We start from the raw sequence: 144,179 nt of genomic DNA, 5'->3' as shown, positions 1-144,179 counted from the left end.
TGTCGTCCCCAGTTACAGTACGTACATACTCCAACCAAAAGCCATGGATTACAGGCAACATCCGCACTGAGCTAAAAGGGTAGAGCTGCTGCTTTCAAGGAGCTGGAAGCTTATAAGAAATCAAGCTATACCTCCGACGAACCATCAAATAGGCAAAGCGTCAATACAGGGCTAAGATTGAATCGTACTACACTGGTTCCGACGCTTCTCGGATGTGGCAGGGCTTGCAAACTATTACTGACTACAAAGGGAAGCCTAGACACGAGCCTACCAGACGAGCTAAATTACTTCTATGCTCACTTCGAGGCAAGCATCACTGAAACTTGCATGAGAGCATCAACTGTTCCTGACGAATATGTGATCACGCTCTCCATAGCCGATGCGAGAAAGATCATTAAAACAGGTCAACATTCACAAGGCCAGACGGATTACCAGGACGTATACTCCGAGCATGCGCTGACCAAGTGGCAAGTGTCTTCACTGACATTTTCAACCTGTCCCTGAATGAGGGACACACACCCTAGTACCCTCAAAGCTCATCACTAAGCTAAGGACCCTGAGACTAAACACCTCCCTCTGCAACTGGATCCTGGACTTCCTGACGGGGTGCCCCCAGGTGGTAAGGGTAGGTAACACATTCACCGTGCTGATCCTCAACACGGGGGCCCCTCAGGGGTGTGTGCTCAGCCCCCTCCTGTAATCCCTGTTCACTCATGATTGCATGGCCAGGCATGACTCCAACACCATCAATAAGTTTGCCGATGATACAGTGATCACCGACAAGGATGAGACAGCCTATAGGGAGGTGGTCAGAGACCTGGCCGTGTGGTGCCAGGACAACCTCCTCTCCCTCAAAAGTGATCAAGACAAAGCAGATGATTGTGGACTACAGGAAAAGGAGGACCGGGCACGCCCCCATTCTCATTGACGGGGCTGCAGTGGAGCAGGTTGAGAGATTCAAATTCCTTGGAACCCACATCACTAACAAACTAACATGGTCCAGGCACACCAAGAGTCGTGAAGAGGGCACGACAAAGCCTATTCCCCCTCAGGAGACTGAAAAGATTTGGCATGGGTCCTCAGATCCTCAAAAAGTTCCTACAGCTGCACCATCGAGAGCATCACTGCTCGGCCTCCGACCGCAAGGCACTACAGAGGGTTGTGCCTGCGGCCTAGTACATCACTGGGGCCAAGCTTCCTGCCATTCAGGACCTCTATACCAGGCGTTGTCAGAGGAAGGCACCAAAAATTGTCAGACTCTGGTCCCCCCCCTCCTTTTACACTGCTGCTACTCTTGTTTATTATCTATGCATAGTCACTTTAACTCTACCTACATGTACATGTTACCTCGAATAACCGGTGACCTCACACATCGACTCTGTACCGGTACCCCCTGTATATAGCCTCGCTATTGTTATTTTACTGCTGCTCTCTAATTATTTGTTACTTTTATTTGTAATTTTTACTCATCTATTTTTTTTACTTAACACTTATTATTCTTAAAAATGCATTGTTGGTTAAGGGCTTGTAAGTAAGCATTTCACTGTAAAGTCTACACCTGTTGTATTCGGCGCACATGTGATAAATTCAATTTGATTACACAGGGTACACCTTGTGCTGGGGACAAGGTAACCAAAATGTGCAGTTTTGTCACAACACAATGCCACAGATGTCTCAGGTTGAGGGCTGCAGGAATTTCCACCAGAGCTGTTGCCAGAGAGTGGCCTTTTATTGTCCTCTGCACATGGTGCCAGGGCGGCAGGGTAGCCTAGTGGTTAGAGCGTTGGACTAGTAACCGGAAGGTTGCAAGTTCAAACCCCCAAGCTGTTGTTCTGCCCCTGAAAAAACAGTTAACCCACTAGGCCGTCACTGAAAATAAGAATTTGTTCTTAACTGACTTGCCTATGAAAGGTAAAATAAATTATCATGCTGGTTAAAACAGCTTCTTGATATGCCACACCTTTCAGGTGGATGGATTATCTTGGCAAATGAGAAATGCTCACTAATAGTGTGCACAACATTTTAGAGAAATAACCTTTCTCCTTTACCAAAAATCAAACATTTCTGGGATACTTTATTTCAGCTATTGAAACATGGGACTAACACTTCACATGTCACGTTTATATTTTTGTTTAGTATACATCAAGTCCTCTTAATTCACAGCATTTCCCTCACTCAGTCAACAAAACATTTGCAAAAGTTTCCCAATTAGCAGGTGAGATGGGGGCCACTAGTCACGTGAGGTACCTTAGCCATCGCCCTGTTGCACTCAAATAAATTACTATTGCCCCGTTGCACTCACTTCAGTCATCATGAAGTGCTTTGAGAGACAAGTCAAGGATCATATCACCTCCACCTTACCCGATACCCTAGATTCACTCCAATTTTCTAACCGCCCCAATAGGTCCACTGATGATGTAATCGTCATCACACTGCACTATCCCATCTGGACAAGAAGAATACCTATGTAAGAATGCTGTTCATTGACTACAGCTCAGCATTTAACACCATAGTACCCTCCAAACTCGTCATTAAGCTGGAGACCCTGGGTCTCGACCCCGCCCTGTGCAGGCCTGTTCTACTCAGTGTGACACTGTGCCATTCTCTTCAGTAGTCCTATGCATGGCTTACAGCTATCATTACCTAGGATAGCACTGAAACTGTGTAATACGGACTATGAACTATGACTCACTCAACTCCCACACATTCACTTACAATCAATGGCACAGTAAGTGACTGTCTGATCATCTCTCTAACATTATGATCCTTACGAGGAAAACTTAATAGGCCTACAGTACATGTGGTGAATCCTCCTACTTGGCTGATGGTTTTGCAAGCAAGCTGCTGATATTTTAAGTGACTGACAGCCCAGCAATGTAAGTGGCCTCCAATATGGGGTGGTGATAGCGCAGGCTCAAATTCACAGTCCTTCTCAGCAGGACAGTGATCCGTGTCCAGCACAGGCCGACCAGGCAAGCACTCATAGCCTAAGAGAGGATGACTGACCTCATGCAATTACTTTTTTCTGGGGCTTTGTTTGGAGGGGAGTGGTGGTGTGTGACAGGTTGGAGAGAGGTTGGCCTTATGGACCCACTGCACACACTCACTTGGCCTCACTGTTCTGTGCACATCTAGTTCTCTCCACGAAGAAACCCTGATTCATTCAGGACAGGACCTGGCTGGGTGGGTCAGATGACTCATGATTCTATATAACAGGCTTGTATGGTTAAAGACGGAAAATGTAACCTTGTTTTCTGTGCCAAAGTATTAGGCACTACCAAGAAGTCCCCAAGTATGAGGCAATTCACAAGAGCTAGGACAACATTCACTTCCAGTCAGTGAGATCCTGTGTTCTGTTCATCTGTAAGTTACGCAAGTCAGCCAATCACATGGACTCAAATCTACTCTGATGATTCTTTAGGCTTTTCCCACACTGTGGCATAGTTTCATCTAGCCACATAATTATGCAAATACAGCACAATCGTTCTCAAAATAGTAATGAACAATAACAATTACACAACAAATGCATGGGCCTACTATGTACGCTGAGAACAGTTGCACAGCCTCTACGAAAAGGCCAGGAATGACAGCCGGGTAGTTGAGGAACATGGAATAATCCTGGGACAAGTCATTACAAGCCATCCCACCTTCCTTGCCCCTGCCCTCCATTTTCCCTAAATCTCTTCAAATCAATCCTACTACACCATTGCAAACCAGCTGTCTGCACTCGCCAGAGCTGAGACAACTTGAAGGAACCTGAATATCCACATTACAAGCACATCTCAGACTAAGCAGAGCTGTGTGTGAACATGTGTCAGGATATGCTTCAGGGGGCTGTTTGCTGCATTCACCTCAGTCGGTGTTGTTGGGTATGGGTTGAAAAGCCTACATTTAAAGTAATACATCCAAGACGGCTTGCCATGCATCCTTTTATAAATCATCAAATTCAAATTTGTCTTTGACCGCATTTGGGGAAATTACATGTCTTCAGTGTCACCACAAACAACATCCAATGTGACTTATGTAGTACTAAATCACTTTTGCACTACACATAGGCCTACAATGTGAGGGAAGCTCAGCTAATAACACCAGTTAAAGATCTTAAACTAAGAAAGAATCACAGAAATTAACTAAAAGCAGGGAGGCTCTGAAATGGATGGTTAACTTACCTCCCGGGCAATGCTACTAAGGGCTTCATCCTCAGCTGAAAACCGGTCCTTGATAGGGGCACGCTTTCTACCTGGTGTCCCCATGGCTTCTGTGCAACTGCAGCTCCACCAACACGTTCAGGGCCAAATTAGAGCAACACAGTGTGGGGGGAAAAAATCTGAAAAACATGAATGATAGGGCTGTCAGATCCACCTCTATCACCTTACATGAAGACACTAATATTTTACTGAAATTAGATGATCTGATGCCTTGTTTACATTAATAAATCACAATTTTAAGATCAATTGAAGACCACTCCATGATGAAGCGCTGGGAATCTCAGTATTGAACTAAGTCCTTGGACATAGTACAATGTAATGAATAGCATATTATCAAGACGTAGCTGAAACTCAATCAAATAACCCTGAATTGAGAGGGATGTGCAAACTTCCCTGAAAGCACCCGCATGCATGTTGTGTGCACACAGAGGAACACACTCAGTGCATTCCTACAAAATAGTCTGCCATGGCCAGAGTGCATTCCTACAAAATATCCTGTCATGGTCACGGATGTCTGGGTCCTATAAGAGTGTAACACTTGTGGCTGACATTGGCCAGATGCTGACAAACAAGCCATACACACTGACAAACCTGCAAAATATTACAAGTATGAAGTTGTAGAAAGCTCAAGTTGTTCTGTGCGGAATGCAAAGAAAGAGTCAAGATTCTTTCCGAGTTGCCTTGTAAGGTAGCACAAGTTTACATGAGGTTCACAAACTGACACAAGTTATATCCTTAAATCAAACATTAGCCTGCTCAACTCTTGCCTTGAGGCATGTTTAGTGTGTACCCCCCACCATTGTAAAGGCCAATTGATACTTGGCCTAAATACACAATGACAAGTGAAGATGCTAGCCATCTATTTTCTTAAACATTGACTAGCTACAGTTGACATTGTTTTGGAGAAATTATTACATAGCTGAAGTTAGCTGATTACACGTAGGTAAAAGTTCCAGCTAAGCACAGGGCTTGGAGGCTTTACCCATACAGCTTGATATGGTTTGCTATAAATTAAATTAATATTTTATTTTATTGTTAGAGCTGTCAAAGTTACCTTACAAATATTTAGCTAGTGTGTGTTCTGACAAAAGTTTAACGTTACCAGCGTCACGTAACGTTAATGGTTAGCACAGGCAAGTTACAAGAAGAAAACGCCCAGATAAGGAATCAGCTAACGTTAGCTAACTAACGCGGCGGTTATAACGTCAGACGGTAGCCATAAACCTCCACGATGACACCATTAGGATTGCTAGCTAGCTCAACTTACTAATTATCCATCATTGTGAACTATGTCCCCTTGCATGGGTAACGTTAAAATATATATATATTTATAACTCATTGTTCTGACTGTGTGGTTAAACTCTTGTAGCGAAGATACCTAGCTAGCTCAATAATTAAAACGTTAGTTACCGTTACAGATTGAGACGTTAGCTAGATCATTCCTAACGTTAGCTACAGTAGCTAGTTAACTACCCGGGCGGGGATAACGTTAATTTAGTTATTGTATAGTTAACGCGTTTTCCAAGCTAGAAAGTTAGCTACTTTCCTGGGCTAGCTAGATAGCTAGCTAGCTAACATAAACACATTGTCATTGGGAAAGTGTTTGCCTTGGTTAGGTAGCTACCTAGCTAGCGCTAGCTTAGTAGCAAGATAACCCCGTGCCATGTACCCTCGACATGAAAAGCTATGACCCTGGGCTCTTACCCTTCCTTGGGACCCAAAACATAAAAATGAGGTTTAATTGAATCCTGAGATGTTCTTTCCGGTGTAATGACCCCAATGCAAAAGAGAAGGCCAATCCCTTTGAGCAGTATAAATTTAGCTGGCTAGCTGGTTAGCCAGCTACTAGCTAGCCAACCCCAATTTCTAATGTGTGACAGAGCAAACTGACACTGCTCTTCACGTCACGCCTTTTCAAAGAGATTCGCCTGGCTCGTAGAAGCTTCTAAACGACGTTGACGTTTCCAGGATTTGCTCTTTCTTCGTCTTGGTTGTTAAAATACTGTACAATGGTTCCTCCCAAAGATTGACAGTGTTTTTTTCCTCCAACTGACAGCTGTGAATCAGTGGGAGTGGGGGTTTCTTTTTACGAGATTCCCTATAAACACGCCACTTCGACACAGCTACGACCGGAAGTGAGTTTTTCGTGAGGTTAGGATAATTCAATTAGGAAACGGTCTCCTACCTGCTACGAAAAGTCTCTTCCGGTCGTAGCGGAATCGAAGTGGCGTGTTTTAGGGAGTCGTCTTTTTCCTCCACTCTCTCCCCTCCACTGTCCTCTTTACCAGAGAGGAAGAGACGAAGCGAGAGGTTTTACTCAGCCCAAAATCTGTCCTAGAAAATAAGCCCACGAAGTATAACGAAGTGAGGAATTTTGCATGGAGGTCAGAGTGTGGAATTTGGTCAACAAAACATGTAATTGCTCATTTGCTACGTGACTTTAGTTGAAACTGATTTACTGAATTTCTATACAATTTAAAAACTAAATGCTATTTGGAGAACATAAAAAGAAGCAAACATTTGCCCAGCCGTTATCACATTGGATGCTGTGGCTTTTATTCACCTGTCGCTCTAAGAACACATAGCCTATACAATTAGCTGCTACACAATAACTGAGCACCGGGATTAAAAACTATAATTTAATATGTACAGGGGAACTGTTTGCAGAAACATTATTTTAATAACAAAAGGTAAACTAATATGTTTGCTTTACAGATGTTTTTGTATGTGCAGTTTTAAAGCTAATTGCCTGCAAATCTTAATGGCGACATCCAAACTTTTTTCCAACAGATATTATCAATAAATCCATTCTGATAAGGCAACATCCTGCTGAAACAAGGTTCGTATCGCTCTGTTGTTGAATGGACCAAAAGGGAAACAAATTTTCCCTACTGATGAGTCAACAGGGTCAAAGGAAGATAGGCTCTGAGGGTCAGGTCTTGACACGTTCCTGAATAATAAAGCAACACCTGAGGGAATGGCATCTAAAACAATTGCAAAATCTTTAGGTGTTACAGGGACCTTGTAAAGTGATAAGAATTCCTTATAACTGAGTAAACAACCCTCTGCATTTACCAGTTGGCTAACCAATAGGATATTATTTCGGAACCAATATTCTAAAAACAAAGAAGTATTTTAATACAATATATCCCGATTATTCCATATATAATATCTGTGTGGAGAAAACTTATGCTTATAAATGAAGAACCATGACAAGAAAACCTGCCGATGAACAGCAGAAAGTTTCACTGGAACTTTGTCAATATTATACTTGCAAACCAACATGAAGTTAAGGCCACCAAAAGTAGAGAAGACATGATGAGGAATAAAATTCCACATAGAAGTGGGTCTTCTTAGGAATTGTTTTATCCAATTGATCTTAAAAGTATTATTTAAGGTAGTAAAGTCCAGAAAATTCAGCCCACCATTCTCATAATTGTTCATTACAACAGTTTTCCTAATGTAATGGGTACGGTTTCTCCACAGAAAGTTGAAAAGCATCTGGTCTATCTCCTTGCTTATTTTACTGTCAAGATATAAAGATAGAGCGCCATATGTTAGTCTAGAGATACCTTCAGCCTTGGTTATTAGGACTCTTCCTTTTAAAGATAAGTCCCTCTGTAGCCATTGATTTAGATTCTTCTGTTTTTTTTAATAAGAGGGTTAAACATGTAGTAAGCCTCTAGACTTCGGATCCTTTGTAATGGTTATACCGAAATATGTAAGTTCTTCTTTTACTGGAATACCATAATATGAAGGTGTCACACAATCTTTGACAGCCATGAGTTCACATTTATTAATGCTAAGATATAGACCAGACACTTTGGGAAAGGATTGTATCACATTGATCGATATGGGAATTTGGTTAGCATCTTTCAGAAAAAGTGTAGTATCATCAGCCAGCTGGCTTATAATAATTTCTTTACCAGATATGGAAATACCTTGTACAGGACTAGTATTTAAAGAATTTGTAAGAAGTTGGGCGATTAATAAAAACAGGTATGGAGAGATAGGACAACCTTGCCTAATTCCTCTCTTTAACTCAAATCTAGGTGAGGTGTCATATTTGATAGAGCTGTTACCATTTGTATAGAGAGTCTTAATAGCCTTACAGAGAAAATCCCCAAAGCCAAGTCTCTCAAGGGAGTAGAAGAGGAACTGATGCTCTACTATGTCAAATGCTTATAAAAATCAAAAAATAATATGAAGCTATCCTCAGTTATTAGGTCTGAGTAGTCAAGTATGTCTAATACTTGTCTGACATTGTTTGCAATATGTCTGTTCCTCAAAAAGCCAGACTGTGTTTCATCAATGATTGCATCCAGGACTTCTTTAATTATTTTTTCAAGTAATAAGGCTAGTAATAATTTTGTAAGTCATAATCTTATAGTCATTATTAAGAAGACAAATCGGACACCAGTTATCGATGAGGAGCACTTATTTTTTAGGCTTAGGTATCAGTGTTATTAACCCCTGACTCATTGTAGGAGGGAGAACATTGTTTTTGATACTCTCTAAAAAGACTTCAAACAGGAAGAGAGCTAATTGTTCAGAAAACAATTTGTAAAATTCTGATGTAATTCCATCAACACCTGGTGATTTATTGTTCTTTAGATGTTTGATAGACTCTATAATCTCTTCAACTTTGATGGGTTTATCACACTGTTTAGATTCTATATCAGCGATAGAGTGAACATTATTCAGTGAGTCAAAAAACACATATGTGGATTCCTGACAGTATATAGAGCTATACAATTGTCTGTAAAAATATTTAGCGATTCATTTTTGGTCATCTAATAACACCATCAATGTTTAACTTATGTATAGTGTTATTTTTTAGAGTGAAATTTCTGAAATCTAAAGAAATAGGATGAATTCTGTTCTCCCTCCTCAATCCATTTTTTCCTAGATCTAATAAAGGCTCCTTCTGCTTTTAATCTATATATATTATCCAGTTTATTTTGTAACTCAATTAGTTCCATCTTCTCCTCCCCCAAGAGGTCGGCTGGGGACCTCTGAGAAAGGGAAGTCATCTTAATGATTACCTTTTCCTCCTCAGCTCTTCTGGTCTTAGCAAGATTACCACCATATTTTCTAAGGTATTTGGACACCTAAATTTAAAGAGCTGCCAGTTCTTGCAATAAGATTTTTCTTCACAAGCCCTTTCCCAAAAGTGTGAAAGCAGATCATTAACCTCAAACTTAACTACACTGCTCAAAAAAATAAAGGGAACACTAAAATAACACATCCTAGATCTGAATGAATGAAATATTCTTATTCAATACTTTTTTCTTTACATAGTTGAATGTGCTGACAACAAAATCACACAAAAATTATCAATGGAAATCAAATGTATCAACCCATGGATTTCTGGCTTTGGAGTCACACTCAAAATTAAAGTGGAAAACCACACTACAGGCTGATCCAACTTTGATGTAATGTCCTTAAAACAGGTCAAAATGAGGCTCAGTAGTGTGTGTGGCCTCCACGTGCCTGTATGACCTCCGTACAACGCCTGGGCATGCTCCTAATGAGGTGGCAGATGGTCTTCTGAGGGATCTCCTCCCAGACCTGGACTAAAGCATCCGCCAACTCCTGGACAGTCTGTGGTGCAACGTGGCGTTGGTGGATGGAGCGAGACATGATGTCCCAGATGTGCTCAATTGGATTCAGGTCTGGGGAACGGGCGGGCCAGTCCATAGCATCTTTGCCTTCCTCTTGCAGGAACTGCTGACACACTCCAGCCACATGAGGTCTAGCATTGTCTTGCATTAGGAGGAACCCAGGGCCAACTGCACCAGCATATGGTCTCACAAGGGGTCTGAGGATCTCATCTCGGTACCTAATGGCAGTCAGGCTACCTTTGGCGAGCACATGGAGGGCTGTGCCGTCCCCCAAAGAAATGCCACCCCACACCATGACTGACCCACCGCCAAACCGGTCATGCTGGAGGATGTTGCAGGCAGCAGAACGTTCTCCACGGCATCTCCAGACTCTGTCACGTCTGTCACATGTGCTCAGTGTGAACCTGCTTTCATCTGTGAAGAGCACAGGGCGCCAGTGGCGAATTTTCCAATCTTGGTGTTCTCTGGCAAATGCCAAACGTCCTGCACGGTGTTGGGCTGTAAGCACAACCCCCACCTGTGGACGTCGGGCCGTCATACCACCCTCATGGAGTCTGTTTCTGACCGTTTGAGCAGACACATGCACATTTGTGGCCTGCTGGAGGTCATTTTGCAGGGCTCTGGCTGTGCTCCTCCTGCTCCTCCTTGCACAGCGGTCCTGCTGCTGGGTTGTTGCCCTCCTACGGCCTCCTCCACGTCTCCTGATGTACTGGCCTGTCTCCTGGTAGCGCCTCCATGCTCTGGACACTACGCTGATAGACACAGCAAACCTTCTTGCCGCAGCTCGCATTGATGTGCCATCCTGGCTGAGCTGCACTACCTGAGCCACTTGTAGACTCCGTCTCATGCTACCACTAGAGTGAAAGCACCGCCAGCATTCAAAAGTGACCAAAAATATCAGCCAGGAAGCATAGGAACTGAGAAGTGGTCTGTGGTCACCACCTGCAGAACCTCTCCTTTATTGGGGGTGTTTTGCTAATTGCCTATAATTTTCACCTGTTGTCTATTCCATTTGCACAACAGCATGTGAAATGTATTGTCAATCAGTGTTGCTTCCTAAGTATTTAACTGACATTGGCTAATTGAGTGGCTGTGGCATATAACACAAGGAAAACTGATGAAACACAGACAAGTTTTAACACCATGTGAATTTATTCTAATTCTCAACAGTAAGTTGACACACCGACTGAGTTGAAATAGGAAATAAATTACTGAGGTCTGGACCTCATTGTTCTCATATGTAGCTACGGCCTTGGAGAGCTTCCACCATTTTAAAGTAGTGAACTGGGTGGAGATTCCTATGAGTTGGGCACAATCATCCAATTAAGAAGAATACATTTGAGTACTTTAAAATGGAGCTAGCCTCAATGTCACTGCCATGATGTCACAGATGCTATAATAGCACAAATACAAAGATTAGTTCTCTATCTAACTCTATGGCCTGTTGTTCGCACACATAGCTGCCCTCTCATTGGATAGAACGGTCCCGTCTGATCTTGCCTCTGCCGACCTGCCTTCCATCTTTGAGGACATGTATTTCCATTGTTAGAGAGGTCACTTGACTATCTTGTCAATGTTTTTACTCCGTTTGCAGATTCTCTGAGAAGCCAGTCGGTGACTGATGGGTGAAATCCCTGGATGTAAAGGAATTTGTGTGATGCTTTTTTATGAATTAATGCCACGTTCATTTGCTAGTCGGAACTCTGACATTTCTGACTTGCTAACTGGTTGAATGCTGCACGTATATAACTACAAAAGTGGAGGCTGCTGAAGGGAGGATGGCTCATAATAATGGCTGGAACAGTGCAAATGGAATGGCATCAAACACATAGAAAGCATGTATTTGATACCATTCCACAAATTCCGCTCCAGCCATTACCACAAGCCTGTCCTCCCCAATTAAAGTGTCACCAATCTCCTGTGAACTCTAACCAGTTAGCAAGTCAGAAATGTCAGAGTTTCCTAGTTCCGACTAGCATGTGAACGTGGATTATTTTTTTAAAACTTTCAAGTTAATATTAGCACACAAAAAAACAGTGTTTTGGTCATCAAATGTGACTGACAGCTCAGAAATGCATGTTTGTTCACCCTATATGTTTTAATGTAATTTGTACATATTACCACATTTGTCTGCACTGATAAAATAAGTATGAATAAAATATAATTTTATGAAAGGACACAGTCTCTTATTTATTTTGTTCATTTTCATGTGAATTTACCTGATTTGAACATTTGATTTGATTCCAAAAAGTGGCATGTGTCTGGACTATCCTCTTCTTGTCCACCAAATGGCAGTATTGGACAGCATTTGAATAATTCAATTTGAGAAATTGGGCCATGTCTGAATGAATTAAATATTTCTCTCATTTAGAAATTCACAGTTTTTACTAATTAGACTTCAAATTGGTTTGGGTGTATTTGGTCATTTTGTGACTCCTGGATAAGATAATGATAACTTACTTTAATGTCCCTAATTGAACATTTTAAAACGCAGATGAGGAGCGATTCAATGAATCATCTGTACCCTATATACACTCTACACATCAGTACGCTGTCAACTACAATGTCAATTGTAGGCCAGCCAACTGGTCTTATTTAGGTTATATGTTTATTTATTGTCTGTTTATAACAGACATTTGCTTTACATACAAGAAAATGCACTGCGATAGACCTAAACAAAATCCTAAAAAAGGAAATCTAATTTGTCACATGCTTCGCAAACAACAGATGTAGATCACCAGTGAAATGCTTACTTACAGCTCTTCCCAACAATGCATAATACAATACAAATATAAAATAACAATACAAATAATAATAACAATAGCAAAAAAACAGTAACACAAGGAATAAATACACAATGAGCAATGATAGCTTGGCTATTTATATGTGGTACCAGAATTGAAGTGCAGGGGTATGAGGAAATTGAGTGAGATATGTACATATAGGTAGGGTTAATGTGACTAGGCAACAGTAGAGATAATAGACGGTAGCTGCAGCGAATGTGATGAGTGGGGAATTGTGTAAGTGTGTAAGTGTGTGGGTGGCGACAGTATGCCTGTGTGTGCACGTTATGTGTGAGTGAGTTTGTGCGTATGTGTTGGAGTGTCAGTGTAAGTATGTGTGAGTGTGTGGGTAGAGTCCAGTGTGTGTGCATAGAGTCAAAAAGAGTTAGTGGAAAAAGGGTGTCAGGTGCGTGAATGAGGACCCAAAAGCGAATTAACAAACAGAGTTTCTTTAATGATGAACACACGTGGGCTCAGATGGACAGGTAGATTCCGACAGGACAGGACAAGGTTGCAGCAAACACGATGATAGTCTGGTTCAGGCATGAGACACACAAACAAGAATCCGACAAAGACAGGAGCAGAAACAGAGAGAGATATAGGGACCTAATCAGAGGGAAAAAGGGAACAGGTGGGAAAAGGGGTGAAATGAGGTAGTCAGAGAAGACAAGGAACAGCTGGGGGAAAGAGGGACAGAAACGGTAACCTAGTACGACCAGCAGAGGGAGACAGGGTGAAAGGAAAGGACAGAAACAAGACACAACATGACAGTACCCCCCCACTCACCGAGCGCCTCCTGGCGCACTCGAGGAGGAAACCTGGCGGCAACGGAGGAAATCCTCGATCAGCGCACGGTCCAGCACGTCCCGAGAGGGAACCCAACTCCTCTCCTCAGGACCGTACCCCTCCCAATCTACGAGGTACTGGTGACCACGGCCCCGAGGACGCATGTCCAAAATCCTACGGACCCTGTAGATGGGTGCGCCCTCGACAAGGATGGGGGGGGGGGGGGAAAGACGAGCGGGGGCGCGAAGAACGGGCTTGATACAGGAGACATGGAAGACCGGGTGGACGCGACGAAGGTATCGCGGAAGAAGAAGTCGAACTGCGACAGGATTAATGACCCGAGAAATACGGAACGGACCAATGAACCGCGGGGTCAACTTGCGAGAAGCCGTCTTAAGGGGAAGGTTCTGAGTGGAGAGCCAAACTCTCTGACCGCGACAATATCTAGGACTCTTAGTTCTACGCTTAGCAGCCCTCACAGTCTGCGTCCTATAACGGCAAAGTGCAGACCTGACCCTCTTCCAGGTGCGCTCGCAACGTTGGACAAAAGCCTGAGCGGAGGGGACGCTGGACTCGGCGAACTGAGATGAGAACAGCGGAGGCTGGTACCCGAGGCTACTCTGAAAAGGAGATAGCCCGGTCGCAGACGAAGGAAGCGAGTTGTGGGCGTATTCTGCCCAGGGGAGCTGTTCTGACCAAGACGCAGGGTTTCGAAAAGAAAGACTGCGTAAGATGCGACCAATAGTCTGATTGGCCCGTTCTGCTTGACCGTTAGACTGGGGGTGAAAGCCGGAAGAGAGACTGACGGAAGCCCCAATCAAACGGCAAAACTCCCTCCAAAATTGAGACGTGAATTGCGGACCTCTGTCCGAAACGACGTCTGACGGAAGGCCATGAATTCTGAAAACATTCTCGATGATGATTTGTGCCGTCTCTTTAGCAGAAGGAAGCTTAGCAAGGGGAATGAAATGAGCCGCCTTAGAGAACCTATCGACAACCGTAAGAATAACAGTCTTCCCCGCTGACGAAGGCAGTCCGGTGACAAAATCTAAGGCGATGTGAGACCACGGTCGAGAGGGAATGGGAAGCGGCCTGAGACGGCCGGCAGGAGGGGAGTTACCGGACTTAGTCTGCGCGCAGACCGAACAAGCAGCCACGAAACGACGCGTGTCATGCTCCCGGGTGGGCCACCAAAAACGCTGGCGAATGGAAGCAAGCGTACCCCGAACGCCAGGGTGGCCGGCTAACTTGGCAGAGTGAGCCCACTGAAGAACGGCCAGACGAGTAGGAACGGGAACGAAAAGAAGGTTCCTAGGACAAGCGCGCGGCGACGGAGTGTGAGTGAGCGCTTGCTTTACCTGCCTCTCAATTCCCCAGACAGTCAACCCGACAACACGCCCCTCAGGGAGAATCCCCTCGGGGTCAGTGGAGGCTACTGAAGAACTGAAGAGACGAGATAAAGCATCAGGCTTGGTGTTCTTAGAGCCCGGACGATAAGAAATCACGAACTCGAAACGAGCGAAAAACAGCGCCCAACGCGCCTGACGCGCATTAAGTCGTTTGGCAGAACGGATGTACTCAAGGTTCCTATGGTCAGTCCAAACGACAAAAGGAACGGTCGCCCCCTCCAACCACTGTCGCCATTCGCCTAGGGCTAACCGGATGGCGAGCAGTTCGCGGTTTCCCACATCATAGTTACGTTCCGACGGCGACAGGCGATGAGAAAAATACGCGCATGGGTGGACCTTGTCGTCAGAGAGGGAGCGCTGAGAAAGAATGGCTCCCACGCCCACCTCTGACGCGTCAACCTCGACAACGAACTGTCTAGAGACGTCAGGTGTAACAAGGATAGGAGCGGATGTAAAACGATTCTTGAGGAGATCAAAAGCTCCCTGGGCGGAAACGGACCACTTAAAGCACGTCTTGACAGAAGTAAGGGCTGTGAGAGGAGCTGCCACCTGACCGAAATTACGGATGAAACGACGATAGAAGTTCGCGAAGCCGAGAAAGCGCTGCAGCTCGACGCGTGACTTAGGGACGGGCCAATCAATGACAGCTTGGACCTTAGCGGGATCCATCTTAATGCCTTCAGCGGAAATAACAGAACCGAGAAATGTGACGGAGGAGGCATGAAAAGTGCACTTCTCAGCCTTCACAAAAAGACAATTCTCTAAAAGGCGCTGGAGGACACGTCGAACGTGCTGAACATGAATCTGGAGTGACGGTGAAAAAATCAGGATATCGTCAAGGTAAACGAAAACAAAGATGTTCAGCATGTCTCTCAGGACATCATTGACTAATGCCTGAAAGACAGCTGGAGCGTTAGCGAGGCCGAAAGGAAGAACCCGGTATTCAAAGTGCCCTAACGGAGTGTTAAACGCCGTCTTCCACTCGTCCCCCTCCCTGATGCGCACGAGATGGTAAGCGTTACGAAGGTCCAACTTAGTGAAAAACCTGGCTCCCTGCAGGATCTCGAAGGCTGAAGACATAAGAGGAAGCGGATAACGATTCTTCACTGTTATGTCATTCAGCCCTCGATAATCTATGCAGGGGCGCAGGGACCCGTCCTTCTTCTTAACAAAAAAAAACCCCGCTCCGGCGGGAGAGGAGGAGGGGACTATGGTACCGGCGGCAAGAGCTACAGACAAATAATCTTCGAGAGCCTTACGTTCGGGAGCCGACAGAGAGTATAGTCTACCCCGGGGGGGAGTGGTTCCCGGAAGGAGATCAATACTACAATCATACGACCGGTGTGGAGGAAGAGAGGTGGCCCTGGACCGACTGAACACCGTGCGCAGATCGTGATATTCCTCCGGCACCCCTGTCAAATCACCAGGCTCCTCCTGTGAAGAAGAGACAGAGGAAACAGGAGGGATAGCAGACATTAAACATTTCACATGACAAGAGACGTTCCAGGAGAGGATAGAATTACTAGACCAATTAATGGAAGGATTATGACAAACTAGCCAGGGATGGCCCAAAACAACAGGTGTAAAAGGTGAACGAAAAATTAAAAAAGAAATGGTTTCGCTATGATTACCAGAAACAGTGAGGGTTAAAGGTAGCGTCTCACGCTGAATCCTGGGGAGAGGACTACCATCCAGGGCGAACAAGGCCGTGGACTCCCTTAACTGTCTGAGAGGAATGTCATGTTCCCGAGCCCAGGTCTCGTCCATAAAACAGCCCTCCGCCCCAGAGTCTATTAAGGCACTGCAGGAAGCTGACGAACCGGTCCAGCGTAGATGGACCGACAAGGTAGTGCAGGATCTTGAAGGAGAGACAGGAGTAGTAGCGCTCACCAGTAGCCCTCCGCTTACTGATGAGCTCTGGCTTTTACTGGACATGAAGTGACAAAATGACCAGCAGAACCGCAATAGAGACAGAGGCGGTTGGTGATTCTCCGTTCCCTCTCCTTAGTCGAGATGCGGATACCTCCCAGCTGCATAGGCTCAGCACCCGAGCCGGCAGAGGAAGATGGTAGTGATGCGGAGAGGGGGGCAACGGAGAACGCGAGCTCCTTTCCACGAGCTCGGTGACGAAGATCAACCCGTCGCTCAATGCGAATAGCGAGTTCAATCAAGGAATCCACGCTGGAAGGAACCTCCCGGGAGAGAATCTCATCCTTTACCTCTGCGCGGAGACCCTCCAGAAAACGAGCGAGCAAAGCCGGCTCGTTCCAGCCACTGGAGGCAGCAAGAGTGCGAAACTCAATAGAGTAGTCTGTTATGGATCGATTACCTTGACATAGGGAAGACAGGGCCCTGGAAGCCTCCTCCCCAAAAACAGATCGATCAAAAACCCGTATCATCTCCTCCTTAAAGTCCTGATGCTGGTTAGTACACTCAGCCCTTGCCTCCCAGATTGCCGTGCCCCACTCACGAGCCCGTCCAGTAAGGAGAGATATGACGTAGGCGACACGAGCAGTGCTCCTGGAGTAAGTGTTGGGCTGGAGAGAAAACACAATATCACACTGGGTGAGGAACGAGCGGCATTCAGTGGGCTCCCCAGAGTAACACGGCGGGTTATTGATTCTGGGCTCCGGAGATTCGAAAGCCCTGGAAGTGGCCGGTGGATCGAGGCGGAGATGGTGAACCTGTTCTGTGAGGTTGGAGACTTGGGTGGCCAGGGTCTCAACGGCATGTCGAGCAGCAGACAATTCCTGCTCGTGTCTGCCTAGCATCGCTCCCTGGATCTCGACGGCTGAGTGGAGAGGATCCGAAGTCGCTGGGTCCATTCTTGGTCGGATTCTTCTGTCAGGTGCGTGAATGAGGACCCAAAAGCGAATTAACAAACAGAGTTTCTTTAATGATGAACACACGTGGGCTCAGATGGACAGGTAGATTCCGACAGGACAGGACAAGGTTGCAGCAAACACGATGATAGTCTGGTTCAGGCATGAGACACACAAACAAGAATCCGACAAAGACAGGAGCAGAAACAGAGAGAGATATAGGGACCTAATCAGAGGGAAAAAGGGAACAGGTGGGAAAAGGGGTGAAATGAGGTAGTCAGAGAAGACAAGGAACAGCTGGGGGAAAGAGGGACAGAAACGGTAACCTAGTACGACCAGCAGAGGGAGACAGGGTGAAAGGAAAGGACAGAAACAAGACACAACATGACAAAGGGTTGATGCAGATAGTCCATGTGGTCAACTGAACAAAAATATAAAAGCAACATGTCAAGTGTTGGTCCCATGTTTCACGAGCTGCAATACAATATCCCAGAAATGTTCCATACGCACAATCCATCCACCTGACAGGTGTGGCATATCAAGAAGCTGATTGAACAGCATGATCTTGTGCTGGGGATGATTAAATGCCACTCTAAAATGTGCACTTTTGTCACACAGCACAATGCCACAGATGTCTCAAGTTGAGGGAGCGTGCCGTTGGCATGCTGACTGCAGAAATGTCCACCAGAGCTGATGCCAGATAATTGAATGTTAATTTCTCTACCATAAGCCGCATCAAACTTTGTTTTAGAGAATTTCGGATATGGCCAATTTTGGAGTACGTCCAACCGGTCTCACTGGCAGACTACGTGTAACCACGCTAGCCTAGGACCTCCACATCCGGCTTCTTCACCTGTGAGATCGCCTGAGACCAGCCACCCGGACAGCTGATGAAACTGTGGGTTTGCACAACCCGAAGATTTTCTGCACAAACTGTCAGAAACCGTCTCAGGGAAGCTCATCTGGGTAATCATTGTCCTCACCAGGGTCTTGCCCTGACTGCAGTTCGGCATGGTAAACGACTTCAATTGGCAAATGCTCACCTTCGATGGCCACTGGCACGCTGGAGAATTGTTCTCTTCACAGATGAATCCCAGTTTCAACTGTACCGGGCAGATGGCAGACAGTGTGTGCCGAGCGGTTTGCTGATCTCAACGTTGTGAACAGAGTGCCCCATGGTGGCGGTGGGGTTATGGTATGGGCAGACATATGCTACGGACAACGAACACAATCGCATTTTGTCGATTGGGATTTGAATGCATATAGAGATACCGTGGCGAGATCCTGGGGCCCATTGTCATGCCATTCATCCGCCGCCATCACCACATGTTTCAGCATGATAATGCACAGCCTCATGTTGCAAGGATCTGTACACAATTTCTGGAAGCTGAAAATGTCCCAGTTCTTCCATGGCCTGCATATTCCCCAGACATGTCACCCATTGAGCATGTTCCCGATGCTCTGAATGGACGTGTACGACAGCGTGTTCCAGTTCCCGCCAACATCCAGCAACTTCGCAAAGCCATTGAAGAGGAGTGGGACAACATTCCACAGGCCACAATCAACAGCCTGATCAACTCTATGCGAAGGAGATGTGTCGCGGTGCATGATGCAGATGGTGGTCACACTAGATACTGACCAGATTTCTGATCCACGCCCCTACCTTTTTTTCCCCCACTCATGTGAAATCCATAGATTAGGGCCCAATTTATTTATTTAAATTGACTGATTTCCTTCTATGAACTGTAACTAAGTAAAATCTTAGAGATTGTTGCATGTTGAGTTTATATTTTTGTTCATTGCATATACGGGGCCGCCGAGTGCTGAAGCTTGTAGCGCTAAAAATCGTCTGACCTTGGTTGCAACACTCACTACCTAGTGGAAGCAACATCAACAAAAGAACTGTTCGGAGGGACAACTCGTAGGCATACAGATAGTTCAGCCATCCACATGGACTGTTGTCTTCCCCAATTCCATTGAACTTTTCTAAGACTCTCTTCAGCGGACAGAGACTGCAAAGAAACCTTTAAATTAAACCAGATTTTTCTGGTGCTTTCCAAAGACAACTGGGAAAAATGAGCTAAAATCATGACATGATCTGCAGGTGGGAAGGTTATAGCTCTAGAAAGATGCCTGAGTTTCGGACTTTGAAATCTGAGTTGGATGACCGTAAAAAAAAAAAATCCTAGTTGGAGCACATTTTTAGCAGAATTCCCAGTTGTCTTGAACACACTGATGTTGAAAGTCAGAGATTTCCGAAAACCCAGTTGTTTTGAATTGTGGCATTTCTACTGTTGCGCGCTAGCTCCCTACATCATCATTACAAGCCCTATTTGATTGCCTGAACGGCCACGTTCTGGATACGCCAAGCACAAAGAGAGACTGATTAAAATGTCCACCCAGCCGGGCTAAGTGAGGAGAATGAAAGAGAGAGAGCAGGGTTTTGCACCAAAGTTACACAGTCGAATTCAATACTTAATTTCAAAATTCGGACAAATACTGACATGTAAATTATTAGAAATTACATGACCCTCCCCCATTTTCCACCAGGTAACAATTCTGTACATTTCAACTACTCCCTTATGGATGGCCTACAAAATTGTAATAGATGGTTTTAAAGAGGTAGCGGGGTACAATACCTCAATCAACACTTGCTTAAGTAAAATAAAAATGACTGACTTAAAAAAAAGAAGATACATGTACTCAGAAAAGCTACTCAATTACAGTAATGAGACTATTTGTAATTCATTACTTCCACCTTTGCCCTTTACAGAAAATTAGCAGAACAATTCCCCTATGGACTCGGGAGAGGCGAAGGTCGAGAGTCATGCGTCCTCCAAAACACGACCTTGCCAAGCTGCACTGTTCGCTTAACAAAGAAGACAGCCGCACCAATGTGTCGGATGAAACACCTGCCAGCTGTCAAACAATGTCAGCTTGCAGGCACCTGGCCCACTGCAAGGAGTCACTAGAACGTGATGGGACAAGGAAATCCCTGCCAGCCAAACCCTCCCCTAACCCGGATGACGCTATGCAAATTGTGCGCTCCCTCATGGGTCTTCCACTTTGACATTATGGGTTATTGTGTGTAGGCCAGTGACACAAAATCTCAATTGAATCCATTTTAAATTCAGACTGTGACACAACAAAAAGTGGAAAAAGTCCAGAGGTGTGAATACTTTCTGAAGGCATGGTATACCCCACCAGGCACAAACTGGTTGAATCAAAATAATTTCATGGTATTTTGTCAACATGTTGTGACTTGCAATCTACTTGGAAAATACATTGGATTTGACAAAAGGTTATCAACGTATATTGTTGTTTTGAGGGTGGAATTTTAACCACAGGCGTATGTCATCATTGCAACCAATTGACAAAACTTTGTATAAAATATGTAAACTTTGTATAAGATATTTGAAACAAAGTCAGATCTTCAGCGTTAAACTAATCCCAAAAAATCTATAAAGCAGCACCTCCTACTAGAGAGTTAATATATCTATAGCTATTAATTTGGTTTCCCATCCAGGGTTTTATCAAGCCCTGCTTAGCTTTGATAAGGTCAACAAAATGAAGGAGCTGATCGTGGACTTCAGGAAACAGCAGAGGGAGCACACCCCTACCCACATCGATTGAACTGCAGTGGAGAAGGTGAAAAACCTTCCTCGGCGTACACATCACTGACAATCTGAAATGGTCCACCCACACAGACAGTGTGGTGAAAAAGGCGCAATAGCCTTATGGAATCATGTAGTAACCAAAAAGTGTTAAACAAATCAAAATATATTTTAGATTTGAGATTCTTCAAAGTTGCCAGCCTTTGCCTTGAAGGAGCCAACCACCTTTATGAGGAATGCTTTCCCAACAGTCTTGAAGGAGTTCCCACATATGCTGAGCACTTGTTGGCTGCTTTTCCTTTACTCTGCGTTCCATCTCATCCCAAACCATCATAATTGGGTTGAGGTCAGGTGATTGTGGAGGCCAGGTCATCTGATGCAGCACTCCATCACTCTCCTTGGTCAAATAGCCCTTACACAGCCTGGAGGTGTATTCTGGGTCATTGTCCTGTTGAAATACAAACGATAGTCCCACTAAGCGCAAACTAGATGGAATGGCGTATTTCTGCAGAACGTATTGCTCCAGCCATGCTGGTTAAGTGTGCCTCGAATTCTAAATGAATAACCGACAGTGTCACCAGCAAAGCACCTCCACATCATCACACCTCCTCCTCCATGCTTCACGGTGGGAACCACACACGCAGAGATAATCCATTCACCTATTCTGCGTCTCACAACGACATGTAGGTTGGAACCAAAAATCTCAAATTTGGACTCATCAGACCAAAGGACAGATTTCCACCGGTGTAAAGTCCATTGCTCGTGTTTCTTGGCCCAAGCAAGACTCTTATTCTAATTGATGTCCTTTAGTCGTGGTATCTTTGAAGCAATTCGACTATGATGGTCTGATTCCTCTGAACAGTTGATGTTGAGATGTGTCTGTTACTTGAGATGTGTCTGTGAAGCATTTATTTGGGCTGCAATCTGAGGTGCAGTTAACTCTAATGAACTTATCCTCTGCAGCAGAGGTAACTCTGGGTCTTCCTTTCCTGTGGCGGTCCTCATGAGACCCAGTTTCATCATTGCGCTTGATGGTTTTTGCGACTGCACTTGAAGAAACTTTCAAAGTTCTTGAAATATTCAAGATTTGCTGACCTTCATTTCTCAAAGTAATTTCTCTTTGCTTATTTGAGCTGTTCTTTTAAAAAATATGTCTATCTTCTGAATACCACCCCTAACTTGTCACAACACAACTGATTGGCTCATACCCATTAAGAAGGAAATAAATTCTACAAATTAACTTTTAACAAGGCACACCTGTTAATTGAAATGCATTCCAAGTGACTACCTCATGAAGTTGGTTGAGAGAATGCCAAGAGTGTGCAAAGCTGTCATCAAGGCAAAGGCTGCCTACTTTGAAGAATCTCAAATATAAAATACATTTTGATTTGTTTAACACTTTTTTGGTTACTACAGTACACCATTCCATATGTGTTATTTCATATGTTTGATGTCTTCACTATTATTCTACAATGTTTAAAATAGAAAAAATAAAGAAAAACCCTGGAATGAGTTGGTGTGTCCAACATTTTGACTGGTACTGTATGAGCATAAGGTATTTCTGTTTTTTATTTTTAATATATTAGCCACAAAAAAATTTACCTGATTTTGCTTTGTCATTCTGGGGTATTGTGTGTAGATTGATGAGGAAAATGTTTTATTTAATCAATTTTAGCATAAGGCTGTAACGTAACAAAATGTGGAAAAAGTGAAGGGGTCTGAATACTTTCTGAATGCACTGTATGTTGGATTCACATCTCCAGCTAAAGTAAAAGTTCAAGAACAGGATTAAGCTAGTGCTTCCGATGAAACTATCCAAGCATTAGATATCCTTTAAATGTTGGTATTTGGTTTCGTTGCCAACCAAACATAATTCAATGTTACTTTAGTAATACAGTAAATATACTAAAGTAAAGGCTATCTTACATACTAATGTAACAGTATTTATTCAATTTTAAAGTGAGTAACACATCCATGGCCACATTTTGAGGTTAGCTTACATTAATAATAAATGTCAGTTACTGTGTTCTTATGTAATCATAGAAAGCGTGCATGTTCAAAATGGCACGCAAAAGTCGCAGGTCTGTGGAGATCTTCACAGTTGCTATACTAATCTGTGCAGAATCTCGAACAGCATTGATCAATTGCACTTGTAGCCCTTTCCTGCAGTCAAATTACGAAACTGGCTTCATAGCTGTAATGTTATTAATATCTTTCAGAATTTCATTATTTATCCAAATTATAAAAAATAACAAAACTAAAATCCGGTGTTGCAATGTCAAATGGTTCTGTTATATTTCAGTCTTATGAGATGTACAGTTGTAGTCGGAAGTTTACATACACCGTAGCCAAATACATTTGAACTCAGTTTTTCACAATTCCTGACATTTAATCCCAGTAAATTTTAGGTAATCTAAAAATTACTAAGATTTAGGTAATCTTAGGTCAGTTAGGATCACCACTTTATTTGTAGGCCTCCTTGCTCGCACACACGTTTTCAGTTCTACCTGCACATTTTCTATGGGATTGAGGTCAGGGCTTTGTGATGGCCACTCCAATACCTTGACTTTGTTGTCCTTAAGCCATTTTGCCACAACATTGGAAGTATGCTTGGAGTCATTGTCCATTTGGAAGACACATTTGCGACCAAGCTTTAACTTCCTGACTGATGTCTTGAGATGTTGCTTCAATACATCCACATAATTTCCCCTCCTCATGATGCCATCTACCTTGTGAATTGCACCAGTCCCTCCAGCAGCAAAGCACCCCCACCACATGATGCTGCCACCCCCATGCTTCACGGTTGGGATGTGTTCTTAGGCTTGCAAGCCTCCCCCTTTTCCCTCCAAACACAATGATGGTCATTATGGCCAAACAGTTCTATTTTTTTCATCAGACCAGAGGACATTTCTCCAAAAAGTACGATCTTTGTCCCCATGTGCAGTTGCAAACCGTAGTCTGGATTTTTTATTGCAGTTTTGGAGCAGTGGCTTCTTCCTTGCTCAGCGGCCTTTCAGGTTATGTTGATATAGGACTCGTTTTACTGTGGATATAGATGCCTTTGTACCTGTTTCCTCCAGCATCTTCACAGGGTCCTTTGCTGTTGTTCTGGGATTGATTTGTACTTCTCGCACCAAAGTACCTTCATCTCCAGGAGACAGAATGCGTCTACTTCCTGAGCGGTATGATGTGTGTGTGGTCGTTTATACTTCCTTTCTATTGTTTGTACAGATGAACGTGGTACCTTCAGCCGTTTGGAAATTGCTCCCATGGATGAACCAGACTTGCGGAGGTCTACAATTGTTTCTGAGGTCTTGGCTGATTTCTTTTGATTTTCCATGATGTCAATCAAAGAGGCACTGAGTTTGAAGGTAGGCCTTGAAATACATCCACAGGTAGACCTCCAATTGACTCAATTGTAGATTAGCCTATCAGAAGTAATTAGCCTATCAATTAGCCTATCAGAAGCTTCTAAAGCCATGACATAATTTTCTGTAATTTCCCAAGCTGTTTTAAAGCACAGTCAACTTAGTGTATGTAAACTTCTGACCCACTGGAATTGTGATACAGTGAGTTATAAGTGAAATAATCTGTCTGTAAACAATTGTTGGAAAAATTACTTGTGTCATGTTCCAAGTAGATGTCCTAACCGACTTGCCAAAACTTTAGTTTGTTAACAAGAAATGTGTGGAGTGGTTGAAAAACAAGTTTTAATGACTCCAACCGAAGTGTATGTAATCTTCCGACTTCAACTGTATATAAAGTGTAATATAAAAATGGAATACATTTCAACTGTATATCTGACATGGAAAAGGTGTCTTCTTTTTTTTCTTATTTTTAAGCACATAACCATGTGCGTGAGGTGTATACTTTTGTTTCAAAGTAGATTTGTTTAAGACTACCAAGAAACACTCCGTGTGACCCTGATTTAGCCCACTGTATTAAACTGATATTATTAATGTAATCTCAACTGCAATCTAGGTCATCTGGATGTGCTATTTGATGAAGCACATGATAACATATTCAATTGTTGTATAAATACAAAATAACGGACATTGTGTTCCCATTTTAACTTTGTTGTGCTTTAAAAATAGTTGAAAGCGCAGTGATAATGTCAGAGTCTATCTAGAGAAGAGCGAAGGAGTCAGGCGCAGGACACAGGTAAGAGTAAAACCACTGTATTTACTCCATCCGAGAACGGAACAAAAATCCCTTTATAAAACAAATACAATCCAGGATACGAACTCCAACACAGGAAAGACAATCACGCACAAAACAGAAAGGGAAACCAGAGGGTTAAATAAGGAACATAATCATGACATGGGAACCAGGTGTGTAAAATAGACAAAACAAAAGGAAAAATGAAACATGGATCGGTGGCAGCTAGAAAGCCAGTGACTTCGACCAAACACCGCCTGAACAAGGAGAGGGAACTACAGTGCCTTGCGAAAGTATTCGGCCCCCTTGAACTTTGCGACCTTTTGCCACATTTCAGGCTTCAAACATAAAGATATAAAACTGTATTTTTTTGTGAAGAATCAACAACAAGTGGGACACAATCATGAAGTGGAACGACATTTATTGGATATTTCAAACTTTTTTAACAAATCAAAAACTGAAAGATTGGGCGTGCAAAATTATTCAGCCCCTTTACTTTCAGTGCAGCAAACTCTCTCCAGAAGTTCAGTGAGGATCTCTGAATGATCCAATGTTGACCTAAAGACTAATGATGATAAATACAATCCACCTGTGTGTAATCAAGTCTCCGTATAAATGCACAGTGATAGTCTCAGAGGTCCGTTAAAAGCACAGAGAGCATCATGAAGAACAAGGAACACACCAGGCAGGTCCGAGATACTGTTGTGAAGAAGTTTAAAGCCGGATTTGGATACAAAAAGATTTCCCAAGCTTTAAACATCCCAAGGAGCACTGTGCAAGCGATAATATTGAAATGGAAGGAGTATCAGACCACTGCAAATCTACCAAGACCTGGCCGTCCCTCTAAACTTTCAGCTCATACAAGGAGAAGACTGATCAGAGATGCAGCCAAGCCATGATCACTCTGGATGAACTGCAGAGATCTACAGCTGAGGTGGGAGACTCTGTCCATAGGACAACAATCAGTCGTATATTGCACAAATCTGGCCTTTATGGAAGAGTGGCAAGAAGAAAGCCATTTCTTAAAGATATCCATAAAAAGTGTTGTTTAAAGTTTGCCACAAGCCACCTGGGAGACACACCAAACATGTGGAAGAAGGTGCTCTGGTCAGATGAAACCAAAATTGAACTTTTTGGCAACAATGCAAAACGTTATGTTTGGCGAAAAAGCAGCACAGCTCATCACACTGAACACACCATCCCCACTGTCAAACATGGTGGTGGCAGCATCATGGTTTGGGCCTGCTTTTCTTCAGCAGGGACAGGGAAGATGGTTAAAATTGATGGGAAGATGGATGGAGCCAAATACAGGACCATTCTGGAAGAAAACCTGATGGAGTCTGCAAAAGACCTGAGACTGGGACGGAGATTTGTCTTCCAACAAGACAATGATCCAAAACATAAAGCAAAATCTACAATGGTTAAAATTGATGGGAAGATGGATGGAGCCAAATACAGGACCATTCTGGAAGAAAACCTGATGGAGTCTGCAAAAGACCTGAGACTGGGACGGAGATTTGTCTTCCAACAAGACAATGATCCAAAACATAAAGCAAAATCTACAATGGAATGGTTCAAAAATAAACATATCCAGGTGTTAGAATGGCCAAGTCAAAGTCCAGACCTGAATCCAATCGAGAATCTGTGGAAAGAACTGAAAACTGCTGTTCACAAATGCTCTCCATCCAACCTCACTGAGCTCGAGCTGTTTTGCAAGGAGGAATGGGAAAAAATGTCAGTCTCTCAATGTGCAAAACTGATAGAGACATACCCCAAGCGACTTACAGCTGTAATCGCAGCAAAAGGTGGCGCTACAAAGTATTAATTTAAGGGGGCTGCAAATCTACCAAGACCTGGCCGTCCCTCTAAACTTTCAGCTCATACAAGGAGAAGACTGATCAGAGATGCAGCCAAGAGGCCCATGATCACTCTGGCGCTACAAAGTATTAACTTAAGGGGACTGAATAATTTTGCACGCCCAATTTTTCAGTTTTTGATTTGTTAAAAAGGTTTGAAATATCCAATAAATGTCGTTCCACTTCATGATTGTGTCCCACTTGTTGGTGATTCTTCACAAAAAAATACAGTTTTATATCTTTATGTTTGAAGCCTGAAATGTGGCAAAAGGTTGCGAAGTTCAAGGGGGCCGAATACTTTCGCAAGGCACTGTACTTCGGTAGAAGTCGTGACAGATAACACATTTAGATGATAACTAAACCAAAAATCTGACATTGTTTTCAAATGGAATATGTTGGGCTTTTAGATGGTTACAACCAGTGATAACACATCGGAAATTCAACAAACTTCTGGCTGTCTTTTTGAGTGGGTGAAGAAATATTGAAATCTCATTGATCAACGTCTCAACCAAATATTATCCACATTTCCACTTTGAAATGACGTGGTGTGCCCAGTTAGACAGTATGGTTATTATTTACAAGGATTCACCACATCGTACTTCTGAAAAAGTAAGGACCTTTTGAGTGAGGTCTTTGTCATGTGTTCAGCCTTCAGTGGATTGCTGAGTCACCTCTCCTATGAGTCATCTGTCAGAGGCTAGGGATCTGACAGCGAGAAAGTAATGCGCGTAAAAGTTCCATAGCTTATTGCAGATCTTTTACTATCAGAATCCTCCTTTGATTTTCCTCCTCCAATCTGATGTGATAGTTTTTGTTTTCTAACTAGTTGTGTCCTCTTAATTGTACATCTTTTCAGTTGCACAACTGCTAAATTTAGTGTGAGCGAGCATGAGTGTGTGTGTGTGTGTGTGAGCGAGCGAGAGATAGAGATAGAGAGAGCGAGATATATCCTGTGACCTGTGCCTTATACAAAGAGAAAGCGAGAGAGAGAGTGTGTGTGTGTGTATGGTGTGTGCAAGTGTGTGTGTGTGGGGGTGGGTGCGGTGTGTCCCTTGTACCCAGTTAGAGTGAGGTGGGTGGAGGGGAGTGGGTGGATGGGAGTATCTTATCCAAGAGAATATGTCACTGATTTGTCTCTTCACTCCTAGCCACTCCCTCTGCCAGTCAGATAGGCCCAATTTTGTGGTGTGTGCATGCAGATGAAATGTGTGTGTACTTGTGTGTGTGTGTATATGTGTGACTGACTTACTGAGTCAGTGTGACTAGGGGTAATGTGATGTTGTACACTGTAATCATTAAACATCATGCACTGCTTCTGGGGAGAGGGTCATGTATGGGTAGATTGTCAGTCAGTCTCTATGAGTATGACTTACAGTTGAAGTCGGAAGTTTACATACACCTTAGCCAAATATGTTTAAACTCAGTTTTTCACAATTCCTGGCATTTAATCCTAGTAAAAATTCCCTGTCTTAGGTCAGTTAGATCACCACTTTATTTTAAGAATTTCAAATGTCAGAATAATAGTAGAGAATTATTTATTTCAGCTTTTATTTCTTTCATCACATTCCCAGTGAGTCAGAAGTTTACATCCACTCAATTAGTATTTGGTAGCATTGCCTATAAATTGTTTAACTTGGGTCAAACATTTCTTATAGCCTTCCACAAATTTCCCACAATAAGTTGAGTGAATTTTGGCCCATTCCTCCTGACAGAGCTGGTGTAACGGAGTCGCCCTCCTGTCCGGAGCTGCCAGAGTCGCCCTCCTGTCCGGTGTTGCCAGAGTCGCCCTCCTGTCCGGTGCTGCCAAAGTCGCCCTCCTGTCCGGAGCTGCCAGAGTCGCCCTCCTGTGCCTGGAGCTGCCAGAGTCGCCCTCCTGTCCGGAGCTGCCAGAGTCGCCCTCCTGTCCGGAGCTGCCAGAGTCGCCCTCCTGTCCGGAGCCCGCTGCCAGAGTCGCTCTCCTGTCCGGGGCCCGCTGCCAGAGTCGCTCTCCTGTCCGGGGCCCGCTGCCAGAGTCGCCCCCCTGTCCTGGGCCCGCTGCGAGGGTCCCTAGTCTGGGGTCGGCGGCGAGGGTCCCAGCTCCAGTGGCACCACCTAAGTGGGCCAAGCCTGAGGGGGAGTGGGGTCCACGTCCCGCACCAGAGCCGCCACCGCGGATAGACCCTCCCCTATAGGTTTTGCGGGGGGGGGGGGGGGGGGGGGGGGGGGATTCTCAATCAGAGGCAGCTGTCTATCGTTGTCTCTGATTGAGAACCATACTTAGGTAGCCTTTTCCCACCTGTGTCTTGTGGGTAGTTTTCTGTTTTGTGTCTTTCTGCACCTGACAGGACTGTTTCGGTTTTCGTTCGTTCTCTTTGTTATTTCAGTGTTCAGTTCAAATAAAAGTATGTACACGTACCACGCTGCAACTTGGTCCTCTCCTTCCAACAGCCGTTACAGTAAGACCCAGGTGCAGACCGTGTCGAAGTAACAATGTTTATTACAGCAAAGGTACAGGACAGCAGGCAGGCTCAGGGTCAGGTCAGGCAGAGGTCAGGCAGAGGTTGGAAATCCAGATAGGGGAAAAGGTACAGGATGGCAGGCAGGCCCAGGGTCAGGGGCAGGCAGAGTCGTCAGGCAGGTGGGTACAAGGTCAGGACAGGCAAGGGTCAAAAACCATAGGGTGAGAAAAAGAGAGGCTGGGAAAAGACAGCTCCTTGTACAGGAGCTGACAGGACAAACACTGGTAAGCTTGACAAACAGGCAACAGGCAAACAGAAAACACAGGTAGTACACAGGGGATAATGGGGAAGATGGGTGACACCTGGAGGGGGTGGAGACAAGCACAAAGACAGGTGAAACAGATCAGGGGTGTGACAATTCTTGAAAATAATGTTCTTAATTCTAAGATAGTGAAACCCTTGTCTTAAACTCAGGGCAGTGAGAGAAAAGCTCATGAAAGCAATTGAACATGTTTTATTCACTCACAAAGTTAATCTGAAAGTTTCTGTTTCGATTATTGTAAACCCAAGAACATGTTTTAGAACCGTAATCTCAGTAAGAAATATACTAAAATCATTGCCATTGCTAGCTAGATAGCTAGCTAAAACGATTGCCTGGCAATAAACATCTTAAGAAGATATTTGAGAAGTTCGCAAGAAAATCATTCAATGTTAAGATATTGCTGAGGAATTGCACTTCCAAACTATTTTATGAACTTATTTTTTTGCGTAAGAAGTGTTTTGTGAATCTGGGCCCCGATGACAGATGGCAATGGCACATAGTTTACTTTGTTTTCATGCTCATCAAACCATAGCGTGACCGCTTGTGTCTTGTGGATGGGGCATTATCATCCCATGGGGGCATAGCCATGGTAGCCAAAATATAGCCAATATAACAAAATATAGCATTTTTATACATGACCCAAAGAATGATGGGACGTTAATTGCTTAATTAACTCAGGAACCACACCTGTGTGGAAGCAGCTGCTTTCACTATACTGTGTATATCTTAGTGGTCTGTTTGTGTGTGTGTGTGGTGGTGGTGGTGGCCATTGTGTTTACTCTGTGCTGAAGGCCATGTAAGCAGGGGTTGTCCCCAGATCAGATTTAATATGAACAGTTAGAGACATATACTGTAGCAACTATACTAGACCTGGCTTAAATACATACTCAAATACTCTAATATACTTGAACATTTATCAGATGCTCTTGAATTAAGACTTTTCCATTGGTTCCATTGAACCGAATATAGTAAATGAAGCACAGCTCAAGTATTTGAAAATATTTGACATATTTAAACCAGGTCTGACACACACCTACTCTTACCTTACACACACATTTAAACACACACAGCCATGTTTACTATCCATCAAAGCTCACAGTTCACCAAATAAACCCTCACTGTTGACTATCCATCCATGTCAGATCAATGATTATTCACGAAGGAAGAAAGGAAGGGAAGGAAGGATTTTAGTATTTGAACAGGCCACAGTGTAGTCTCATGTGAGTGGAGTCCAACCCAGGAGAAGGCGGTCAGAATGGAAAACAGATGTAGCCTGTGCATGTCTGTGCATGTATTCATGTTTCAAATCAATTCAAATAAAATGTTATTGGTCACATACACATGGTTAGCAGATGTTAATGAGGGTGTCGTGCTTGTGTTCCGACAGTGCAGTAATATCTAACAAGTAATCTAACAATTTCCGAACAACTACCTAATACACACAAATCTAAAGGGGTGAATGAGAATATGTACATATAAATATATGGATGAGCGATGGCCGAGCGGCATAGGCAAGGTGCAATAGATAGTATAAAATAGAGTATATACATACAGTGGGGCAAAAAAGTATTTAGTCAGCAAACCAATTGTGCAAGTTCTCCCACTTAAAAAGATGAGAGGCCTGTAATTTTCATCATAGGTACACTTCAACTATGACAGACAAAATGAGAAAAAAAATCTAGAAAATCCCATTGTAGGATTTTTTATGAATTTATTTGCAAATTATGGTATACGCCGCTCGATGTCCAGAGGGGACGAAGGAACCTCCCTCACCTCAGACTGCTGGAGCGGACCAGCCACCACCGGCCTGAGGAGAGACACATGGAATGAGGGGTTAATACGATAATCAGGGGGAAGCTGTAACTTATAACATAAACATACCTGGTTCAGTCTACTCAGGACTTTAAATGGCCCCATAAACCGCGGACCCAGCTCCCGGCAGGGCAGGCGAAGGGGCAGGTTTCGGGTTGAGAGCCAGACTCGTTCTCCCGGTGCATACACCGGTGGCACTCGGTTCTCGCCTTCTGTTGCCTGATGGCCCGTTGCAGGCGCACATGGGCAGCGTCCCAGGTCTCCTCCGAGCGCCGAAACCATTCATCCACCGCAGGTGCCTCGATCTGGCTCTGATGCCACGGTGCCAGAACCGGCTGATAACCTAGTACACACTGAAATGGAGACAGGTTAGTGGAGGAGTGGCGGAGGGAGTTTTGGGCCATCTCTGCCCATGGGATGAAAGCTGACCACTCCCCCTGCCGGTCCTGGCAATAAGACCACAGAAATCTACCCACATCCTGGTTAACTCTCTCCACCTGACCATTACTTTCGGGGTGAAACCCTGAGTTCAGGCTGACCGAGACCCCCAGACATTCCATGAACGCCCTCCAGAGCCTTGACGTGAACTGGGGACCCCGATCAGACACTATATCCTCAGGCACCACGTAGTGCTGGAAGACGTGTGTAAACAGGGCCTCCGCAGTCTGTAGGGCCGTAGGGAGACCGGGCAAAGGAATGAGACGGCAGGACTTAGAAAACTGATCCACAACGACCAGAATCGTGGTGTTTCCTTGTAACGGAGGAAGATCTGTCATGGAATCCACTGAGAGGTGTGACCACGGCCGTTGTGGAACGGGTAGGGGTTGTAATTTCCCTCTGGGCAGGTGTCTAGGTGCCTTGCACTGAGCGCACACTGAGCAGGAGGAAACATACACCCTCACGTCCTAAGCTAAAGTGGGCCACCAGTACTTCCCACTTAGACAGCACACTGTCCGACCGATGCCAGGATGACCAGAGGAGGGTGATGTGTGAGCCCAACAGATCAATCGATAACGAACATCAGACGGAACGTACTTATGTCCAACTGGACACTGGGTGGGAGTGTGCTCCGCACGTAACGCCCGCTCTATGTCCGCTTCAACCTCCCATACCACCGGTGCCACCAGGCATTAAGCCGGAAGTATGGGAGTGGGATCCGTGGACCGCTCCTCTGTGTCATACATCCGGGACAGTGCGTCTGCCTTAGCGTTCTGGGAACCTGGTCGGTAGGATAGAGTGAACACAAAACGGGTGAAAAATAAGGCCCACCTTGTCTGGCGAGGATTTATTTATTTATTCCAGATTGCGGTGGTCAGTCCAAATGAGAAAAGGGTGTTTAGCTCCCGCAAGCCAATGCCTCCACGTTTTCAGAGCCCCGACAACAGCCAACAGCTCCCGGTCCCCCACATCATAGTTTCGCTGCAACGGGCTGAGCTTCTTCGAAAAGAAAGCACAGGGGCAGCGCTTTGGTGGCGTAACAGAGCGCTGAGACAGCACAGCTCCTATCCCAGCCTCGGATGCGTCCACCTCTACTATGAACGCTAAGGAGGGATCAGGATGAGCCAACACAGGAGCTGAGGTAAACAGAGCATTCAGGTGACCAAAAGCCCTGTCTGCCCCAGCTGACCACTGCAGTCGCACCGGTCCCCCCTTCAGCAAAGAGGTAATGGGAGCCGCTACCTGACCAAAGCCCCGGATAAACCTCCGGTAGTAGTTGGAAAACCCTATGAACCGCTGCACTTCGTTTACGGTGGTTGGAGTCGGCCAATTACGCACGGCTGAAATGCGGTCATTCTCCATCTCCACCCCTGACTCGGACAGGCAGTACCCTAGGAAGGAGACTGTTGGAAGAACAGACATTTCTCAGCCTTAACGTGCAGGTCATGCTCCAACAGTCGACCAAGCACCTTGAGCAACAGAGACACATGCTTGGTGCATGTAGCGGAGTATATTAGAATGTCATCTACATACCCCACTAAACCCTGCCCATGCAGGTCCCTGAAAATGTAATCTACAAAGGATTGGAAGACGGATGGAGCATTCATCAACCCGTACGGCATGACGAGGAACTCATAGTGCCCAGAGGTGGTACCTAATGCCGTCTTCCACTCATCCCCCTCCCGGATACGCACCAGGTTGTAAGCACTCCTGAGATCCAATTTGGTGAAGAAGGGTGCCCCATGCAATGACTCGGTCACACTGGCTATGAGAGGCAGCGGGTAACTATACTTCACCATGATCTGATTGAAACCTCTATAGTCAATGAAAGGGCGTACACCTCCATCCTTCTTCTTCACAAAAAAGAAACTTGAGGAGGCAGGTGAAGTGGAAGGCCGAATGTATCCCTGTCCCAGAGATTCGGTGACATATGTTTCCATAGCCGCCGTCTCCTCCTGTGACAGAGGATACACTTGACTCCTGGGAAGTACTGCATCTACCAGGAGATTTATCGCACAATCACCCCGTCGATGGGGTGGTAGTTGAGTTGCCTTCAAATGAAGGTGAGAGCCAAATCGTCATATTCAGGGGGGATGTGCATGGTGGATACCTGGTTTGGACTCTCCACCGTAGTTGCACCTATGGAAACACCTATACACCTCCCTGAACACTGGCGTGACCATCCCTTGAGAGCCCTCTGTTGCCACGAAATAGTGGGGTCATGATAAGCCAACCAGGGAAGCCCCAACACCACATAAAAACGCAGGAGAATCAATCAGGAAGAGACTAATTCCCTCTTCATGACCCTCCTGCGTTATCATACATTGTGGAGCTGTGACCTCCCTAATCAGGCCCGACCCTAAAGGACGACTATCTAAGGAATGTACAGAGAAGGGTACATCAACAGGAACAATAGGGATCCCTAATCTAAGAGCAAACGAACGGTCAATAAAGTTCCCAGCTGCGCCTGTATCTACTAGTGCCTTATGCTGGGAATGCGGGGAAAACTCAGGAAATTCTATAAATATACATATGTGTGCAACAGGAAGCTCTGGGTGAGTTGGGTGCCTACTCACCTGGGATGATCCACGAGTGCCCTGCCTGCTGCCTCGACTTCCTGGGGAACCTCTCCAACACCGACCAGCAGTGTGTCCTCTTCGGCTACAAGTAGTGCAGGAAACAGCCCCCCTCGAGCTCCATAGGTGTAGGATCGGAGGTGCTGGGGGATAGAATGGACGGACCCTGATCCGGAAGTCCGCGGGTGACCTTCAGGTTATCCAGCCGGATGGATAAATCCACTAGCTGGTCTAGGGTAAGGGTGGTGTCCCTGCAGGCCAGCTCCGGACGAACGTCCTCACATAGACTACACCGGTAATGGTCGATCGGGGCGCTCTCATTCCATCCCGCGCTGAAGTCCAGTGCGAATTCCTGTGTGCTCCTCATCCCCTGACTGAGATGGAACAAGCGTTCCCCCGCCGCTCTCCCCTCAGGTGGATGATCGAAGACAGCCCGGAAGCGGTGGGTGAAATACTCATAGCGGATACTATACTTCCCTATTCAGCGTTGGCCCACTCAAGCACTTTCCCTGACAGACAGGAGATGAGGGCGGACACGCTCTCGTATCCCGACGGAGCCGGGTGGACGGTCGCCAGGTAGAGCTCCAACTGGCACCCGGCAGCCGTCCCATCATAAGCCGAATCCCACTGGGTCCAATCCCACTGGGTCCCACTGGGTCCAGAGCAGAAGGTATTGAGTTCCTGTATGTTGTTATGATTACAGCATGAGTCATTAATCATGAAGAATACACCCCGCCCTTCCTCTTCCCAGAAAGGTGTTTATCTCTGTTGGCGCGGTGCATGGAGAAGCCCGGGTGCTGAACCAATTCTGACAACATATCCCGAGAGAAGCATGTTTCCGTGAAACAGAGAATGTTACAATCTCTGATGTCTCTCTGGAAGGCAACCCTTGCTCAAATTTCATCTACCTTGTTGTCAAGAGACTGGACTTTGGCGAGTAGTATACTCGGGAGCAGTGGGCGATGTGTACGTCTACGGAGCCTGACCAGGAGGCCGCTCCGTCTGCCCCTTCTGCGGCACCGTTTTTTTGGGTCAGCTTCTGGGATTAGATCCATTGTCCTGGGTGGTGGTAAAACAGAGGATCTGTTTGGGAAAGTCGTATTCCTGGTCGTAATGTTGGCAAGTTGACGTCTCTCTTATATCCAATAGTTCTTCCTGGCTGTATGTAATAAGACTTAAGATTTCTTGGGGTAACAATGTAAGAAATAATACATAAAAAAAACGAAATACTGCATAGTTTCCTAAGGACTTGAAACGGGGCGACCATCTCTGTCAGAGCCATGTTGTGTGTTCGTATGTGTGTATGTGTGGGTGTATGTGTATGTGTGTGTGATAGTATGCGTGTGTGTGTTGTGTTTATGGGTGTGTGTCTTACTGGGTTTGACTGGGCACAATGGTACCCAGTTGGACAACACTCAAGCTCTTCACAGTTCTCCCCATCCCTCCCTCTCTTTGGCTTTCGTTCAGCCACAGACTATCAAAGCAAATTGTGTCTGACACATGTTTTTCAGGCTACGCTCAGTTAGCTCCCCTCCCATCTAATGATGCAAATCACTTATCCTGTGACGTTTATCGGACATTACTTAAACACGGAGGAATAGGTCTGAGCAGAAGGAAAGTAAGTAAAACAGGGGAGAAAAGAAGAGAGCGAGGGGCCATGTTTGGCAGAGGAGAAAAGAAGAGAGACTTAAAGAGGCCCATCCTCTCCTCTTACTCTCCCTCCCTCCCCACTTCCTCTTCTGAGGGAACATTTCTGGTGTATACAAAACTCAGCCCCAAACACTCACAATGGAATGAGAGAGGAAGGGTGGGAGGTCTTTATACAAGCTTGGGTCTTCTCTCTCTCTCCCTTTCTCTCTCTCTCTCTCTGTCTTTTACTCACAAACTCAAACTCTGGACTTTAGTCAGGCTTGTTATGAGTGAAGAGAAGCGGCAGCGGGCCTCGTAGCGGGCTGGATCTTCACAGGAAGAGGTTGGATTGGTTGTGTTTCGGACTGGGGTGCGCTCACACACCCCTCGGGAGACATTTGTTTATGTGTGCGTGTGTTCTGTGTGTGAATGTTCAGACACGTTGCCAATTACTTTATTACATTTGCAGTAGAGGGAGAAGCCCTAAAAAGGGAATTATGTCTTCAGTCAGGGTCGGAGTTAAGCATTAACCTCTCTTTACACTACCAATACAACCCTGGCCTGTGCCTGGGTGTGTGTGTATGCGTGTGTGTGTGTGTGTGAGGAGACCTCTTGTCCATTAAAGAGCTTCAAAGCTCAAAGCCCTGCTGAGTCACGTCCTGCGATTGTCTCGGTGTATGTGAGCAAATTGTATCTGCGGAGTGTGTTTGTGTGTTCTGCTGTTGACGGAGTGGAGCAATTCAGAAGACTCAACCAATAGTGTCCCATCTTCTGATTGGAGGGGAACCTCTGGAGCGTGTGCTTGTTTTCTACTGTTGTTGGAGCAGAAAGGCCAGAGAGACTAGCCTTGATCGGAGCTGAGCCTGTGGAGTGTGAGGAGTGTGTGTGTTATTGTCCTGTCGTGTCTTCCTGACCAGAGCTGACTCCGGGGACACAATGACTACTGAAGCTCTGGAGAAGTACTGTGGATCCATCTTCTGGGTGAGTAGAACTACCAGAGAAAAATGCTCTCATAACCTTGCTTTCAAGCTAGTAGTGGTGCCAACCGAAAATGAAAAGACTCTTGGTAGCGCAGCAAAAGTTTGCTTCAAAAAAATCCATTGTCCTAAAAATATTATCTTTAAATTTTAAATAACTTCCAGTTAACCTTCAGAGAACCTACTGGGATGATTGTTTCGTCTGTATCAGGAGGACATTGGCCTCTGTTTGTTTAGTACTGTAGGTTGCTAAAACATTTTCAAAGCCATTTGGTGGGTTACTGCATTTTTTTTTTTACCTAACCAAACATTTATGTAAAGACCACATTTAAAGTTATTCCAAGATGAATCTCAAGATGAATCGCAGAGTATTTTCAAGACATAAGTTCATTCGAGGCTTCTTGTATTTTTTCACTCTAAAAGCATGATCTATTTTTTGATTATAAAGGATTCTAATGTGAGGTTAGCTCTTTAATGTGCTCTTTAGTGTATCCTTTAGTAATTGTGGCTTTTGTCGTAACAGTTTCCTTTATTTAGATCACGCTAATGTTCTTATCTCACCATGGACATGGTCAGGGCAGGGAGAGAGCTCATTGAGTGAAAACGTGACTGGGTTGTTATGACACTGTTAAGTCATCTTGACTCAGCTCTTTAGACTTGGTGCATGCTATTGCTAGTAAGTCAGAGTGCAGTCTCTTTCTCTCACCATAAATCATTTAGCGGTGAATAGCAATGAATTATTTGAAGTAGTACCAGAAAGTACCCATTGATACCACACTTAAAAGTACTACCACTGAACACAAATATAAACACAACACGCAGCAATTTCAAAGGTTTTACTGAGTTACAGTTCATATTAGGCCATCAGTCAATTGAAATAAATAAATATGCCCTAATCTATGGATTTCACATGACTGGGGATACAGATATGCATCTGTTGGTCACAGGTAAATAAAAAAAGGGCGTGGATCAGAAAACTAGTCAGTATCTGGTTTCACCACCATTTGCCTCATGCGGCGCGACACACCTCCTTTGCATAGAGTTGATCAGGCTGTTGATTGTGGCCTATGGAATGTTGTCCCACTCTTCAATGTCTGTGCGAAGTTTCTGGATATTGGCGGGAACTGGAACACGCTGTCATACACGTCGATTCAGAGCATCCCAAACATGCTCAATGGGTGACATGTCTGGTGAGTACGCAGGCCATGGAAGAACTGAGACATTTTCAGCTTCCAACTATTGTGTACAGATCCTTGCGACATGGGGCCGTGCATTATCATGCTGAAACATGAGGTGATGGAGGTGGATGAATGTCACGACAATGGGCCTCAGGATCACGTCACAGTATCTCTGTACATTCAAATTGGCATCAATAAAATCCAATTGTGTTCGTTATCCGTAGCTTATGCCCGCCCTTACCGTAACCCCACCGCTCTGTTCACAACGCTGACATCAGCAAACTGCTAGCCCAAACAATGCCATATATGCTGTCTTCCATCTGCCCGGTACAGTTGAAACCGGGATGAAGAGCACACTTCTCCAGCGTGCCAGTGGCCATCGAAGGTGAGCATTTGCCCACTGAAGTCGGTTATGACGCCGAACTGCAGTCAGGTCAAGACCTAGGTGAGGACGACGAGCATGCGGATGAACTTTCCTTCGACTGTATCTGACAGTTTGTACAGAAATTATTTGGTTGTGCAAACCCACAGTATCATCAGCTGTCTGGGTGGCTGGTTCCAGATGATCCCGCAGGTGTAGAAGCCAGATGGGAAAGTCTTGGGCTGGCGTGGTTACACGTGGTCTGCGTTTCAGAGGCCGGTTGGACGTACTACCAAATTCTACAATTTACAATGACATTGTTTACAAACAGTGGGGTAAAATAAGCTTATATTTTGGGTTCTGATGGGGTTAGACAGTTGAACTAAGCTCATGAGGCCTTTATAAGTTACATTCTTTAAGAATCAATGGCTATATATAATTGATTTGAAAGTTTAAAAAAATGTAATCAGTTTGTGTGTGTGTCGAGCTGTGTGTCGAGCTGTCTGACACTATGACCTGCTCTGGACCATATCCGGAGTTATTAAACCAGAGAGGCTTGTGGGAATCTTACAGCTCATCTTATCGCGCGCGCTCGTTCTGCTTTTCCTCTTCCTCCGCCCTGCTCTGTTCCTCTGCCTTCATCTTCGACAGCATGGAGTCAGTGGCACTCAGATCCCAGTTCTGTAAGGTGGCAACCACAGCCTCTTCAGAAGCCACCTGGAACATGTCCACAAACACATAAGCCCAAACATGGCTTGTAAAAACACAATTACACAGCCACCCTCTGTATCTGTCTCTCTCACTCACACACACACACACACACACACACACACACACACACACACACACACACACACACACACACACACACACACACACAAACACACACACACACACACACACACACACACACACACACACACACACACACACACACACACACACACACACACACACACTCCCTCCAGGTGGGGTTCATGCTTCTTTGGCCTTCATATTTAATGACCTATGAGTCATATTTGATTAAATTGATCATCAGGGAGTTGGAGGGAAGGCTTAGTGCTTCTGGGTCAGTACATAGGTGAGTTTGGACCTGTGTGTGTGTGTTTAAGTGTGTGCGTATTTGTGCGTGTGTGTGTCTGCATGCATACAAGCGTGTGTGTGTGAGACACTATGAAAAATGTGTGTTTCTCTCTGTTAGAACTCGTCGTTCCTGCAGCGTGAGGACCCAGACCTGCCAGTGTGTGTGGAGCAGACCGTGTTGGTGTGGGCTCCGCTGGGCTTCCTGTGGCTCTGTGCCCCCTGGCACATAGCAGTGCTCTGCAGGAAGGCCACCCCCACTAAACACCTGTCCAAACTATACCTCTGTAAACAGGTAAACAAAGCCCCTGTCCACGATATGCCCCGGTGGGCAACATTTGGCACATTGTTAATTTCTGTTTGTAATCTCTACTTTTCTGGTCGTGAAGACATACAGTGGGGCAAAAAAGTATTTAGTCAGCCACCAATTATGCAAGTTCTCCCACTTAAAAAGATGAGAGAGGCCTGTCATTTTCATCATAGGTACACTTCAACTATGACAGAGAAAATGAGAAGAAAAAAATCCAGAAAATCACATTGTAGGATTTTTAATGAATTGATTTGCAAATTATGGTGGGAAATAAGTATTTGGTCAATAACAAAAGTTTCTCAATACTTTGTTATATACCCTTTTTTGGCAATGACAGTGGTCAAACGTTTTCTGTAAGTCTTCACAAGGTTTTCACACACTGTTGCTGGTATTTTGGCCCATTCCTCCATGCAGATCTCCTCTAGAGTAGTGATGTTTTGGGGCTGTTGCTGGGTAACACGGACTTTCAACTCCCTCCAAATATTTTCTATGGGGTTTAGATCTGGGGACTGGCTAGGCCACTCCAGGACCTTGAAATGCTTCTTACGAAGCCACTCCTTCGTTGCCCGGGCGGTGTGTTTGGGATCATTGTCATGCTGAACGACACAGCCACGTTTCATCTTCAATGCCCTTGCTGATGGAAGGAGGTTTTCACTCAAAATCTCACGATACATGGCCCCGTTCAGTCTTTCCTTTACACGGATCAGTCGTCCTGGTCCCTTTGCAGAAAAACAGCCCCAAAGCATGATGTTTCCACCCCCATGCTTCACAGTAGGTATGGTGTTCTTTGGATGCAACTCAGCATTCTTTGTCCTCCAAACACGACGAGTTGAGTTTTTACCAAAAAGTTATATTTTGGTTTCATCTGACCATATGACATTCTCCCAATCTTCTTCTGGATCATCCAAATGCTCTCTAGCAAACTTCAGACGGGCCTGGACATGTACTGGCTTAAGCAGGGGGACACGTCTGGCACTGCAGGATTTGAGTCCCTGGCGGCGTAGTGTGTTACTGATGGTAGGCTTTGTTACTTTGGTCCCAGCTCTCTGCAGGTCATTCACTTGGTCCCCCCGTGTGGTTCTGGGATTTTTGCTCACCGTTCTTGTGATCATTTTGACCCCACGGGGTGAGATCTTGCGTGGAGCCCCAGATCGAGGGAGATTATCAGTGGTCTTGTACGTCTTCCATTTCCTAATAATTGCTCCCTCAGTTGATTTCTTCAAACCAAGCTGCTTACCTATTGCAGATTCAGTCTTCCCAGCCTGGTGCAGGTCTACAATTTTGTTTCTGGTGTCCTTTGACAGCTCTTTGGTCTTGGCCATAGTGGAGTTTGGAGTGTGACTGTTTGAGGTTGTGGACAGGTGTCTTTTATACCCATAACAAGTTCAAACAGGTGCCATTAATATAGGTAACGAGTGGAGGACAGAGGAACCTCTTAAAGAAGAAGTTACAGGTCTGTGAGAGACAGAAATCTTGCATGTTTGTAGGTGACCAAATACTACAATGTGATTTTCTGGATTTTTTTTCTCATTTTGTCTGTCATAGTTGAAGTGTACCTATGATGAAAATTACAGGCCTCTCTCATCTTTTTAAGTGAGAGAACTTGCACAATTGGTGGCTGACTAAATACTTTTTTGCCCCACTGTACAACCAGAGTGCAACAAGCTGGTTTCTGATTACAAACCGGTAAAGGCAGACAGACATTGCAAATATTTCATATTTGGGTAGTTTTTTGGTCAGATACACAGATTACAACCTGACAAAGACATGCTTTTTGGGTTGCTAAAAATACGTTAAGAAAACGTCCTTACTCAACCAGTATAAAACCTGACCATGATGTAATAAAAGTTGTAATGATGTCATTACCATGACTTCATTACGACGTTGCCCCCTCAGACCTCTGTAAACAGGTTAACTCTATTCTCTGTTTACAAACTCAAATTAAGCCTACTCTGGGACTTATCAGCACTTTCAAGTGAGGTATTTTTTTTATCTCTGTGACATTGACCCTGAATCTTTAAGCAAGTAACAGAGATTATTTCTGCATCGCTTCATCTGTCACTATCTCACTCTCCTTCCCACCTCTCCCTCCTCCCCAGATTGTGGTTGGCCTGTTGTTCCTGACCGCCATAGCAGGTCTAGCTGTGACGTTAGGAGAGGACTATGGTCCAACCAGAGACACCACTGCGACAGAGAAAAACCCTTGGGTTTTCTATGCCAACCCCATTCTGTTCGCTGTCTCATGGGTAAACCTTTTCATTGATCTATTTATGTATTAACTGAAGTTGAAAAAAATTGGGACAGATACAAACATTTTGTGTTGTTCGTACCACAGTGTACAGATGTGACAGTGTATCTAGTTTCTATTCGGTTGTGATTCGTTGTGGTTTTCCTTGTGTCTTTTTTTCCCACTGTGGCTGTTTGCTAAATAAAAGACTGTATTATTGTATTCCCCTTTAGATTCTGCTGGTACTCAGTCAGGAGGGAGTGAGGAGGAGAGAGGGAGCGGTGGACTCTACTACTCTGTTCCTCTTCTGGCTGATCCTGGTGGTCTGTGATGTCTTCCCCTTCCAGACCCTGCTACGAGAGGCCCTCAGAATGGTACAGAGGGAGGGAAGGAGGGCTGAAGGGAAGGAGGGAAAGGGGAAGCAATGACAGATGATTAAATTTACATTTGAGTCATTTAGCAGACACTCTTATCCAGAGTGACTTACAGCATTCACCTTAAGACAGTCAGGTCAGACAACCACATATCATAGTCATATAGTCACATTTTTCATCAATAAAGTAGTTATCAGCAAAGTCAGTGCTAGTCGGAAAAGACAAGTGGGAGTGTTTAAAATAAAATAAAAGATTATACTTATGTTTACTTTAGGTGGTACATACAGTCAGGATGATTCATGTTCTCTTTCGCTCTATTTGACTCCTTCTATATCAACCCTCTGAGCAAATTATAAGCAAATGACTAACTTGTGTTCACTTTATATGATACAGAAAAAGATCACTTAAGTACAGACAGGGTGTTTAATGCTCATGTTCTTTCTCTCTGGCAGTGGTCCAATCGCGTAATTTTTACCCCCTCAACCCTCGCGCTAGCCACTTTCCCTCAGAGGAATCCACATCGAAACCAAATTCAGTTTGATTCCCATCTTAAGTGGTGGTCCAATTCACAAAAGTTACCCCCTCGGTCCTCGATTTAGCTTCAGGGAGCAATTGAACAACTTTGATCACTTATTGGGGTTGTTATGGCCCACAAGTCAATGAAAACTGTAGTCACATGTCAAACTCCGGCGGCCGCGAAGTGTGGAATTGAATCAACCTGACTTCATTAGTCGGCATGTGAGAGAACATTATTACGCTTGCATGCTAGCTAGCAAATAAAAATGTATAGATTACATTAATTTTAGTGGTGGCAAATGGGAATATGATGTTCAAAGTGACTCAGACTCATAGCAAGGAGCCTATAAAACGTAGCTAGCCTGATGAGGATTTAGGGATCCCTTTTGGGAACATTCCCCTCCCACGTTCAGCTGGAACGGTGGCGCATGGAACGCAAAAATATTCTTAGAAATATTTAACCTCCACACATTAACAAGTCCAATAGCTCAAATGAAAGATAAACACCTTGTTCATCTACCCAGCATGTCAGATTTTTTAAATGTTTTACGGCGAAAACACACCACATATTTATATTAGACCACCACCAAAACCAAGACAAGAGGCAGCCATTTTGTCCCAGAAAATATAAAATTATAAAAGCAGGATTAAAAAATAAATCATTCACTAACCTTTTGAAAATCTTCATCAGATGACAGTAATAGGAGATGTTACACAGTACATTTTTTTTTCAATAATATGCCATTTATATCCATAAATGTCCATTTACATTGAATTCATGTTCAGAAAATACTCAAAAATGTCTGCAGAAAATGTAGGTAGCGCCGCAAGATAACGTAAATAGACATCATAAACTTTGACTAAATATACATGTTCTACATATAGTTAGAAAGATACACTGCTTCTTAATGCAATCGCTTTGTTACATTTATTTTTAACGTTACAGAAATCGCTCACTATTCAATATTCTGAGACGGCGCTCAGATATAAGCTATATTTCTCCGCTATGTTGGAGTCAACAGAAACACAGATTTCAGCATAAATATTCCCTTACCTTTGATGGTCTTCGTTCAGAATGTACTGGAAGGGTTCATACTTACCCAAAACATCGTTTGGTTTCAAGTCTTGCGTCTTTGTATTAGCTACTGCTAATAACATCAGCTGAAATGCACCCAAAATGTCCTCTGGTCCGGAAAAGTTGCGCATCAAAACTTCAAAATTACATATTTTATGTCGACTAAACAGGTCAAACTAAGTGCAGAACCAAGCTTTAGGATGTTATAAACATACAAAACAATTTTCAATTCAACCGGTCATTGTTTGTCCTTCTCCGGAGTGCTGGAACAAAGTACTGGCTGGGACCAATTCGCGCCCTAATGCACAGGTATTTTCTCGCGGCACTCACTCAATTCACTCCCATAGGGCCAATTCTCGCGGGATTTGAACGATTAAACACTCTACTGAATGAGGACATCTAGTGGAAGACATAGAAAGTGTCCCCAGATCCATAGCTGGTTGGGAAGGGTGGGGGCGATGACGTCAAAGTTGCCCCAACTTTCATGACCACAAAACTAGTTTGGAAGAATGCCTGCCCTGTGAGTTCTGCTATACTTACAGACATAATTCCAACGGTTTTAGAAGCTTTAGAGTGTTTTCTATCCAATAATAATTATATGTTATATGTTATATGTTAATTATATATATAATTATATGCATATATTAGCAATTTTTGACATATTTTTTTTCAGTTTACTATGGGCACGCAATTTCTCCAAAGGGGGCAGTAGTCAGCCATATCTTTAACAGGCTAGCTATCTACCTAAAAATATTTTTGGAAATTCAAAAATATATTGGAATAAATAACCAAATGATAAACCTGACAAGAGTGCTGCATTAGCTTGCTAGGTGCATAAATTGCTTGAGGTTGGTTCTTATTAAGCACAACTTCCAAGCTTTCAACTAAGTACGTTGACTATCAGATCATCATTCTCCCTCGCTTGGGCAAGGACATTTGAAGGTTCACTCAGATGTGAATATGTAAAACATCATTCAAGGGCTGAGGGTTGAGGGCCGAGGGCTGTCTACTTCAAATAAAATGTTATTGGTCACATATAAATTTTTTTAGCAGATGTTATTGCGGGTGTAGTGAAATACTTGTGTTCCTAGCTCCAACAGTGCAGTAGTATCTAACAATTCAAAACAAAATTACAGCAAAGTTGCTCAGGAGCTAGAAGCAGAGCTGCCATGCCTGTCGGCGCGTTTGGACATCAGCCTCTGACTCCTTCTCTATATGCATCCCCCCCTCTCTCTCCAGGGAGAGATCCCAGACCTTCCTCGTTTCTGTCTCTTCTACATCTCCTTCGGGCTGGAGTTGATCGCCCTCATCCTGTCTGCCTTCGCAGATGTCCCCCGGGAAGCAGAGGATCTAGTCAAAAAGGTACCTAACTACGTGCTGAACAGTTGCCAGATATTATTGTCAATTGTTTTACATTGTTCACCTATACTCACTAATCAGGTCGATATACTGGAAAAGAGCATCTCAACAACGTATATGAATAAAGTTATTCTAAAGATATTGTTTTGCCTAAGAAATGGCTCACTCTGTCTTGTTGGTGTGTTTTAGAACCCAGAGGTTGGAGCCGCATTTCTCAGCAGAATCACTTTCAATTGGTTCAACAGGTATAGTATCGCGGATTTTCCTCACTGTCTTCAAAACATGTCTTTTAGTCTGTAAGTCTGGCTCACAAGAGATTGGGTCTGGATGTAGATCTGGATCTCAAGGGTTCTGGTCTTGGTCTGGGTCTTTAAGGATCTGGTTTTGACTCTCTTTTTCACTCTCTCTCCCTTCCTACCTCCTTCAGCATGGTGCTAAATGGTTTCAAGCGCCCTCTGGTCCAGAAGGACCTGTGGGAGCTAAGTGAGGCAGAGAGTACTCTCCAGATCAGTCAGCGTTTCCTGCAGACCATGCAGACAGAGCTGAAAGCAGCCAGAACCAGACTTCAGACCAAAATGAGGAAGAGAGGGGAGGAGAAGGCAAGCAAAGGCCAGGGAGAGGGCCTCCAAAACGGGCATCAGAATAGGCTGGGGAAGGGGGTCAGCCAGGATGTGCTGATGATGGTGAGAGCAACCCACACTCGTAAAAATATTCAAACATGCACGTGCGCACACACACAAACATACACAAAATAAATAACACACAAAAAACACGTTAAAAAACACACACAGAAAAGGGGATTTATTTAGTTTGGTCTCTCACGCAGTCAATCCCTTTCTATTTGACTCATATCATGCAAGGTGAGCAGTATCAGTACAAAACAAATGTTTTACCCCAAACACTCCTGACAAACACTCCAGCTTTGTGAACAATGATCAGCTTTTATACTTACTAAAATGAGAACATTTCTAATGGCTCTATGGACTCAAGCTACCAAGGTAGAAATATATTTATACAGAGATCTTACCTTAGACCTATTTCATTACATAAGATGGTGTGTATATGTTAATTTCAATAAATGTTCTTATATTAATATTTTATACCACAAACATTTATTTATTTTCACTACTTTCCAGCTCTGAATAGGGTTGGCACGTGCATTGTATAATCATGTAACTGACAATTATGGACAATGGCCGTGATTTTTATTTTATTTTAAAAAGTCTGCCATAACCGTTTAAATAGGCTGAGTTACCTGAATACCTCAACTTTCTCTGAAACAGTACTGATTGATCTATTTCACTTTACTAGGAGGAAAAGGGGGATGAAAAGGAGAAGAAGGAGGAGAAGAAGAAGAAGAAGAAAGAAGAGAAGGAATACTACCCCAAGTCGTGGCTCATCCCCACCATCGCTACCACATTTAAAGGGGTCCTGTGGGAATCAGCTATCTTCAAGCTCATAACGGACCTCCTATCCTTTGCCAGTCCACAGATCCTCAAGTGAGTCAACCAGTTCTAGGCCTATGGACTTTGGCCGTGTCCGAAAACCCGTAAATAGTATGGATTTTGGGTGTGCGAAAATAGAATGTTTTATAGTCAATTTTGAAAATGTAGTATTAAAATAGAACACCACCAACTGGTAGTGGTCTCGAAAGAGGTGCCAGTTTAGATATAGGTACAACTGTCCTGGCGCCTCAGTTATAAGGCTTGGTAATTTCCAGTAGGAGACAGATATACAGAATACACGTTTATTGCCACACTTAAGAGGGAACCCAGTGGAAGTGATTTCCTGAACCCCAACAAAGTCCATTTACATGGTAATTCATGCACTAACACATAGTTAGGAAGTCCAGAGCGGAGGACTGTCCACCTGGTGTGTTGGTGGGGAGCCCATGAGTTTAAAGAGCTGGGGTCAGCCTGGAGCTGTGGTCAGCATGGTAGTTATCTTACCCCAGGTGGGCCTCTGATTGGCTGACAAGGTCAGGTGACAAAAAGCAGAAATATTGATCAAATGAATTACTAACCTTTGATGATCTTCATCAGATGACAGTCATAGGACTTCATGTTACACAATACATGTATGTTTTGTTTGATAAAGTTCATATTTATATCCAAAAATCTCAGTTTACATTGGCGCGTTATGTTCAGTAATGTTTTACTTCCAAAACATCCGGTGATTTTGCAGAGAGCCACATCAATTTACAAAAATACTCATCATAAATGTTGATGAAAATACAAGTGTTATGCATGGAATTAAAGATATACTTCTCCTTAATGCAACCACTATGTCAGATTTCAAAAAAGCTTTATGGAAAAAGCACACCATGTAATAATCTGAGTACAGCGCTCAGGCACCATGTGGTGGAGTCAACAGAAGTCAGAAATAGCATTATAAATATTCACTTACCTTTGATGATCTTCATCTGACTGCACTTCCAGTAATCCCAGTTCCACAATGAATGTTTGTTTTGTTCGATAAAGTCCATCATTTACGTTCAAATACCTACTTTTTGTTTGCGCGTTTAGTTCACAAATCCAAATTCATGAGGCGCAGGCACAATTAGACCAGACGAAAAGTCAAAAAAGTTATATTACAGTTCGTAGAAACATGTCAAACGATGTATAGAATCAATCTTTAGGATGTTTTTATCATAAATCTTCAATAATGTTTCAACCGGACAATTCCTTTGTCTTTAGAAATGAAAAGGAATGCAGCTAGCTTTCACTTCCGCGCACATGATTTAGCTCATGGCATTCTGCCAGACCCCTGACTCAAACAGCTCTTATTCGCACCCCCTTCACAGTAGAAGCCTGAAACAAGGTTCTAAAGACTGTTGACATCTAGTGTAAGCCCTAGGAAGTGCAATCGGACTAAATTTACACTATATCTTGGATAGTCAAAGACTTGAAAACCTACAAACCTCAGATTTCCCACTTCCTTGTTGGATTTTGTCTCAGGTTTTTGCCTTCCAAATGAGTTATGTTATACTCACAGACATCATTCAAACAGTTGTAGAAACTTCAGAGTGTTTTCTATACAAATCTACTAATTAAATGCATATTTGCGCTTTTGGGCCTGAATAGCAGGCAGTTTACTCTGGGCACCTTTTTATCCAAGCTACTCAATACTGCCTCACAGTCCCAAAGAAGTTAACTCATTAGTAACTTGGGGCACCACGGGAAAACTTATTTAACGAGTTACTATCTCCCGAATTAATCTATTATAAGATATGTACATATCTATAGATAACAGTCAGTTATTCATTTATTATTACCTCATCAGTCTCATTCTGAACGTCGTTGACCTCATAAATCTTCACAAACCCTAACCTAAGTGATGATTCAGCGATACATAAATTGGCTTACCTTTTTATTTACTAACTAAATAATCACACAGAAATACAAAAACACACACACAGTATAGATTATTGATTACTATCATAATGCAATGAAACACAGTCCCTAGTGGACTAACCCAGTATGACGGCTTGTTACACAAATGAAAAGGGGGTAGGGACAGAAAGAGCGGGAAAGACAAAGAGATTGGGCTTATCCTAACAACATTTGGAAACTATGCTCACCGTAAATATGAATATTTAGCACCCTAACAACCGCTCATTCGGATTTAGAAATGCAACATATACAGTGCCTTGCGAAAGTATTCGGCCCCCTTGAACTTTGCGACCTTTTCCACATTTCAGGCTTCAAACATAAAGGTATAAAACTGTATTTTTTTGTGAAGAATCAACAACAAGTGGGACACAATCATGAAGTGGAACGACATTTATTGGATATTTCAAACTTTTTTAACAAATCAAAAACTGAAAAATTGGGCGTGCAAAATTATTTAGCCCCTTTACTTTCAGTGCAGCAAACTCTCTCCGGAAGTTCAGTGAGGATCTCTGAATGATCCAATGTTGACCTAAATGACTAATGATGATAAATACAATCCACCTGTGTGTAAGCAAGTCTCCGTATAAATGCACCTGCACTGTGATAGTCTCAGAGGTCCGTTAAAAGCGCAGAGAGCATCATGAAGTTGTAGGCTTATTTTGTTTTGGAGTGTTCGTTAGAATGGATACATCAGATATACCACATGGTGGTGAGAGGGAAATGTTCTTTCCCTCTCGTCTTTGGTCGAGTTTCCTAGACTACAGCACTTAAACAGCTGCAGACTGTGAATGTTCCGGTGTAGTCTTCATCTTCTTCACTCGTCGAGAGTTTCAGAGGATCTTAGCATTTTCTGGTCTTGTAGTTTTAAACCATTTGTCACTTATTCAGCTCGCGCTGCACGTAGACTGGTCTCAATGGTTGATTATTCAGTGAACAGCTAGGACCACTTTACACACCGGCAGCAACCAAGCATGTTTTGGTCTAATGTAAATTTGGTTAAGAGTCCTTTTTTAAGCTTGGGTAAAAAGGGGACGTTCCATCAAGTTGACATGAAGTCTGTGCTCACATGGGTGTTGTTACTGACTTGGCAAAAGTTTATATGAAAAACAATTATCTAATTTAGAAGTCTAAAATCACATTTTATCTTCACAAAAGTATTCTTATACTTAGTCATTTATTTCATACAACAGTCTCATGCAAACTAGAATGTGTACATCTTCAGAGTTACAGTTATCTTGTTTTACCATCCTTAACCTCTCTAGGGTATGTGGGACGCTAGGGTCCCACCTGGCCAACATCCAGTGAGATTGCAAAGTGCCAAATTCAAATACAGAAATAGTCATTATAAAAATTCAGAAAACAAAACATATTTTACATAGGTTTAAAGATGAACTTCTTGTGAATCCAACCACAGTGTCAGATTTTTAAAAATGCTTTACGGCGAAAGCATACCTTACGATTATTTGAGAACATAGCCCAGCAGACAAATCATTACAAACAGTAGCCAGCCAAGTGGAAGAGTTACACATGTCAGAAATAGAGATAAAATGAATCCCTTACCTTTGATGATCTTCATATGGTTGCACTCAGAAGACATTCATTTACTCAATAAATGTTCCTTTTGTTCGATAAAGTCTCTTTATATCCAAAACACGTTTTCTTCAGTAATCCACAGGCTCAAACGCAGTCAAAACAGGCAGACAAAAAATCAAAATTGTATAGTTCATAGAAACATGCCAAACGATGTTTATATTCAAATCTCAGGTTGTTTTTAGCCTAAATTATCTATAATATTTCAACCGGACAATAACGTTGTCAATATAAAAGGTAAACAAGAAAGGCACTCTCTCGGGATTGCGCATGAAAAAGCTCTGTGACACGTGAGTGTCCACTCATTCAGACTGGTCTTACTCCCTCATTTATCAGAATACAAGCCTGAAACAATTTCTAAAGACTGTTGACATCTAATGGAAGGCATAGGAACTGCAATTTGAGTCCTAAGTCAATGGATACTGTAATGGCATTAAATAGAAAACTACAAAACCCCCCAAAAAAACTACTTCCTGAATGGATTTTTCTCAGGTTTTCGCCTGCCAAAGCAGTTATGTTATACTCAGACACTATTTTAACAGTTTTGGAAACTTTGGAGTGTTTTCTATCCAATTCTACCAGTTATATGCATATCATATCTTCTGGGCCCGAATAGCAGGCTGTTTAATTTGGGCATGCTTTTCATCCAAAATTCCGAATGCTGCCCCCTAACCTAGAGAAGTTAATGACATCACAAAATAAGAAATGATATGACATGATTATTGTTTCAAACCCCACCAACCATTTCCCACATTCTTTATGTTAGAAATATTGTTTAATTATCCACTTTTGGAGGTTGGAGTTTTGGCAAAGTCTCAAATGGAGAGTTTCTGCCAGGTATTTATGATCTGGTTGTTAAGTCACAAAACCGGGACAACTCCCCCAGGAAAGATTGAGAGTTTGGCTATCGGTCGGCCATTGGCCTAGCTGATGGGTCCTTTTGATCCTCACCCAGGAGAGAGAGTCATGACATTATTGAGGAATAAAATTGTCTTTTCAAACCCATGAGTATTTTTCTGAAAAAGTAAATAAAAGGACGTTTCAGATTTTTGCTAAATTCCTTAGATGAAAAATGACTTATTTGGTAGTGTTCTTTATGAGGTTTTTGAAGGAGAAGTCATAGTCAAGTGTTACACCAAGGTCTTTGACAGATTGTTTTGCTACAATAATAGAGACGCATATTTTAACAATGGAATTTGATGGTACGCTTGTTGTGGAAATTCTTACACAGGGACACTCAAAGAGTCCAACCAACTCAATGCACCATAGTACACATGTCAATCAGGAGCTCTCCATGTGCAGTCCCAGCAGTTGTCTTATATACAACTATACACAGACATGTTATATTTGCATGATTTAGCATAATGAATTAATCATTACCGTTTTGTTTCATTCATGTGACCGACCAATACCTCACAAGGCTTTTTCTCTCTAAGCTGAGACCTTGAAACTGAGATATCTTTCATTCTCAAAACAAGGTCTGGGTGTAGTGCCAGATTGCAGCTACTGAAAAGTGAGAATTTGTTCACTTGCATGAACACAGAAATTGGTTATTAGAACAGCACATGGATAGAACACATAAATTAGTTATAAGAAAAGCACGTATGAAATTTCCATCACATACTGCCATGTTTTTTGGGGCCGAATATTATCATTGCTTTTTAAAATTAATTTAGAAGAAGCAAGTTTGCAGTCATCCACTCTTTTATGTCTGCAATACAGACCTCTTAGTGAGATATCTGTTTTATGTCCCCACGTCTCATTGACAGACAAAGCTGAGTATCATCAGCATAGCAATTCAAATAAATGTTGTGTTTACGAATTATATCTCCTAAGGATAGCATATACAATGAAAACAAGAACGGTCCCAAAACCGACCCTTGAGAGACGCAAAATTTGACACGAGTAAAGGACGAGGATTCATTGTCTAAATGAATGAATTGGAGTCTGTCTGACAGGTAAGAGCGAAACATTTGTCTCTAGCTGTCTGAGAAGAATATGATGGTCAATAGTATAAAATGCTCCGCTTAAATCGAGAAGCATGAGTATAGAGCTGGGGCCATTATCGGAATCAAGTAGTAAGTCTTTAGTGACTTTTATAAGCGTGGTTTAAGTGCTGTGTTGACGTCTAAAACCAGACGGATAGGACTCAAGGACGGATATTTAGAACATCTATAAGCTGCTGGACAACTGATTTTTTAAATGTTATTTTAGATAGGAAGGGTAGGTTTGAAATAGGTCTACAACTTTTCAAAGCCTCAATAGAGGCATTAATTACAACCATTTTGAAAGTGTTCGGTACAGAGCCTGAGGACAGGGATGAGTTTATGATGTTCAGGAAAGTGGTTACAGGAACTGGAAATAGCTCTTTAAGTAGCTTGGTGGGAATGGGTTCTAATGAGCAAGTGGACGGTTTGGAGGACACAACAATTTTAGACAGTCCACCTAGTGTGATTGGCCTAAAATATTCCAGAGTAGCTAAGGTGGCATGGTGCTTGTGTATTATGGGCGTGTCAAATACATATGAGTGGTTAATTGGTGAGGCAGCAGTTTAAGTTATTATTTAAAAAAAAATCTCTAATCAACTCAAACTTGTCTGTAAAGAAAGTAATGTAATCAGAGCTAATATATTGTAAATGGTAGGTAGTATTTATAGCACTATGGCTTTTGGTAATTTCAGTAACTGTATTGAATACAAATTTGGGTTATGCTTATTTTCATCATTGAGATCGGATGACTTGTTTAAACCTCTAGCTTGGTCTTACTGTCACGGGCATCGTAAGAAGTGGACCAAGGTGCAGCGTGGTGAATGTACATATTCCTTTTTATTAGAATGTTGCCAACAAAAACAACAAACAAAACGACGTGAAGCTTAACAGGGCTATGATGCCTCTAACAAAGTTAACTACCCACACTGAAAGGAGGGAAAAAGGGCTACCTAAGTATAATTCCCAATCAGAGACAACGATAGACAGCTGTCCCTGATTGAGAACCATACCCGGCCAAAACATAGATTTTTTTTTTTTAATGCCCACCCCACATCACACCCTGACCTAACCAAATAGAGAAATAAAACGTCTCTCTAGGGTCAGGGCGTGACACTTACACCAAATGCGTTCTAGTTTCCTAGTGGCCTCTTTAAGGGTTCTGGTAAGTTCAGTGTACCAGGGGATAGTTCTTTTAGGTTATATTTCTTTGTTCAAAGTGATGCAACAGAGTCCAGGATATTTCTAAGGACAACATTGAATCCATCTGTGAAATCATCAATAGAGATTTGATTATACACATTTTAGGGACACAATCTATTTTACAATAGTTATTTTTTGTTTGTTTTTAGTCCTTCCTCTATTTCTGATGTCCATCCAGTTTGATTTCCATTTGTAACTGTGCTATTTCACAACATCTCTGAACCCATATACATTTTACAGACCCCGTATGTTTTACAATGGTTATCTTGTTGTTATTAGTCCCACCCTTCGGCTCCATTCAACCCCTCCCATCTATCTCTTAACATCATCCATTTTGGATTTCTATTGGCCATATATTTTTCAACTGTGCTGTGATGCTTCACAAAAGTACTGAACCTTTCTCATAGCTTCTACAGATTGTAAATTAAAGATAAACATTTTTGTTAAAATAATTATTATATTATTGATTGATTGACTATGGCTTTTCAAATCACCCAGTATTGCTACCAGCAGCGTTACTTCTAGGTAAATGTTGCAATTCTACAGCCATTCCTGGACGTGTGACCAAAAACGAGCTACATATGGACAGTACCAAAATAAATGATCTAATGACTCTATCTCCTCACAGCAAAATCTGCAGAGCTGGGAAGGTGGTATCCCCAATATATACAGTATAACAGTGTTTTGGTTGCAAGAATTTTGTATAATCATTTAAATTGAAAAATGTTTTGAGTCTGGCGTTGTTTTGCATGTCAATTCATAATCTATGTGCCATGGAATCGGTACATTGAAAATCTCTTCCCAACTATTTAGCAATTTAGCAACAGAGTTACACATGGAATAAACAAGCGTACAGTCAATAACACAATAGAAAAAAAGAAAGTCTATATACAGTGTGTGCAAATGGCATGAGGAGGTAAAGCAATAAATAGGCCATAGTAGCAAAGTAATTGCAATTTAGCAGATTAACACTGGAGTGATAGATGAGCAGATGATGATGAGCAGATGATGGTGTGTAAGTAGTGATACTGGTGTGCAAAAGAGCAATAAAAACAATATGGGGATAAGGTAGGTAGATTGGGTGGGCTATTTACAGATGGACTATGTACAGCAGCAGCGATCGGTTAGCTGCTCAGACAGCTGATGTTTAAAATTAGTGAGGGAAACGTAAGTCTCCAGCTTCAGCAATTTTTATTAGTTTTAGTTCCAGTCACTGGCAGCAAAGAACTGTAAGGAAAGGCGGCCAAAGGATGTGTTGGCTTTGGGGATGACCAGTGAGATATACCTGCAGGAGCGCGTGCTAGGATGGGTGTTGTTATCGTGACCAGTAAGCTGAGAAAAGGCAGAGCTTTAAATCAAATCAAATCAAATCAAATTTTATTTGTCACATACACATGGTTAGCAGATGTTAATGCGAGTGTAGCGAAATGCTTGTGCTTCTAGTTCCGACAATGCAGTAATAACCAACAAGTAATCTAACTAACAATTCCAAAACTACTGTCTTGTACACAGTGTAAGGGGATAAAGAATATGTACATAAGGATATATGAATGAGTGATGGTACAGAGCAGCATAGGCAAGATACAGTAGATGGTATCGAGTACAGTATATACATATGAGATGAGTATGTAAACAAAGTGGCATAGTTAAAGTGGCTAGTGATACATGTATTACATAAGGATACAGTCGATGATATAGAGTACAGTATATACGTATGCATATGAGATGAATAATGTAGGGTAAGTAACATTATATAAGGTAGCATTGTTTAAAGTGGCTAGTGATATATTTACATCATTTCCCATCAATTCCCATTATTAAAGTGGCTGGAGTTGAGTCAGTGTCAGTGTGTTGGCAGCAGCCACTCAATGTTAGTGGTGGCTGTTTAACAGTCTGATGGCCTTGAGATAGAAGCTGTTTTTCAGTCTCTATGTGGATAGGGGGGTGTTCCCTCTGCTGTTTCCTGAAGTCCACAATCATCTCCTTAGTTTTGTTGACGTTGAGTGTGAGGTTATTTTCCTGACACCACACTCCGAGGGCCCTCACCTCCTCCCTGTAGGCCGTCTCGTCGTTGTTGGTAATCAAGCCTACCACTGTCGTGTCGTCCGCAAACTTGATGATTGAGTTGGAGGCGTGCATGGCCACGCAGTCGTGGGTGAACAGGGAGTACAGGAGAGGGCTCAGAACGCACCCTTGTGGGGCCCCAGTGTTGAGGATCAGCGGGGAGGAGATGTTGTTGCCTACCCTCACCACCTGGGGGCGGCCCGTCAGGAAGTCCAGTACCCAGTTGCACAGGGCGGGGTCGAGACCCAGGGTCTCGAGCTTGATGACGAGCTTGGAGGGTACTATGGTGTTGAATGCCGAGCTGTAGTCAATGAACAGCATTCTCACATTGGTATTCCTCTTGTCCAGATGGGTTAGGGCGGTGTGCAGTGTGGTTGAGATTGCATCGTCTGTGGACCTATTTGGGCGGTAAGCAAATTGGAGTGGGTCTAGGGTGTCAGGTAGGGTGGAGGTGATATGGTCCTTGACTAGTCTCTCAAAGCACTTCATGATGACGGAAGTGAGTGCTACGGGGCGGTAGTCGTTTAGCTCAGTTACCTTAGCTTTCTTGGGAACAGGAACAATGGTGGCCCTCTTGAAGCATGTGGGAACAGCAGACTACCTAGCATAGACTTATAGATGACCTAGAGCCAGTGGGTCTGGCGACGAATATGTAGCGAGGGCCAGCCGACTAGAGCGTACAGGTCACAGTGGTGGGTGGTATAAGGCGCTTTGGTAACAAAACAGATGGCACTGTGATAGACTACATCCAGTTTGCTGAGTAGAGTATTGGAAGCTATTTTGTAGATGACATCGCCGAAGTCGAGGATCGGTAGGATACTCAGTTTTACTAGGGCAAGTTTGGCGGCGTGAGTGAAGGAGGCTTTTTTTGCGAAATAGAAAGCCGATTCTAGATTTGAGTTTGGATTGGAGATGTTTGATATGAGTCTGGAAGGAGAGTTTACAGTCTAGCCAGACACCTAGATATTTGTAGTTGTCCACGTATTTTAGGTCAGAAGAGTAGTGATGCTAGTCGGGCGGGCGGGTGCGGGCAGCGAACGGTTGAAAAGCATGCATTTGGTTTTGCTAGCGTTTAAAAGCAGTTGGAGGCCACGGAAGGAGTTTTGTATGGCATTGAAGCTTGTTTGGAGGTTAGTTAACACAGTGTCCAAAGAAGGGCTAGATGTATACAGAATGGTGTCGTCTGCGTAGAGGTTGATCAGGTAATCACCCACAGCAAGAGCGACATCGTTGATATTTACAGAGAAAAGAGTTGGCCTGAGAATTTAACCCTGTGGTACCCCCATAGAGACTGCCAGAGGTCCGGACAACAGGCTCTCCGATTTGACAAACTGAACCCTGTCTGCGAATTAGTTGGTGAACCAGGCGAGGCAGTCATTTGAGAAACCAAGGCTATTGAATCTGCCGATAAGAATACGGTGATTGACAGAGTCGAAAGCCTTGGCCAGGTCGATGAAGACAGAAGCATAGTACTGTCTTTTATCGATGGCGGTTATAATATCGTTTAGTACCTTGAGCGTGGCTTAGGTGCACCCATGACCAGCTCGGAAACCGGATTGCACAGCATAGAAGGTACGGTGGGATTCGAAATGGTCAGTGTTCTGTTAATTAACTTGGCTTTCAAAGACTTTAGAAATGCAGGGCAGGATGGATATAGGTCTATAACAGTTTGGGTCTAGAGTGTCACCCCCTTTGAAGAGGGGGATGAACGTGGCAGCTTTCCAATCTTTAAGGTCTATGTCCCCGTCAGGCCATTTTATTGGAAATTACATGGTAATGTAAAAGTTGAATTTTTTTGTGATCCAATACGTAATATAGTACACTAATCATCATTTGGTTTTAATCCAGAGAGGTTAGCTAAAGTTTCTAGATCCTCTATGAGGCTGTGGAGGAATTCTAATTGTGATTTTAAAAGAAAACATAAATCATCAGTTTACAATGACACCTTTGTTTTTAAGCCACGGATTTCTAATCCCTTAATATTATTGTTGAATCTAATTTTAACAGCGATGGCAATAATAAATAGATAGGCCATTTGTGGACAAACATTTTTTTTACTCATCTTGACAGTTTAAAACTTTCATTATTTACTATTTTACACTTGGGTTACTATACCCATACCCATTTTATAAGAGATTCTCCAAAATTGAAATCAGCTCTAAAAACCAGGCCTGGTTTCCCCGATATTTCATAGTATTCTATTGTTTCCAGTACTTGTCTTGTATTATCTCCAATGTATCGTCCATGTAAAAACCTGTCTGATTAGGATGAATAATATCTGACAATACCTTTTTAATTCTATGCACCAAGCATTTAGCTAGAATTGTTGCATTACAACACTGAAGTGCCTCCAATTGTTGAAATGGACTGGATCTTTATAGATAGCACTTTGATCCTGTTTCAGTAATAATGAAATCAGACCTTCTTGTTGCGTGTCCAATAATCTACGATTTATATAGGAGTGGTTAAAACATGCCATTAATGGTCCTCTGAGTATATCAAAAAAAGTTTGGTATACTTCCACTGGTATGCCATCCAGGAGTTTTCCCAGTCTTAAAGGCTTTAATTGCATCAAGAAGTTCCTCCTCTGTAATTTGGCCTTCACATGTCTTTCTGTACAGATGTTAATTTTACATTATTAATTGGAAAAAATCCATAAAATTAGCTTCGGTTAGTGGATATAGGAGACTGAAACTAATACATATTCTTAAAGTACTTGACTTCCTCTTTCAAAATATAATTTGGTGAATGATGCGTGACTCCATCATCAGTAACAAGTTTCCCCCAAAAATCTTTGGTCGCATTTCTATATTGAAGATTGAAAAATTATTTTGTGCATTTTTCTCCATATTCCATCCAGTTCGCTTTATGTTTTATAATATATTTACACGGGATCTTTCTTGAATAAGTTCCTCCATTTCTTTTTGTTTTTCCTCTAACTTATTCTGTGCCTCTATTGCACAGTTTTTATGGCTCTCTAACTGTACTGTTAGTCCTTCAATTTCCTTTGTTAATACGGACTCTTGTGATCTAAATTGCTTTTGTTTTATAGATGTGTACTGAATTGCATGGCCTCTAAAAGCACACTTAAAAGTGTCCCATACAGTAAGGGGATCTGCTGTACCTATGTTATCTCGGAAAAAGTCAGTTATAAATGATTCTGTCCTAGTTATAAACAAGTTATCATCCAGTAGGCTTTGATAAAATGTCCAATATCCTCGCCCACGTAGAAATTCTGTAAGAGTAATATATATGCCAATTATGTAATGATCCGACCGCATTCTGTCCCCTTTCAACACTTTTTTTCACTTTTGGTGCCAGAGAGAATGACGTGTGTAGTTTTATCAGACACGTTTAAAAGATTGACATCAATCTTTTAAACTTGACTAATAAAATTGAAACATTTTTATGGTGAGCGAGCATTGCGCTGGTTCCTGTCCATGAGATGGTAATCAAACATTTTTAAAGAAGTAAATCAGTCAATCAATCAATCAAATGTATTTATAAAGCCCTTCTTACATCAGCTGATGTCACAAAGTGCTGTACAGAAACCCAGCCTAAAACCCCAAACAGCAAGCAATGCAGGTGTAGAAGCACGGTGGCTAGGAAAAACTCCCTAGAAAGGCCAGAACCTAGGAAGAAACCTAGAGAGGAACCAGGCTATGAGGGGTGGGTAGTCCTCTTCTGGCTGTGCCGGGTGGAGATTATAACAGAACATGGCCAAGATGTTCAAATGTTCATAGATGACCAGCATGGTCAAATAATAATAATCACAGTGATTGTCGAGGGTGCAACAGGTCAGCACCTCAGGAGTAAATGTCAGAGCATCTCTACCGCTCCTGCTGTCTCTAGAGAGTTGAAAACAGCAGGTCTGGGACAGGTACCACATCCGGTGAACAGGTCAGGGTTCCATAGCCGCAGGCAGAACAGTTGAAACTTGAGCAGCAGCATGGTCAGGTGTACTGGGGACAGCAAGGAGTCATCAGGCCAGATAGTCCTGAAGCATGGTCCTAGGTCTCAGGTCCTCCGAGAGAAACAAAGAAAGAGAGAAAGAGAGAAAGAAAGAGAAAAAGAGAGAAAGAGAGAATTAGAGAGAGCATACTTACATTCACACAGGACACTGGATAAGACAGGAGAAATACTCCAGATATAACAGTCTGACCCTAGCCCCCCGACACATAAACTACTGCAGCATAAATATTGGAGGCTGAGACAGGGGTCAGGAGACACTGTGGCCCCATCCGATGATACCCCCGGACAGGGCCAAACAGGCAGGCTATAACCCCACCCACTTTGCCAAAGCACAGCCCCTAGAGAGATATCTTCAACCTCCAACTTACCATCCTGATACAAGGCAGAGAATAGCCCACAAAGATCTCCGCCACGGCACAACCCAAGGGGGGGGGTAAACTGTAATCTGTTTTCTTGTTCTCTGGATTAGGATCAAATTAGGATCAAATACTAAAGTAGGTTGATACGTTTTTGGAATTTCTAAAGTGTGTGTGTGTATATGCGTGGTTAATTCCTTTTTTAATTAGACAACGTGAAAACGGACAGTGGGGTTATACATTGAGTGTACAAAACATGAATAACACCTGCTCTTTCCATGCCAAAGACTGACCAGGTGAAATCTATGATTCATTATTGATGTCACTTGTTAAATCCACGTCAATCAGTATAGATGAAGGGGAGGAGAGGATAAAGGAGGTTTTTAAGCTTTAAGACAATTGAGACATGGATTGTGTATACAGTATGTGCCATTCAGAAGTTGTATGGGCAAGACAAAATATTGAAGTGCCTTTGAACAGGGTATTTCAGTAAAAAAACACATTTTTTTATAGAAGAATATAAAATTACGTTTGACAACCCTGTTGGTAAGCCTTTAATTGATATCAAACTCAATCGTTTACCTTTTCCGGTGATGAAGACATGGATGTCTCATGGTATGATGGGGTATGTAAAATGGGTCAACATGTAGCCCCAATATCTCCTGAATGTCTTGGCATTCTGGTCGAAAAAGTATCTTTCTGACCCCTTCTCCCATGGACAAACATGTATGGAAAGTTTTGCCTAAATCAATAGGGATGCTGTCAAAAAGGGATTGAATCAAATGTATTTACCTTAACTGTTCTTAACTGTCCAAATACTACATTGCAAGTTCAAAACTTTGTTGTACATTTGTAGTTAAAATAATGCTATGTTTTGTGCATATACCAGTATGCATAGTTTTTTCTGCCCAAAATGTAGTGGTTTAACTTGTGGTTTTGGTATATCCCAGGTTGATGATATCCTTCACTATGGACAAATCCATCTACACGTGGACAGGGTACATGTATGCAGTGCTGCTTATCCTGGTGGCCATCTTTCAGTCTCTGTTCCTGCAGCAGTACTTCCAACGCTGCTTCGTTCTGGGGATGAAAGTCAAAACAGCCATCATGGTTGCTGTGTACAAGAAGGTACGTGTTACTTCTTGCACTTGTGTTCCTTGAGGATCGGGGTTCAACCCCCCCTGGCTTCCTTGATCTAACAGTGACGGAGATTTGATAGAGATTTTGTATTCGTATTCATTACGGATCTCCATTAGCTGCTGCCAAGGCAAGTAGTAATACAGTCAATCTCTTCTCTACTTTGAGAAGTATTGATGTTAGTTCTTATTGTTATTGATGTTAGCTCCCCGTGTATATTTAAGGGACAGAGATTGGAAAGATACAGAACAGAGATACAACTATTTTGTACCATCTCATATAGGAGCTTAACAATCTGCTGTTATCTATGCATTCCAATATACTGGCTTTCTCTCTAAAACAATCAATGAGTTGATGAGTGCTTATGGGTGCTTATGGGATAGGACGGGAGGGAGTGTGGGATTATGTGTGTGATCTAGCCTGCTCAAAGAAGTGTTATTACTCTTTAGTAACCTTTCGTTCAACTCTCCCCCTCCATCCTGCTCTCTATCCGCTTCCATTTATATCTCCTTCCCCCTCTCACCTCTTTCGCTCTCTCCTCCCTCTCCTCCACTCTAACTTATTTCCCCTCATCCCTCTCTCCCCCCTCTTTCCACATCTTCCTTCCCTCCTCCCCTCTCTCCCCCAGGCTCTGGTCGTATCGAACGACGCCCGCAAGGAGTCGACGGTCGGGGAGACGGTGAACCTGATGTCAGCCGACGCTCATCGATTCAACGATGTCGTTAACTTCATCCACCTGCTGTGGTCGTGCCCACTGCAGATAGCGCTCGCTATCGCCTTCCTATGGATAGAACTTGGGCCTGCTGTACTGGCTGGATTGGCTGTCATGGTCCTCATGGTGCCCATCAATGGTCTGCTGGCCAACATGTCCAAGAACGTTCAGGTTAGGAAGGGGGAGAGGGGGAAGAGAGGGTGGAAAAAGGGGGGGAGAAGGTAGGGAAGAGGGAGGTAGATCCTCATAGTTCATAGTTCTCGTGCATGGTGGCAATCAAGGTTCTGGAGGAGGAATAACAAGAGTGAGGGGAGGATGGGGGAGGGAGAGGCTGATGTGTTGGACTGGAAGTCTCAGGAGTCTCTGGAGTTTGAGTTCGGGACAGGCCAGCCCCTGGAATTTGCTACAATATTATCATACTTGAATTGCTCTCCACTGTGCTAAATCTAAATGGCGAAGCTTCAACAACATGTATTCTACATTAACTTATCTGTTTCTGGGGTTATTGGGTGTATGCGTTAATGAACTGTCATCAACAGCAGTTAGTGCAAAACCTTCTTACCTCACGTTCCCATTTCTGTCTGTCTCTATTTTCAGATTGAGAACATGAGGTACAAAGACAAACGGATGAAAATCGTGAACGAGATGCTGAATGGCATCAAGGTATTAGCTTGAATAATAATAAGGTTCAATATACCTAATTAAAAGTATGCTAGCGCAATGGTGTGTGCTTGTCCTACTTCATATCTACAGTTTCCTTCGTCCTAGCGCTAAACAGTGCATTTGACTATATATCTTAGAGATATTCTGTCAACAGTACATTATTAAGAGTACTTGAGGTAGAGGCCAATCTAAAGGCCAATCTCCCCTCCCACTCTCCAGATCCTGAAGCTATATGCATGGGAACCATCATTCCAGAACCAGGTGATGGGAATCAGAGAACAAGAGCTGGTGGTCATGAGGAAGTTTGCCTACCTCTCCTCCGTCTCCACCTTCGTCTTCTCCTGCGCCCCCGCCCTGGTGAGTACTGAGATAAAGGGAGAGAGAGAGAGAGAGACATACACACACACACACTCTAACTAACCCGTGTATGTCTCCAGGTCTCCTTGGCAACCTTTGCAGTGTTTGTAGCAGTGGACTCAGAGAACGTTCTGGATGCAGGGAAAGCCTTCACCTCCATCTCTCTTTTCAACATCCTGCGCTTCCCTCTGGCCTTCCTGCCCATGCTCATAGCTGCAATGGTGCAGGTAGGACAGCACACACGCACGCACGCACACACACACACACACACACACACATACGTCCACACACATGCACACACATCTTACATTTTTATTCAAGTCTAAATGGCTTGTTTTTAGTTAATTTCGCTTACCCCAAAAATGCATTCACTTCAAGATAAATTGTATTGTATGAAGATATTCTGACTTGTATCAAAACATTTTTTTGGTTCAAATAAGCAAAATGATATACCAGTGCAGGAATATATATTAGCCTGGTAAAACACACACACTCCCTAAATACACCTGTGTGTTTGTCCCTCCAGACCAGTGTTTCTAAGAAGCGTCTGGAAAAGTTCCTGGGAGGAGACGACCTGGACACCAACATCGTGCGTCACGACCCCAGCTTCAGTAGGTCAAGGGTCAAATGTCACACACTTTGAGCGAATGGAATGGCATCAGACACATGGAAACCATGTGACGTATTTGACGTATTTGATCCCATCCCACCGACACCGCCGTTAACATGAGCCCGCCCTCCCCAATTAAGATACCACCAACCTCCTGTGCCTCAAACGTGTGTCTGTCTATGTCTGTTCCCAGACACAGCCGTGAGTGTCTGTAATGGAACCTTTGCTTGGGAGAAACACGCTGAACCTGTTCTCAAAAAGTGAGTTTATCTCCTCTATGGGTGCGTGTCTGTTTTAACAGAGAAGTCATATCAAATCAAAGTTTATTGTCATATGCACTGGATACAGCGTAGTGTACACAGTACAATGAATTGCTCACTTTCAGTTGAACCTCTCCTGTCAGTACAGCAGCAATTAAAAGTATAAAAAAAGCATCAAATAAATACTCAGATATGCATTGAGAGGTGTGGCTTTTGCAATCATCACCTCTGCTTTGTTAAACGTGTTGTGTGTGTCCGTGTTTGTGCGTGTGTGTTTGTGTGTGTGTGTGTGTGTGTGTGTGTGTGTCAGTGTGTCATTGGAAATTAAGCCCGGCAAGCTGGTAGCAGTGGTGGGAGTGGTGGGTTCTGGTAAATCGTCTCTGATATCAGCAATGCTGGGAGAGATGCACAGCTCAAAGGGCTTCATCAATGTACAGGTAACACACACACACACACACACACACACACGCACGTCATGCAGGTAATTATAATCATAGTATTTACTGCTTTTATACTCACATTAAATACTCACATTTCTCAGTATGACCTATTTTAGTATGACCTATGACCTATATCAATAATTATTGATATGACAATAAATGACCAGTGAAATGTATTGTTTTTAACATGGTCAGCCATAGTAGTATGGCTTCCCTGGTTCAAATTAGGGTTAAGCTCCTTGCTCAAGGGCAACAAGGACAGAATTGTCATCTTGTCGGCTCAGTCATTTCAAACCCGCGACCCTTCGGTTACCGACTCATTGCTCTAACTGCTAGGCTACCTGCCTTTGGTTAGATACAGTGCTTGACGAAACTCACACCTCTGGTCCAAGTTGAAGATCTGCAGCCTCACAGTTAACCTTTCCAATGTAAGAACGCTGGAATAAAGTATGATTGCGCACGCTGCAGGTCGATGGAACCGTTTGCCAGTGATGTGAATTGAATTGGCTGCACCTCCTTGTTTGGATAGTGAAGCTTACATTTTAAACGTGTCTCTATACTCCAGCCCTTTGGAATTGAGATCAAAATGTTTTATATGAGGCCAAAGTACAGAATGTCACCTTTTCTTTGAGGGCACGTTCATACATATCTGTTTAACCGTTTAGAAATGAAAGCTCTCTATGTATCTACTCCGCCATTGGAAGAAGTCATAAGTATTTGGACAAATTCACTTATAGTGTATTAAAGTAATCAAACGTTTATTATTTGGCCCCATATTCCAGGCACGCAATGACTATATCAGGCTTGTGACTCTGCAAAGTTGTTGGATGCATTTGTAGTTGGATTTGGTTGTTTGGGGTTAAGTTCTGCCCAATAGGAACTGAATGGTGAATGACGACTGCAGTCCTTTTCTTTCTAAGTGATTAGATGTTTCTGAATAATTCTAAATGATTCCGATATGCCACGATTAAGAAAAGTGCTCACCGAATTTGGCCTATTGGTACACGTTTTTAAGGAAACACCTCAAATATTTCCACCCCTTAAGTTAAATTGCAAAACTGATCTGCATTTGACAATTCCGCCTCCTTACCGCCAGCCGAAAATAGAGCCCTATAAGTGAATTTGTCCAAATACTTTACTGTTATATGTTCTGTACTGTTGCCTGACATTTTATTTCAAATTCAAAATGCTGGAGTATAGAGCCAAATTGAAAAACGCAGCTTTATTGTCAAAATACATATGGAGGACAAAGTAAAACTCTCTCTCCTCTTGCACTCTCTACCCTCCCTCTCTTCCCACCCACTCTCTTTCTCTCCTCCTTCTGCACTCACTCCCCTCCCTCTTTTCCTACCCACTCCCTCTCTCTGTCTCCTCTTCCGTCTCTGCTCTCTCCAGGGGTCGGTAGCCTTCGTGCCCCAACAGGCCTGGATCCAGAATGCCACTCTCAGGGACAACATCCTGTTTGGCTACCCACTGGAGGACTCTCGTTTCCAGGCTACGCTGGAGGCCTGCGCCCTGGGGCCCGACCTGGAGCTGCTGCCTGGGGGAGACCAGACTGAGATCGGGGAGAAGGTGAGAGATGACTGGATGGTCTGGAGGTGGTTAGGGGAGAGGGGCTGGTGCTAAGGAGAATGCACTGAGATTGAGTCTGCATCCCAAATGAATCATAGTCCGTCAGTAGGTACACTAAAAACAACAAATCCACGTGCCAGTGATGATGGACCATGTTTTTGATGGACACAGTTTTTCCATCAACACAGCTCATTTAAATGCAAAAAACGATGTTCTATCTCTATCGATAACAGCGTCTCTCATGTCCAGCTAATGACCATGGTGGGGTAAAACTCAAGAAGTAATCTGTACAGATAATTTAAATGCCAATGCCATAGAGATTCAACTATGTTTTCTCTCTATAGCTAATGGCGTCTCTCGTGTCCAGGTAATGACCTCCGTATGTCCCCGTTTCCCTTCCCTCTCCTCCGCTCTCTTCTCCTCCCTTCCCTTCCCCTCTCGTTTCCTCCCCCAGGGTATAAACCTGTCCGGGGGTCAGAAGCAGCGTGTGAGCCTGGCCAGGGCGGCCTACAGCCAGGCTGATGTTTACCTGCTGGATGACCCTCTCTCAGCTGTAGACTCTCATGTGGGCAAACATCTGTTTGAGGAGGTGGTGGGACCTAAAGGCATACTCAAAGATAAGGTGAGTAGAATGGCTAACCAAATAAATTTGCTAAATTAGATCAATAGACAGATAGATTAATGAATGGATGGACGGACAGATGTCCTATCTCTCTGATCCCTCCGTGGACTTGTGACCCGTGGAGTACAGTTTTTCTTTTTCTCCTCCTCCCATTTCTCCTGCCCAACATCCTCTCATCTCCTCCCTCTTCTCCTCCTCCTCATCCTCTTCCTTATCCTCCTCCTCTCTTACTCTTTCTCCCTCTGTAGACCCGTATCTTGGTGACCCATGGGGTGAGTTTCCTGCCCTACGTGGACGAGATTGTTGTACTGAAAGAGGGATGTGTTTCTGAGGTCGGGTCATACCAAAGTCTCAAGGACAGCAAGGGGGCTTTCTCTGAGTTCCTGGACACCTATGCTAAAGACGAGGGCAAGAAACACACTGGTGAGTGTGTGTGTATAACTGGCTTTGTGTTTGTGTTTGTGTAACGGCAGTGTGTGTGTGTGTGTATAACTGGTTGTGTGTGTGTGTTTATCAACAGATCCAACCTCTGATGGTGAGGAGGTGGGGCTAGTCCCTGATTTACAGGATCCTCAGGCCGACACCCCTCCTGAAGACATCGTCTCAATGACCCTGAGGAGAGAGAGCAGCATCCGACGCAGCCAACGCAATGGAAGGTATGAGAGAGAGAGAGCAAAAGAGAAAGAGGGAGAAAGCGTCTGAAATTACTCTTCAGTTCAGAGCCAGATCCCTGGGTGGTTAAAGGGTGGACAAAAAAGCAGCACTTCACAGCCATTTTTAATAAACGGGCTCTGGAGAGGCGAAGGTCAAGTCATGCGTCTTCTGAAACATGACACCCCAAAATTTGCTTCTTAACACCCACCCGCACCAACGTGTTGGAGGAAACGCAGTTTAACTGACGACCGAAGTCAGACTGCAGGTGCCCGGCCAGCAAAAAGGAGTCGCTAGAGCACGATGAGACAAGTAAAGCTTCCCCAGCCAAACTCTTCCCTAGCCTGGACGATGCTGGGACAATTGTGCACCGCCCAATGGGACACCGCCTGGGATCGATCCCGGGTCTGTAACGACGCCCAAAGCACTGCGATGCAGTGCCTTAGACCACTGTGCTATGCCTCTCTGCATCTACCGTATGTAAAAATCTGGGTAAAAGATGGAAAGGAATGTATGTCTTATTCAGTACATGTAGTAATTGCTTGCTTTCTAATGTCAAAAAATCTAAAAGATTGTTAGACAAGCTACTATAACTTAATTGATAGCCTGAAATGGATTCAAGCAAGTTATTGCTATAGTTTTTTGTATGAATATTATCAATTACAATACATACAACACAATCAAACTAACCAAACAACAAAACACACCTCATGCAAACATGACACATTGTTCTCTCTCATCCTGGTCCAAGAAATTTGACTCATTAAGGTACATTTCTATACTTTCCTTTATTTTCTTTGCATATCACATTTTCATCCTAACAATAAATCAAAATAAGAATATTGCATATATGGACGGGCAACAAAGACATTTCAAAAACAAAAAAATATAAATAGTTACTTAAAATTATGAATAATTATAAAGTTGCTCATTATATACAGTGGGGCAAAAAAGTATTTAGTCAGCCTCCAATTGTGCAAGTTCTCCCACTTAAAAAGATGAGAGAGGTACACTTCAACTATGACAGACAAAATGAGAAAAAAAAATCCAGAAAATCACATTGTAGGATTTTTAATGAATTTATTTGCAAATTATGGTGGAAAATAAGTATTTTGTCACCTACAAACAAGCAAGATTTCTGGCTCTCACAGACCTGTAACTTCTTCTTTAAGAGGCTCCTCTGTCCTCCACTTGTTACCTGTATTAATGGCACCTGTTTGTTATTAGTATAAAAGACACCTGTCCACAACCTCAAACAGTCACACTCCAAACTCCACTATGGCCAAGACCAAAGAGCTGTCAAATTACACCAGAAACAAAATTGTAGACCTGCACCAGGCTGGGAAGACTGAATCTGCAATAGGTAAGCAGCTTGGTTTGAAGAAATCAACTGTGGGAGCAATTATTAGGAAATGGAAGACATACAAGACCACTGATAATCTCCCTCGATCTGGGGCTCCACGCAAGATCTCACCCCGTGGGGTCAAAATGATCACAAGAACGGTGAGCAAAAATCCCAGAACCACACGGGGGGACCTAGTGAATGACCTGCAGAGAGCTGGGACCAAAGTAACAAAGCCTACCATCAGTTAATTCACTCCGCCGCCAGGGACTCAAATCCTGCAGTGCCAGACGTGTCCCCCTGCTTAAGCCAGTACATGTCCAGGCCCATCTGAAGTTTGCTAGAGAGCAACAGCAACAGCCCCAAAACATCACTGCTCTAGAGGTGATCTGCATGGAGGAATGGGCCAAAATACCAGCAACAGTGTGTGAAAACCTTGTGAAGACTTACAGAAAACATTTGACCTCTGTCATTGCCAACAAAGGGTATGTAACAAAGTATTGAGATAAACTTTTGTTATTGACCAAATACTTAATTTGCAAATAAATTCATAAAAAATCCTACAATGTGATTTTCTGGATTTTTTTCTCATTTTGTCTGTCATAGTTGAAGTGTACCTATGATGAAAATTACAGGCCTCTCTCATATTTTTAAGTGGGAGAACTTGCACAATTGGTGGCTGACTAAATACTTTTTTGCCCCACTGTACATGATTGTTATGAATGACATATTATTGATTTGTATAATGAATTGTATCGATACACATGATTGGCGCCGGAGGAGATGGCTGCTGTTTTAGGGCTCCTAACCGATTATTTTGCACATAATGTTTCTACCACCATCTTGAATAACCGAGAGCTTCTGGATATCAGAACAGCGATTACTCACCTCGTACTGGACAAATATGTTTTCTTTAACGAGTTGGACACAAAGGATTTACTTCAGAGATATAGGTGTCAGAGATATAGGTGTCGTAGGTCGGGATTCCTTGTAAGAATCCGACGGCGAGTGGGTAACCTGCCTCTACCATCAGTCCTGTTTGCCAACGTGCAATCATTGGATAATAAACTGGATGAGCTCCGATCAAGACTATACTACCAACAGGACATTAAAAACTGTAATATCTTATGTTTCACCGAGTCGTGGCTGAACGACGACATGGATAACAAACAGCTGGCTGGATTTTCAGAGCATCGGCAAGATAGAATAGTTGCCTCCGGTAAGACAAGGGGTGGTGGTCTGTGTATATTTGTCAATTACAGCTGGTGCACAAAATGTAATATTAATGAAGTCTCAATGTTTTTCTCGCCCGAGGGAGAGTATCTAATGATAAGCTGTAGACCACGCTATTTAGCAAGAGAGTTTTCATCTCTATTTTTCGTAGCTGTCTATTTACCGCCACAAACCACTGTTGGCACGAAGACAGTACTCAACGAGCTGTTTTAGACCATAAGCAAACAAGAAAATGTTCATCCAGAGGCGGCGCTCCTAGTGGCCGGGGACTTGCAGGGAATCTTAAATCCGTTTTACCCAATCTCTACCAGCTTTCTACCAGCATGTTACATGAGCAACCAGAGGAAAGAAAACTCTAGACCACCTTTACTCCATACAGAGCGCTCCATTTGGCAAATCTGACCATAACTCTATCCTCCTGATTCCTGCTTACAAGCAAATACTAAAGCAGGAAGTACCAGTGACTCGCTCAATACAGAAATGGTCAGATAACACAGATACTAAGCTACAGGACTGTTTTGCTAGCACAGACTGAAATATGTTCTGGGATTCTTCCGATGGCATTGTGGAGTACACCACATCAGTCATTGGCTTCATCAATAAGTGCATCGATGACGTCGTCCCCACAGTGACCGTACGTACCCCAACCAGAAACCATGGATAACAAGGCAGCATCTGCACTAAGCTGCCGCTTTCAAGGAGCGGGACTCTAACCCGGACGTTTATAAGAAATCAAGCTCTGCCCTCCGATGAACCATCAAACAGGCAGAGCGTCAATACAGGACTAATATTGAATCCTACTACACCGTCTCCGAAGCTTGTCGGATGTGGCAGGGCATGCAAACTATTACGGACCACAAAGGGAAGCACAACAGTGAGCCCAGTGACATGAGCCTATCAGATGAACTAAATTACTTCTATGTTGGCTTCGAGGCAAGCACCACTGAAGCATGCATGAGAGCACCAGCTGTTCTGGATGACTGTGTGATCACACTCTCCATAGCCGATGTGAGTAAGATCTTAAAACAGGTCAACATTCACAAGGCCGCAGGGCCAGATGGATTACCAGGACTTGTACTCCGAGCATGCGCTGACCAACTAGCAAGTGTCTTCACTGACATTTTCAACCTGTCACTGACCGAGTCTGTAATACCAACATGTTTCAAGCAGACCACCATAGTCCCTGTGCCCAATAACACCAAGGTAACCATGTCTGTAGTCAAGTGATTTGAAAGGCTGGTCATCGCTCACATCAACACCATTGTCCCAGAAACCCTAGACGCACTCCAATTGGCATAACGACCCAACAGATCCACAGACGACGCAATCTCTATTCCACAGTGTCCTTTCCCACCTTGACTAAAGGAACACCGTCGTGAGAATTTTATTAATTGACTACTGCTCAGCGTTCAACACCATAGCTCATCAGAGCTCATCACTAAGCTAAGGACCCTGGAACTAAACACCTCCCTCTGCATCTGGATCCTGGACTTCCTGACGGGCCGCCCCCCCCCCCCCAGGTGGTAAGGGTAGCCACGCTGATCCTCAACACAGGGGCCCCTCAGGTGTGTGTGCTTAGTTCCCTCCTGTACTCCCTGTTGACCCATGACTACATGGCCAAGCACGACTCCAAAACAATCATTACGTTTACTGACGACACAGCAGTGGTTGGCCTGATTCCTGACAACGATGAGACAGCCTAAAGGGAGGAGGTCAGAGACCTGGCAGTGTGCCACCAGGATTACAACCTCTCCCTCAATGTGTTCAAGACAAAGGAGATGATCGTGGACTATAGGAAAAGGAAGGCGGCGCACGCCCCGATTCTCATCGACGGGGCTGTAGTGGAATGGGTCGAGAGCTTCAGGTTCCTTGGTGTCCACATCACCAATCAACTGTCATGATCCAAACACATCAAGACAGTCGTGAAGACGGCACGACAATGCCTATTCCCCCTCAGGAGACCGAAAAGATTTGGCATGGGTCCTCAGATCCTCAAATTTATACAGCTGCACCATCGAGAGCATCCTGACTGGTTGCATCCCCGCCTGGTATGGCAACTGCTCAGCCTACGACCGCAAGGCACTACAGAAAGGAAACCAACGTGGTCAGTTGAACTCAAAGGGTGAATAACTTTCCTAAGTATGTTTGCTAATAATTTAGAAAGTATCTTAAAATCAACATTCAGTAAAGCGATTGGTCTATGGTTAAAGCATTGAGACAGCTATTTCCCCGCTTTATCAATAAGTGCTATAGTTACATCAGCAGTAGTTCCATTTACAAAACCATTATCCCAAAAATAATAGTACACTCTAAGCAGTACTGGTGAAATAAAGTATAGTTGCAAACTGCTTATGAAATTTTATATAAACATCACTTCCCGGTGCGTCTAATTTTGGTAGCTCTAAAATGGCATCTGGGATTTCTTGTATTGAAATTGGTTCATCCAATTGCGGCTTAAACTCATCATGCAACTTTGGTAACTTAATGCAATCCAAAAAATTCTAAAGATCTTTCTCACTACAATAGGTTTTTGAGTTGTACAAATACTTACATAAGTATTCAGACCCTTTACTCAATACTTTGTTGAAGCACCTTTGGCAGCGATTACAGCCTCGAGTCTTCTTGGGTATGACGCTACAGGCTTGGCATACCTGTATTTGGGGAGTTTCTCCCATTCTTCTATGCAGATCCTCTCAAGGTCTGTCAGGTTGATGGGGAGTGTCGCTGCACAGCTATTTTCAGGTCCCTCCAGAGATGTTCGATTTGGTTCAAGTCCGGGCACTAGCTGGGCCACTCAAGGACATTCCGAGACTTGTCACGAAGCCACTCCTGTGTTGTCTTGGCTGTGTGCTTAGGGTCGTCCTGTTGGAAGGTGAACCTTCAACCCAGTCTGAGGTCCTGAGCGCTCTGGAGCAGGTTTTCATTAAGGATCTACCTTTCTCTCGATCCTGACTAGTCTCCCAGTCCATGCCACTGAAAAACATCCCCACAGCATGATGCTGCCACCACCATGCTTCACCGTAGGGATGGTGCCAGGGTTCCTCCAGATGTGACGCTTGGCATTCAGGCCAAGGAGTTCAATCTTGGTTTCATCAAATTAAATCACACGCACCGAATACAACAGATGCAGAGCTTACGGTGAAATGCTTACTTACAAGCCCTTAACCAACAATGCAGTTTTAAGAAAAATACCTACAATAATAAGATATAAAAGTAACAAATAATTAAAGAGCAGCAGTAATATAACAATAGCGAGACTATATACAAATCAAATTTCAAATCAAATGTATTTATATAGCCCTTCTTACATCAGCTGATATATCAAAGTGCTGTACAGAAACCTAGCCAAAAACCCCAAATAGCAAGCAATGCAGGTGTAGAAGCACGGTGGCTAGGAAAAACTCAGTAGAAAGGGCAAAACCTAGGAAGAAACCTAGAGAAGAACCAGGCTTTGAGGGGTGGCCAGTCCTCTTCTGGCTGTGCCAGGTGGTACCGTTACAGAGTCAGTGTGCGGGTGCACCGGTTAGTCAAGGTAATTGAGGTAATATGTACATGTAGGTAGTGTTATTAAAGTGACTATGCATAGATAATAAACGGAGTAGCAGCAGCGTAAAATATAAGGGGGGGAATGAAAATTGTGTGGGCAGCCATTTGATTAGATGTTCAGGAGTCTTATGGCTTGGGGTTAGAAGCTGTTTAGAAGCCTCTTGGACCTAGACTTGACGCTCTGGTACCACTTGTCGTGCGGTAGCTGAGAGAACAGTCTATGACTATGGTGGCTGGAGTCTTTGACAATTTTTAGGGCCTTCCTCTGTTACTGCCATGTATAGAGGTCCTGGATGGCAGGAAGCTTAGCCCAGACCAGAGACTCTGTTTCTCATGGTCTGAGAGTCTTTAGGTGCCTTTTGGCAAACTGCAAGCGGGCTGTCATTTGCCTTTTACTGAGGAGTGGTTTAAGTCTGGCCACTCTACCATAAAGGCCTGACTGGTGAAGTGCTGCAGAGATGGTTGTCCTTCTGGAAGGTTCTCCCATCTCCACAGAGGAACTCTAGGGCTCTGTCAGAGTGACCATCGGGTTCTTGGTCACCTACCTGACCAAGGCCCTTCTCCCCAGATTGCTCAGTTTAGCCAGGCGGCCAGCTCTAGGAAGGGTTTTGTGGTTCCAAACTTCTTCCATTGTTCCTGGGGACCTTCAATGCTGCAGACATTTTTAGGTACCCTTCCCCAGATCTCTTCCTAGAAACAATCCTGTTTTGGAGCTCTGTGGACAATTCCTTCGACATCATGGCTTGGTTTTTGCTCTGACATGCACTGTCAACTGTGGGACTTATATAGACAGGTGTGTGCCTTTCCAAATCATGTCCAATCAATTGAATTTACCACAAGTGGACTCAAATCAAGTTGTGATGGATGATCAATGGAAACAGGATGCACCTGAGCTCAATTTCGAGTCTCATAGCATAGCAAAGAGTCTGAATACTTATTTAAATTTATTTCAGTTTTTATTTTTTTAATGTGCAAACATTTATTAAATCCTGTTTTTGCGTTGTCATTATGGGTTATTGTGTGTGGATTGATGAGGGACATTTTTTCATCCATTTTAGAATAAGGCTGTAACGTAACAAAAATGTGGAAAAAGTGAAGGGGCCTGAATTCTCTCCGAATGCACTGTAATTACCTAATTCTAGCACTTTAATTTCCCTTTCCAACTCAGTTTCTTGTTCAAGTCGTTTCCTCTTTTTCCAGCCAGAATAACCTTGGATTGTACCCTTGAAAACGACCTTCATAAAATTGCTAGGTGTTTAGTAGTATTACAGAGAAACAACAACAAAAATAGTTTATTTTTAATAACAAAACAAAGCTGAGGGCATGACCCCTCTGCAAACAGAGAGTGCAGGCTGGAGAGAGAGAGAGAGAGAGTGGGAGACAGAGACCTTATTTAGGCCTACTGCCATTGTCACTTTATTACATCATTTGTGAATGACTCCATCTTCTCTCTTTCCCATCCTTCCATCTTCTACAGTGAGAATTTTTTATTAGTTCATTCCAACTTCATAACATTTTCTCCTCCAATGCCACTGACATTTAAGTGTTTGTGTTTATTATCAAATATACACTCACACTTTCCTCACATTTTCTCCATCAACACACCTCTTCTCACGATCTCTCTGTGTGTGTGTGTGTGTGTGTTTCCCAGTGTTAGGTTGAGAAAGAACAGTTCCCTAAAGAAACCGAAGCCACCTGCTGATGACGAGACCAAGAAAGGCCAGAGGCTGATCGAGAAGGAAACCATGGAGACGGGACAGGTATATTGTGGGCTGTGTATTATGGCCTGTATTGACTTAGTGCCTTGGTATGGAGGTGGGAAAAGTAAGACCACTTACTGTTTGTAGAACCCTGCAATAACCCAAAATCAAATGCACTAATCTACAAACTCAGTGGCAACTGGTCATTCAAGGAATGAGAAATCATATGCACTCCAAAGAGTCCTTCTAGTTGTAATAATAGTAGTAATAACCCCAATACATCCTGTTGAAATTATAATTTGTTTAATATTAAAAGATAAAACGCATCCAGAGAAAAAAACACATCTAACAGTAAATATTCTCTCTTTGAAGTGTATATACAGTACCAGTCAATAGTTTGGACACACCTCCTCATTCAAGGGTTTTTCTTTTTCTTTTATACTATTTTTTCTTTATTATTTTCTACATTGTAGAATAATAGTGAAGACATCTAAACTGTAATGTGTACGCTAGGAGTCGGGAAGCAAGTACAGGGAGTGATTAAAAAAAGAAAAGAAACATGGAACAAAACAAGAACCTCGAGTAGCGTGCAAATATGAAACAGTCAATGACGCCTGGGGAAAGAACCAAAGGGATTGACAGATATAGGGGAGGTAATCAGGAAGGTGATGGAGTCCAGGTGAGTCTCATCAGGTGCATATGCGCGTAACAATGATGGCAGGTCTGCGTAATAATGAATAAAATGGCAACGTCGAGTGCAAAAGAGGAGGAGCGGTAGTAGACGTGACACAAAACTATGAAATAACACATATGGAATCATGTAGTAACCAAAAAAGTGTTAAACAAATCAAAATATATTTTATATTTGAGATTCTTCAAAGTAGCCTCGATGACAGGTTTGCCACTCTTGGCATTCTCTCAACCAGCTTTATGAGGTAGTCACCTGGGTTGTAATTTCAATTAACAGATGTGCCTTGTAAATTTGTGGATTTTCTTTCCTTCTTAACGAGTTTGAGCCAATCAGTTGTGTTGTGACAAGGTAGGGGTGGTATACAGAAGATGGCCCTATTTGGTAAAAGACCAAGTCCATATTATGGCAAGAACAGCTCAAATAAGCAAAGAGAAACGACAGTCCATCATTACTACAAGACATGAAGGTCAGTCAATTCTGAAAATGTCAGGACAGTCGCAAAAACCATCAAGCGCTATGATGAAACTGGCTCTCATGAGGCCCGCCACAGGAAAGGAATGGTGCCAGGGTTCCTCCAGATGTGACGCTTGGTGTCCAAACTTTTGACTGGTACTGTAGTTAAAATACATCCATCATTCTCTCTTTGTTGTCTCTCCCTCAATTCATTTAAATTCAAGTTGCTTTATTGGCATGAAATATTATATTTTTCTCTCTCTTTATCTTTCTCCCTCTCTCTCTCTGTCTCTTTTTCTCTCTCCAGGTGAAGTTCTCGGTGTATCTCCAGTACCTACGTGCAATGGGCTGGGGCTACTCCACCATGTTCTTCCTAGTGTACTTCATCCAGAACGTTGCTTTCATTGGTCAGAACCTCTGGCTGAGTGACTGGACCAATGACGCGGAGGATTACTACAATAAGACCTACCCCAACTGGAAGAGGGACACTCGGATTGGTGTATTTGGTGCGCTAGGCGTGGCTCAAGGTAAGAGGAGAAGAAGCGAAAGAGCAAAGTTGCTTCATTGACCATGTTAAAGGCCCCTTATGAAGTAGGTGAGAGTGAGAGAATAATAATACTGTGTTGTCCATTTGTAGAAATGGAAATGTGCTTTTTGGTAGATTTTTTTTGTAACCCCCCCAAGACACACACACCTGCTTTATTAAAATGGTCTCTTCTCCTCACAACAGGTGTATTTGTATTCATGGGCACCCTGCTCCTGGCTAACGGCTCTATCAATGCGTCTCGTATCCTTCACTCCCGGCTGCTCAACAACATTCTACGTGTTCCCATGATGTTCTTTGACACTACCCCATCCGGCAGGGTTGTCAACCGCTTTGCCAAGGTATAGGGGACAAACCTGCTCATTAGGCACCAAATGAGCAAAAAAAAACAGACTGAAACACAAAGCGACTATCTGGACTTCGGTCACAAATGTTTTCTTTTGCAAAATGTTTTAAAACGCTTTCTGCTGCTTGCCCTAATGAACGTAGCCCTGGCATATTTGAATATTACATTACCCCTGCGTTCGCTTTATCCTGGTTGGTGATGCCAATTATCGTTTGATGTCGCATCCTGTTTCCTGTTGTAGGACATATTCACAGTGGACGAGGCCATCCCCCAATCGTTTCGTTCGTGGATCATGTGTTTCCTGGGTGTGCTTGGAACACTGTTTGTCATCTGCCTGGCCACACCCATTTTCACCGCCATCATCATCCCTCTGGCTGTGGTCTACTACTTCGTTCAGGTAGAAAGAGAGAAAGGAGTGTGTGGATGGGTGGGGTAGGAGGAGAGAGAGAGGGAGGGAAAGGGACTGAGCAATGATGTATATAAACCCTAGATGACAACAAGGGGGGTGCTGTTTTGAAGCCACTATGCAGCCATTTTTGTACTGCTCCACCATTGTAAAACATTTAGGAAGCAAAATAAATGCATTTATTAATGGTAACATACATTTTTGCCAAGTATATAGGTATGTATATTCTAGTACAGACACCTTAATGCATACTTTTAAAAATGTCGCCTCATTCCTTGAGTTGTGTTTTCATTTTGAATTTAAACAAGGTGGTTGAGCCCTGAGCCGCCTTGTGCTGGCCTTCTGGGTAGGGTGTGTCTTTGTGCTAAATCCTACCAACTCTAACAACTCTGCTATCATGGCCCTGGAGCTGGAGAGGAAGTGAAAGTCGCTTGCAAACTACAGCCGCCAGAAACAAACACAGAGCAGATGATGCCAACAAGCTAACTTGTTTGCAGATAAACATTTTCAGAACATTTCGACAGAAATAGGCATAATTCTCAGTTCTTGGATTTGAATGCAGTTGAACATTGCAATACATTTTGAAAGATGGACTGGTAGGTAAGTGCTGGGTTGTGTTTTTAGAATGCTAGCTAGCTAGGTATGTTAGCTGCTAACCTTAGTGTGTTCAATGTTCAAACTAGCTAACATGGGTACTCTGTATTAGGACTGTTTTGTACTCAAAGGAATCTAATGATAGATACATCATGTCACTACACTGCATGAACCCCACAAGATACCCAATGCCTTTATTTAAACTAGCTAATGTTAGCTAGCTAGCTAAAACTAGATATGCAGATTGTTGACATAAAGTGTGTTTGGTTTGTAGATGATAATGTCATGCAGATCAGCCATTGTTTACTTGACTGGCCATGTTCAATATTCTTTCAGTCCTTTAAACTGGGAAGTTCAAAGTAGGAATCAATGCCATGCGACATAGGCAATGTGCTGAACAGGCAAGCTTCATGTAATTAACTATTTTGGTAAATTAGCAACAAAATAATTATTGAATCACAAAGCATAACAACTTCTACAACCTCAGGTTCCCTTGAAGTCAGACTGTCTCCACCAGTATCTCCCTGAAAAATACATGTTTGTTTGATATTACTGTACCGAAAGTTAAAGAGAGATTATTTTTTTGGCGGTGGTTCTGGGACCAAAATGCTGTAGACCATCTAGCTAACTAGCATTATCATCTACAAACCAAACACACTCATGTCAACAATCTGCAAATCTAGCTCTAGCTAGCTAACGTTAACTATTTGAAATGAAGGCATTGGGCATCTTGTGGGGTTCATGCAGTGTAGCTACATGATGTGGCTATCGTTAGATTATTTTGAGTACAAAACAGTTTGAATACAGAAGATGTTAGCTAGCTAGCTTGAGCACTGAACACACTAAGGTTAGCAGCTAACGTAGCTAGCTAGCTAGGATGCTAAAAACACAACCCATCACCCAAATTAGTTTTTATTGAGTTTCTATTTCCCAAATTAACTCAAAGAATATCAGAATATCGATTTTACAACAGCCGCTAATTAATCAGTTACCTCTACAGTCTCGTTCTGAACGTCGCATAATCTGGGAATCTGCACGGACCCGGGTCTCACCAATGAGTTCGTACCACACCAATCATAGTTGATAATTTATTTACTAGAAAGCTAAAATGATGATAAAAGATACACATACACAAAGCATATTCTAGGCTATTGATTAGAACTTAGTATAACGAGCCAACACACTGTGGCGCGTGTTACCCAAAATGAGGATTTAAAAGAGAGAGAAAAAGAGAAAGTACATGAGAGAAATATACATTTGGGTGATTTTGTCAGCTATGCTTATTCTAACCCTAGCCTTGCCCCAAACTGCCACTCTTATGAGTCAGAATATAATGATGTAATTACGTGGGGAAGGTCTCCGTGGATTCTCCGCGTGGACCGTTCAGGCTGCTCAATGACGCACTTCTCCGGCAAAACTCTTCGGTTGTCCTCACGATGTCAGTGTCCTTTTGGCTTAGGAGTCTGTTCCCTCGCCCTTGCTCTGGAAGGGCTCTTCTGAGGACAGACAGCTCTGTAGCTCAGAGCTCACAGCGTAGGAACGAAACCGTGTAGATACCACGATTCGATGGGGAGTGGAGGCTAGGTGATTCGACTTGAATTCACCCGCTTAGACACAGCTACTCATCCATAGCTTGGGTAGAAAAATATTTATTTGTCTTCAAACTTGTGTTGCGTTTTGGGTTCGTTGACTTTTTAGACCTCGGCTGCAGCTTGGGTCACTTAGTCTGATCTGTTCATTCTTCACTCACAGGTTTTATACCCTTGGGTCAGAAGTGGGCGTAGCCGCCTTTAGGGCAATTCCCTGGGCGTATCAAGTTAAGGGCAAGGTCTAGATTTTACTCAAATCCAATTTTAGACAACTAACTTCACATTTCATCTTTACCAAAACATTCTCTTTGATTTGGACATTTTCCATACAACATACAATGTATAAACATAAAACATATACTAGGTAAACTGTTGACGTTACAATGTTTTCTTAATAACGTCATCTATTAACCTTTAATAACAAAACAAAAATGACATACATTTTCATATTCCATCTATTGTCATGACCACCATTGTGGCTGACGGAAACCATTGTTCCAAAGTCACTTTATTTCATGTTTAATGTTCTGAGGCTGGTTCTTCATATTGAGGGGACACGGGAATGTTGTGTGGTCTAAGATTTACCAGGGGCGTGAGGGGTCATAAAACCCCCACATCTTCAGACCCCTAGATCTCTCCTCCTCTGTTGAGGTTGAGAGACAATCTCTAGCGTTGTGGTCTCCTGTAACCTGACCTGATCAGGACAGTCATGACAGCAGTGATCTGGCAAATGTTTCAAAAAAGGATATGGGTAATATTCTCAGGAGTTTCTATGCCACCTACTGAATACGGAGTGGTTTGATTTGCAGTTGCACTTTTGCCGACGAAAACTGAAGCCAGACTCATTCGTAATAAAAGACGACAAAAATGGTTTGAGATATGCAGCACTGAGTTTCAATGAAGAAACCAATAACCACAACAATGCAATGGAAAGAGACAGAGAGAATTGTCATGGCTACATGTATGGCAGAACTATGGACATCGTCTCTAGAAACCAAGGTTCTGGAACTATCAAACAGCGCTTGGGTAGTTTTGCTTTACTTGGCAGACAATATGAATAGAACTAACGACCAGAGAACGCCAAAAATGTCATTTGACTACCAGTGAATGTAGCATCACGTTTTGTTGAAAAATGTATAGTTTGGGAAATAATCTACATTTTTTTTTAATGGTACCAGTTGTATTAAAGCAATAATACACTCGAGTGTATTATGATATACATTATTGAAATGTATATCATGGCTGTGGTGGTCTACACCACTTGGGTTCGCATTGTGGCTATGACCACGTCACACCCATGATAAAAATGTCATAACACATGGCCTCTCGTGTCTTATTGCTTAAATAAGGCCTTGCTCTAAAGAATGTCATGAATGATAGAATGAATGCATCATCAACAATCTAGTTGACATCAGTAAACCAGTGATTCCGTGTATAATTTCAAAATTACATCAGTTTGTTGACCGGTTTTAAGGAAATGAAAAGCTTTGAAAACGATACAACATGTTTCTGATAGTATTTCAGTTCGTCTTGGATGCATATTTTATGTGGTTGAAAGTTAAATACGGTCCATTTTTATGTTGCTGAATTTTTGAGAACTTTTAGTCTACATAAGACGGAACCTACATGTGCATTCGCTCACATTTTCTCAAGATGAAAGAAATGATATTCCTCCACTCCTGTTCCTGAGACAAAATTAACATTTGGTCTATAATTTTACTCCAAGAAACACTTAACTCTGTAGGAGTTAATACTGTAATAGGCTACATGTGAGGCCTACAGTCAGTGTTCAGACTTCAGTTACTATTCCAACTATTACTGTTCCCATCCGAACTTCAAAGGTGATACTATGCAAAACTGAGCCTGCGCAATCCGCAAAAACTACGTTAAGCGGGATAAGATGCTCACATGCCACAGTGTCTGTCTAAGATCAGCATATCCCAGGCATCTTATTTGGGTTTCTCAAAACAGGGATAGGAGCTTATTTGAGTTTTTGTAAACGGCATATGATGTTTCTATGCGTCAACACAAAAACGGAATACTTGAGTATCCCAAATAATAACGGGATATTGGTGTGCATCTAAACGTGGTCAGAGACACTTCAGTATATGATTTGTGAATCATTTATTCTCTCTCTCCTTCACTCCTCCATCCACTCTCTCCCCTCAGCGTTTCTACGTGGCAAGCTCACGGCAGCTGCGTCGTCTGGACTCTGTGTCTCGGTCTCCCATCTATTCTCACTTTGGAGAGACAGTGTCTGGTCTGTCGGTCATCCGGGCCTATGGACACCAGGACCGCTTCCTCAAACACAACGAGAAAATAATTGATGAAAACCTCAAGTCGGTCTACCTGTGGATAATCTCGAACAGGTCAGGAACACACTCAGTTTTGTTCATGTCAAAACAGCACGGGATAATATGAGTTCCATTCTGTCTGAAATGTTACGGCGAATCTGTGATGTCTGATGTTTGACTAAATGTCTGTCTGTCTTGTCAGTCTTGTCTCTCTGTCTCACAGGATGTTGCTGAGGGGACGACGGCTCATAATAATGGCTGGAATGGAGTGAATGGAATGGTATCAACCACATGGAAATCATTTGTTTGACGCGTTCGCAACCATTCCATTTATTCCGTTCCAACCATTCCATTTATTCCGTTCCAACCATTCCATTTATTCCGTTCCAACCATTCCATTTATTCCGTTCCAACCATTCCATTTATTCCGTTCCAACCATTCCATTTATTCCGTTCCAACCATTCCATTTATTCCGTTCCAGCCATTCCATTTATTCCGTTCCAACCATTCCATTTATTCCGTTCCAACCATTCCATTTATTCCGTTCCAGCCATTCCATTTATTCCGTTCCAACCATTCCATTTATTCCGTTCCAACCATTCCATTTATTCCGTTCCAGCCATGACTATTTGTATTTGTATTAATTATGGATCCCCATTAGACGCTGCCAAGGCAGAAGCTACTCTGCCTGGGGTCCAGCAAAATGAAGGCAGTTATAGAATTTTAAAAACATTACAATACATTCACAACAGATTTCTCAACACATTAAGTGTGTGCCCTCGGGCCCTTACTCTACTACCACATATCTACCACACAAAAGCCATGTGTACATGTGTGTATAGTGCGTACGTTATCGTGTGTTTGTATACATGTGTCTGTGCCTATGTTTGTGTTGCTTCACAGTCCCCGCTGTTCCAAAAGGTGTGTTTTTATCTGTTTTTTTCATCAAATTTTATCAAAGTTGTGGAATAAAGTTCCATGTAATCATGGCTCTTCTGTAGTATTGTGCGCCTCCCATAGTCTGTTCTGGACTTGGGGACTGTGAAGAGATCTCTGGTGGCATGTCTTGTGGGGTATGCATGTGTGTGCATGTGCATGTGAGCTGTGTGCCAGTAGTTCAAACAGACAGCTCGGTGCATTCAACATGTCAATACCTCTCCCAAATACAAGTAGTGATGCCGTCAATCTCTCCTCCACTTTAAGCCAGGGGAGATTGACATGCATATTATTATTGTTAGCTCTGAACATCTAAGGGCCAGCCGTGCTGCCCTGTTCTGAGCCAATTGCAATTTTCCTAAGTCCTTCTGTGGCACCTGACCACATGACTGAACAGTAGTTCAGGTGCGACAAAACTAGGGTCTGTAGGACCTGCCTTGTTGTTAGTGCTGTTAAGAAGGCAGAGCAACACTTTATTATGGACAGACTTCTCCCAATGTTATTGACCATGACAGTTTACAATCCAGGGTTACTCCAACCAGTTTAGTCACCCCAACTTGCTCAATTTCCACATTATTCATTACATGATTTAGTTGAGATTTAGGGTTAGTGAATGATTTGTACCAAACACAATGCTTTTAGTTTTTGAAATATTTAGGACTAACTTATTCCTTTCCACCAATTCTGAAACTAACTGCAGCTCTTTGTTAAGTGTTGCAGTCATTTCAGTCGCTGTAGTAGCTGATGTGTATATTATTGAGTCATCCGCAGTGACATGTCGTTAGTAAAGATTGAGCCCATCCTCCCCAATTAAGGTGCCAGCAGCCGCCTGTGGTCTGTCTGTCTTGTTTGTCTACCTTCATCTTCTGTCTGTCTGTCTGTCTGTCTGTCTGTCTGTCTGTCTGTCTGTCTGTCTGTCTGTCTGTCTGTCTGTAATGTCTGTAATGTCTAATGTCTGTCTTTCTGTCCTGCAGGTGGCTGGCCATCCGTCTAGAGTTCCTTGGTAACCTGGTAGTGTTTTTCTCAGCTCTGCTTGCTGTCATTGCCCGGGACTCTCTGGACAGTGGCCTGGTCGGCCTCTCCATCTCCTATGCCCTCAACGTGAGTACACACACGCGTACACACACAAACAGTGTTCTTCTGGGTTGTGCCTACTGAATATGACCTTGACCTATTTATCTCCTAATTCACTGTACTATACCAGAGAGAGGAGTGCTTTGTTGAGGATGGTTGAGCTGTGCTTTCAATGGTCAAATCTTAGTAAAATGAAGGACTGTATGAGGTGTTTCAAAGGACTAACTGGTTTAGGGTTTGAGCTGCCACCATGGTATCAGTCAGAATGAGGAGATGGAGATAAGTAATCCAGGTTTAGAGTTGAACACGAACACAGAGGCACATGGGGGAGGGTTTTGGAATGGAGGTTTGGTAGGGCCGGTAGTGTGGTAGGTAGGGAGGTAGGGAGGTGGGTAGGGAGGTTGGATGAGATACAAAATGGAAACATTAAAAACAGAAACATAAACGGTGCATTCATGGCAATGTACTGCCAGGTGGCTATGGGGGAAATATGGGCTTAACATGTACTGTATATTCTGCTTATATAGGGAACTGAGAGGGGTGACAGGAGAGAAGAGGTGACTAGGGAATAGAAAACAGGTGTGGAGGCAAGGGGCGTGGCCTGGGGTAATTGGGAGCAATTAGGTGTCCTGTTACAGTGCTATGACCCTTCACAACACTCTGGCTGCGTTTACACATGCAGCTCAATTCTGATCGTTTGCCCAATTATTTAAAATAAATATTGTGGAAAATATCCGAATTGGGCTGCCTGTGTAAACGCATCCAATGTAACTTGTGCATCTAGACCTGTCTTTTATATGTAAATATCAAGAGTAGATGCTCTCAAATGTAAGTGCCATTGTGTTACCATCTAACCAACCTGAACTCTGATTCAGTTCTGTTAAACTGAAGTGGTACAGTGGTACTTTAATGGTCATACATACTGAATATATTATTATTATTATTATTACTTTATTTTGTTTGCACGTTGAGATGATGTTGTGATGAAAAATACTAATGTATTATTATTATGTAAGGAGATGAATCAGGGTTAAGTCCTGGGTTACTGTTGAGTACTCCCTGACACATGTGTATTTGCAAAAAGCACTTAATGGATTTTATGGATGATGGAATGATAATGAAGTGATGATGACTTGATGGTAATGACCCTAACCCCTGACATGTAGGTGACCCAGACACTGAACTGGCTGGTGAGGATGACATCAGAACTGGAGACCAACATAGTAGCTGTGGAGAGAGTCAGCGAGTACACGGAGATGGAGAATGAGGTCTGTGTGTGTTCAATGAGAATGATAGACACAGTTGACGTCAGAAGTTTACACACACTTAGGTTGGAGTCGTTCAAAATAATTTTTCAACCACTCCACAAATGTCTTGTTAACAAACTATAGTTTTGGCAAGTCGGTTAGGACATCTACTTCGTGCATGACACTAGTCATTTTTCCAACAATTCTTTATAGACAGATTATTTCACTTATAATTCACTGTATCACAATTCCAGTGGGTCAGAAGTTTGCATACACTAAGTTGACTGTGCCTTTAAACAGCTTGGAAAATTCCCGAAAATTATGTCATGGCTTTAGAAGCTTCTGATAGGCTAATTGACATCATTTGAGTCAATTGGAGGTGTACCTGTTGATGTATTTCAAGGCCTACCTTCAAACTCAGTGCCTCTTTGCTTGACATCATGGGAAAATCAAAAGAAATCAGCCAAGAACTCCAAGTCTGGTTTGTCCTTGGGAGCAATTTCCAAACACCTGAATGTACCATGTTCATCTGTACAAACAATAGTACGCAAGTATAAACACCATGGGACCACGCAGCCGTCATACTGCTCAGTAAGGAGACGCGTTCTGTCTCCTAGATAGGAACGCACTTTAGTGCGAAAAGTGCAAATCATTCCCAGAACAACAGCAAAGGACCTTGAGAAGATGCTGGAGGAAACAGGTACAAAAGTATCTATATCCACAGTAAAACGAGTCCTATATCGACATAACCTGAAAGGCCGCTCAGCATGGAATAAGCCACTGCTTCAAAACCGCCGTAAAAAAGCCAGACTACGGTTTGCAACTGCACATGGGGACAAAGATCGTACTTTTTGGAGAAATGTTCTCTGGTCTGATGAAACAAAAATAGAACTGTTTGGCCATAATAACCATCGTTACATTTGGAGGAAAAAGGGGGAGGCTTGCAAGCCGAAGAACACCATTCCAACCATGAGGCATGGGAGTGGCAGCATCATGTTGTGGGGGTGCTTTGCTGCAGGAGGGACTGGTGAACTTCACAAAATAGATGGCATCATGAGGTAGGAAAGTTATGTGGATATATTGAAGCAACATCTCAAGACATCAGTTAAAGCTTGGGTCTTCCAAATGGACAATGACCCCAAGCATACTTCCAAAGTTGTTGCAAAATGTCTTAAGGATAACATAGTCAAGGTATTGGAGTGGCCATCACAAAGCCCTGACCTCAATCCTATAGAAAATGTGTGGGCAGAACTGAAAAAGCGTGTACGAGCCAGGAGGCCTACAAACCTGACTCAGTTATATCAGCTCTGTCAGGAGGAATGATGGCGCAGTCACAGGGCCGATGTGGAGGAAGCGAGGTGGCACTGGTCTACTGAAAACCTCCCGGAGGTCCTGGTACTCCGCGGGAATGGCAGAGAGGTCCGGGGCTTTTCCCAAGCCCACAGGAAGACGTCCTGGGGCAGGCAGCGTCGACTTCAGGCAATGTGCATGGATAGAACCAGTAACCCAGTCGATCAGCGGATTATGCCTCTGGAGCCAGGAAAACCCCAAAACCACAGGTGCATGAGGGGATCCGATGGGTAGGAACTGCATAGACTCGCTGTGATACACCCGACACTGTCAGGTTAATGGGACACGTAGTGTGGGTAACTCTGCCAATAGAGCACCCATCCAATGCTCTGACATCCATTGGAATGGAGAGGGGTTGTGTATGGATTCCTAGCTCCGACAACAGGGTAGCATCCATAAGGCTCTCGTCGGCCCCAGAGTCTATGAGCACCCGAAGAGATTTTGACCGGTCACCCAACAACAGGGTAGCATGGATAGGGGTACGAGAAATGGAAGATGGGAAACTCCCCGTACTGCTCATCAGCGTACTAGTACCTACTAGAGAAAGAATGTCCCGTAGCTCCACAATACAGACAGCTCTGGATGTTAAGTCTGCGTAAGCGCTCAGCAGGAGACCATCTAGCCCTGCCCAGTTGCATGGGTTCCGGAGGAGACGACTCGACAGCCCTCGTCACCCGAGTTCTCTCAGAGGTCACATCAGATCCCTCGGAGGCAAGGTATAAATCGAGGACAAGTGTCATCGAAAGAGAACAGACTCCCTCTTACGTTGCCGTTACCGCCCATCAATCCGGATGGTCAAGGCTATGAGGGAGTCAAGGTCCAGCGGCAGCTCACGGGTTACGAGCTCGTCTATAATCTAATCACCTCCAATAATCTGTGAAGGAATGCGTTAAACAGGGCTTCTGGGTTCCAGGCACTCTCAGCCGCCAACATGCGAAAATCTACCCCGCACTCTGCCACACTACGGGAACCCTTACGTAGTTGGAGAAGCTTACGAGCTGCCTCCCTCCCAGACAACGGAGAATCAAACACTTTACGTACCTCCGCCACAAACTCCTCCAGTCTGAGGCAAACGGTGGATTGTTTCTCCCACACCACCGTACCCCAGGCAAGAGCCCCCCCGGACTTCAGCGTTATCACGTACTCTATCCTCCAGCGATCCGAGGGAAATGAAGAGGGTTGCAGCTCAAAGATGAGGGTACACTGGTAGAGATCCGGCAGGATCCGGGATCTCCAGCGTAGCTCTCCGGAGGAGGTAAGTGGGGTTCTTGGGACGCCGGGGTAGAAATACCGCTGGTAGCGGGGTATTTGACAGTCTAGGGGTGTTACTGTATTGGCGGGCTGCCTCACAGACAATCCGTGGAATTGCTTCAGCAATATGTTGAAAGCACGGTCCTGGCGTTCCGCCAAGGTCTGGAGTCCTCCCAGAAGACCTTGAAGTAACTTGTGTCTTCCAATGGTGGCTCCCTGGGAGGAGACGGCGTTGTGGAGCTGGTTCGAGTCTGCTGGGTCAGTCATGGCCAGTTCGTACTATCACAACTCAAGATATGACCCAGATGCAGACACAGGAGGCGGATAGTACAGTTCTCAGATCATTTATAAACATGAGGCAGGCAAAGGGCAGGTAGAGGACAAGCAGAGGTTCGTGAGTCAGGCTGGTACAGGACGGTAGGCAGGGTCGGGGTCAGGGCAGGCAGAGACTCGTAATCTGGTCAGTGTCAGGCAGGTACAGGATGGCAGGCAGGCATGGGGTCAGGGCAGGCTGAATGGTCAAAACCGGGAAAAACTAGGAAACGAAACTTGAGGAACAGGAAGATGTGAAAGCACGCTGGTAAGACAAGACAAGACGGAACTGGCAACAGAGAACGCAGGTATAATGGGGCAGATGGGCAACACCTGGAGGGGGGTGGAGACAAGCATAAAGACAGGGGAAACAGATCAGGGTGTGACAGTGATAGACATTTGGGTGACAACTAAACCAAAAAGCAGACAGATTTTCCATTGGAATTTGGTTATGCTTTTAGATGGTTGAAGCATAGGTATAACACATTGGAATTTCAACTATCTTTTTGAGTTGAGACACTCATTGACCAGTGTCTCAACCAAATATTACCCAGTTATCCATGTTGAAATTACATAGTGTTCCCAGTGGGAAGCATTTCCTGACAAGGCTTTGCAGGTGTAGAATGAGACCTTGTTTGAGCTGAGTGTATAATATGTTGAATTTGAAAACATACTGCTTGTGAACAGTCTGATGTTAAATAGACAGTGAAAACATGTCTGTTCTGTGAGTTACAGTATAGAAACACTGTGTCATCAACTTGGACCATCAACTGTCTTTTAGTGATGGGAAGTTTGGCTCTTTTTACTGACTCTGATCTTTTTTAACTCGTTCAGTCAATAGAACGGCTCATTTCGTTCATTTGATTCAGTAATGCCCAGGGCACGTAGGATCACCTACCAGCGAACGATGGACTAAAAATCTGGGGGGAAAAAAATCTGGATTCTACAAGCCTATTGTTCATCATAGGGGTCTTGTTATTCGAGCTGTCATTTGTGACTGAGACTTATAAAAGTGTGCTTCAAACAATGTACATTGCAAATTCACATTTTAGTCATTTAGCAAATGCTCTTATCCAGAGCGATTGACAGTAGTGAGTTCACACATTTGTATTTGTACTGGTCCCCGTGGGAATCGAAGCCCCAACCCTGGCATTGTAAGTGTCATGCTCTATCAACTGAGCCACACAGGACCCCAAAAATAAGACTGTTTACTGATGCCTTTGAAGCATCAGTAAACATCACTTCTGGCGTTAGCCCAATGCTTCAGACACACTGTTTTAGAACACGCGTGTGCCCATCCATTTTCATGTGACAGTTTTCTTAAGCTAGTTTTGGTAAACGCGTGTGTGTGTGTGTGTGTGCTACGTGTATGTGTCTTTGTTAGGTGGAGTTGTATATGAAACGTGCATGTGTGTTTGAACAGGCGGACTGGGTGTCAGGGATACGACCGCCAGAGAAGTGGCCTGAGGCTGGGAGGCTGAGGTTCGAAAACTTCAAGGTCCGCTACCGACCTGAACTGGATTTGGTGCTGCACGGGATCACCTGCGACATCGACAGCACAGAGAAGGTGGGTGAGAGAGACAGAGAGACCAGCGTCAGACACTACACATACCGTGGGGTCCGAAATGATTTACACCCTTGATAAAGTTGAGCAATAATGACTGTATAAAATGAATCATTCAAATACAGAGCTATATTGTATGCAATTTTTTTTGTAAATTATTATATTATTTGTATACTAATACAATTGCTCAGAGAAAGAGATTTTGTTTAACAAATAATATTAATTTTCCTCAAAAAGGTAGGGTTCAAACAGTCATTATTGCTAATCTTCATCAAGGTTTTCAATCATTTTGACCCCACTGTCTGGTATCATATTTCACATACCATGTCGACAAAGAAACAATGCATATACTGTAACAGTCTACGTGCAAAGAAAACTAATGGAACCTATAATAAGTATTCACCCCCCAGGACTTTTTTACATTTTGTTGTGTTACAAAGTGGTATTGAAATGGATTTAAATGTTGTTTTTGTCATTGATCCAAAAAAACTAATCTATAATATCAAAGTGAAAATAATAACGTTATAAATGTTTACAAATTAATACAAAATAAACAACTAAAATATATTATTCACCCCCTTTGTTATGCCAAGCCTAAATTAGTTCAGGAGTAAAAATTGGCTTTAAAAAAATGACATGGTTTCACTCACATCACGTCTCATAAAGAAGGGCAGCAATTGGTGTATTGGCCATACAGTATACCACAAACCTCAGAGGTGCTTTATTGCTATTATAAACTCGTTACCAACGTAATTAAAAGCGTAAAAATACCTGTGGTATATGGTGTGATCAGTGGAGGAAGGGGAGGACCAATTTCAACAAACGTACTAACTAAAAATATTTACATGTAACCAAATAATTGATTAAAACACACTGTTTTGCAATGAAGGTCTACAGTAGCCTCAATAGCACTCTGTAGGGTAGCACCATGGTGTAGCCGGAGGATAGTTAGTTTCCGTCCTCCTCTGGGTACATTGACTTCAATACAAAACCTAGGAGGCTTGTGATTCTCACCCCCTTCCATAGACTTGCACAGTAATTATGACAATTTCCAAACTATCAGAGCTCTTGCCATGCTGTCCACCCAAACAAAGGATCAGATAATGAATCTAGTACTGAAAGCATAAGCTACAGCTAGCTTGCATTGCAGTGCATAAAATGTGGTGAGTAGTTGACTCAAAGAGCGAGGAAGACAACAGTTGAACAGTTTGAACAATTTTTTAAATGTTTTAATTAAAAAGCAAGAGAGAGTGAGCTAGCTATATTTTGGAATTTTTCACTTACTTATTTAGCGAATGCAGCTAGCTAGTTTAGACTACTCAAACAGAGAGGGATGCTATGTTAGCTAGTTGGCTATGGCTATCCAACACTGGAACTCTTCCAAGTCAAGATAAGCTTTTCGTTTTATTAATTTATTGCCACAGGTGTAACTGCTAAACTCCTTGCTGACTGTACACTGTTGTACATGATTGTAACGGGTTTACTAACTTGTTAGTTTTAGTAGCCATATGATGTTATAATATGGTGACACCAATGTAAGCTGTGTGTAGCAGTTAGCGTTTATGATATGAAGTTTTGGCTTGGAAAGTTTTTTTTTTACCTGGTCACAGACAGCTGATGTTTTGTGCACTGAAGTCCACAAGTGAAGGGAAAAGGTGTGAGGAAGAGAGAGCGTAGATGCGAGAAGAAATGATACAACGATCAAAGGTCTAATGCCGTATGTATGCGGCTGCTATGAAAGTGAACTCTGTTTGCGTGTGAGGGGGTGTATTCCTTCCACCGATTCTGTTGAAAAACATTTTGTAAACGGAAGTAAATGTAACGAAACGAGGATAAACATAACTGAATTTGTCCAATATAAACTATTGTTTGCAATTGTTGGACATTACGAACACTGAAAAAGTGTGTTTGTGTGTGCATGCGTGGGTGGGTGTACAGTGCCTTCGGAAAGTATTCAGACCCCTAGACTTTTTCCACATTTTGTTACGTTACAGCCTTATTCTAAAATGGATTAAATTAAGAAAAAATACTCAGCAATCTATACACAATACCCCATAATGAACATTTTTGCAAATGGCTTACAAATAAAAAACAGAAAAAGCTTATTTACATAAGTATTCAGACCCTTTGCTATGAGACTCTTTAACTAGTCGGACGCAAAGGATTTACTTCAGATACCTGACATGGCCAAAATCCCCGTCATTCGCATGAAGAAGAGACAAAGATTTCAGGGACGTCGGTCAAGGTGCCTTGCAAGGATTCGACGGCGAGTGAGTAATCCTGCTTTACCATCAGTCCTATTAGCCAATGTGCAATCATTGGATAATAACATGAATGAGCTCCGATCAAGACTAACCTACCAACGGGACATTAAAAACTGTAATATATTTTGTTTTGTCGAGTTGTTTCACACAATCTAATATTAAGGAAGTCTCTAGGTTTTGCTCACCTGAGGTAGAACATCTGCACTGAGCTAAAGGGTAGAGCTGCCGCTTTCAATGAGCGGGACTCTAACCCAGACGCCTATAAGAAGTTCTGCTATGCCCTCTATGACGAACCATCAAACGTGCAAAGCGTCAAAACAGGACTAAGATTGAATTGATCTGTGTGATCACGCTTTCCGTAACCGATGTGAGTAAGACCTTTAAACAGGTCAACATTCACAAGGCCGCAGGGCAAGATGGATTACCTGCCTAAATGTACTACTGGCCCGTAGCACTCACATCTGTAGCCATGAGGTGCTTTGAAAGGCTGGTCATGGCTCAAATCAACACAATTATACCAGAAACCCTGGACCCACTCCAATTTGCATACCGCCCCAACAGATCCACAGATGATGCAATCTCTATTGCACTCCACACTTCCCTCTCCCACATGGACAAAAGGAACACCTACGTGAGAATGCTATTCTTTGACTACAACTCTGCGTTCAACACCATAGTGCCCTCAAAGCTCATCACTAAGCTAAGGACCCTGGAACTAAACACCTCCCTCTGCATCTGGATCCTGGACTTCCTGACGGGCCGCTCCCAGTTGGTAAAGGTAGGTAACAACATATTTGCCACACTGTTCCTCAACACGAGGGACCCTCAGGGGTACGTGCTCAGTCCCCTCCTGTACTCCCTGTTCACCCATGACTGTATGGCCAAATGATTGTGGAATACAGGAAAAGGAGGGCAGAGCTCGCCCCCATTCCAATTGAGGCTGGTGTCCACATCATCAAACAACTATCATGGTCCAAACACACCAAGACAGTCATGAAGAGGGCACGACAACGCAACAACAATTCCCACCTCAGGAGACTGAAAAGATTTGACATGGGACATGACATCCTCAAAAAGCTTTACAGCTGCACTATCGAGAGCATCCTGACTAGTTGCATCAACGCCTGGTTTTGCAATTGCTCGGCCTCCGACCTCAAGGCACGACAGATGATAGTGCATATGGCCCAGTACATCACTGGGGCCAAGCTTCCTGCCATCCAGGTCCTCTATACCAGGCGGTGTCAGAGGAAGGCCCTAAAAACTGTCAACGACTCCAGCCACCCTAGTCATAGACTGTTCTCTCTGCTACTGCATGGCAAGCAGGGCCAAGTCTAGGTCCAAAATATTTCTTAACAGCTTCTACCCCGAAGCCATAAGACTCCTGAACAGCTAATCAAATGGCTACCCAGACTACTTGCATTGCCCCCCCCACCCCCCACCCCCATTTTAATTCTGCTTCTACACTCTGTTTATTATCTATGCATAGTCACTTTACCTCTACCTACGTGTACATATTACCTCGACTAAGCTGTGCCCCCGCAGATTGGCTCTGTACCGGTACGCCCTGTGTATATATTTATATATCTCTATTCTCCTCCTTTATTTTAATTTTATATATTTATGTTTTACTTCAGTTTATATTTCTTAAATGTATTGTTGGTTCAGGGCTTGTAAGTAAGCATATCACTGTTAGTCTACACCTGTTGTTTATGAAGCATGTGAGAAATAACATTTAATTTGATTTGGACTACACTGTTCTTCCCTGCAACTTGCTTTTAAATTGCGTCTCGAGGCAAAAGTCGTCTACTCTTTGTTAGATTATTAAAATAAACCATAGTCTTATAGGCACATGGGATTCCGTTCCTTGTTGTGCTTGACTACAGAAAGCAATATCGAATTGATGTGGGTGTGTTTGCTGCTTATGTTGTAGACACCTGATCTTGCATGATTGATGTTATCTTGTTTACTCTCCGGCTATTCTAAATAACAAGGTGTAACCTAGGCCTAGTTATTTCTCCGTGGTTCTGACTTGTCTGCTCGTTGCACTTTGCCTTGTCAATCTGTGCACTCGGTAATCTGGGTACAAGGTAAAGTCTATTTAATGATGATTGACAACCATTAATGCATTCATGAAACCAGCTACTTTTTGAAGTTTATTAGCCCTAACTGTAAAATTCAAAATAATATGAGGGGCCCCCTCAAATGGTTTTTGCACCACCCAACCCGTGGCAAAACCCGAGCTCTGTTTTGACATAAGCATGAATATTCCAATTGAATGCAATGTATTGACATAAGCTTCAATTGGTTTACACTCCGCTTTTCCCAATGACTGAAATGCATTGACATAAGTGTCAACTGGTTGACCCTCATCTTTTCCCATTGACTGAAAATGTACTGATATAAGCGTGAATTGGTTGACACTCATCTTTTCCCATTGGCACAGCAAAGCCTGCAGTTGACTTAAGCACCAATTGGTTGATCCATAGATGACATTTTGAGGCTGATAATGGGTTGTAAATAATAATGGGCTGCAGAGCAAGCGACTCTGCTGTCCTCATAACTGGATAATTATTAAATGATTTGCATGTTTGCCTCATCCTCCTTTCTTATTAGGTCTAGGCTACTAGGCCTAGAATAATCATATTTTCCATCTTGGTATTTTTAGCTCAATTTCAATTTATTGTGGCCTGAAATATTTGTCATTCAAATTTAAACTGTGATTGAGAAACCATAGACTTTTTTCACAATTATTCACATTTGAAAGCTGCAATATGATATTACACACTTAATTACAACATTTGGCAAATATTCTTTATAAATAACTTTTCTTAATGCTTTTATGATATTTCAATTAGAACTAGCCAAGGTTTTTGGCCGTTTGGGTCACAATGGCAAGGAGGGATTTCTTTCCGTTTCTTAAAATAGCCTAAGTTTTGCTCAATTGTAAGGTTTGTTCAAACTCCTAATTCTATGTTTTCTATTTTCCTATTGTTTGCTCTCTCTATCATTATTACCTTAGGCCTACTATGTTTTCAGATGATCTCAAAAACAAAATTTAAAACTTTGTGAGATAACTTAGAACTTTGTTAGATTAATTCATTTTTTAATAATGACATAGTGCGGCGGGAGAAATTCAGCATGCATAAAACGAATAGAGTAGCTTCATAGGTCAAGTTATATTCATATCAAATGGAGATTCAAATTTAAATTAAAATAGGCATTAATAATAATTAGACATCGGACAGTCCGGTATAAAAATAGGCCCAGATCATTGGAGAGAGAAAACAAAAACATATTTTCTGACGGAACATTTTGCATTGTTTTGGTGAAACTCAGGTTTGTCTTCATTGTTCTTGTGCATTCTGTTTTTAGTTTATAACATATTTATGGAAATAGGTTATGCAGGCCATAGCAAAGGTATATGCCACTTGGCATCGGCGCCCAGGGAGCAGTTGTTGTTGGTTAACTGCCTTGTTGTTGTCGTTGGTTAACTGTTAACTGCGCAGAAGGGCAAATATTACCACCTTGCCTGACTCGGCAATTCAAACCAGTGAACTTTCTGTTACTGGCCCAACCCTCTTAACTGCTAGGCTACTTGCCACCCTACACAGGGACACGATCAGTCACTGCTACAGAGTTGGACAGAGGGCACACTTGGTCCCAAGCCTGTTTTTATCATGGCCAGCGCCATTAAGAACTGGCACTAATTTTTAAGCAAACATTGCATAACTGCAGGTGGCAGTAAACCACCAACATTGGCTTAACACTTGTTCTTTAGTACATCTCTATGGTCATGACCCATCTGCAACAAGAATTAAAGCAATACTCAAAGTCTTACTGAACGTCCTCCATCTTGTCCAGATCGGTATAGTGGGTCGAACAGGTGCTGGGAAGTCCAGTCTGACCAACTGCCTGTTTAGAATCATTGAGGCAGCAGAGGGACGGATCTTGATCGATGGGACAGACATCGCTACTCTAGGCCTACATGACCTCAGGACCAGACTGACTATTATACCACAGGTAACGCACACACAGAAATGCATGTATGCACGCTTACACACACATGCACGCACGCACCCACAGACACACACCCTTATAAATGGCACAAAGTTTATAATATTTTGACATGATGACATTTGTTTCTCCATTCGGTGTGTGTGTAGGACCCAGTGCTGTTCTCAGGGACGCTGCGTATGAACCTAGACCCGTTTGAGACCTTCAGTGATGAGGAGATCTGGCGCGTCCTCGAGCTGTCCCATTTGAAGGAGTACGTGGGGGGGTTACAGGAAGGACTGACCCACGAGGTGTCAGAGGGGGGAGAGAACCTCAGGTGGGTTACACTCACATACCCGCACACTTCAGATACAAGGGCATCGTTGAAACTGAAACGCTGTCACCTTCGATTTGAAGAGTGTCTTTTATGTACTAGAAATATCTTGTTAGCTAGCTGCCCATTGCTAGTTGGTTGGATGGGCAGCCAGGCAGGTTGGAACTGCATAGCTAGCTAGTATTATTTGCACTTGTTGAAGTGTTCTTCGTTTCCTTAAAATAGAAGATGTATTCACATCACGCTGCGCCGTGGTCTCATCCATACAACGAACGTGACACTACCGATGGAAAGTTTTTGTAGGACATTAAATATAATGTTAGATCAATCAATAACATGGCTATCTAGCATGTTGCTGACAGTTTTATAAAATCGAACACATAGCCATAGAAAAACATTGGCAGTAGAATGGCCTGTGTTGAAGAGCTCAGTGACTTTCAAAGTGGCACTGTCAGATTTCTGCCCTGCTAGACCTACCTGGGTCAACAATAAGAGCTGTTATTGTGAAGTGAAAATGTCTAGGAGCAATAACTGCTCAGCCGCAAAGTGGTAGGCCACACAAGCTCACAGAACGGCACCACTGAGTGCTGAAGCGCGTAGCGTGTAAAAATCCTCTGTTCTCAGTTGCAACACTCAATACCGAGTTCCAAACTGCCTCTGGAAGCAACATCAGCACAACAACTGTTCGTCGGGAGCTTCATGAAATGGGTTTCTATGGCTGAGCATCCACGCAGAAGCCTAAGATCAATACCAAGCGTCAGTTGGAGTAGTGTAAAGCCCGCCGCCATTGGACTGTGGAGCAGTGGAAACGTGTTCTCTTGAGTGATGTGTCACGTTTAACCATCTGGCAGTCAGATGGACGAATCTGCGTTTGGTGGATGCCAGGAGAAGGCTACCTGCCTAAATGCATAGTGCCAACTGTAGTTTGGTTGAGAAGGAATAATGGTCTTGGGCCATTTTTGATGGTTTGGGCTAGGCCCCTTAGTTCCAGTGAAGGAAAATCTTAAAGCTACAAAACGAGACTCCCCAAATTTTATCAGCATATTGATTGCGCAACCAGGGGTGGAAAAACCTTGGATCATTGTTACTCTAACTTCCGCGACGCATATAAGGCCCTGCCCCGCCCTCCTTTCGGAAAAGCTGACCACGACTCCATTTTGTTGATCCCTGCCTACAGACAGAAACTAAAACAAGAGGCTCCCACGCTGAGGTCTGTCCAACGCTGGTCCGACCAAGCTGACTCCACACTCCAAGACTGCTTCCATCACGTGGACTGGGACATGTTTCGTATTGCGTCAGATAACAATATTGACGAATACGCTGATTCGGTGTGCGAGTTCATTAGAACGTGTGTTGAAGATGTTCCCATAGCAACGATTAAAACATTCCCTAACCAGAAACCGTGGATTGATGGCAGCATTCGCGTGAAACTGAAAGCTCGAACCACTGCTTTTAATCAGGGCAAGGTGACTGGTAACATGACTGAATACAAACAGTGCAGCTATTCCCTCCGCAAGGCTATCAAACAAGCTAAGCGTCAGTACAGAGACAAAGTAGAATCTCAATTCAACGGCTCAGACACAAGAGGCATGTGGCAGGGTCTACAGTCAATCACGGACTACAAGAAGAAATCCAGCCCAGTCACGGACCAGGATGTCCTGCTCCCAGGCAGACTAAATAACTTTTTTGCCCGCTTTGAGGACAATACAGTGCCACTGACACGGCCTGCAACGAAAACATGCGGACTCTCCTTCACTGCAGCCGAGGTGAGTAAGACATTTAAACGTGTTAACCCTCGCAAGGCTGCAGGCCCAGACGGCATCCCCAGCCGCGCCCTCAGAGCATGCGCAGACCAGCTGGCCGGTGTGTTTACGGACATATTCAATCAATCCCTATACCAGTCTGCTGTTCCCAAATGCTTCAAGAGGGCCACCATTGTTCCTGTTCCCAAGAAAGCTAAGGTAACTAAGCTATACGACTACCGCCCCGTAGCACTCACTTCCGTCATCATGAAGTGCTTTGAGAGACTAGTCAAGGACCATATCACCTCCACCCTACCCGACACCCTAGACCCACTCCAATTTGCTTACCGCCCAAATAGGTCCACAGACGATGCAATCTCAACCACACTGCACACTGCCCTAACCCATCTGGACAAGAGGAATACCTATGTGAGAATGCTGTTCATCGACTACAGCTCGGCATTCAACACCATAGTACCCATAGTACCCATAGTACCCAAGCTCGTCATCAAGCTCGAGACCCTGGGTCTCGACCCCGCCCTGTGCAACTGGGTACTGGACTTCCTGACGGGCCGCCCCCAGGTGGTGAGGGTAGGCAACAACATCTCCACCCCGCTGATCCTCAACACTGGGGCCCCACAAGTGTGCGTTCTGAGCCCTCTCCTGTACTCCCTGTTCACCCACGACTGCGTGGCCACGCACGCCTCCAACTCAATCATCAAGTTTGCGGACGACACAACAGTGGTAGGCTTGATTACCAACAATGACGAGATGGCCTACAGGGAGGAGGTGAGGGCCCTCGGAGTGTGGTGTCAGGAAAATAACCTCACACTCAACGTCAACAAAACTAAGGAGATGATTGTGGACTTCAGGAAACAGCAGAGGGAACACCCCCCTATCCACATCGATGGAACAGTAGTGGAGAGGGTAGCACGTTTTAAGTTCCTTGGCATACACATCACAGACAAACTGAATTGGTCCACTCACACAGACAGCATCGTGAAGAAGGCGCAGCAGCACCTCTTCAACCTCAGGAAGCTGAAGAAATTCGGTTTGTCACCAAAAAGCACTCACAAACTTCTACAGATGCACAAATGAGAGCATCCTGGCGGGCTGTATCACCGCCTGGTACGGCAACTGCTCCGCCCACAACCGTAAGGCTCTCCAGAGGGTAGTGAGGTCTGCACAACGCATCACCGGGGGCAAACTACCTGCCCTCCAGGACACCTACACAACCCGATGTTACAGGAAGGCCATTAAGATCATCAAGGACATCAACCACCCGAGCCACTGCCTGTTCACCCCGTTGTCATCCAGAAGGCGAGGTCAGTACAGGTGCATCAAAGCTGGGACCGAGAGACTGAAAAACAGCTTCTATCTCAAGGCCATCAGACTGTTAAACAGCCACCACTTACATTGAGTGGCTGCTGCCAACACACTGACACTGACACTGACTCAACTCCAGCCACTTTAATAATGGGAATTGATGGGAAATGATGTAAATATATCACTAGCCACTTTAAACAATGCTACCTAATATAATGTTACTTACCCTACATTATTCATCTCATATGCATACGTATATACTGTACTCTATATCATCGACTGCATCCTTATGTAACACATGTATCACTAGCCACTTTAACTATGCCACTTTGTTTACATACTCACCTCATGTATATACTGTACTCGATACCATCTACTGTATCCTGCCTATGCTGCTCTGTACCATCACTCATTCATATATCCTTATGTACATATTCTTTATCCCCTTACACTGTGTATAAGACAGTAGTTTTGGAATTGTTAGTTAGATTACTTGTTGGTTGTTACTGCATTGTCGGAACAAGAAGCACAAGCATTTCGCTACACTCGCATTAACATCTGCTAACCATGTGTATGTGACAAATAAAATTTGATTTGATTTGATTTGACATTTTAGATGATTCTGTGCTTCCAACTTTGTGGCAAAAGTTTGGGGAAGGCCCTTTCCTGTTTCAGCATGACAATGCAACCATGCACAAAGCGAGGTCTATAATGGTTTGTCAAGGTCGGTGTGGAAGAACTTGACTCCTGCATAGAGCCCCGACCTCAACCCCAACCAGCACCGTTTGGGATGAATTGTAATCCCGACTGCAAGCCAGGCCTAATCGCCCAACATCAGTTCCTGGCCTCACTTTTTACCCCTTTTTCTCCCCAATTTCGTGGTATCAGATTGTTGTAGTAACTACTATCTTGTCTCATCGCTACAACTCCCATACGGGCTCGGGAGTGACGAAGGTTGAAAGTCATGTGTCCTCCGATACACAACCCAACCAAGCCGCACTGCTTCTTAACACAGTGCGCATCCAACCCGGAAGCCAGCCGCACCAATGTGTCGGAGGAAACACTGTGCACCTGGCGACCTTGGTTAGCGTGCACTGCGCCCGGCCCGCCACAGGAGTCGCTGGTGCGCGATGAGACAAGGACATCCCTACTGACCAATCCCTCCCTAACCCGGACGATGCTAGGCCAATTGTGCATCGCCACACGGACCTCCCGGTCGCGGCCAGTTACGACAGAGCCTGGGCGCGAACCCAGAGACTCTGATGGCACAGCTGGTGCTGCAGTACCACCCTTAACCACTGTGCCACCCGGGAGGCCTCACTAGTGCTCTTGTGGCTGAATGGAAGCAAGTCCCTGCAGCAATGTTCTAACAACTCACTAGATGAGTGGAGGCTTTTATAGCAGCAAAGGGGGGACCAACTCCATATTATTGCCATGACTTTGGAATGAGATGTTTGACGAGCAGGTGTACTTTTGGTGTACTTTGACAGGTTGTACATGTTTCCATTACAGTATTGGTCAGAGACAGTTGTTGTGTCTGGCCCGTGCCCTGCTGAGGAAGTCTCGTATTCTGATTCTGGACGAGGCTACAGCTGCTGTGGACCTAGAGACAGACAGCCTGATCCAGAAAACCATACGACGAGAGTTCTCCCATTGCACTGTACTCACCATCGCACACAGACTCCACAGCATCCTGGACAGTAGCAGGTAACACACATGCATATATATACACAGTATAGTCACTCCTATGGTGTCAAATGTGTTGGGGTTTATATGTTGGGGTTTATATGGTCCCATCCCCATTTTGTGTTAAAACTACTCTGGTCATGGTGCTGATATTTTTGGAGTTAAAATGACATTAAATTGCTTTATAAATAATCTGTCCCAATCAACTCCAGTTATCAACACTAACTCCAGGGAGCGTATCACTCTCTTGAGGGCGAAGATAACTTCTAGTAGAGTCAATTTAACCTTCATTCTTTTAACACTGTGATTTCAACTATCCTTGATTTACTGTGTACTTAGACGCACACACACACACACACACACACACACACACACACACACACACACACACACACACACACACACACACACACACACACACACACACACACACACACACACACACACACACACACACACACACACAAACTTTATGACAAGAGTTTTCTCACAGATCTTGATTGCATGGCAACTGAAACTCTGAAACAGTTGACTCTCACTCATCCTTTCCTCCCTCGTCTCCCGCTCCCTCTTCCTCCATCCCTCTCTCTCTCTAACACGTTCAGGGTGATGGTGTTGGATGCTGGGAAGATCGTGGAGTTTGACTCTCCCAGCACTCTCTTCAACAAACAGGGTCACTTCTATTCCATGGCAAGGGATGCTGGGATCACTACAGTGGACAGCACTGCTCTGGACAGCACTGCATTGGATAGCACAGCTCTCTGAGACTTGGGACTTGTTGTACAGTTGGTCTCAGAGAGGGCAGAATCATGCCTTAACTGCAGAGGGGATGCTAGTCCCTGGTGTTGATTGTAAAATAGAGAATGAGTTCTCAATAACTTACCGGAGGGGTATATTACAAAGCAGTATCAACAAGTTATCCGGGTAACTTTATGAAGCTTAAGTTGAATATGGGCTATTGAGAAATATTATACCATCTCAAAAAGACTACTTCTTTGTGATAAAGATGCATGCCAAATGTTATTTTTCTCATGTGTTTATTTCTGACTGATTTTATACACATTTTTGCAGCCTGTTATTGATATAAAGACTGTTTGATCTGTGAGGTGTATTTCAATGAAGGTTGGTTTGATTAAGAACGTTGTATAAGCAGTGAAGGTGTCAAACTTGACTTTGGTAAAAAAATATTGATTGATTTACAAAAATGATAATATAATATGTGATTTAGTTTTGAAGATCAATCAAAATAAATATCATACCTTAAGGAATTCACTCTTACATTGTAAAACGAGTCCCCAAAACAATGGAACTGCTCTTTAGTATAGACATAGTTAAAAAAACAAACATTTATAGCTAAAACCATTTAACTTCACAATGTGACCGTATGAATCAAACCAACCTTCAAAAGACCAATTACTGAAAAAAAGATCAGAATGGGGCTGCTGTGTAAATGCAGCCATGTAAAACTGTGAGAAGTCCGAAAAAGATTGCATATTGAAAGAAATCTGAATTGGTTTCTTAGGGTGGCTGTGTGAACAGCCATAAGGTCATGAAAAGGTAGAAAAAGCTGGGATATATGCGGGCCATTATTAACACTAACATGATCAACATGTAAAATGTCCCCATGGTTTTTGAAGGACACAGCTTAGAAATGCCTGAAATATTTTTGTGATGCTTTCTAACCTTATCATAATCTCAAAACTGCTGTCAATATTATGTTATTATGTATTTTAATATGCATCTGGAAATGCATGTGAAATGTATTCATATATTAGAAAAATATTTAATCTGCCCAATTTGAAATATTTCACGTCCTGAAAATAAATCAAATTTGCCATACATTTAAATGTAACATCTGATTTCATATCTGCAATGAAAAAGGAAATGGTGAATCAAATGTGAAAGTAATGTAGATTGTGTGAGAGTTTATTGAGCATGTTCTAAGCTGACATATGGAATTTTTTTCAGGTCATACCATGGATCGTCTAGTTTTTTTTACATTTAGAATTTTAGGACTCATTTAGTGATAAATTGTTTATATTTTTTGGGGATGAAATATTGAATTTGGCCTTGACTACTATAGCCCTTAGGGATGCATTGAAAAACATAAATGGTAAAACAGGAATAGGGGCCAGGTGTGCGCAATGAAAGTTCCAGAGGGATCCGTGACACTGATAGTCAGCAGCAGCAGGTCACAGTGAAATACAGTAACAGTCAAAAGTTTGGACACACCTACTCAGGGTTTTTGTTTATTTTTTACTATTTTCTACATTGTAGAATAATAGTGAATACATCCACACTATAAAATAACACATATGGAATCATGTAGTAACCAAACAAGTTTTAAACAAATTCTTCAAAGTAGCCACCCTGCGGTCCAACTCATCACAGACCATCTCAATTGGGTTGAGGTCGGGTGATTGTGGAAGGCCAGGTTATCTGATGCAGCACTCCATCACTCTCCTTCTTGGTCAAATAGCCCTTACACAGCCTGGAGGTGTGGTGGGTCATTGTCCTGTTGAAAAACAAATGATAGTCCCATAAGTGCAAACCAGATGGGATGACGTATCGCTGCAGAATGCTGTGGAATTCCTTGAATTCTAAATAAATCACTTAGTGCCCCCAGCAAAGCATCCCCCCCACCATCACACCTCCTCCTCCATGCTTCACGATTTGAACCACACATGGGGATATCATCCATACACCTACTCTGCGTCTCACAAAGTCATGGCGGTTGGAACCAAAAATCTCAAATTTGGACTCTAATGTCTAATGTCCATTGCTCACGTTTCTTGTCCCAAACAAGTCTCTTCTTATTATTGGTGTCCTTAAGTAGTGGTCTCTTTACAGCAATTTGACCATGAAGGCCTGATTAACGCAGTCTATTCTGAGCAGTTTATGTTGAAATGTGTCTGTTACTTGAACTCTGTGAAGCAATTATTTGTGCTGGAATCTGAGGTGCAGTTAACTCTAATGAACTCATCCTCTGCAGCAGAGTCTTCCTTTCCTGTGGCGGTCCTCATGAGAGCCAGTTTCATCGTAGCGCTTATGGTTTTTGTGACTGCACTTGTCCTGGGTAAGTAATGATGGACTGTAATGATGGACTGTAATTTTTCTTTGCTTATTTGGTCTTTTACCAGATCTTCTGTATACCAACCCTACCTTGTCACTACACAACTGATTGGCTCAAATGTATTAAGAAGGAAAGAAATTCCACAAATTAACTTTTAACAAGGCACACCTGTTAATTGAAATGCATTCCAGGTAACTACCTCATGAAGCTGGTTGCGAGAATGCGAAGAGTGTGCAAAGCTGTCATCAAGGCAAAGGATCTCAAATATAAAATATATTTGGATTTGTTTAACACTTTTTTGGTCTACATGATTCCATATGTGTTATTTAATAGTTTTGATGTCTTCACAGTTATTCTACAACATAAAACATTTCAATAAAGAACAACCCTTGAATGAGTAGGTGTGTCCAAACTTTTGACTGGTACTGTATATATTTAAAATTAATTGCCATGATGGCCGCGATGCAATTGAGAAATAGCACAAAAACCCACAACCCATGACCAATACATTTTCACCAGCAACATCGTTTTCAAAGTAGCCCAATTTTTGCCGGAAAACCGTGGACATGGCAACTCTGCTTCCAGAAGCTTTGCCTTCACACAGCCTGTCAGCCGCTCTGTGGTTTCTGCCCTGTACTAAATCCAGCCGGTTGAATACTCCAAACAGCCTACCTAACCGCTCAGAGGCCTCTGCATGGTCTTAAAACACACAGTTTTTTTGTATCACATTGCAACAAATAAAACTGGAGGGGAAAAAATGCAGTATTGTTTCAGAATGTGGGGGGACATGACCCCTCTCCCCATCCCCAGTGGAAGTTGCGCCCCTGTACATAGTTACCGTAGAGCACCACTGCAGTGTTAAAAAAGTTGTATTACACAACCTTGAGTGCCCAATTACTTTTCTACAAGAGGTTACGAATGAAAACAATGAGTGACACATTGTCATAAAAAAACGTAATTTTGATAAATGTATTCATACTATTTCATCGCTCCATGAGAATATAGTACCAACACAAATCTAGGATTGCCAGCCAAGCCGACTGTTCGTCCGTTCGATTGGCAGGTTGCTATGCAGCGCAGGCGCTGCTGATGCTGACAGTGATAGCACTATCCACGGTGCTGACTGACATTTAGCTGGAACTGGTGGGTGGTTCTCGGTAGCATTCTCAGTTCCAGGCGCAACCTGACAGGGCCCGATGGGACCTGTGTTTTAAGAATTGATTCGGACTGGGTTCGGACTAAAAAGTTATGTCACCAAAATCCCTAATTTAATGAGACCAGTGGCGATTTTAGTATGTAAATCTTGGTGGGGCAAACTAAAAAAAAATGTTGGTGATGCATGCCAGCAAGTCACTACACAAAACAACACAACACTAAACAATACATTAATTGCACTATAACGGTGACAAACGGTGCCCACAAACTGTTAGGGCCAACATAAAGCTGTCCCAACAGCAGAGTCCCAACAGCAGTCCCAACACCTTACCACTGCTACTCCTGGCTAGCAGTGGAGCCTTGTCTGGCAACGAAACAGTTCATTCAGTCTTATTTACTGACTTATTTCCTGAAAAAACATACCTGATATGGCTGACTTGCTGAAACAAATGTGGTTTCTGCTGTCAATTGAGATGTACAAACTATGGCATAAGGGGACGACAAGCGGATTAGAGGCAATCCGTAATTTAGATTAAGACATTAACGAGCGAGCTAGGACGGACGTAGTCAATATAACTATTTGTTCAGCACTTTTCAAATGCACAGCGACACAATTCAGAACATGGGCCGTTCTTCCCTGTACACCAAGTCAGAATGGTAGGATAAATAAAGGGAGCGTATAAGCAGACAATGAAAGCTCTTACATTATTCGATGGTTACATTTTTCTAAAACAGGTTATAGGCTACATGTGCACCACCAAGTCAAAACCTAGCAAACAACAAAATAATAAAAGCCCAGCCAGGCTGCCTGTTTTACCCAGATTCAAAAGATTTGCAGCCGCCTTGATGCTGTATTGAACCTCCTCAGCAGTCTCTCGTTCCACTCCCTACGGAATTTGCTTGTAAGATCCCTCTCAAATGTCAGTTGAATCAGCTGCCCTTTCCTCCTGTGCAACATGCTCCGTCTGTGCTTACGGAATACATTTTTCAATGTTGAAAAATAGTTATCGCAAATTGCTGTGGATGCTCCAAATGTTAATCCCAGCTCCAATGCCATCATCAAAGTAGGCATAGCTGTTAGAGGACTGGGGTATCTGTCCAAAATGCTCTACATGACGTTAGTCCATTTTTCTTCTCCAGATTAGGCGATTTCAGTCTGCAGAAACTGGCGTGCGACAGTAAACTCCGTTTCCACGAAGTCTGGCAGTGGTTTCACTTTATCCACATCCATAAAGGTTTCATTCTCTGGGTGCAAGGCACACAGGGCCTCAACAAGTTGGCTGTTTCGTTCATTAAATCTTTCTGACATTTCTCCTAGTCCAGCATCCAGAGTGCTGAAAAAAGATATTTCGCACTCCCTCTCATTATCCTCTCCTTGCTGGCCCATTGTTGTTTCGACCGCATATTCTTTCAGAGTACGACTCACTACCCTTTGCCGTTTGCTTGGTCAAATTGACCCCGCCCTTCAACTGTGAAGGTCAACTGCTAAAATGTGCATGGTGTACGTACGATGCATGGAAGGCTTCCTCTGATTCAGAATCTACAGAGCGTTAATTTTTTTCATGCCGCCATTTTCGTTGACCATGGATTGAAATTCATGATTGGTTGTGTATAAAATCTCCAGAATTACCTATGTTTACCTTTGAAGATGTTAAATGACATTATGCTTATCCTTGTAATTCCCATCATAACGATTTTATTAACATTATTGGCCAAATAGTATATGTACAAATGTAAATGGGGTGGGATTTTTTTTGTTATTTTCATTGAACTATTACAATTTTATAAATCCCTCAAACTTCTGAAACTTAAAAAGTCATGTCTCTGAATGTCTGTTAATGTCTCATTACCTGGTCAAATATTAATGATGTTCTGAATTATTATACATACACAACAAATCGGTGTGGCATGACGGAGTGGGCAGATTGTGGGACAGAATAGGGATACAACACTGATATTCCAACTAAGGGGGCTATGCCCCCTTCTGCACCCTCGTTGCTACTAACAGTTTACTGCGCAACACACACTTAGCATTACTTTCTTAGCTACAGTATACATACCTCCCTGGCATATTACATCATTTGTGCAGCAGTGTACAATACATTTTTGTACTCACCTTGTTTTGCTGTGCTCACTTGAACAGGAAGGTGGCGTGGCAATCCTTCATGGGCAAATTTTGTCATCAAAGTCTGGCATGCTCTGGATTTATGGGGCTTTCAAGACAACTGGGAACTCGGGAGAAAACAAGGTTGAATCATGATGACGTCAGTGATCTTCAGGTCGTAGCTCTAGAAAGAGGCCCGAGTTCCCGATTTACAATTCCGAGTTGGATTACCGTTCAAAACATATTTTTTCAGTCGGAGCTCATTTTTCCCAAGTTCTCAGTTGTCTTGAACTCACAGAAGTCAGATTTCCTAGTTAACAGTTGCTTTGAGCGCAACATAAATCATGCTGGATTGACAGCCTGACCAATGTTGAATGTTTATCATTTTAAGGCTTGAAAATAAACCCTTAAACCCAGAATTGGGACCACACACACACTCCACTGAATAGCAGGCTAGTGATTGATTTGCAATGCTTGCAGTTAGCCACTGATTCCTTCCAAACCACTCATTGTTGAATTTGCGATTTCTAACTTGTTGTGTAATGTTTATGTCCAATGGCCGATGAGCACGATAATCAAATCAAATCAAATTGTATTGGTCACATACACATGGTTAGCAGATGTTATTGCATGTGCCTCTTGTTCTGACAGTGCAGCAATATCTAACATGTAATCTAACAGTTCCACAACAACTACCTAATACAAACAAATCTAAGTAAATGAATGGGATAAGAATATATACATACTGTATAAATATATGGATGAGCAATGAAAGAGCAGCATAGGCAAGATGCAATAGATGGTATAAAATACAGTATATACATATGAGATGAGTAATGCAAGATATGTAACCATTATTAAAGAGGCATTATTAATGAAAGTGACTAGTGATCCATTTATTAAAGTGGCCAATGATTTCAAGTCGGTATGTAGGCTGCAGCCTCTCTGTGTTAGTGATGGCTGCTTAACAGTCTGATGGCCTTGCGATAGAACCTGTTTTTCAGTCTCTCAGTCCCAGCTTTGATGCACCTGTACTGACCTCACCTTCCTGATTGTAGCGGGGTTTGAACAGGCAGTGGCTCGGGTGGTTGTTTTCCTTGACAAGGATTAAAAAGGACTTGATTCAAGATCATGACTGCTAGCTAAGATTTTGAAAGTATGATGTTTTTATTTTATTTTTTTAGCTAAAAACGTGGGGTTCAAAACAGTGACGGGTCGCCCCTGGTTGAGACTGCAAAAAAAGCTTTTTTCACATGACACATGCATACACCTGTGACTGACCAATAGGGTAGGGTCTGAACGTACGATAGCCAATCATATATCACAGCAATACATTTGTTACAACAACTCCATTATACCATTATCACAGATGTGACAGCAAAATGGATGCGGAGGATATTAAAAAGAAACTTGCCACATGGGAAAGTATACTGGATGGTCGGGAAGAGAAGTCAGATGTGTGGAAGTTATTTGAAGTGGTTGTTGAAACAAGTAGAGAATCAACTGGCCACGTCAAGTGTAGAGGAAGCATGGCAGGCTGAACCATCGACCAGAGGAGAACAATGCTGAAACCCTCCACTGTGGATCCTGTTTCTATGCGATAATATGTAGAAGATCCTACTTTATGCAAGTAGACAATTCATTTGAAGTAAACTTAAACGCAGAGGTCTACATGTCCTAGTAGCCTACTTCTTCTGACAATTGTTACATTTTCAGTAAATTAGTTAATGTAGTTTTAATATTCAATTATTTACATCAGTTATTCAATTTCAATTTGACTTCAGCTTGCTAGCGGCAAGAGATGACCACCAGGACTTCTCCTAAAATACAGTATGTGTTCTTCTGTTGTGTTTTGATGTATTAAAAAAAAGCTGATAATATCCAGAACATGTATTTATTATTTAATTATTCAAGACTATTTATTTATGCGTTCTTCTATAGTGTTCTGTTCGGTTGCCTTAATGCTTAGGCTATAGTAGCCTAATAATATCCATAGCATTTATTGATTTATTCAAGACTTCGTCTGTTATTTTATTGACGTGTTCTTCTGTTGTGTTCTCTTCTGTTGTTTTAATACTTAGGCCATGGCCTAATTAGCCAGAAAATGTAATTTGTTATTTTATTGACGTGTTCTTCTGTTGTGTTCTCTTCTGTTGTTTTAATACTTAGGCCATGGCCTAATTAGCCAGAAAATGTAATTTGTTATTTTATTGACGTGTTATTCTGTTGTGTTCTCTTCTGTTGTTTTAATACTTAGGCCATGGCCTAATTAGCCAGAAAATGTAATTTGTTATTTTATTGACGTGTTATTCTGTTGTGTTCTCTTCTGTTGTTTTAATACTTAGGCCATGGCCTAATTAGCCAGAAAATGTAATTTGTTATTTTATTGACGTGTTATTCTGTTGTGTTCTCTTCTGTTGTTTTAATACTTAGGCCATGGCCTAATTAGCCAGAAAATTGAATTTGTTATTTTATTTTCAAAGTAAAAAGATTGATTGTATTTTAAGGCATGACTGGCTGTCTCTTACTTATATAGGCTACTATAGTACTTAGTAATAATAATAATAATATAGGAAGAACATTTTTTATCTAACACCTGTTTGGCAGTGGCACACACGGCGAGACACCGGGATCGTTGATTGCTTTTGAAATCTGTAGCCTATCTCTGCTGCACGGTATCAGCACAATGGACAGCAATGGCGTTTAGATGGACAATTACTCTATTAAATGCAGCCCTTACCAAATGAATGCAAAAAACTGAAAGTAGTAGTCTAGTATTGTGTCATACCTGGCTCCAGGATAAAGTGACTAAGGGCGCAGTTTAAATTGCTGATGGGGCTACATTTTTCAAATGTACTCAGATTATTATAATTTTTTTATGCATTTTATTGCCCTGAAATTTCAGAAACATTTTACTTTTTACTTTGCATATATTTCAAATCAATACATAAATCTCACTTATAGTAGGGCAGATTTTTTCTCTAATTGATAAAATAATACTTGCCATCTCATTTGGAGATTAGATTGAGATGGCGTAGACTATTGCAGGTTTATCATTTCAGAAAAACAAGTTTTGAAAACGCACAGAAACCTACTGGATCTAAGTTTGAATGTTTATATTCAAACACTATAGTTGAGGCTGCCAATAAGATTATGGGATCACATTGTATTTATAAAACATGGCTTGGATATTGTTGTAATCAATGACTGTTTATGGTTTTAATCCACTATTATTTTAGTCTGAGTCCTCCAAGGATTTCAGTTGGGAATTATTTATGCCTGCTGCCATCTGCAGGCGGAGAGGGAGCACAGCGCTTTGTGTCTCCCGTCCCCTCAACAACACTCGAAGAAGACATGTGACAACTGTCTCTTTTTTCTTTGTTGTCTTAAACATGTATGTGTACACAAGCACATGATTTATAGAAAAGGTTAGAGTCTAAATGGTTATCTGAGTCATACTTACCTTTTACAATGCATTTGGAAAGTATTCAGACCCCTTCCTTTTTTAAAAAAACATTACAGCCTTTTCTAAAAATGTATTTAAAAAAGTATTGTCCTCATCAATCTACACACAATACCCCATAATGGCAAAGCGAAAAACAGGTTTTTAGAATGTTTTTTAAATGTATTAAAAATAAAAGACTAAAATACCATATTTACGTACGTTTTCAGACCCTTTGCAATGAGACTAAATTGATCTCAGGCGCATCCTGTTTCCATTGATGTTCCTTGAGATGTTTCAATAGCTTGATTGGAGTCCACCTGTGGTAAATTCAATTGATTGGACATGATTTGGAAAGGCACATACCTGTCTATATAAGGTCCCACAGTTGACAGTGCATGTCAGAGCAAAAACCAAGCAATGAGGTCGAAGGAATTATCTGTAGAGCTCCGAGACAGGATTGTGTGGAGGCACAGATCTGGGGAAGGGTACCAAAACATTTCTGCAGCATTGAAGGTCCCCAAGAACACAGTAGCCTCCATCATTCTTAAATGGAAGAATTCTGGAACCACCAAGACTCTTCCTAGAGCTGGCCGCCCAGCCAAACTGAGCAATCGGGGGAGAAGGGCCTTGGTCAGGGAGGTGAACAAGAACCCAATGGTCACTCTGACAGAGCTCCAGAGTTCGTCTGTGGATATGGGAGAACCTTCCAGAAAGACAACCATCTCTGCAGCACTCTACCAATCAGGCCTTTATGGCAGAGCGGCCAGACGGAAGCCACTCCTCAGTAAAAGGCACATGACAGTCTGCTTGGAGTTTGCCAAAACGCACCTAAAGGACTCTCAAATCATTAGAAACAAGACTATCTGGTCTGATGAAACCAAGATTTAAGTCTTGGCCTAAATGCCAAGCGTCACGTCTGGAGGAAACCTGGCACCATCCCTAAGGTGAAGCATGATGGTGGCAGCATCTTGCTGTGGGGATGTTTTTTAGCGGCAGGGACTTGGAGACTAGTCAGGATCGAGGGAAAGATGAACGGTGCAAATAAAGGGAGCTCCCTGATGAAAACGCGCTCAGGACCTCAGACTGGGATGAAGGTTTACCTTCCAACAGGACAACGACTCTAAGCACACAGCCAAGACAACGCAGGAATGGCTTCGGGACAAGTCTCTAAATGTCCTTGAGGGGCCCAGTCAGAGCTTCGACGTAAACATCTCTGGAGAGACTTGAAAATAGCTGTGCAGCGATGCTCCCCATCCAACCTGACAGAGTTTGCAGAGAAGAATGGGAGAAACTCCCCAAATACAGGTGTGCCAAGCTTGTAGTGTGACATCAAAGAAGAATTGATGCTGTAATCGCTGCCAAAGTCGCTTCAACAAAGATTGAGTAAAGGGTCTGAATACTTACAGTACAAGTCAAAGGTTTGGACACGCCTACTCATTCCAGGGCTTTTCTTTATTTTTACTATTTTCTGCATTGTTGAATAATAGTGGACATCCAAACTATGAAAAAACACAAATCATTTAGTAACAAAAACAGTTCAACAAATCAATAAATATCTTTAAAGTAGCCACCCTTTGCCTTAATGACAGCTTTGCACACTCTTGGCATTCTCTTAACCAGCTTCATGAGGAATGCTTATCCAACAGTCTTGGAGTTCCCATATATGTGGAGCACTTGTTGGCTGCTTTTCCTTCGCTCTGTGGTCCAACTCATCCCAAACCATCTCAATTGGGTTGAGGTCATCTGATGCAGCATTCCATCACTCTCCTTCTTACACAGCCTGGAGGTGTGTTTTGGGACATTGTCCTGTTGGAAAACAAATGATAGTCCCACTAAACGAAAACCAGATGGAACGGCGTATCGCTACAGAATGATGTGGTAGCCATGCTGATTAAGTGTGCCTTGAATTCTAAATAAATCAATGAGTGTCACCAGAAAATCACCCCCACATCATCACATCTCCTCCTCCGTGCTTCACGATGGGAACCACACATGCAGGGACCCTCCATTCACCCACTCTGCATCTTTCAAAGGCACGCGGTTGGAACCAAAAATCTAAAATTTAGTCTCATCAGAGCTCTGAGCTCTGTAGACCACCTGAGCTCTGTAGACTGGTCTTCCCTGGCTGTCTGACCCTGCCGGGACCCCTGTCACCATCTAATCTTGCTAAGACATGATTTTATTTTCTTTATTTTTATTTAACCTTTATTTAACTAGGCAAGCCAGTTAAGAACAAATTATTTTTTACAATGACGGTGAGCAAAGTGTTGCGTACTGACTGTGCACTAGAGGGCTGCATTCCCGCTGGATGACTGCGCAACCTACAGGTCCTTAACGAGATCACTGTCTGCTGGCGGGAGCGTGCGGTCAGACAGACGACTTTGGGATGAATATATTGTATTTTTGTTGTCCGACAGATTATTTGGAAATGGTCCGCTTTCTGCATTGTATTAGCATACCTGTTGTGTTAAAAACAAAAAAAAAAATCCAATTATACACACATTCAGAATTTCCTGCTTCCACTTCAGTAGCCTACCTGTTTTAGTTGGTCGTGAGAGTTCAAGTGTGCCTATTACATTTGGTCTCTTTGAAATAGAGTAGGCTTCCTACATAGGCGGAGAATCACGTGGAAGTTAATTTAAATATTAAATTAACTTAATTATGATTAGACTGTAGTTTACTACAATGTCTGTAAATAAAGATTGATAATGGAAAGAAGTGGAGGGTGCTCAACCAATGTGAGTCGAAGTACAATCACAAAATGTAATCATCAATGAAAAGGAAATGGCACAATGCGCAGATACAGTAAATTGCCCTTCGCGTACAAATACCACGTGGTGCCGTGATAACTAATGTCCATTGCTCGTGTGTCTTGGCCCATGCAAATCTGTTATTCTTATTGGTGTCCTTTAGTAGTGGTTTCTGTGCAGCAATTCAACCACGAAGGCCTGATTCACGCAGTCTCCTCTGAACAGTTGATGTTGAGATGTGTCTGCTACTTGAATTCTGTGAAGCATTTATTTGGGCTGCAATCTCAGGTGCAGTTTAACTCTAAGGAATGTATCCTCTGGAGCAGAGGTAACTCTGGGTATACCTTTCCTGTGGCAGTACTCATGAGAGCCAGTTTCATCATAGCACTTCGTTTTTGTGACTGCACTTGAAGAAAATGTCAAGTTCTTGAAATTTTACGGATTGCCTGACCTTCATGTCTTAAAGTAATGATGGACTGTCATTTATCTTTGCTTATTTGAGCTGTTCTTACCATAACATGGACTTGGTCTTTACCAAATAGGACTATCTTCTGTATACCACCCCTAACTTGTTACCACACAAATGATTGGCACAAACACATTAAGAAGGAAATAAATACCAAAACACTTTTAACATGGTACACCCGTTAATTGAAATGCATAACAGGTGACTGACTACCTCATGAAGCTGTTTGAGAGAATCCCAAGAGTGTGCATAGCTGTCATCAATGCAAAGGGTGGCTACTTTGATGAATCTAAAATACATGTTGATTTGTTTAACACTTTCTTGGTTACTACATGGTTGCATATGTGTTATTTCATCGTTTTGATGTCTTCACTATTATTCTACAATGTATAAAATAGTAAAAATAAAGAAAAACCTTGAATGAGTAGGTGTCCAAACTTTTGACTGGTACGTACAAGTCATCATATATATGTGTGTATATACAGTTGAAGTTGGAAGTTTACATACACCTTAGACAAATACATTTAAACTCAGTTGACATTTAATCCGAGTAAACATTCCCTGTTTTAGGTCAGTTAGGATCACCACCTTATTTCAGGAATGTGAAATAATAGGAGAGAGAATGAGTTATTTCAGCTTTTGCTTCTTCCATCACACTCCCAGTGGGACAGACGTTCACATACACTCAATTAGTATTTGGTAGCATTGCCTTTGAATTGTTTAGCTTGGGTCAAACATTTTGGGTAGCCTTCCACAAGCTTCCCACAATAAGTTGGGTGAATTTTGGCCCATTCCTCCGACAGAGCTGGTGTAACTGAGACAGGTTTGTAGGCCTCCTTGCTCGAACACGCTTTTTCAGTTCTGCCCACACATTTTCTATAGGATTGTGATGGCCACTCCAATACCTTGACTTTGTTGTCCTTAAGCCTTTTTGTCACAACTTTGGAAGTATGCTCATTGTCCATTTGGAAGACCCATTTGCGACCAAGCTTGAACTTCCTGACTGATGTCTTGAGATGTTGCTTCAATATATCCACATAATTTTCCTTTCCAGCCCCTCCTGCAGCAAAGCACCCCACAACATGATGCTGCCACCCCGTGCTTCACGGTTGGGATGGTGTTCTTCGGCTTGCAAGCATCCCCCCTTTTCCTCCAAACATAACGATGGTCATTATGGCCAAACAGTTCTATTTTTGTTTCATCAGACCAGAGGACATTTCTCTAAAAAGTACGATCTTTGTCCCCATGTGCAGTTGCAAACCGTAGTCTGACTTTTTTATGGCGGTTATGGAGCAGTGGCTTCTTCCTTGCTGAGACGCCTTTCAGGTTATGTCGATATAGGACTCGTTTTACTGTGGATATAGATACTTTTGTACCTGTTTCCTCCAGCATCTTCAAGGTCATTTGTTGCTGTTGTTCTGGGATTGATTCGCACCAAAGTACGTTCATCTCTAGGAGACAGAACGCGTCTCCTTCCTGAGTGGTATGATGGCTGCGTGGTCCCATGGTGTTTATACTTGCATACTATTGTTTGTACAGATGAACGTGGTACCTTCAGGCATTTGGAAATTACACATTTTTTTCTGAGGTCTTGGCTGATTTCTTTTGATTTTCCCATGATGTCAAGCAAAGTGGCACTGAGTTTGAAAGTTGGCCTTGAAATAAATCCACAGGTACACCTCCAATTGACTCAAATGATGTCAATTAGCCTATCAGAAGATTCTAAAGCCATGACATAATTTTCTGGAATTTTCCAAGCTGTTTAAAGGCACAGTCAACTTAGTGTATGTTAACTTCTGACCTACTGGAATTATGAAGGCCAGTTTTATTGCTTCTTTAATCAAGTTTTTAAAACAAGTTTTAATGACTCCAACCTAAGTATATGTACACTTATATGTAGGTTTACATACAGGTGAAGTCGGAAGTTTACATATATACAGTTGAAGTCGGAAGTTTACATATACTTAGGTTGGAGTCATTAACATTTGTTTAATGAACTTGATTAAAGAAGCAATAAAACTGGCCTTCTTTAGACTAGTTGAGTATCTGGAGCATCATCATTTGTGGGTTCGATTACAGGCTCAAAATGGCCAGGAACAAAGACCTTTCTTCTGAAACTCGTCAGCCTATTCTTGTTCTGAGAAATGAAGGCTATTCCATGCGATAAATTACCAAGAAACTGAAGATCTCATACAACGCTGTGTACTACTCCCTTCACAGAACAGCGCCGTTCATTTTTCCCTTGATCCTGACTAGTTTCCCAGTCCCTGCCACTGAAAAACATCCCCACAGCATGATGCTGTCATGTTTCACTGTAGGGATGGTGCCAGGGTTCCTCCAGACGTGATGAGGCATTCAGACCAAAGAATTCAATCTTGTTTCCATCAGAACAGAGAATCTTGTTTCTCATGGTCTGGGAGTCCTTTAGGTACCTCTTGGCAAACTCCAAGCAGGCGGTCATGTGCCTTTTACTGAGGAGTGGCTTCTGTCTTGCCACTCTACCATAAAGGCCTGATTGGTGCAATGCTGCAGGTGGTTCTTCTGGAAGGCTCTCCCATCTCCACAGAGGAACTCTGGAGCTCTGAAATAGTGACCATTGGGATCTTGGTCACCTCCCTCCATTGCCCAGTTTGGCCGGGCAGCCAGCTCTAGGAAGAGTCTTGGTGGTTCCAAACTTCTTCCATTTAAGAATGATGGAGGCCACTGTGTTCTTGGGGACCTTCAATGTTGCAGAATTGTTTTGGAACCCTTCCCCAGATCTGTGCCTCGACACAATCCTCTCTCGGAGCTCCTTCAACCTCATGGCTTGGTTTTTGCTCTAACATGCACTGTCAACTATGGGACCTTATATATACAGGTGTGTGTCTTTCCAAACCATGACCAATCAATTGAATTTACCACAGGTGGACTCCAATGAAGTTGTAGAAACATCTCAAGGATGATCAATGGAAACAGGATGCGCTTGAGCTCAATTTCGAGTCTCATATCAAAGGGTCTGAATACTTATGTAAATATGGTATTTCTGTTTTTTCTTTTTAATACATTTGCAAAAAAAATGTTGCTTTGTCATTATGGGGAATTGTGAAATTTTAATTTAGAATAATTTAGAAGTTTAGAAATTGTTTTATTTTATTCAGAATAAGGCTGTAACGTAACAAAATATGGAAAAAGTCAAGGGGTCTGAATACTTTCCGAAGGCACTGTATCTGACTCAGTGGTTGGAGGCAATTTATACCTATACAATTTGCAGAGTTGTGACTGGAGGGCAATCTTTGTACACTTAAAGGGATACTTCGGGATTCTGGCAATGAAGCTCTTTTTGTTTCCCCAGAGTCAGAAGAACTCATGCATACCATTCGTACGTCTCTGCATCTAGTATGAAGGAACTTAGAGGTACTGTAGTTTCTCGAGCCAACGCTAACTAGAATTTGCACAACGTCTGGAAGTCTATGGTATCTACTAGGATGCTAGCTGTTACCATAGACTTCCAGTCATTATGCTAATGCTAGTTAGCAATTGCGCTAACACTAGTTAGCAACTTCCTTCAAACTGCACGCAGAGACACAACATTTTTATCCACTCTTTTATCTGACTCTGGGGAACTAGATTGCCAAAAGTAATATTATCTTTTGTATATTGCTTTGGACACTACTGTTGGTGTGTGTGTGTGTGTGTGTGTGTGTGTGTGTGTGTGTGTGTGTGTGTGTGTGTGTGTGTGTGTGTGTGTGTGTGTGTGTGTGTGCGTGCGTGCGTGCGTGTGTGTGAGTGAGTGAGTGAGTGAGTGAGTGAGTGAGTGAGTGAGTGAGTGAGTGTTACCAGATATGTACATAGCCCTCTCTTATTTTATGCCTTAAATAAAGGCAATATTGAACCATCTCAGTATTTTCAGCACTTCATAACCCACCACATGATTAGCTGTTTCATTCTCAAAGGACAGTTTAGGAATAGGCTGTAGTCACATAGTTTGCCTGGCTTTCACTGTGAATTAAGCAAAATGATCACTAAAAACACTTCACACACAAAGATGCATAGCAATGTGATTTGTATTGTCTCTGTACAAAATATACACATCTTACATATGCAATGCAACCAGTTGAGGCTAGCTAACTAACTACACACAGTCAGTAACAACGGGTTAGTAGATATCATTGTTCTATGACACAGTACATGGAGTATAGATGGGTTTCAATGGTGCTCAGTGCATGAAATCACCTACGGCACCTGCAAGCAGACAATCAGAGCCAGACCCCCCCCCCCCCCCCCCAAAAAAAAATAGATTGTAAAACATATTCAAGTGGATTAAATGTTATTACAGGTGTTAACCGATTAATAATACACTCCAGGTAGAAGTTGGCCCAGGGATAGTTTACCAAAATTACAAAATTACATATGAGTTTTCTTACCCTGTAAGCAGTCTATGGACAAGTTGTGGCAGCAATCCATGGTTTGACTTTGTTTCCCTGGAACTGTTTTCAAATTCTAGCATTTTAGCATTTGTGGCTCAAACGCAATGCAAGTCACTGGCAGCTCTATTAGCATTTTTGCGATTCATGTCCAACTCATCTATAAGTGACTTAAGCCTTGTTTACACCTTGTGCTAACATGTGAGTTTTATGACCTGATCTATATGATCCAATCACGATGTGACCAAGGTTTGTCACATCTACACATTGTTTTAAAAAATGTCTCTTATCCGTCCAATGTGTCTGCATTGTGACAATATTAGCTGCTGCCTCCCTCTATGCAAATTATTTGACAGATATTCTTTCAAAATATTATGATTTTGTTTATTTTAAGACATTTGATGATGTCATATGTCAACGGTGCAACCTATCAAGGACTTTAGAGGCTGGTCAAATTATGATTTAAATTATTTGACCATCTACACCTTGCAAAAAATGTGGGCACAATCAGAATGTGGGCAGGATCAGGACAAAGATGGCATGTTAGCACCATATATAAGTAGGGCTTTAGTTGAGCTACACAATCAATATGAGTTACTTCAGGTTGATTTGGATTTGCTAATATAAGTACCATTGACTTGCATTGGATTTGTGCCACAAATGCTACAAAGTCAGAAAAATTAGTTCAATGCCTGGTAAACAAAACCAAAGCATGGATTGTTGTCATACCTTGACCATAGACTGCTTACAGGGTAAGGAAATCAAAATTAAATGTTGTAATTTAACCAGAGTCAGAGGATCAGTTATCCTACTCAATCCTAACCTTAATGAGTATGCGGCTGTGGGAATATCTGACCCTTGACCCGTTGGTTATCTACTCCCAGGAACAGGTAAAAGGGTGTAGAATATGGACGTTATTGCTTATGCCACTGTTGTAGGGCTGAAAGTGATGACGTAATTTAATGAGACACATAAGAAGTAGTTGATGGAGACAGGTAATGTTATTTTACAAAAGATCAACATTCTCTTCAGAACCACAAAGGCATTTCAAACAGCCTTTTTTAATCCCCAGTTCGAAACTTGAAGTTGGCAAAGACTTGGGAAACTGTACTATTCAGTTGACAAATCACTCTCTTACGCAGTGACACACACACAACCCAACACCCCTACACACAAAAGCATTCACATTCTATCCCTTTCCACTCTAATCTCTCTTTATCTCGCTCTCCACTTCCTCCTCTCCTCCCACATTTCACACATGTGCCTATTTATAGCCTGATATAACTGCAGGTGGCTTTAAATACTTCTTCAGTTTGTGTGTCTGACTCTTTGGTAGAAACAGTACTGGTGTCCTCACACCCACCCACCTACCCACCTGCCCACCTTCACGCACACACAAACACGCACACACACACTACAACACCCACACCTGACTTTGTGTACGTAGACATGAAACAAGAAGCCTAACTTGGATGCTGTATCAGGTAGAATTGTCCTCGACATGTTGCTGCTCTTTCATGGTCGATCTAAACAGAAATGCTTCCCGTTTCAGTTGCATGATCAGTATAATGAAAGACAGGCATAATGTTACATAATATAATATTACAGTATTTGATAAGCCAGACATTTCCGTTTCAACTCCTATTCCCTCCCATGCTTCACTGCATCAGCTAGTCACCTGTAAATATGGTAAGGAGTCTACTGAAGCCTAGAGGGTCGAAGTAGCAGGTTCATCAATTCAGCCCCACATTAGACTGTCTAGTAGTTCTTGACCGCAGGGTAATTGGAAGAGGTACAACAGTCAGCATAAGTTAGTGTTAGTACAAAGGATATGGAGTTGAAATTTGAATGGTTTCCTACCAGAGACAGGAATGACAAGTACGCACACGGACGCGCGCACACACACGGAGCGAGGCACCTGTGGATGACTCTAGCAACAGCAGACAGGCAGACAGGCTTTGGAGTATTTCTGTATATATGTACAAGTTATTATTAGTGACATCATTATTGCGATATTCAAATCAGTCCCTTATTAAAAACAACTCTGTCTCTGTCTTCTGTTCGCAAGAAGTCTCATCCTTCAGATCCTCAGTCCCTTCAGTTCCATTGTCCTTTTTCCAAGTGTCCTTTCCTCCTTTTGTCCACTAAGTGGCGGTAGTTACCTTAGTTTTAATGACAGAGGTGTCAGGGGTCCAGCTGCTCTGGTAAAAGTTGCCTCTAACCACAGATCTAGGATTAGCCACCCCCGACCCTAACCTTAACCATTAGGTGGGGACATGCAAAACTGACAATTGGTCAGTGAGTATGGGGGACTTTATCCTACATTGAGGCCAGGCAGCATGCTACAGCAGCTGTGTCAGAAACAGGAGTGTTAAAATAATACAATAGTTAACGAACCAGGGGTGTTTTCAACCAGACAAAGCACTCCAAAAGTTGCATATAGACGTAACGAATAGAGCTGACACGATTGACTCCCTATTACACAGGACAGGCAATCATATTTGTTCTACACAACACATTTCTATCTGAATGTTCTGTAACGTTGCTCACTCCTGAACCAGTCCTTGATGTGGGTGTGGATCACCAGCCCCTCTCTTCTCTATGTCTCTGGGAGAGATGAAGGGCTGGATAAGAGGAGGCACCCCCTTTTGGCTTGGAGTGAGGGCAGAGAGAAATACACACACACACACACACACACACACACACACACACACACACACACATGCACACACATGCGTACACACACACACACATGCGCACACATACAAATACACGTGCATGCCAGTGGAGGCTGCTGAGGGGAGGACGGCTCATAATAATGGCTGCTAAGGAGCAAAAGTAATGGCATCAAACACATGGAAACCATGTGTTGGATGTATTTGATACCATTCCACTTATTCCGCTACAACCATCACCACAAGCCATTCCTGCCCAGTTAAGGTGCCACCAACCTCCTGTGGTGCACACTCACACACACACACCTCCCCTGTCCTCCAGCCACTTTCCTATGTCAGAGGCTCCTAGATGACATTGTCGAACAGCTGCATGGACTGCATGATGTTCTCATCCTGAAGAGAGAGAGGGGGGGGGGGGGGTAGAGAGTGAAAAGGAGAGAGATAGAAATGTTAAGCATAGAGAGACAACAGGGGTAGCAAGTTTCTCGAGGCACAATTAATACCTCTTTGTTTCAGCTATCTTTTTCAAGGGAGTCAGACTCCCTAAGATAGAGACGACAGTAAAGGTGAAGCTCAGAGGAGTCGGCTCAGACAGTTTCCTCTCTGCTCACTCTCTCTCTCTCTATCATAATTTATTTAAAGTGCATTTTAAATGGCTCACAACCCAAAACAATGTTGGACAATGGGTGAAAAGGGAATATAAAATGTGCACGCAGTAACGGTCCTAAAACCAAACCTTGGGGAATGCCCTAATTAACCTTAGTGAGATCTGAGGACTCAGTGGTCAGTTACACAAATGGAACCTGTCTTACAAACAAGAACTTTCACACACTACACACACACAACCTACCTTTTGGCATGACTCGATGAACTCATCAATAGTGACCACACCATCATTATTACGATCCATTTTCTAGAAGGGAGAGAAAGGGCAGGAAAAAGGGGACAAACGTCGTTCAGTGCCCCTGGAGGAGTTTGCGGTTTGAGTATCTTGCTCAAGGGCTCGCTCTAAAGTATTGGGTTTGATGAACAGAAATTGAATGTTGACCTGGAAAAAGCTCTCCACGTGTTCCCTGGGTGCCTCGTCCTGCATACAGGGGTATGTGTACTTCCCCATCATATCATAGATAGACTTCATTATATCCATCATCTCCTACAGAGAGACAGAAAGAGAGAGAGAGACAGAGAGAGATAGAGAGAGATGACACAGGGTATACCCAGCTAGCATTTGGTTCCTAGGAAGTTGGGGGAATGTATGTTTTTGGTTTCACTTTTGTGGGAACGAAACAATACGTTTCCTGATGGGTAAAACTGAAATGACAGTTGTTTTGCAGGGAGGTTCTGAGAATATTTTACTCTGGTTCCCTGAAAGTTTTCCTGGGAGGATTTATTAACGCTCTGAGAATGGAAATGATAGGTTTTTGAAACTTCCTTAAAAATGTCACTGAATGTTTCAATAAGACTTTTAATAATGCTGTTAGCTCATTTTGAGTTAACTCTAAGCACAGAGTTATCTTCACAAGGTTTTCACACACTGTTGCTGGTATTTTGGCCCATTCCTCCATGCAGATCTCCTCTAGAGCAGTGATGTTTTGGGGCTGTTGCTGGGCAGCATGGACGTTCAACTCCCTCCAAAGATTTTCTATGGGGTTGAGATCTGGAGACTGGCTAGGCCACTTCAGGACCTTGAAATACTTCTTACGAAGCCACTCCTTCGTTGCCCGGGTGGTGTGTTTGTGATCATTGTCATGCTGAAGGACCAATGCCCTTGCTGATGGAAGGAGGTTTCCACTCAAAATCTCACGATACATGGCCCCATTCATTCTTTCCTTTACTCGGATCAGTCATCCTGGTCCCTTTGCAGAAAAACAGCCCCAAAGCATGATCTTTCCACCCCCATGCTTCACAGTAGATATGGTGTTCTTTGGATGCAACTCAGCATTCTTTGTCCTCCAAACACGACGAGTTGAGTTTTTACCAAAAAGTTATATTTTGGTTTCATCTGACCATATGACATTCTCCCAATCTTCTTCTGGATCATCCAAATGCTCTCTAGCAAACTTCAGACTGGCCTGGACATGTACTGGCTTAAGCAGGGGGACATGTCTGGCACTGCAGGATTTGAGTCCCTGGCGGCGTAGTGTGTTCCTGATGGTAGGCTTTGTTACTTTGGTCCCAGCTCTCTGCAGGTCATTCACTAGGTCCCCCCGTGTGGTTCTGGGATTTTTGCTCACCGTTCTTGTGATCATTTTGACCCCACGGGGTGAGATCTTGCGTGGAGCCCCAGATCGAGGGAGATTATCAGTGGTCTTGTATGTCTTCCATTTCCTAATAATTGCTCCCACAGTTGATTTCTTCAAACCAAGCTGCTTACCTATTGCAGATTCAGTCTTCCCAGCCTGGTGCAGGTCTACAATTTTGTTTCTGGTGTCCTTTGACAGCTCTTTGGTCTTGGCCATAGTTGAGTTTGGAGTGTGACTGTTTGAGGTTGTGGACAGGTGTATTTTATACTGATAACAAGTTCAAACAGGTGCCATTAATACAGGTAACGATGCCATTAATACAGGTAACAAGTGGAGGACAGAGGAGCCTCTTAAAGAAGAAGTTACATGTCTGTGAGAGACAGAAATCTTGCTTGTTTGTAGGCGACCAAATACTTATTTTCCACCATAATTTGCAAATAAATTCATTAAAAATCATTTTCCCCCCTCATTTTGTCTGTCATAGTTGAAGTGTACCTATGATGAAAATTACAGGCCTCTCTCATCTTTTTAAGTGGGAGAACTTGCACAATTGGTGGCTGACTAAATACTTTGTTGCCCTTTGTATAGACATTGTTTTTGTCAAAATTGCTCAAGCTCAAGAACTTTGGTTGGGAATCATTGGTGAACAGCAATATTCAAACGTTGTCTCTGATTTTCATGGAAATTTAAGTCTGGGCTGAGACTGGACCACTCAGGAACACTCATCACCTCTTGGAAAGCCATTCTAGTGTGTCTTTTTTTAAAACTTTTTTTAATTGTCCTGCTGAAAAATACAATTCTATCCCAGGGTTAGGTTTCCAGAAGACTGAGACGTTTTTTCCTCTAACTTTGTAGCTGGCCTTTGCTCCATTCATTTTTAAATTTTGATCCTGACAAACTCCCCAGTCCCTGCCAGTGACAAGCATACCCATAATTTGATGCTGCCACCACAAAACTTGAAAATGCAGAGGACTTGACTTAAACCATTTAGGCCAAAAAGTGTATTTCTTTGCCGTGTTGTCTTGCAGTATTACTTAATGGCCTTGTTGCAAACAGAATGGATGATTTGGTGCAGATTTTTTAAAACAAAAGCTTCATACAGCGGTCATACAGGCCAGTAATGTTGTTGATACTCTGTATTTTCAAGTATGGTATATGTGTGTGTGTGTGTGTGCGTGCATCTGTGTTTGTGTGCAGCCGTGTGTGTTACCTCTTTGGTGATGCAGCCGTCTTTGTTCAGGTCGTACAGGTTGAAGGCCCAGTTTAGCCGGTCGTTTATCGTTCCTCTCAGAATGATAGACAGACCAAACACAAAGTCCTGAGAAAAAAAGAGTGAAAGCCAAAGATATTGAGAGGAAGAGAAAGAGAGAGAGAAAGAGAGATAGAGATATTTAACATTTTTGTAAACATTCTTCGCCACCCATCATACTCACCAGCATTCGACACTTACACACCTTTTTCCCCACCACTACAAGCACATTTGGTTCCTTGGAAGTTGCGGGAACATATGTTTTCGTTTTCACATCGGTTGTAGGAACAAAGCCATGCGCTTCCTGACCGGTAAAACTGAACAATTTTAATCGGTCCTGAGAACAGAAGTAACATGTGTTGCCCATCCCCTGGGCTATAGCATCAGCAAAGAAGATGGTGTGGCTCACTGCAATACACTATTTTCCCCCAGTGTGTCCATCAACAATGTTTCGACCCTTAGGTCGCACGTGTGTGTGTGTGTGTGTCTGTATGTGTTGAGAGGAGAAAGGCATTTATTCTATTCGTATACATATTCAGCTGCAGCTGCATATACAGTACGCAGACTGAGATAGTTTTTCCTCACTCCCTTAGGAAGTAGACAATAGTAAAAAATACTCTTACCTCGAAACTAACCGATCCATTCTTGTTAGTGTCAAAGGCCTCAAACAAGAAATGTGCATACGCACCCGAATCTGAACAGATAGAGACGTACAGAATATGTCATTGAAATGTATCTGAGACAACAATATACAAACAATTCCAAGTGGGTAAATGTATTTGGAACAAAACCTGATCAAATAAGTTGTTAGCACATAAATGTAATTTCAGACAACACACTTTTATTCTGTAACAAGTAGTTAGATACATCTTCAACCTAAATATCATTTCAAACAAGGCCTTGTACTGTAAGTGCCCTACTGTAAGTAGTACAGACATAATGGTTAAAAAATGGGACATCACATCAATACAAATATCACTGGTCTTAAATGTTGTTACTCTTGTTAAATGTCTGAGTTACTTTGGGGAGTAACAGATCTTTAAAATACTTAGTTTGGGTTTAGGGTCATAGGTCAGGGGTCAAAGGTTTAACGGTCATTGACTCACCTCCCTGGGGGAAGAATGTGGAGTAGATGGTTTTAAAGGACTCCTCATTCACCACTCCACTCGGACACTCCTACCAACAACAGCACAGAAAGAACAGGATCAGTCAGAAGGCAAGTCTTCTGCCATCCATATACTTTTACTATTATACGTTCTTGAAAGAGGGAGAAATATTTGCAGTTTTAAAGCAAATTTCATGTAATTCTACACATTTTGACATGACTTATGACAGGTTAATATGATATCTGAGTGAGAGTGACTAACAGAAATCAATGGGCCCCCCTGGAGGTCATATCAAATCAAATTTTATTGGTCACAATTCACATATTTAGCAGATGTTAGTGCGGGTGTAACGAAATGCTTGTGTTCCTAGTTCCAACAGTGCAATAATATCAAACAATACACAACAATACACACAAATCTAAGGGTAAAAGAATGGAATTAATACAAATAGAAACATTATGACAAGCAATGTAGGAGTTAGGAGTATATATATATATATATATAGTGCCTTCAGAAAGTATTCAGACCCCTTTACTTTTTCCACATTTTGTTAGGTTACAGCCTTATTCAATTAGTATATTTTCTCATCAATCTACACACAATACCCCATAATGACAAAGTGTAAACAAGTTTTAAGAAATGTTTGCTAATTTATAATAAACAAAAACATAAATACATTATTTACATACACTGTATATATGTACAGCAATAGTTGAATAGGAAGGCCTTGACTAGAATACAGTATTATACATATTAAATAAGAAAAAAATAAGAAAAACAGCATGTAAACATTATTAAACTGACCAGTGAGTTCATGTGTATGTACATAGGGTACAGGTACAGGGTTGAGTAACCAGGTGATAGCCGGCTAGCGACAGTGACTAAGTTCATGGCAGGGTGCTGGGTGGAGGCTAGCTAGTTATGGCTATTTAACAGTATGATGGCCTTGAGATAAAAGCTGTTTTTCAGTCTCTCGGTCACGGCTTTGATGCACCTGTACTGACATCGCCTTCTGGATGATAGCTGGGTGAACAGGCCATGGCTCGGGTGGCTGAGTTCCTTGATGATCTTTTTTGGCCTTCCTGTGACATCTGGAGCTGTAGATACAATGGAGGGCAGGCAGTGTGCCCCCGGTGGTGTGTTGGACAGACCGCACCACCCTCTGGAGAGCCCTGCGGTTGCGGACGGTGCAGTTGCCGCACCAGGCGGTGTTACAGCCAGACAGGGTGCTCTCAATGGTGCATCTGAAAAAGTTTGTTAGGGTCTATAACACCTTCTTCACCACACTCTCTGTGTGGGTGAACCCTTCCAGTTTGTCAGTGATGTGTACGTCGAGGAACTTGAATCTTTACACCTTCTCCACTGCGGCCCCGTCAATGTGGATGCGGGCGTGCTTCCTCTGCTGTCTCCTGAAGTACACGATCAGCTTCATCGTTTTGTTGAAGTTGAGAGAGAGGTTATTTTTACTGGCACCACTCTGCCAGGGCCCTCAGCTCCTCCCTGTAGGCTGTCTAGTCATTGTTGGTAATCAGGCCTACCACTGTCGTGTCATCTGAAAACTTGATGATTGAGTTGGAGGAGTGCATGGCCTCGCAGTCATAGGTGAACAGGCAGTACAGGAGGGGGCTGAGCACTCACCCTTGTGGACCAGCCTAGTGGAGGTGTTATTTCCAACCTTCACCACTTGGGGGTGGACCATCAGGAAGTTCAGACCCAGGGAACCGAGCTCAATGATGAGCCTGGAGGGTACTATGGTGTTGAGGTCAGAGATGTATGGACAGTGTTCTTACGTAGGTATTCCTCTTGTCCAGATGAGATAGGGCAGTGTGCAATGCAATGGCGATTGCATCATCCGTGGATCTATAGAGGCGGTATGCAAATTGCAGTGGGTCTAGGATGCCAGGTAAGATGGAGGTAAAATGATCCGTAACTAGCCTCTCAAAGCACTTCACCATGGCCTCTTTTTGCCTTTACCTCCCTTATCTCACCTCATTTGCTCACATCGTATATAGACTTGTTTATACTGTATTATTGACTGTATGTTTGTTTTACTTCATGTGTAACTCTGTGACGTTGTATGTGTCGAACTGCTTTGCTTTATCTTGGCCAGGTCGCAATTGTAAACTTGTTCTCAACTTGCCTACCTGGTTAAATAAAGGTGAAATAAAAACTAAAAAAATAAAATATGATATGGTCATTTGAACTGGCTAACCAAAACATTGTTTAGAAAGTTGATTTTAGTTGCTGGTTTGCTAGATTGACGTGTGCTAATTTAATTTGGGTTAATTTGTGTTAAATTACACCAGTTAGGCTATTTTGTACCACTAGTTTGTATTTATACTTTTCATAATGACAGCGAAAAGGTTGACGTGAGACGACAATAGAATGCTCATGATGTCACTGCCACAACTGTCTACAGACATGTCGATAGACATAGTATAAACCAACCATTGTTTAGTACACTACCGTCCTCACTCTATTTAGAACATGGTCTCACGTGAATCCTTAAAGAGATGGGTGGGGCTAAAGGCTTAAGAGGGTGCGATGGATGCTGAATGGGTGTAGACAAAAAAAAGAGCTCTCCAGTAGGTGTACCAAAACATTCAAGGGCCATTTTCTCTAAAGTGGGGTTACAAGTTTATCAACTTTCAAAGCAGAATTACTTTCCCATTGTTCTGCAACTGTAGTGTATGATATACACTTTTCTAACTCTGAGTTTCTACTTTTATCCAATGTAAAAAACATAATTTTGCCGGTCGGTCACATATACTGTAACAATAAGATAACTGATATAACCAAGTTCAAAATTGCACCTTCTGTGTTCTACTAATCTAAAGCTGAACAGTAAATTGAGATCCCGATTGAATTAAAAATATACACTGCTCAAAAAAATAAAGGGAACACTTAAACAACACAATGTGACTCCAAGTCTATCATACTTCTGTGAAATCAAACTGTCCACTTAGGAAGCAACACTGATTGACAATACAGTTCTCATGCTGTCGTGCAAATGGAATAGACAACAGGTGGAAATTTTAGGCATTTAGCATGACACCCCCAATAAAGGAGTGGTTCTGTAGGTGGGGACCACAGACCACTTCTCAGTTCCTATGCTTCCTGACTGATGTTTTGGTCACTTTTGAATGCTGGCGGTGCTTTCACTCTAGTGGTAGCATGAGACGGAGTCTACAACCCACACAAGTGGTTCAGGTAGTGCAGCTCATCCAGGATGGCACATCAATGCGAGATGTGGCAAGAAGGTTTGCTGTGTCTGTCAGCGTAGTGTCCAGAGCATGGAGGCGCTACCAGGAGACAGGCCAGTACATCAGGAGATGTGGAAGAGGCCGTAGGAGGGCAACAACCCAGCAGCAGGACCGCTACCTCCGCCTTTGTGCAAGGAGGAGCAGGAGGAACACTGCCAGGGCCCTGCAAAATGACCTCCAGCAGGCCACAAATGTGCATGTGTCTGCTCAAACGGTCAGAAACAGACTCCATGAGGGTGGTATGAGGGCCCGACGTCCACAGGTGGCGGTTGTGCTTACAGCCCAACACCGTGTAGGACGTTTGGCATTTGCTAGAGAACAACAAGATTGGCAAATTTGCCACTGGCGCCCTGTGCTCTTCACAGATGAAAGCAGGTTCACACTGAGCACGTGACAGAGTCTGGAGACGCCGTGGAGAACGTGCTGCTGCCTGCAACATCCTCCAGCATGACCGGTTTGGCGGTGGGTCAGTCATGGTGTGGGGTGGCATTTCTTTGTGGGGCCGCATGTGCTCCATGTGCTCGCCAGAGGTAGCCTGACTGCAATTAGGTACCGAGATGAGATCCTCAGACCCCTTGTGAGACCATATGCTGGTGCAGTTGGCCCTGGGTTCTTCCTAATGCAAGACAATGCTAGACCTCATGTGGCTGGAGTGTGTGAGCAGTTCCTGCAAGAGGAAGGCATTGATGCTATGGACTGAACCGCCCATTCCCCAGACCTGAATCCAATTGAGCACATCTGGGACATCATGTCTCGCTCCATCCACCAACGTTGCACCACAGACTGTCCACTGTCAGACTGTCATTTTGACTTGTTTTAAGGACATTACATCAAAGCTGGATCAGCCTGTAGTGTGGTTTTCCACTTTAATTTTGAGTGTGACTCCAAATCCAGACCTCCATGGGTTGATAAATTTGATTTCCATTGATCATTTTGTGTGATTCTGTTGTCAGCACATTCAACTATGTAAAGAAAAAGTATTTAATAAGAATATTTCATTCATTCAGATCTAGGATGTGTTATTATAGTGTTCCCTTTATTTTTTTGAGCAGTGTGTATATATTTTACAGCGTGATTCGACTGATTGACGGAGGTGCAATTTTCCTAACCCTCAGCCCCAGGTCTCCAGCCTTCCCAGATCCCCATCCCCTCTCTTCCCCGCACCCCCAAACTCACGTTCTTGAAGCCCCTGTAGAGAACTTGTAGTTCCTTCTTGTTGAACTTGGTCTGCTCCTGTAGTTTGTCCAGCCCCTCTGGTCGATGGCACACAGTGGACAACTCAAAGTCATCCTCTACGCTGTCTGTGGGACAGAGAGGACTGTTAGATATACCTATAGGTCAGTGGAGGCTGGTGGGAGGAGCTATAAGAGGGCAGGTTTATTGTATTGGCTGGAGTGGAATCGGTGGAACGGAGTCAAATGTGGTTTCCATACGTTTCATATCATTCCATTAATTCCATTCCAGCCATTACAATGAGCCGTACAGTTATTGCTCCTCCCACCAGCATCCACTGCTATAGGCTACTCCTACAGGTGCCAGCCTGGAACACCTTTTAATTGGTACTAGAATTATAATGGTAAAAACACAGCCAACTAAATCAATGTTAATTATGAACTGTTGAAATATCATTACATTCATGTTAGCAGATATTAGCTTTACTAAAACATGCCGTTAGATGATAAATCTCTACATTTACATTGTATTGCAATTCCCCAAAACTGAAGTGCACAAAGAAAGACAGGTAGTCGTCAAGTCGTCAATAGAAAACAAAAACATATCAACATCACACTGTGAGATTCCTGAATGTCTATGGAGAAGTTCATTCAGTAACCCGATGTGCTCATTGATGATAACTTTCAGTGAAAGTAGTGGTAAACCATCGAAACATCCGGGAAATGACAAAAGCCCTCAGATCTTCAGGCAATATGATAATATGGTCCTCACACTCCATCTCTCCCTCCCCACCCATCTCTCTCCACTCATCCCTCTCTTCCAACCTTATTACACACACAGTCAGCTGAAGACAATCATGCCTCACTCCTCCTCATCTCTTATCCCAAGATGCAAAGCAGGGCTGACTGTCTGTCCGCATCTCACTTCTCACCTTTAGACATACATCAGTCACTCACCATACCAGACAAATATACTGTAAAATACCTCCAGAACACACAGTTCAATAATACTGAGATATATCCAGATATATTGTATACAGTGTGTGTGTGTGTGAGAGAAAGAGAGAGAGAGAGAGAGAGAGAGAGAAGGTGTGTGTGTATGTGTCTGTGTCTGTGTCTGTGTGTAAGCATGCACATGTGTGTGTGCCGTGTGTGTGCCATGTGTGTGTGTGTGTGTGTGCCATGTGTGTGTGCGTGTGCGTGCGTGCGTGTGTGTGTGCGCGCGTGTGTGTGTGTGTGTGTGTGTAAGAGTAAGATTGCGTGTGTGTGCATTTGCGGGCCCATGTGTGTATGTGTGTGTAGGGAGAGTGAAGAGTGAAGAGTCACTTGCATTGACTGACTGAGGCGGCAACAGAAGGCGTGCAGCAGGGCAGCAGCTTGAGGAATCTCTGCTTTATAGTCTTTTTACTTTTGATGGTGGGAGTGTTACCTGTAATCACCAACCATAGCAGAGGTTAGACATAGAGCACACATAGACACACAAAGAAAGAAAAACTCACAGACGCAGGCCTGACATGCACACCCACAACCATGCACACACACACACGCACACACGCACGCACGCACGCACACACACACGTGCGCACGCGCGCGCACACATGCACGAACGCACACGCACACACACGCGCAAACACACGCACACACGCACACACAGCATAAGCAACATGCAACTCATTAAAGCATGCACAGCAGTCTCCCATAGTAAGGGCAACGGTTCGGTTTGCTGACCTGGCTTTTCTAGGACGGGCGTGTGCGTCCATTTCAGCTGATAGCTTACATCACCATACACAGACCTCTACGGGTGAGTCATTGGCAAACACAAAGAAATAATTAACACTCAGTATGAAGCCATAATTATCTTCAGTCTGAATGGACTACAGGAAACTGAGGGAAGTCAATGGCAAACAGAGAAAGGCAAAAGGGTTCTTATGAGTTAAAAATCCACATTTACGTGACCTTTTCAAAGATTTATAGGAATCAATGCAACGCAATTTCTAGGCAATTCCTAGACTACCAGTACAATAGTTTTTGATAGACATAATGCCTCCTAGAGAAAAGCCATATGGTTAGCCTGTTGCGCTCAAGCCCAACTCTCTACTCCAGGCGTTTTCAAAGTCTGAGACAGTGGCCTCCCTTCAGGGAACATCAAGACAATAATTTCCATTATATACATGTATATATATTACATTTTGTTTTAAAATATATAGTTGCAATGAAACTGTTAGAAAACAACTTTTATTTAATATTTTTTGGGACACAACTTAATGAACATGCAACATACTTTAAATCAATAAAAGTGCTTTTAAAATATACAGTTAATTCAGTCTAAAAACGTTTTGTTGTTGTTTATTTCACAAAGTATGTCATTGCCCTTTTAAAACGCTGTTGCCCCTTTAAGAGCTCTGAGACCAATTCTGGTTGTATGCATTTTTTTTAGCGATGCCATGCAAGCAATTTTAGGAATTGGGAAATAAATGTGGTAGCACTGGAAAGCTGGAATACCCCTCATTTTAAATGGAGCCACCAAACTGCTTTAAAAGGTGTGTTTTCCCCGCGATTTGCACGTTCACTCGCACCCCCGCCATATGTGCGTGTCCAAAAGCTGAGGGCGTAAAAATTATCAAGGGTGTAGGGACTAATTAGAACCTCCAATAGCCTATTCGACCAAGCCAGCAAAGCTGCATGCTCCAGAGAAAAGTGGTATCCCAACATGCACGGCAAAATGTTTGGAGTTTGTGCAATTTCATACAGAAGAATGGAGAGGTGGGCGTAATTCTATGACGTGTGTTTGTTTGTGTCTGATTTTGAGGTTTGACACATAAAACAAATGAAATAACCCCCAAAATAAATGTTTAACTGTTAATGAGGTTAATATCTTGTGTAATTTAAATGTGGAACATCAATTACAACATTCACAGGTTGGGTAGGCTACTTTCTTAATGTAATCCATTACAGTAACTAGTAACCCCCTGGTGAGGCGCGCCTCACACTTTGAAAACATCTGTGTTAGATCAACATTCAGCAGGACCTTGATCAAACGACTCAAACCCAACCAGTCCTCACATTTGAACAGATCAGAATTCAACCACTAGAACTCATGCATCAGAACTCGTCCACCAGAACTCCAAAGTCATCCATCAGAACTCCAGATCTCATCCTTCAGAAGTCATCCAACAGAATTCATTCATCAGAACTCATTCATCAGAACTCATCCACCAGAAATCAGCTCATGTTACTCACTACTCACCCTCAACCCACCACACAAACAGCACAAGTACAACCCAAGTTGGAACCAAGAATAATCACAGTGAATTTCGAAGACACACTCAGTAAGAATCAGACCTGGTACTGTCAGAGCGAAGTCATACTGTATCCCTGTGTGTTCTAAAGGTTAAGGCAGAGAGAAGAAGAGAGCACCTGCATCTCCGAAGTAACAGCAACTTCACTACTTCTAGTAGTTTTCCAGAAGTCGGAGGGATGAAGGCCATGATACAGACCAGTATTGTATGACCTGTAACTATACCAATACATTAACACACCTCTGAATGAACACACGCATGCCCACACACACACACAGGTTGACACAATCCCTATTATGTACTAAGGACAAGCTGTTGATCTGCTGACCGTGTCACTCCCTTTCTTCCCCATAAGCTTTCTGTCCCACCCCCTACAGGTATGCTGCCAAAATAGGCAGTACGAGGTTAGAGATTGGAGCAAAATGTATTGACACACACCCACCCACACACACACACACAGAGTAGCCTTGGGAGACGGGATGGAGTTTGTGTGTGTTTGATCTGGCCCACGCAGGGACATCAAAACCATTATGGCCACCAGGGCTGAGTCAATCACACACTGCTCTATCCCTAGCCAAAATGCATGCACTCACACACACGCACGCACACACACACACACAAGGTGACATTATTCCCTACATCAATTTTTTTTTTGAGGGGAGATCAGCTTTAACATTGCAGATAGATTGAAGCTTCCATCAATGTAATTGTCTGCATCATTTCCAATCCCCCATATATAAAATATATATATATATACACTGTACATACTGTACCAGTCAAATGTTTGGACACACCTAATACTCATTTAATGTTTTATCTTTATTTTAACGTGTTGTTTTTTTACATTGTAGAATAATAGTAAAGACATCAAAACTATAACACATATGGAATCATGTAGTAACCAAACGTTTTTATTTTATATTTGAGATTCTTTAAATTCACTACCCTTTTCCTTGATGACAGCTTTGCACACGCTTGGCATTCTCTCAACCAGCTTCATGAGGTAGTCACCTGGAATGCATTTCAATTAACAGGTGTGCCATGTTAAAAGTGAATTTGTGGAATTTACAGTATACAGAAGATGGTCTTTTACCAAATAGAACTAAGCCCATATTATGGCAAGAACAGCCCAAATAAGCAAAGAGAACCGACAGTCCATCATTACTTTAAGACACAAAGGTCAGTCAATCTGAAAAATGTCAAGAACTTTGAAAGTTTCTTCAAGTGCACTAGCAAAACCATCAAGCGTTATGATGAAACTGGCTCTCATGAGGACCGCCACAGGAAAGGAAGACACTGAGTTACCTCTGCTGCAGAGGATAAGTTCATTAGAGTTAACTGCATCTCAGATTGCAGCCCAAATAAATGCTTCACAGAGCTCAAGTAACAGACACATCTCAACATCAATTGTTCAGAGGAGACCATGGTCCAATTGCTTTGATCTCTGTAAGGCAGGGTTATGGGCCAGGTTCAGCACTGTCACATGAAACGGGATTGGAACCAACAGCTGCTCCACTGTGATGTCATTGGACTCCGATACCTGGTATAAGAGATTGTTCCTCATGGTAAATGGGGAAAGGTGAGTACATTAGCAGGATTTACAGGTACACCATCTATTACCTTGACATTCTGTCTGGCGTTCTGTCGTGTGGGGTCTTCTATCTGAGCAGTACCAAACCTTCCCCTATACTGTGTTAACTCAGGAGGAAAAATCTGATGGGCATAAGAATTTCCAGGCCCCTCGGCCTGTGCTTCCTGTTCCTCCTCTTCCACCATTTATGGCCCATTTATCCCCACTGGGTTTCCTGCCTCTTCGTCGTGTCCTTCCCCTTCTTCTTCCAGGAGAACTCTAGTGTCGGCTACAGGAGTCGGGCAGGTAAGTACCAATTTGTTAACTTTCCTTTCATAGGTCAGATAGTTCTTTGGTAGCGGTTTTCTTTTCTTTTCACTGGAAAATGTAAATATCGCCTGGCATGCCCTATTATCTGGCACCGCCATCTCCTTTGTCCTGTAGTCCTTTCCACAATTCTTGAAAATATGGACAGTCGTGACCTAGTAGCACGGGATATGGTAGGTTCTCAATCAATCCTAGGTTAACTCTGAACTGCACTCTGGTGGTGTTAATCTCTACATCTGAGTTTGGGTAGGTTTTGGTGTCCCCGTGAACACAGGTGATGTCCCTGGTTGGAGAGGCAGTCCTCTGCGGCTGGGCTAATAGTGATGGCCTGATGAGTCTAGTGGACAGGTGGATTGTATTTATCATCATTAGTCATTTAGGTCAACATTGGATCATTCAGAGATCCTCACTGAACTTCTGGAGAGAGTTTGCTGCAGTGAAAATAAAGGGGCTGAATAATTTTGCACGCCCAATTTTTCAGTTTTTGATTTGTTAAAAAAGTTTGAAATATCCAATAAATGTCGTTCCACTTCATGATTGTGTCCCACTTGTTGTTGATTCTTCACAAAAATATACAGTTTTATATCTTTATGTTTGAAGCCTGAAATGTGGCAAAAGGTCGCAAAGTTCAAGGGGGCCGAATACTTTCGCAAGGCACTGTACATAAACTCAGCAAAAAAAGTAATGTCCTCTTACTGTCAACTGAGTTTATTTTCAGCAAACTTAACATGTGTAAATATTTGTATGAACATAACAAGATTCAACAACTCAGACATAAACTAAACATGTTCCACAGACATATGACTAACAGAAATGGAATAATATGTCCCTGAACAAAGGGGGGGGGGGGGGGGACCTGCAAGTTCCCAAACATTTCTGGGGGGGAATGGCCCAAGCCCTCACCCTCCGATCCAACAGGTCCCAGACCTGCTCAATGGGATTGAGATCTGGGCTCTTCGCTGGACATGGCAGAACCCTGACATTCCTGTCTTGCAGGAAATCACACACAGAACAAACAGTATGGCTGGTGGCATTGTCATGCTGGAGGGTCATGTCAGGATGAGCCTGCAGGAAGGGTACCACATAAGGGAGGAGGATGTCTTGCCTGTAATGCACAGCGTTGAGATTGCCTGCAATGACAACAAGCTCAGTCCGATGATGCTGTGACACACTGCCCCAGACTATGATGGACCCTCCACCTCGATCGCGCTCCAGAGTACAGGCCTCGATGTAACGCTCATCCTTCGACTATAAATGCGAATCTGACCATCACCCCTGGTGAGACAAAACTGCGATTCGTCAGTGAAGAGCACTTTTTGCCAGTCCTGTCTGGTCCATCGACGGTGGGTTTTCATCCATAGGTCGACATTGTTGCCAATGATGACCTGCCTTACAACAGGCCTACAAGCCCTCAGTCCAGCCTCTCTCAGCCTATTGCATATATTCTGAGCACTGATGGAGGGATTTTGCGTTCCTGGTGTAACTCGGGCAGTTGTTGTTGCCATCCTGTACCTGTCCCGCAGGTGTGATATTCGATGTACCGATCCTGTGCAGGTGTTGTTACACGTGGTCTGCCACTGCGAGGACGATCAGCTGTCCGCCCTGTCTCCCTGCTCTGTCTTAGGAGTCTCACAGTACGGACATTGCAATTTATTGCCCTATCCACATCTGCAGTCTTCATGCCTCCTTGCAGTATGCCTAAGGCACGTTCACGCAGATGAGCAGGGACCCTGGGCATCTTTCTTTTGGTGTCAGTAGAAAGAAAGTCAGTAGTCAGTAGAAAGGCCTCTTTAGTGTCCTAAGTTTTCATAACGGTGACCTTAAACACACACACCCTTTAAAAAATATATTTTCCTTTATTATTTTCCACTAACCCTACCACCCCTCCCCTAATTGGAGTAAACGAATGAACAACAACACTTAGGCTTCTACTTCCAGCTTATACATACTATATACATGTTTTGGACACAATCTACTTAACTATGGTTATCTTTTGTTTGTTTTTACTCCTATCCTACTCTCATCTATTTCTGAAGACCATCCAGTTAGATTTCTATTTCCCATATATTTTTAAGTGTGCTGGGATGGTTGTATCCCCCATATATATATATATATATATATATATATATATATATATATATATATATATATATATATATATATATATATATATATATAGTGGGGAGAACAATTATTTGATACACTGCCGATTTTGCAGGTTTTACTACTTACAAAGCATGTAGAGGTCTGTAATTTGTTTAATCATAGGTACACTTCAACTGTGAGAGACTGAATCTAAAACAAAAATACAGAAAATCACATTGTATGATTTTTAAGGAATTAATTTTCCGCCTCTTCCATTTTTGAAGTAATGCTGCAATTAGTTGGTTGTCATTTTTGGTAGAGCAGACACTTCCTTATATTGTTAGCTGCATGTGTGGCATAACTCCACCAGTCCTATGTATGATATCATTTACAAAGACTATAACTTTTTTTTATAATGTTATTTTTTTAAATGAAATAGTATATTTGGGTTTAACCACATTACTTGTTGTATTATTTTTCTGTCTTTTCTGATGGATTAAACTAAAATTGCACCCAACTTTTAAAACAGCTTGTTTTAAAAATAGCAATGTTTTGGACATTATTTCATTTTCAATTAACCAAAAGTCACAAGTTTTAATCTGAATAAAGGGAAGATGGCCATTCTTGAACATGGGGATGAGACATTCTTACTAATCTGCTAAAGAACCAGTTCGGATTTAAGTATAACATTTGTTTGACTGAGTCCTTCAGTTTTTTTCCTAACGAATTCATATTCCTTGCATAAATAGGACCATTTAATTTTGTCTGGCTTGCCATTCCAAATAAAATATAATATTTGGGTGATGGTTGCTGATAATGGGCCTCTGTACGCCTATGTAGATATTCCATTAAAAAATGAACCGTTTCCAGCTACAATAGTCATTTACAACATTATCAATATTTACACTGGATTTCTGATCAATTTGATGCTATTTTAGTAGACAAAACAAATGTGCTTTTCTTTCAAAAACAAGGAGATTTCTAAGTTATCCCAAACTTTTGAACGGTAGTGTACATTCCAATTACAAGGACAAGCAATTGATGAAATTAACCTTAACATCTCAAATTAACGAATGTCCGGAAAGCAATTGTTTTGTGTCGTTTCGGCTAGCTCTGCCTTGTGTTCCCTCGAGGGCACCTATACACAAACCATGTTTTGGAAAAACGTGTCTACTATTACCCTCAAACGGCTGTAATCCATGGCCAACTAACCATCTAGGAATCTGTCCATTAGTAATATAAACTATAGACAGCTCATTAGGCACAGAGAAGAGTGAGAGAGGAAAAATAGATGTAGACACAAGCTAGGTCATCCAATTGGTGACATATTGTCATGCAAATTTTCTAAAATCTGCATAAAAAAACACATTTTCCCACCAGAGATGTGTTTCCATCAGTCTGACTCGTGGCAGATAAAAGGCTGTGCGTGACGACGTAGTGCACATAAAAATACTTTTTGCGAAAAGTTAAATGGGGTTTCATCGCATTTTCAACTATACTGATTGTTTTCTCATAAAAAAATGTGGGTCATATAGTGAGTGTGCCCACTCTGAAATTGGAAAGTGCGCTCTGGCCAACAGCGCTATCTTTTCACACGTATAGCTTATATATGAAGAGATTATTATTATGGACAAAAGAGTGAAATTATTTTTAGTTGTCAAACTTCAACCATTCATCGATTATTTTGTCTTATGACATAAGACCCACGACAGTTATTGGAAAGGAGCGTCAAACTCATCACCTTGCACTTTCACCACCCTGTGAAGTTCCTCGTAATTTATTGAATCTGTAGCATAATAAACGTCATGCTTTCCTGACGAGTCATAGTGGGAGGACCACACAACATGTCGTTTACTTCAATATGATGATTAATATATCAATATTTGCACATAAAAGCATTTCCATCAATATTTCTCACGTAATTAATTTTCCAGGGACAAAAAGATCCCACCTTGTCTAGCGTATTTTGTTTAGTCGACATTTGGAAAGTGTACCGAAAAATGTACGCACGCTCGATTTGACACCCAATGACCTGAATTACAGCCATTAAAGTCCACCATTTATCAGACAGATTAAGGATTGAGTCTTCTTGCCATACATAGACATCTCTCCCACACCCTAACCCTCTCCCTAACCTCAAGCCCCTCTGTACCCAGCCCATAACCTTGCCTCTTCTCCTACCCCTATCCCCATCCCTGTCCCTAACCCCCCCACCCTTCCTGTCCCTTAACTATATCTGTCCCCTGTTTCATACCCAGCCATCAGCCCCCTGTATCTTACCTCCGGAGGAGAAATCGATGAGCCCCAGGAAGTGCATCAGTTTGAGGGAGCTACAGACCACCAGGAGTATCCCCACTGTCTGCAACCCCTCCATCTCCCACACCTCACGGAAAAACATCAACTGCATCTTGACACACTGTCCCAGAGATGGAGAGATCTCTCCTTTCCCTCTATCTTTCTCTCGTTCTCTCTGTCTATCCGTGTCAATCCAAGAGAGCCCCCCTTAGCTCAGAACCCCTCCGGTCCCCCAGTCGCATTTATATCACTCTGTCCACCTGTTCTCTCTCTCTTGTTCAGTCTCCCACTATCTGCCAGTAAAAAGTCATGGCACGTCCACTAAGGTCAGAAGTGACGACGATGTTGAGACAAACTCCCTCTATCCCCTCTCTCCTGTCTGTGGTAGGTAGTATTGACAGTATAGAGTTGACTGTCCGTAGTAGCTGCCCTGTCAAGAACAGCTCACAGGTGGTTGTTAGTCAAAGCCTTGATGCCTCAGAGGGCACAGAGAAGGTTCTCCGTAACTCAGCCGCCCTCCGATTGGACCTGTCAGCCAGCCTCGTCAACTATCATCAATCGTCCGTAAGTCCAGATATCAATTGTTAAAAGTTAGACGAACACTCCAACGCCATTAACCAGAGTCGAGAGGTGATTATAGTCCACTGTAGTTCTAAGGTATATCTAAGGTTTATTACTCTCACTCCTATTCGTCTACCTATAACCGTTTCTTTCTGTCATTCTGTTTGTTTCCCTTCCCTCCCTCTCTCCATCCCCTCCTGCTCAGTCCCTCCTAGTGTGTAATTGGGTAAGTGGCATGAGTTTGGATAGAGGTAAGAAAGAGCTAGGAGAGAAGGATGAAAGAAGGAGGAGAGCTGGGAGAAGGGGAGAGAGGGAGGACAGAAGAAGGAGGAGAGGGGAAGAGGGAGGAGAGAAGAGACAGGATAGCGGACTCGGGAGAGGAGAGGAGGGAAGGAAAGCAAAGAGATCACTTCAGAAATGCCGTGAGTCTGTGAGGAAAGGGGTGGAATGGGGGAGTGAGGAGAGAGACCGACATGCATTTGGGACTGGCGTGACGCTGGCAGCAGTGGGAAAACTCAAGGATGTGGCTCTCTTTACTATGGGTGCTTCCCTTTCACCTACACAAACACACATACACACTTGCAGGCCTGTATGTCCCAGTGAGCTGTAGTGTGTGTCATTGAGTGAAATCTGACTCCAGGTGTATCATGTCTTTGTGCCAGTAAGATGCCAGGCCTCAGGTTGTTTATCTTGGCACCTGATACACGGATGCAGTAATAACACCACAACACCCAACTAACCAAAAACTGTCACCAAAACAACAGTTAACCAGAATGACATACCAACCACAGTGTACCTTACCCAGCCAAACTAAGCAGAGACTGACAAACTGACCACAGTTAAACTAAACAGTCAAGAAAGAGTAAGTGGCCAAAACTACACCAAACTAAATCAAACCAAATCCAACCAACACCAAATGACTCAACTAACCAGGAAATCTATTGCTGTACGCTGAATCCTAAAAAAAAGGTGTCTGACTTTACAGCAGAAAGAGAAAGACATTATGTCACAACCGTTTAGATACATGATATGGGACACTATCAACAAGTGGAAATACAATCTCAACGAGAGCGATGGAACTGGAGAGGAAGAGTAAAAATGTACAAGGGATAAGATGGAAAGTGGTTTGCGGGACAGGGGTGTGTGTGCGTGGGTGTGTGCATGCGCATTTGTGTGCGTGTGTGAGTGTTCTCAATGCATTTACAATAATAATAAGGGACCAGATGAAAAAAGGGGGAAATAGGGGGGGGGAAACAGAGAGTTGAGAAAGGGGGCAGAAGAGTAAGGAGGACTGGTCTGCCAGCTCAGTGATTAATGCTCCACAGGCTGTATTGGAACTAAGCTCCTCAGCAACAGCACCTAGAGACCACTTAACACTCAGCCACACCAACGAGCAACTGAGGGCTCCAAGATTCAGTCCTTGCTAAATCAGATAACCTTGGCCAACACACACACACACACACCTACACGCACGCACGCACGCACGCACGCACACACACACACGCACACCTGCCACTCAACTGTCTGTTTTCCCTTTGCATAACAGTTGAATGAAATGGCACTAATGTGCTGCTGATATTTTAGAGTTGTTTGTTTGTGATGTTTATCATGTCACTGTCAAGCCAAAATCAATTTTCTACGTTGATTTTATTTAGATCTTTTGAAACTGAATTGTCTTCATATTTCAAACTTCTATGCTCAGACCGATAAATGTTCATGTCCGATAATTCAGAGAATGATTTTCTATGTCTTGATTGCGTGCGTGTGCTTATGTGTTTATGTGTTTGTGTGTGTGTGTGTGTGTCCTGATATGCTCGTGGAAGGATCTCCTCGATCTCACTGTAATTACAGAAAACCTCAAATAAAATTAGCTGGCTGACTGTCGGTTAGTACACAGCCTTAGAGACATGCTTGAAATAGCTCCCATCCAATGTTATGCTGACACACGCACGCACTCCAACACACACACACACACACACACACACACACACACACACACACACACACACACACACACACACATAGACAGACAGCCCTATTGGAGAGCAAACAGTGTGATGTCTTAAGCTAATCAGCCAGACTATGTATTAGTTATGATGAGGGATACTTTGCCTGCAGCCAGCCAGACAGAATAATTGAAACACCTCCAGATTTAGACTTCTATCTGTGCAATTATCCCTCTCAAAGATAATAAGCTAATTAAAATGTCTAGGTGTGTGTGTGTGTGTGTGTGTGTGTGTGTGTGTGAGAGTGTGTGTGTGTGTGTGTGTGTGTGTGTGTGTGTGTGTGTGTGTGTGTGTGTGTGTGTGTGTGTGTGTGTGTGTGTGTGTGTGTGTGTATAGGTGAGAGACAGAGAGGGACATTGACGAACGGTGCTCAAAATACAGTAATTGAGTTCCAAATGACTGTAAATGAGAGGCGAGATCAATTTCCATAGATCATTAGCTTTAGGAAGGTATTTTTAAATAGGGATCTAGGACAAAATAGATGAATTACATTAACTCGGCCCTTTTGGCATGACCTACATAAACTGACAAATCTGATTACAAAGTAGGAAAAATCTTCACTGTATTCATAACAGAAACATGCACCACACGCGCGCACACACAGGCACAGAGGCACTCGGCTGGCAGCGTTGAAAAATCTGCTTTGAGGATGTTCTGCCTTTTTAGAGTCACGTAATCAAAGTTGTGTCAAAGTCTTCTTTCTTGGGAAAAATTATTCAACATTGACTGGGGAATTCTTCTGATCAAATGATGCACCTTGTTGCTCACGCAATTTTAATTGTGCATAATACATTTGCCATGATAATCAATAATGAATTCATGATTGGAATCCACTAATGCTCCACAAGAGGGCAGCGTTGTGTAAATCAAATGGAGCATTGTCATTAACATTTGTATGCAACAGTGATTTGTCAGTCTAACTTCTACCTCGTTTTTTTCCTGCCTGCCTGCCTGTCTGTCTGACTGCATCTCTGGCTGCCTGCCTGTCTGTCTCTTCTCTCCCTTTCTGGAACTGTCCTTCATTCAGATTATGACGGCACAGACAAACAGTGGGAAGACAATGAAGGATCAGAGGCTATAAAAAACCATGTGCACGCATGCAGGCACACAGGCACGCTCAGTACAGCACAGTACAGCACAGTATGGCACCCGGCTTATACTGAAATAATTTATTTGTGTTATGTTGGTGTTAACGGTTACGATGATGATTATCATCAACATCATAACCGTTATCTAGAGCAGTGTTGTATAAAAATGAGCAGTAACTATGATACAGTCTGAAGTGGTGAAGTCATTTGAGGTCAACAGATCATGTCTGTAAAGCACTCCTCCCTTTCATCGCTCTCCTCACTTCCAAATGTGTGTGTGTGTGTGTGTTTATATATGTTTGTTTGTTTGCATATACGTGTGTGTGCATTTATATATATATATATGTGTGTGTGTGTGTGTGTGTGTGTGTGTGTGTGTGTGTGTGTGTGTGTGTGTGTGTGTGTGTGTGTGTGTGTGTGTGTGTGTGTGTGTGTGTGTGTGTGTGTGTGTGTGCGTGTGTGTGTGTGTGTGTGTGTGTGCGCGTGTGTGTGTGTGTCATGCTGCCGG

At 42.9% G+C, this 144,179-nt stretch overlaps 3 protein-coding genes across 20 annotated transcripts in view; 1 reads left to right on the top strand and 2 right to left on the bottom strand.

The window, feature by feature from the left end:
• The window catches only part of lrrfip2 (leucine rich repeat (in FLII) interacting protein 2), a 59,703-nt gene extending 53,173 nt beyond the window's left edge, over positions 1-6,530 (bottom strand). For 7 of the 17 annotated variants that reach the window (XM_021606780.2, XM_021606821.2, XM_021606813.2 and 4 more), the window contains exons 1-2: positions 5,913-6,431; positions 4,170-4,327 (exon numbers count right to left, since the gene is read on the bottom strand). In XM_021606780.2, coding sequence (XP_021462455.2) covers positions 4,170-4,253 — 84 coding nt within the window. In that variant the 5' untranslated portion in view covers positions 4,254-4,327; positions 5,913-6,431. Of the gene's footprint in view, positions 1-4,169; positions 4,328-5,912 lie in introns of all 17 variants that reach the window. The other 10 variants (XM_021606862.2, XM_021606894.2, XM_021606884.2 and 7 more) reach the window with 5 other exon arrangements.
• A 30,127-nt stretch (positions 6,531-36,657) lies between these two features.
• On the top strand, positions 36,658-102,359 carry abcc2 (ATP-binding cassette, sub-family C (CFTR/MRP), member 2). Of its 2 annotated transcripts, NM_001124655.1 has the most exon segments (33): positions 37,194-37,456; positions 40,193-40,366; positions 42,481-42,627; positions 42,842-42,982; positions 45,813-45,935; positions 46,122-46,177; positions 46,360-46,615; positions 47,244-47,431; positions 61,445-61,622; positions 62,260-62,514; positions 62,941-63,006; positions 63,226-63,363; positions 63,444-63,590; positions 63,890-63,974; positions 64,167-64,233; positions 64,544-64,670; positions 66,069-66,245; positions 66,700-66,867; positions 67,116-67,290; positions 67,388-67,523; positions 75,291-75,399; positions 76,791-77,010; positions 77,214-77,368; positions 77,615-77,770; positions 82,132-82,331; positions 84,168-84,294; positions 85,434-85,535; positions 89,851-89,994; positions 96,117-96,275; positions 96,419-96,585; positions 101,163-101,351; positions 101,354-101,357; positions 101,943-102,250. In NM_001124655.1, coding segments are annotated over 33 exon segments (4,740 nt in total). In that variant the 5' UTR covers positions 37,194-37,411; the 3' UTR covers positions 102,102-102,250.
• A 19,150-nt stretch (positions 102,360-121,509) lies between these two features.
• LOC110526122 (Kv channel-interacting protein 2-like) overlaps positions 121,510-144,179 on the bottom strand; it is a 109,876-nt gene continuing 87,206 nt past the window's right edge. The window contains exons 2-8 of the mRNA XM_021606759.2: positions 130,445-130,569; positions 126,006-126,075; positions 125,523-125,593; positions 124,861-124,968; positions 122,456-122,560; positions 122,258-122,320; positions 121,510-121,800 (exon numbers count right to left, since the gene is read on the bottom strand). Coding sequence (XP_021462434.1) covers positions 121,753-121,800; positions 122,258-122,320; positions 122,456-122,560; positions 124,861-124,968; positions 125,523-125,593; positions 126,006-126,075; positions 130,445-130,569 — 590 coding nt within the window. The 3' untranslated portion in view covers positions 121,510-121,752. The remainder of the gene's footprint in view (positions 121,801-122,257; positions 122,321-122,455; positions 122,561-124,860; positions 124,969-125,522; positions 125,594-126,005; positions 126,076-130,444; positions 130,570-144,179) is intronic.

Source organism: Oncorhynchus mykiss, chromosome 1 (assembly GCF_013265735.2).
Source record: "Oncorhynchus mykiss isolate Arlee chromosome 1, USDA_OmykA_1.1, whole genome shotgun sequence".
Taxonomy (NCBI): Eukaryota; Metazoa; Chordata; class Actinopteri; order Salmoniformes; family Salmonidae; genus Oncorhynchus; species Oncorhynchus mykiss.
Note: the sequence above shows the minus strand (reverse complement) of the source record. Positions and strands in the feature narration are given on the sequence as shown.

Coding starts and splice junctions, on each gene's coding strand:
- abcc2 (XM_021604527.2), top strand. CDS start 37,412: ATGACTACTGAAGCTCTGGAGAAGTACTGTGGATCCATCTTCTGG. Junction 96,276..96,418: donor GACTGACTATTATACCACAG/GTAACGCACACA, acceptor GTGTGTGTGTAG/GACCCAGTGCTGTTCTCAGG. Junction 96,586..101,162: donor GAGGGGGGAGAGAACCTCAG/GTGGGTTACACT, acceptor TTTCCATTACAG/TATTGGTCAGAGACAGTTGT.